General features: G+C 42.2%; 2 protein-coding genes and 1 long non-coding RNA gene across 12 annotated transcripts; 1 reads left to right on the forward strand and 2 right to left on the reverse strand.

The window, feature by feature from the left end:
* Positions 1-12,930: 12,930 nt before the first annotated feature.
* OTX2 (orthodenticle homeobox 2) lies at positions 12,931-22,853 on the reverse strand. Of its 9 annotated transcripts, none has more exons than XM_019451708.2 (5): positions 22,724-22,853; positions 22,505-22,572; positions 17,631-17,846; positions 16,489-16,640; positions 12,931-14,570 (listed from the first exon to the last, which is right to left on the reverse strand). In XM_019451708.2, the coding sequence occupies exons 3-5, from the start codon at positions 17,725-17,727 to the stop codon at positions 13,950-13,952; spliced, it is 870 nt and encodes a 289-aa protein (XP_019307253.1). In that variant the 5' UTR covers positions 17,728-17,846; positions 22,505-22,572; positions 22,724-22,853; the 3' UTR covers positions 12,931-13,949. The 9 variants fall into 9 exon arrangements, with proteins under 9 accessions (XP_019307253.1, XP_053745419.1, XP_019307252.1 ...); XM_053889444.1 differs by having other exon boundaries at positions 16,489-16,664; XM_019451707.2 differs by lacking the exon at positions 22,724-22,853 and having other exon boundaries at positions 16,489-16,664; positions 22,505-22,713.
* Positions 22,854-23,675: 822 nt separating this feature from the next.
* On the forward strand, positions 23,676-116,730 carry LOC109268424 (uncharacterized). Its single transcript, XM_053888735.1, has 4 exons — positions 23,676-23,976; positions 24,305-24,556; positions 25,613-25,770; positions 116,329-116,730. The coding sequence occupies exons 1-4, from the start codon at positions 23,676-23,678 to the stop codon at positions 116,449-116,451; spliced, it is 834 nt and encodes a 277-aa protein (XP_053744710.1). The 3' UTR covers positions 116,452-116,730.
* LOC109268425 (uncharacterized) lies at positions 92,278-96,572 on the reverse strand. Of its 2 annotated transcripts, XR_008417207.1 has the most exons (4): positions 95,998-96,572; positions 94,965-95,095; positions 94,151-94,435; positions 92,278-93,183 (listed from the first exon to the last, which is right to left on the reverse strand). It is a non-coding gene; the product is annotated as an uncharacterized LOC109268425 (long non-coding RNA). The 2 variants fall into 2 exon arrangements; XR_008417206.1 differs by lacking the exon at positions 92,278-93,183 and having other exon boundaries at positions 93,780-94,435.
* Positions 116,731-144,179: the final 27,449 nt, after the last annotated feature.

Consider the following 144,179-nt stretch of genomic DNA (forward strand, 5'->3'; position numbering starts at 1 on the left):
TGTTTTGAGTTTGCAGTCTTAAACAAATTGCTTGCACAGACCTGTGTGCTGAAGAACTGTGGAAGCTGATGACTAAAGCTTTGCTCTTTGCAAATGTGGCCCATTTTGCCTATTCAGGCTTTCTTGAGATATCAGCCCCTCTAGCCACTTACTCGTTTTCTCTGTAATTCCTTAGAGAGTTGAATTGCCGTCTTCAGTAAATTCATTTGAACAAATTCATTACCCTGTTCTCTTCTCCTTCTGCCATCATCCTTACTAGTTGATTTGCATAAAGCTTTTTTTTATTCCCAATTATTCTCTCCTTTTTTTAAACCAAGGGCCCAATTTACAAGGTCTTTATTATTTTATTACTAAACAACGTTACCACACTTTTCTTGTTAAAGGCTGATGTTTAGGGGGAAAATTGTGAAATGTGTTGGCAGCCCTGTTTAAGCCACATTTAAAAGGAAATTAAAACCATGTTTTGACAGCATTTTTAGAGATGAGGAGGAGGCAATAAACATTGCCCACAGACTGAATTAACCTGCAGTATGTGGGAATAAAGTTGCTAGTATCATTCTCAACAACACTGAGAGCAGGTTGGGGTTCAGAGCATTTGGAGCTGGGAAAAAACTACGTGCAATAATGGATAAACATTTTAAATCTTACATGGAGAGGACTGGAAGTATGATTTAAAGATAGCAGTGTGGCAGCACCTGGGTGCCTCAGCCGGTTAAGCAGTTAAACATCTGACTTCGGCTCAGGTCTTGGTCTCCTGGTTCGTGAATTCGAGCGCCACATCAGGCTCTCTGCCGTCAGCGTGGAGCCATATTTGGAACCTCTGTCCCCCTCTTTCTGCCCCTCCCCAGCTTGTGCATGTGGCTCAGTTGGTTAAGCGGCTGACTTCAGCTCAGGTCATGATCTCATGCCTAGTGAGTTGGAGCCCCAGTGGCGGGCTCTCTGCTCTCAGCGTGGAGCCCACCTCGATTCCTCTGTCTCCCTCTCTTTCTCTCTGCCCCTCCCTGCTTGTGCTCTCCCTCTCTCCTTCAAAAATAAATAAATACTAAAAAAGATTTTTTTTTAAAATAAAATAAAGATAGCAGCGTGGTTTGTTTTGTTACACTTTGACCCTCTTGTCAAATTTGTCTTTGCTCTTCCTTCCTTTTTGCCAAATACCTTTGCAGATTTCAAAATCCTTACGGTTTCTTGGACTGTTGAACAAAATCAGAGGCTCTTTGGGACAAAGGCAGACCCAACACAAAATGAATTTAACCATGTGGTTATGCTACATCTATAATTTGATACATATTATACAACAGTACACGGTTACTCTTGCATTCTTCCTATAACTGTGTTCTTGTCCTATTGGTGGAGTGAAAACAGTCAACGTTAGTTCATCGAGGCTTCTGACTCTGACTCAGTTTTGCCGGCCAGAGACTGACTACCATGACAGTGACCATAAGGGTGGCAATAGTAACTGGGACCAAGGATTGAGCACCTATTACCTACCAGACACTGAGCTAAGTGCTTTGTCTTCATGACAATCAGGGAAGTCGAAACTACCATGTTTTCCTGTTTTACAGATGAGGACACTAAGGCACAGAAGGGTTAGAAAATCTTCATGAGGAAAAATATCTACTTCATTATAGAGGAGTGTAACACCAGACAATCGAACTTTAAAGCCTGAATGCTCCCCCACTGCCTTTAACTACTCCCCTCCTGGAACTAGGGGTCAGCTTCTCAAATAACAAAAAAAAATATGGACTGACTTATGTTTCCTAAGACCCCTGGAAGTCACATTTGCTTATTTAAATACTGTCGTATGAGGGTTTCTACAATACTATGAGAGCCAGAGACACAGGCAAAAACCAAATACCTCTCACTCACACCACCCCTACCACAGCCCAATTTGTGTATGAATTTGAGGTAAAATTAACCAAAGCTCAGAGAAAGCTCAAGATATTCAGAAAAAGATAAGCGGGCGGAGACCAGACTGCACTTCCACGAGGGAAGCTACCCGTTTCTGCTCGCACTAAATCCGCTCCAGTTATCCATGAAACGCACAAATATAAAAGTTCTAGACCTACAGTAAAAAAAACTGACCTCTGGAAAGCAGCAAATTTGTCAGTTGGGATAGATCTTTGAAAGGCTGAGCAAATCACCTGGTCCCATGTCCTGCTGATTGGTCTATGATACATGCAAATCATTTCAATATGGGAGATTGATCCCACCTTCATCACTGCCATCATGAAGACGTGGCAAGACTAGACCAGGAGAACACAGGCCTGGTCTCCTCTGTCCAGGCTCTAGACTCTATCCCAGCCCACTTCTCATGGAGCAGACACATACTAAGGAGAGATAGTCCTGACACTGTAATCTCCTCCAAATACGTAAACATTTTGCTTTGCCTCTTGTCTGACTAGGCAAATGCTGTCCATGTTTTTTTGAACATTGTATCATCAAGACACTAGAGCCAAGGCCAGTCTTAAGCAGTAACAAGACTTCACTCTTTATTCCATGCCCTATTTCCCCACAGTCCTTAAAAAAAAAATCTTCCAATGTTACAAAACACACCACTGTTATCAATCAGTGACTTTTTACCCTAAGGGGTGTCCTTTTACCAATTGTATACAGCTCTCTCATCCTGAGATTAGTAATTATGACTTGAGTTTGTTTATTTAGTGTATCATTTGGGGGAGAAGATACCAAACAATGGGGTCGGGTTTGCAGATACCAGTTAATTAAAAAGCTAGGTCAGCAAACAAAGGGTCTAGGAATGAAGTTCTAGAACAGCATAGCGGGATGTCTGTGTGACACTGTTTGCTGACCGACTGAAATTCTGCATATGTCAAGTTGATTTTTGATCTTGTCCAAAGGAGCTTATTGCTAAAAATACCCAAAAGAATTTGTGTCTACTTCATCAATGACCCACTTCCAACACAGGGACCTTAAACAACATATGATTAAAATAGCTACAGTATTTTCAAAACCTCTCGATTTTTTTTTATCTGTCAATCCTTTCCAGAGCCATTTAACAAAAATCAAATAGAATGATAACTAGAATACTGGAGTCGCAGAGGCAGAATACTTCTACCAAGCAGTAAAGGCGTATTTCTGTGACTTGAGGCTAGAGCTGAGTACCCTGGGATATGAGCCTAAAACTGTTCCCTCTGGGTATTTGAAAAGTGCAAATAGTTAGCAATTGCCCTGCAGGTCACTTAGCCTGGTCTCCCTCTGGGCATCAACAGCTTTCCTTCACCACTACACTGCTTTCCTTTATTCTCCACTGTAACCCCTCCCCCCGCCCCCCCCCCCCCGACTTTCTGCTGCCCCTTCTATCCCTGAAATGATACGGAATGAGAACATGGTCATCTGTACTGACCTTCCAGATGGCAAAAATAAAGCCATTTTCAAAACAATAAAAGCAATTCTAGATAGTACTTTGCCTTTTATTTTTTATATGTGCATTTTCCCTCTACTGTTTGGCAAAAAAACATTCATTTCCAGAGGTCTTTTTCTAGTCATGGTCACAGTGATGTTGTTTAAAGTTTATTGGGCAGGGAAAACACACAGTTACCTTTTCAACCTTTCTAATTTGTATTGGATTCTAAGCTCCCACATCTTGGCCCTCGGGCATTTTCCTTGATAAAGCCCTCCTACCTTCCAGTCCAACAAAGACCAAAGACTTTGGATATGAAATTTTAAAGTAACCACTGGAGAAGAGGCTTCAATTGTATTGGCCCAACTGGCAATCTGTGGAAGGCCACATGAATTGCTCAGAGATAACGCCCTGCCTTTCACCTTGCGGTCACCAGTTTGAGTCAAGCAGAGATTAACGGTGTCCAAGGGTTGTTATCATCTGGTGATGGCCTGGGAGCTGATATGAAATAAATTGCTAGTATCTTGCGTCTACTTGCCTGAGGTCGCTCAGTTCAGGCTATTTTAGGGACCAGATCCAAATCTTAGCTGCAATGGTTACTCTAAATGGAAGCCTCTGCGCAAAGATCAAATGCTAAATAAACCCATAGATTATGCTTCCTCTTGCACTAATGGAAGATATCCCCTTAGACAAGGTTGGAAGTAAGCTGGGGAGTTATGGGGGTGGGGGGGGGGATGGGCTAGATCAGCTATTCTGAAGACAGGCCTCTAAGTATTTAATTTAAATTCTACCCTGGGTCCCCTACAGGTGATTATACCATCTGACCTTGAATTCCTTACCTGGATGGTATAATCATGCCCTCCTTCTGATTCGGTTGGAAGGTTCCACCTCCCTTATCTATTATTTCATCCACCTTGACAATCATTAGACTTTAAGGAAAATGAAAAACCTTTCAACAGAAAAATTTGGGAACCTAGGCATAATTACTAAATCTATATATGTGCACAAAGAGAAAGGGAGATCCAATTCATACTAAATTTTCTAAAGTTTTAAATTAGAGCCAGATGGGGCGCCTGGGTGGCGCAGTCGGTTAAGCGTCCGACTTCAGCCAGGTCACGATCTCACGGTCCGTGAGTTCGAGCCCCGCGTCAGGCTCTGAGCCCCGCGTCAGGCTCTGAGCCCCGCGTCAGGCGCTGGGCTGATGGCTCGGAGCCTGGAGCCTGTTTCCGATTCTGTGTCTCCCTCTCTCTCTCTGCCCCTCCCCCGTTCATGCTCTGTCTCTCTCTGTCCCAAACATAAATAAAAAACGTTGGAAAAAAAAAAAAAATTAAAAAAAAAATAAATTAGAGCCAGATAATATTTTGTTGTTATTACTGTTGATTGTCTTGTTTTGGGTAAAGAGACTTGGGGTGCCTGGGTGGCCCAATTGCTTAAGCATTTTGTTTTGGCTCAGGTCATGATCTCATGGTTCTTGAGTTCAAGTCCTGCACTGGGCTCTGGGCTAATAACACAGAGCCTGCTTGGGATTCTCTGTCTCCCTTTCTCTCTGCCCCTTCCCCACACATGCTCTCTTTCTCTCAAAAATTAAATAAACATTTTTTTAAAAGAAGTTTTTTGGTCTGAATCATTAAAATGTTTGCTTAAATTCTCTACTTCACATTTCATATGTAGATAATATTAAAAATAAGTCTTATTTAATTCATTTGTTATTTTACAATGTGTTGTACATAAACAGCCTCAGGGGCAATAATTCAAATTGGGCTTAACTAGATAAAATTTAAAAATAAAAGGGATTTTTTAGATTACTTTGTTTGAAAAAAAAAAAAACAAAGTTTCAAAATGTTAGGGGTAGATCTAAATTTCACTGGGCTGCCATTTTGTCCAGGTTATATGAGAACTACAAGTATCTATCCCCAAGTTCACTCTTCTTTCACAACATATGAATCATAAAAACCAATGGCTCTTAATTCGGGGTGGTTACAGCCTCTGTGTGTGTGTGTGTGTGTGTGTGTGTGTGTGTGAATTTAACAAAAGCTGTAGATCTGTCCAGAAAAATTACACTGAACACACACCAAAAAAATGTATTTTTCTATACAATTGAGAGAATTTATCCATCCTCTAAAATCTATCCATGGACAACCATCCCCAAAGGGAAGGATGAACCACTGTTAAGAACTCCTGAAGAAGTACCTGGGTCACTCAGTAGGTTAAGTGACAGACTTGGGCTCAGATCATCATCTCCCTCTTCTGGAGTTGGAGCCCCGTATCAGGCTCTCTGTTCTCAGCACACAGAGCATACTTTGGATCCTCTGCCTCCCTCTTTCTGCCCCTCCTCTGCTCACGTGCAAGTTCTCTCTCAAAAATAAATAAATATTAAAAAAAAAAAAAAGAATTCCTGAAAAAGATATCAGCTCAGGCACCTCTTAATAAAAGTGTGTATCATACATTCCATACCTTTAGCTATACATATGAAGGAAAAGGGGAATAAAAGAAGGAAGAAAAAGGAAAAGAGGAAGTGATGTGTTCATTTACAATAGTCAGGAATCGAGATTATTGGTTTAACCAACTCAATTACTTGCTCTTGAAAATAGGGAATGTATGTTTATACCATCCCCCTCCCACCCTTCCCCTCATCTCAAGATCAGAGGGCCTTATCTGTGGTCAGTTTTAAGACTAAATTAAGGCTATGCTTTTTGGTAGAGATTAATAAATAGACTGAGTTCTCGTTAGCCTTCTAAAGCTTCAAAGTGGCCAATTTACACTAAAATTAAAAATAGCGTCAACTTAATCCGCAAGAAGAACTATTGAGAAAGACATTTCAATTAGAGGCTTGCATCAATTTAAAATGTATAATATTAATGTGACTCTTCATTCCACAATTACCTAATTTCATTTTTGGATGTGTGCGTGTGTGTGTAAAACTCTCCAAAGTATCTGCCTCCCTATGAAAAAATTCCTTAGCACTGTCTAGCAATAAGAATGAATAGCTGGACATTTCGAGCCAAACGTAACTCAAAGGTTGTCACACTCGCATGGGTCCATGGGCAAGAAGGACTCGGGAAAAGCTTTATATGTGCACCGTCAGTGTTCAAAACTCGAACGCAGCGTTCATTTTGGGACACTCCTTACCAGTCTTCTGAACCTGCCCTGGCAGCTCCCGCGGGCCGGGTCAGGCCAGGCCGGACCTCCACGTGGAACCGGAAGCTGCCACCTGCCGGCCGGTGTCCAGGCCTCGGGGGCCCGCATGGGCGCACTGCCGCCAAGACCCAGGACGGGGTCCAGACCCTGGGCACTGGGGTCCGAGCCCAGGCCCGGCCCGGGTGGCAGCGTTTACTCCAGGTCGCCAGCTCTAGGGACAAGCATGTCGCAGTTCCCCCGTCTTTTCGCCGCCATGAGGTGCTCGAAGGAGGAAATGTGGACTTCTGCGCCCGCCCAGAGTGGGGCGCCCACGTGGGGCCGGGCCTCCGGGCGTTTTGGCCTCCTGCGTCATTACGCCCCCACGCACCACCCTGAACCTCGGGGAGACGGCGGAAGCGGATAAAGGTGGGGCACGAAGACCACGGCACCCCCACCCCCACCCCGCTTCCCGCTTTTTCGAGAGAGGTGGCACTGTGCCTGGGGCCCGAGCCTTCTCAGTCTCCACGGGAGCCCCAACCACCGCGGGTTCGAGGTCCGCAGCCGTCGGAGGTACGGGTTAGGGGTCTTGGTCTCGCTGTCCCCAGCAGCTGGCCGGAAGCTGCCTCTCGGCCAGGAGAGTGAGACTCTCTGCGGTCCCTGGCACTCTCTCTGGTCTCCAAGTCACCTTAGCGGGGGCGGAGTGGGGTGGGCGCCGCTGGGGCTGGGGAGGCCCAGCATGCGGAACCCTCCGCTTAGTTTGCTGAATTGGGGTGCGGGTGGGGAGGGTGGAGGACGGGAACACGCGCCTGCACCACTTTTGCTGGAAACCCGGGACCCCGCTCCCTCCCTGGCGCCGCAGCCGCTGCAGGGGCGTCCACGGGCCGTCGACTGCGAGCATCCAGGCCTGTAGGCTTCCGCGCCGCCGGCAGGAGCGCCCCGCGAGTGTTCCAGACTCGGCGGGCCTTGTCGGGGCGGGAGGGCAGGGGCTTTAGGGACTCTGAGCCGGCGCTGAGAAGCGCGGGGGTCCCGCGGGGAAGCCCTGGACTTAGGGCAACGCAGACGTCCCGGGCGCGGGCCTCCATCGGCCTTAGCCGCCTTTCGGGCAAAGCTCCCTTAGAAGCGGGGAGGAGGGGCAGTGGCCCGCGACCCGCCCCTCTTTCGTCTGGAGGTGACCTTATGCCGACAGGCAAGTTTTCCCCCTCCCCTTTCCAGAACTCAACGCGTTTGTTAAATCCGGTTAAATGAAGAACACAGAAGTCTCCCGCTCTGTTGTCGGGAGAAACGCCTCTACTTAAGAGCATCGCAGCTAAAATGTGGTTTGGCTGTAAGCTGATAATCAAGTAGCTGTGGTCAGACACCCACTCCAGAACATCGCTATTCAGGGACCATGTTGTCACACACGACGTCCATTAGGCCCCAGTAATCCGCCATCAACGCATTTTAGAGCCATTTGAATGTTAAGGAGATTTTTATTAATGGCCCATGAGCCTAAAATGTGACTATTGATTCTTGGAACAGATTTTAACAACTAGGGGCCGGGATGAGTGATTTTCAGGTGGCAGTGTGGCCGCAGGCCTCTGGAGACTCCAGTGGGCAGATTGGGGGCAGGGCCTCAGGGAGAGTCTTCACCCAAAAGCTGACTCTAAGGGGCGCTTTCAGGCCTTTACCTGGGGAACCGAGGGTGGAGGGCAGCAGACCTGCAGGGTGCAGTCAAGTGCTGCTCCTGTGTTTCCCGGAGGCCGCATTTGCTGGGCTGGTCCTGGGCCGTTCAGAGGGGTAGAAATCAGCACGGGTGTAGCTGCTAGAAACCGGCATCTTATTTTTAAAGACACCCTCGGCTGCAAGTGTCTCCTAGTAAGAAACATCTAATCCAAAGGCCCCCTTCCCACCTCCACAGTAGGCAAACCAAGGCGAGGACACCGGGAGAGGGTGGCAGAGGATTCTGATTCTTGGACAGCTTTTTTTTTTTTTTTTTTTTTTTTCCTTCTGGAGCTGAAACAAGTCAGTTCAAACTTTGGTCACTTACCATTATATATTTGCTGTGGGATTCTTTTTTGTTTTCTTTGTTTTGTTTTGTTTTGTTTTTTTTCCACCCCCAAATACCATGTTTCCTTCCACTAAGAATGGAAGGTAAAGAGTTGGGGAGATTAAGGAATAAAAGTGACTCATGGACCTCATGCTGTTCGACTTTCCCTTTAGGAGAAAAACAAAATTCGGAGTCGACCCTCCCCCCAGTGATAGCCTGGCCTCTCTGGCACCTGCAGTTATCTTTGACCGAATGAGTTGGGCTTGGTAGGGCTCCTTTATTCGAATTTGCTTATTGTTTGTTTGCAGTCGACAGCAGGTTGATTTTTAAATATAAAACACACTGCTTGCAAGAGAGGAAGTCTGACAGATTCCCTTTAGAATTGGGGGGCGGGGGGGGGGATGCCTGCCTTGCTTCTGGGAGTTGCTGCATAGTAGAAGGTCTTGCAAACGCACGCCTGCTCACTTCTCTCAGCCGCTTCTGCAGACAGAAGCTTCCTCCAGCTGGCGGAATGGGTTCCGTGTCCTTCGAATTGCCTCCCTTGGAAAAACTGCCCTTTCCAAATAGTGCCTAAATTTTGTTTTAATCGGGTTAAAAACAAAAACCCACAAATGCTTTCAAGGCCTCATATTGCTATTAACAGGCAGTTTGGAAGAGATGCTCCAAGCAACTCTATACAATGTGTCTCAATACACCGGAGCACTATGGTTTCACATGTAATGTTAATTCTGTCCAAGACAAATCCCATAATCTGTGCAGTTTCAGAGCCTAATAGTGAAAGACATCGGGGTGGGTTTTGTTGGGGGTTTTGCTCTCTCCATCCCAGGGGCTCCCTGTCTTTACTATCGTGCTAACCCACGGGCGGAAATGGGGCGGCTGGGGGATCAGGTTTTATCCGGGCACGCTGCGCTTACTGGGTGCTACCCGTTGAGAGAAAAACAGAGGTGTGTTGAAGGCACTGGTCACAGATCTGGGCATACAGATACGCGACTGGGGCTTGGACCCTTTTGTGGTAGGAAAGGGAAAGAGCTGTCCTTCCTAAAGGTTTCCAAGGAAGGCAAGAAGCAGGCTGAGGTCATGGCTGAGTCCGACCCTGTATCATCCCGTTTGGGTTGTTTTCTACGACGTCCGCTTCAGTTGTGTGGGATGCGCCCGACGCCTGCCTGACTCCTTTGTTTTTCTCTTTTGCCTGATTAAAACATGTCTCTGTGTGCAGTAAACCACCACCTAACACTGGCACGCCTGGTTTTGGGTTACAGCTTTGTCCCGGTAACAACAGCGAGGTTTTCACCGGGTGTTAGATGCGGGTTCAAACTTGTGCTGTACGTGCCAGGTCTGGCTGCCCGACCACCCGTTTCTGGCTAAGTGCGGGCGGGCACAGTTCTGCGGCCGCTGCCCTGCAGGTGACCGGAATGGGCTTCCTGGCGCCTTCCAGGACGCCTAAGGCACCGCTTCCCCATTCCAGACCCGGCTTCCAGCCTTCGGGGCTGTTCAGTGCTGCGCCCAGGTCCAAAAAGGAAAAGACAGGGCACTCGGTTAAAAAAAGAAATGTAGAGGGGTAGGAGAAAAGGGATGAGGCTCCCCTCTGAAAGCCTCAGCCCAGAGCCCAGGACCCCGAGGGAGGCCGGAACACACAAGCACGACTTCCCCAGACCCGCCAGCCGGAGCACCTGGCTCTCCAGGGAGATCTCTGAGGGCCCAGAGCAGGCCCAGCTGGACTCCCTGTCGGCGCCACGGACGCCCCTCGGCGGGAGCCCCCGCTGTGGCGGCGGCGGCGGCGGCGGCCTCCCCCTCGCTGCCGGGAGGAGACCCAGAGGTCTGCGGCGCTTCCTCCCGGGAGACGAGGAGAGCCAGAGACCGTAGGCCCCGCCAGGCCCGCTTTCACCTCCCTGGCCCCCTCTCCTGGGCCCGGCCTCTCCTTGGGTCTCAGTTTTCGTTCCTTTTCCAGCGCAAGGTGCTCTCCTCCTGTCCGGACCACACACACACTCTCCTCCCTCCCTCCGCAACTCGGACCGGGCCGTGCTGTCAGCCAGGCGCCCCCCAAGCCCGAGGCTGACCCAAAGGCGACTTCAGGGCTCGAGGAGGCCGCGCTCTCCGTGCGCTGAAGGCGCGCAGGCCCCGCGGCGGCTCCTCAGCTCTGCCCGCGGCCCCAGCCCCCTGGGTTCGGGCGCGGCCGGATCCCGCGGGGCCTGAACACTTAGACGAGCGGGGTGGGCTGCGGCCTGGCAGAGGTCCTGGGTTCGGACCGAGCCGGAGGCAGGGCACAGGGAGGGAGGGGAACTGAAAGGACGAGAGACGGTCTCCTGTCGCCTCCGCCAGGCCCGCAGGGCTGTGAGTAGGGCCCAGAGGGCGGCATCGGCCCGGGGAACTGACTTGGGCCTCTGCCCCAACTGGGGCTCCCAGGGGCAGGGATGCGAGTCCTTTCCCCGGCCAACTCCGACGGGCCTCCAGCCCTGAAAGATCGCGGTGAGTTCGGCCTAGAACCCGGGCCGCGCTCCTGCGCCGCCCCTGTGCACACCTTGGGGCTCAGTTCCCGCAGTCCCGCCCAGGGCCTCCCGGGGCCCCACGCCTCCCGCCCAGGCTGTGCGGGGCTGGGGGCGAAGGGACGTTTAGAGGAAAGGTGAGACTAAGAAACCGGATGGGAGTTGAGGAAACTGACCATTATCTAAAACTCGGAGATTTCGGCAGCCGGAAATTAATTGACTTGCTTGCATTGCTCTTCTTATCTGGGAAGGCTAGAAACACTCCCAAGGTGAAATACAAACGGCCAAGAATCTTTGTGGGGAAGATAAAGGATTGGGGCAGCAGATTTTTGTGAAGCGGACCACCCCACCGACCTCTGCCCCCCGCCCCAGTTGCCAATATGCAGTTGAACTAGCTCCCTGACGCCTTTGGAGGGTGACGTCATTTCAGTACAAGTATCACCATGACTGGGCTTAATTTTGTTAAGCCCGGTCTTGAGTAGGAGGGGTGATCAGAACTCTCCGGACGTCTTTAAGCCAGCGCTTGCTCCCCGCCCCCCTTTCCCTCCCTTCGTTGCCTGCGGTCAGGGGGAATTCATTTCTACTTTGCCGTCAATCCAAAGGGATTTAACTCCGTGGTCTGTTAAACGAAGTTGTGCAAAGGTGATGGAAAAATTAGTTTCAGAAGATGCTCAACGCCTTTTTCTGACCTCCTCCGTGTTTATAGTATTGGGGGAGAAATCTAACCGCGTTATTTGCTGAGCAATTATTATTATGCCATTTTATAATTATACCATTATTATTTTTAATGAGAGGGGGTCTTTTCCTGATCCTTTGTGGGGCATCCTGAAAACTGGAAGCAGGGAGAGAAATTACTTTCGATCTGCTTTACTGTTGCATGAGAAAAGCTGGGAGAGTTAGATCCAGAAGCTGGAAAATTATAAAGCAAAGATTCTCTCTTGGGCCTCAATTTCACTTCGGTGTAAACTCTGTAGGGTAAATATTATCAATGGGTACTGGAAAATCTTGCCATGAAGTTTTGCCTCCGTTGCTTCTGGTTAACTATTGCATTTCCTTTAGCAGTAAAACAAAACCAATTTACTTATTAGGCAAGATTACGTAGGGTTCAAGAGAGCATGCACGGCCAGGGACAGAAAAATTAGCTAGAAAACAAAATGGTTGCAACTACTAAAGTCATTTAAAAAGTTAGTCAAGAGTCACTTAATTTGGGTCAAATTTAAGAACATAAAGAGTTTAAAATTAAATCCTGCTTTTACCTGAGGAGCACCATGACCATTGGCCCATTTGTCTTTTCTGGTGATTGGTTCACAAAATGCAAGTAGAACTCAGAAGGGACCTATTTTCTTTTCCTCAGCACTTTCTTTTAAACAAAACAAAAACAAAACTGACCAGGGTGCCTTATGTTCAACCACTGAAATTATAGGTTTTAAAACTTTTCTGGAACTCTTTTGTTCAGAAATCATTTCTGCCTGAACTGCTTTCAGATTCTGATTACATTCCCTCTCATGTTCACCTCAGATTTTTTTGGAAGTTAAAAAATAAAAAATCCCCTTAAATGAGAGAATAAAAACAAGGAATTCTTGTCATTCCCATTTTCTCCGAGGTACTACAGTTCTCCCTTTCTCGCTAAAAAAGAAATGAGCTATGTTAAAAGGTACCAATAAAGTGCCTAAGAAATCACTATGGTATGCGGCAAGGAGAGCAAGATCCTAATGATTGTTAGGCTCCCTATATTCTATTCCAGAGCAGTTCTGATGGAAGTCACACAAAGTTGACATGCCACAGTCACTCGTATCTAGTTCATCCATTGATAAAGCCAAAAATGCTTTTTAAATAGAGTTTATGGATTTCCTCTCTGACCTCAATAAAATATGTTTAGGGAAGGAGAGGCTGAATATGGGCTTCTCATCCATAAATAGTGGCATAAAATTAAACTGGACCCAATATTGTGCTAGAACCATTTTAATATAATTATACATATCTGCCAAATCCAGGAAGAAAAGGTTTATGCATATATAACTTTTCCAGTTAACATCTGCAAGCATAAACGACAATGATCTCAGTCTATAAATTCATCAGGGTCAGAGCAATTGACCAATGTCTCTTTACTGCTAGGCTTACCAACAGTAAATTACAGATGAATTAGTGTCCTTCTGTTTCTCTTCTCTCACTCTCCTTGTCCAGAGACATTTTGTTGTAAAGTTTCAGTGCAGCTCACCTCCAGCCAAAGGTAATCTTTTTAGATAAGTACTCAGTTGCTCTGAATTTGCTTATAATTATAACCTATTTAATCACAGAAGAACCCCTGCAGAGGTGGAGTTCAAGGTTGCATACAATAACAGGAGATCACAGTTTTGAAGTCTAGCACAGATTAAAAACCACAGATGTACCATTTATATAAGACACACACTGATTGTCTCTTAAACTACATATTGACTCCTTATGAACATTATTTTTTAAATAAAGTAGTGCATCTAGGACAATCAGTCGCACAATTCACACAGCCCTGAAAAGTTTTTCAGTGCCAACTACCAGTTGGTCATGAAACGTGAGTGAGCTTGAGACACTGTCCATTCCTAAGATTCAACCACGGATTGGCTAAAACATTGGAACACCTCTGCTTAAGAAGGCTATGTCCTTCCCTCCTTTCCCTCACAATTTAGTTTTATTTTTGGTGGTGTTTGGTTGCACATGGCTAGAATGCTTTTGATCACTTTGCAGATCAGGAAAACCAATGACCTAAAACTATGACAGGATCTTAAGTAGACTGGTCTGTCCATTTCAGGTTGCTGGTTGGTGGGCCCCTGTAAGGCCCTTCATTTTTCCTTCTATGCCTCTCGGATCATTGATCAGAAGATGAGTCTGAGCATCATCCCATCTAACTCTTTTAACCAATGCCTGGCTAAAACTGGAATGTCCAGCCCAGTATATTTAAAAATCACCCACAAAAAGGTTCTACGGATCTTCACAAAACCTGGAATTTCCACGAGGATGTCTGATCTTTATAATCCAAGCAGTCAGCATTGAAGTTAAGCTTCCAGGAGGCAGTTTGGTCCTTATAATCCAAACAATCAGTGGTTGAGTTAAAACCCAAGCTTGAAGCTCCATATCCCTGGGTGGAAAGAGAAGCTGGGGACTGATTGAGATGGCTGGTGACTGCATTGGTACCCATGGGGCTGAGTGTGGCCCCTGGTCCAGGAAGCTGGTGATGCATAGGGGTCAAATAAGATCCACAGTCCATGCCCCCAAAGTAGGAAGTTGAGCCAGCATATCCTTGACTATAACCTGAAGCCTGAGTATAGGTCATGGGATAGGACCTCTGCATGCAGGAAGAGGAGGTGGACAAGGGATCTGACAGTGGGGAGATGGAAGCTGGGCTCCAGATAGACACGGGAGCACTGCTGCTGGAAATGGCCGGGACTGAGGTGCTAGAGGGGGGAGTGAATTGGCCACTCGTTCCACTCTCTGAACTCACTTCCCGGGCTGGAGAGGTCTTCTTTTTGGCAGGTCTCACTTTGTTTTGACCTCCATTCTGTTGCTGCTGCTGCTGTTGGCGGCACTTAGCTCTTCGATTCTTAAACCATACCTTGAAAGGGAAAGAAATTTCTTTAACGTGGTTTCAAGGACAAGAGTGGCTTCCAGATTATAAATATGCTCTCCATGGACAGATGAGCTAAGCAGACAATCTCTCCTGCCACTGAAAACCCATTTTGTGGTGCTTTCATATATACCCCTGGAATTAAGAAAGTGGGGAGGCTGTCTTAAAGCCTGGACTCTCAGCCCAGAATCATAAATCATATGGCTAAAAATTCTCCCTCTCATTTTCCTATCTCGTATTTCACCTTAAATACACACATGCACATAGACCCAGCAGTATTGTGGAACACTCTTACAGTGGAATTCCATGTTTCTATGTCTTTTGGAGCAAAACACAAGCAAAGCGAGGGATAACAATTCTGTTGTTACTTAACAACAAGAACAGCCTAAATTCAAAGTTTACAGTCCATCTTCTGGGGGAATAACTTTTAATATGGAGGTGGTTCCATCATTCTATTTTTTTTTCCTTCTCTCCTAAAAAGGCTCACTTACAAAAGAGAACTCCAAGGAGAAGCGTTCCTGTTGAAGGAGGTCTGAAAGCCACTGTTTGCTGAAACTGTCTTTATGGTAAGTGGAATGTTTTGTACGTACTCAGCTTTGAGCTTAAGCACAGACTTCTCTGCTAGTCTCAGGTCTGATACTGGAGTCTTTACCTTCAGGGTGGTGCCACTCAGCACACAGATTCAGTGTCCTGGGCTATGTTCACTGGCTTGTCAATTTAAGGGTCTGCCTGCAACTGTGAAGACTGTCTTTACCAGCCCTGTTCATGTTCTGCAATGAAGGAACAGTATTTGCTGTGGGAGGGGGCCTATCAAAGAAATTACCACCCTTTGAGAGAAAACTACAGGCATTTTCTGAGCAACACGTCCTCCGTGGTTTTCTCGAATGAGCTCTACATATGGGTGTGTTAACTGTGCCACCAAAGCTGAGCATATCACCACCAACCACTCAGAGCCACTTACTTTCTTGCAGTGAAGACTTGAGTTCAAGCCCCCCAAGTGCTAAATTCCTCCGTCCTACTTTGGAAAGTCTCTTGTCTGATCTGCAGGTCACATTGATATGTCCTGGCTAAAGGGGAGTCCCAGGGGTGTGTGTGTGTGTGTGTGTGTGTGTGTGTGTGTGTGTGTGTGTGTGTTTAGGTGCTAAACATTATTTCCAGAGAACTCTATATGGGGCTTGTGTTTGAGGAAATTTGGAGTTTACTTTCCCTCTCCAGCTTAAGGTCAAGTTAAGGGGAGGGGGGGATGTCACTGAGGATGTTGCCTTGATATTTTATCTGCGAGATGGCTCAGAGCTAGCAAATTCTGTCTACACCCTAAGAAGTTAAAGAAAACACTATCACTGTGTAATTTCTTTGTTAAGAGCACCAGTGCTTCTGCGGCTTGGCTCTATCGCCAAACTGACATGTGACCTTGAGCAAGTCATTTACTCCATTTCTTCACCTGTAAAAATATTGGGGCTATACAGGAGCTAAGCTCCTTTCACCTCTAAAAGTAGATGAGAATGGGGTAGGATTTCCACACGGGGAAAGGGAAGTATTAAAATATTAAGTGACTGCCCTTGAAATCTGCCAAGACTAGGCCTCTGTTGGCTGGGGACCCGAAAGCTCTAGGACTGTGCTTTATCACTGCAGCAAAATCTCCAGTCTTCCCTTACAACCTAGGTCGGGAGACTCATGCAGAGACTCACCCCTAGGGTGGGGTGGGGGTGCAGAAAGGGGCAAGAGGAGTAATCAGGCCCAAGGAGCCTTAGAAGAAGAGTGTACTGGCCTCCAATGGAGGGCTGAATTTCCAGCCTTCCTTTCACACTTTCTAAGACCTGGGACTCTGCCGGGTCCTCAACATACACCGAGCTCAGGGGAGGAGTGGCACGGTCAGGAAGGACGGTTCTATCTACATCTGCCCTACCTGCACCCTGGACTCGGGCAAGTTGATTTTCAGCGCCACCTCCTCCCGCATGAAGATGTCTGGGTACCGGGTCTTAGCAAATAGAGCTTCCAGCACGTCTAGCTGCGCCCGTGTGAACGTCGTCCTCTCCCGGCGTTGCTTCCGGGGAGTGGCTGCGGGACAAGAAGCCCAGGGCCCTTTAGGGTGGGGGAGCAGTTTCTCAGTCATAGGGGTCTCTGCGGGCGCTCCGACTCCCCCGACCCCCACTCCCGGCACTTCCCTTGTCCTCCCAGCCCTTCAACCCAGAGCCTACCAGTGTTCTCCCCACCCCCTCCCCGGACCCGGAGCCGACACTCGGTCCCCAGACAAGCACTGTCCTTTCCAGGGGAGCCCCCACTTTTGACGTCGGAGATCGCTCCAGCCAGAGCGACCCTTCCATAGGTAACAAATGAAATAAAAGGAAGCCCAAAATCCTAAACTCCCACAGAAGCAACCCCTAAGCCACAACACAAACAAAAAATCCATTCCGTGAAGTCAAGGGATCCCCGAGGACCCGCAGTTCCGATTGATGGGGTGAAATCTCGATCCTGCTCGAGACTCTGGTTTTGAGGGCCTTTGTTCCTCCATCTTTAAAATGGGGGCATATTTCCTACTTCTACGAGGATTTTAAAAAACAGATCTGACCGGAAAGGAAAGCACCCATACCCAGGGTAAGTAACACCTTTAGGGCTTAGAGGCATGGGGCCTGGAGGTCACAGGGGAGGCCCCAGGATTGGCCCGGAGAATTTACGAGGAGAAACCCAGCTTCTCGAAGAGGGTCCTTCGAGGAACTGGGATTCGAGATACGGGCGGAGGCAGGAACCTTCCTCACCCGGCTCCGAAGTGTGTCCCCCAATCACTCCAATTAAGAATAAAGCGGTGTGGGTTTCCCCCAGTGTTGCAGGATCCACCTACTCCCTCCAGCCCCTATCCTCCCCTCCGGCTGGTAAACGCCCTGTGGCCCTGAGCTGCTTTTTGGAAGGAAAACCCAGTGGGGACCTCGCCTGGAGCTGGGGTGGGGGCAGCGCGACCGCCGGCCCCAGGGCTCCGGGGGGAAAGGGCGTCACAATCCGAGGGGCGGGCCTGGAGAAAGGTGAGGCAGGAGTGCCGCGAGGCTCACTTACCCGGGTAGCCCACCGAGGGGTGCAGCAAGTCCATGCCCGAAGTGGTCAGACTCAGTCCATTGACTGCGTAAGGCGGTTGCTTAAGATAAGACATCATGCTAAGGTTGTTTGGAGGCGCAAAATCGGCCCAAATCGGGGGGACCCAGCCAGAAGGTCTCGCTTCGCTGGGGGTGGACAGATTCAGGGTCCTTAGTGTGTGGGTTGGGAGCGGTTGAACTATGGGCAAAGCAAACAAACAAACAGAGGTGCTGGTTTACTGCTTCGCAGGCGGCAGCTCTCCCACGTTCCACCACTAACTTAGAAAGAGCCTGGGCTGTGCAAGGTAGAGGCTTTTAAAGGACTTGCAACCCACCCCTCACCCCCGCCCCCAGCTGCTGTGGAACTAGAGGGGATGGAGAGAGACCAGATAAACCTGTCTTCCCCACCCCCACACTAAACTTAAAGAAAAAAAAAAAAAAAGTACCAGAAGAAAGCAATTACAATCTGCCTCCCCCCCCCCCCCAAGAACAAAACCCCGCGCCTTCAAATGCACACATTGCATTCCTATCCCTACATTTGCATAGGACTCATTGGCTGGCACTAGCTAATTGTCTCAAACAAAACTTGATTGGGGCCATTTGCAGAGACAAAGAACTCTTTGGCTAAATAAATAATGCTGATAACAAAGCCCATTGGTGAGAAACAAAGAAACAATTCAAGAAATCTACCTCTCCCCAGACTGTTGCCTTTCCAAGGCAAATTTTAATTATCTTCGCTTTTTTACCACTTTTAACTGCTGTGAACCTAAAATGTCAGTGCATTTAACATCTAAAATACGAACTTGCTAATCGACAAAGTTGAGAAAACTGCTCAACTGCTATGACTCCACATTTGAAGTCATTTCCAGTAATCATTTTCACCTAATTAGTAGTCTGGGTAATTAGATTTTGAGGTAAGTAACAGATTTATTAAGGTTTTGGAGGACCTTGATTATGTGTCTAAAGAACTAAAGCTAAACAAACAAGTATTTAACTTTTAATCGACACCCATCAAATATTTAAACACACTGCAAAAAAAAAAAAAAAAAGTCTTAGAGATTGGCATGAGGTTTGCTAGAAATCCTGAAGTTAGAATCCCACCAATCAGATAATGACAGGCCCCCACATTTGCAAGCAGAAAGGGTGAGCATTTGTAGTGCAAGCCGCTTCCATGTTGGTTTTGGTGTTGTAGAGGCAGCAGATCCTGCGGGAGGCAAATTTTCAGACATTGGGGTCCTCAGCAGCTACAGCAGAGCTTCCTGTTAATTCTAGCTGCCTGCCTTTTGCACATTTTAGTTTTGAAGAAAGTAGATCCACAAACACCCAAAGTTGTGAAACTAGTAGAATTTCTCCCTACCTTTCAAGTTTTCTACAATCCTATAAGAAAAAGCTCAGGGAGGGAAAAGGCAGGCAGAAAAAGAAAAGTTATTTACTTTCTTCAGCTGTGTGTCTCTCACTGCCCCAAGCAAAGGGATCCCAAATGGATGTTAATACGGGCTGACAGTTTTCAAGTCTAGCTTTTATTTGACTAAAAATTGGCACTTATCCTGCAAAGACCTCTACTTTGCAACTTTGACACTATGAGAGATTGCTTCAAAATGGCGGATACAAGATTAGGAGAAGTTCCCTCTTACTTTGACAAAGGTCCTACTGAGTTTTTAGGACTGGATTTTCATATTTCCATTGCTTTAGAGATCAAGGCACAAAATTCTACAAATGGAAGTCAGTTACTGCAACTTCTTCCCGATTTAAAGTCATAGCACAAAAATCATGCTTTTCTACCCTCGGGTCTAATTTAATGTAATTTTATAAATACCCTTCTTGGAGGAGTTTGAAAAATCTCATCAATAAAATTAATTTAGTTGCCCCCTATAACAAAGCCTTGATATTTTCTACTCTCTTTCCAAGACAGTTATTTAGAGCCTGTGAAAACAATGTTGCTTTAAAATACAGTCATTTATTTGTTTATGTAGCTTCTAAGCTGGAGTTCTTTCTTGTTTAATGCAGTCTTACTATGTTGTACAGTTCTGAACTACCACAGAAAAAAACAAAATCCTAGCAGATGTACACATGAGAAATACGGAATTGTTCTTACATGTAGAGCTCTCACCCAATTAGAAATGCACATTCCAACATAAAAAGCAGTAACAGACGGAAAGCACTAGGCAAAGATCCTTCTCGGAACAGCTTTGCCCTTGCCATCGCAAAATCACTAAAATTCTAGGGATAAACTGTTTTCGCTTTAGCTACTCTATGCATCTTTAAAAGAAAAAGAAAAGCACCCCCAAATAAAACTACTCGATACTTTGAGCAGCCGGCCTAGGCTATGAAAGAGCCATGCACTCTCCAAAGAAGAGGCCATTGGCTCTTCCATTAACTTTCAAAGCCCTGCAAGGACGCCTTTCTCCCTTCCTCTCTAAAGCGAGCCCAGAAGGGGAAACTGAAATACCCTTTCAAAAATATAAGCGTCAATATGACTGCTCGTGAGGTAGCCACTGGAGAAGTCCTACCCACGGGAGCGGGCGACGGTCGCTGGGCGAGTCTCCGCAGCCGCTGGGCGCCCGCACGTCCGGGCGCGAGTGCCTCGGTCCGGCGTCCCTGCCCGGCAGCCCCGCAGTCCTGGCGCCCCGGGTCCGGCTCCACTGCCCGCCCGGGCCCGCGCCGCCTTATATCTAACGGTCAATTCGTGCAATCTGTCGCTCTTCCCTCCCTCCCCCACATCTCCCCCCGTTGTTGTGTGTGTGTGTGTGTGTGTGTGTGTGTGTGTGTGTGTGTGTGTTTCTTCCAAGGAGCCCATCTACCAGTTGCTGTGTGTCCTCGCTCAATAATAATTACCTCGTCCAAGAATTAATTATAATAAATGTTTTCTTGATAAACTAACGAGATAATCCGAGGGGCACACGTCCCTTAATTACAGGCCGCCGTGCTCAGCTCCGCTTCTCGTCCGGGCTGATTAATTTTCTGCATGATGGAAAAGAAACAAAACTACGCGGACTGGCGACTGGCCTGTGGCTCGGAGGACCGCGAAGAGCAAGAGGAGAGAAAGAAAGAGGAGAGAAGTGGGCACCGCGGAACCAGCCGGCGCGGGCCTCCCTCTCCGGCGAACTCGAGTGAAAGTTTCTGGCCTCAGGGAATCAAACAACGCTGCCACCCGCAAGGGAGGGAGGAAGAAACGTGCCAAAAGGGTTGGCCTTGACTATTAATTATGGTGAGGAGAAAGCTCCAGTGTTAGCTCGGGGAGTGAGGAGAGGTCTGGTGTCTACCTTCCTTTGGGGGGAGGAGTTTCCTCTCCAACTGGTCTCCTGTGCTAATAACTTTCGGTGGCTGGAAAAAGTCCCGAACTGAGCGGGAAAAATCCTGACCCCCCCAGGCTCTCGGACGGAAGAGAGCATTTCCAGGAACGACTTCCCCACCCCCTCCCCAAGTCATCCACCGCTCCAGGGTCAACGCCGCTCGGCCTTCTGTCCCCGCATCCCACTTCTGTCTGTGAAGGAGGAAAAAGCCAACTCGGGGGAGTTCTGACGAGGGACTTGATCTCAAAAAATGTGTTCTGAAATCGGACTGTGATTTCAAGAGCCACTTGAACACATCAACACGAAGACTTCTTTGGAGTTGGCGGCGTGACACGTCGCCGAGGCCGGCTGCCCGAGGAACCTGATGGTTCAACCTGCGTGGACCCAGAGCGGAGGCTGGGCCTCAGGGCACCCCTCGACCCCGGCCCGGCCCCTGCCCACGACACCCCGGTGTCCCCGAGCCTGGGAGGGGAGCGCGCGAGCGCGCACGCAGGCCCCGGCGCTGCCCCAGGTCCGGAACGGCGGAGGGCCGCCTTCCCCAGTGTAAGGTTTCCGTCCCCGGCCCCGCCGCGGCCTCAGGCAGAGCCGGGGCCACTCACCAACACTTCTGCCAGCCCCAGGTGCGTGCGGAGGGCTGCACCGGGCGGGCCCGGAGCCGTTCCGGACAAAGTCACGTAGCAAAACGACTCTCCCGCTCTCGCTCGGTCTGGAGACCCTGGTCTGGGACCGAGACAACCGGGGATGGGGATGGGGGGTTTACTGCACTCCCAGGTTATTTTGAGGGGAGGAATGTGGCGATCAAAAAGGAAAAGGGGACCTGGAGGCCTTTGAAAGAGGCTGAGAACGGAGGGCGAATCTTGGTGAGCTGCTCTTGGCTCTCGGGAAAAGGGACGGGACAGAGGGAGCGGCGAGCGCGGGGCGGACGAGCTGCCGGCGCTCCACGCCTCCTAGGTTATTCGCTCGGGTTTCCTCTCACGTTCGTTAAGGGGGGTGGGGTGGCTCGAGCTGCGACCATCCTCACCCGCTGATCCGCGAGCGAGCCGGGCTTCGGGCACGCTGGCCCTAGAAGACGCCTATCTTATCATCATCATCATCACCATCATCATCATTATCCATCCATCTAGCTACATCTGTATCTTTTTGTCTCGGACTCTGAAGATGTCCTTGAGATCAGTCCAAATGACCCAACCACAGCTGAGGGCCAAAACGCAAACTAGCAGGGAGAAGCCCAGAATGGGCGTTGACATAAAACAAAACCAGAAACAGAAGCCCTCCAAAACACCCCACATTACCCTCACAGGGTTTCCACGACGTTGGGCGGAAGCGGAGACCCCAGGAGCGCGCTGTCTCCCCTCCTCCCACTCCCGCCCTCACCTCCAGATCAGAAATTTTTCGCAATGCTCGTTACTACACCTAAAAAATTTACAAGGGAGAAAAACACGGCATGCTTCAGAAGAACTCCACGTTCGCAGAAGTGTGCATCAGTCGGTCTATTGGAGGTATCGGGGCGATGGTAGACAGAAGGACACATGGACATAGGCAGGCAAGACAGACGGACACTTACCTTACAGCCGCATGGGAAGTTAGAAAAAAAATTAAATTATCCTTCAAAATTCCAAATAGCCAGCTATCCTAAAAGAAATCAAGAGTATTGAGTTAGAAATCTTGCTGTCTTCACCCCTCCGTAAAAAGTCAAACAACGGAAAAAAAATATTTTTAAGAATCGAAAATGAGGAAAGTAGCTCGAGTTGGAAACACGCGTGGGTCCCTCTGTGATACATACAAAGTAGACGTGGTGAGGGCTGCTCTAGCGATTTTTATTTTTAATAACAGTGGAGGCTGAGTTGGAGCTGAGGTCGGTCCCGCTCTCAGGGAGATTTGCTGAGAAAGCGCCTCTCTGGCAACTTTTTGACGCAAACTCTCCAACCAATGGCAGGGAGAGAATGATTGACACATCTAAGCCAGAGGGAAAATAATAAAAACACACAACAGGGGGAGGAAAACAGGCCGCTGCTGCACGGGGGGACGAGCAGGCAACAAATCCAGGCCTCCGACATTACCAGAATGTTCTTGAAAGACACTGGGCTCCGCTTAAAATATACATTATGGGCTGGAGCATGTGAACTAATTGTATAATTAAAATGATGGACAGGGAGGCCTCCCTTACCTTCCTTCTCCTTTTCTTCTTTTCCTTCTTTTCCTCCCTTCCTCCCCCCCCCCCTTTTTGTTTTGTTTTGATTTTAGGGAAGGGGAGAAAGGAAACCCATACAATACGATGGAAAGATAAAAATATTTAGGTAAATGCTGGAGAAGAGTGAGGGTGGGGGTGGGTTATCGCATTCAACGCCAGCAGTAAGGGTGTAGATCAAACGCAGAAAGCAAGTCAGGCTGAAGCCTAAAGCCACCACTGTGCTGTCTTAACCAGGATCAGACCACGCTGAGGGCCAGAAAGGGTAAAAGAAGGAGGCCTGGGAGTGAAGTGTGGGCGTGTAGGCAAGAGAGAGACAGATACACAAGTCCAAGAACAAACTATTTTCAAAAACTCGTGTCTCTCCCACTCGTTGCGCCCTTCTAAATACTCCACGGTCCCCGGAGGAGAGACTGGACTCGTGGGATCCGCGCAGGGCTTTTAGAGTTTGAAAGAAACCCAAGGCAGGCTGCAAAGAACACCAACCGGGGAATCCAACCCCAGGGCCGGTTTGGGGAGACAACGGGAGCCAGGTCAGGACTCGGGGATGGAAGAGGGGTCGGCCGGACACCCGGGGAGGGAGCGAACGCAGGAGGCCCACGCTGGAAACAAGAGTTTCCACGTTAATACAAACGCTACTCAATGCCCGCCGGCGCGGCCTGGAGCAAACAGCCCGCGCGGCCCGAGCCGGGGGCTGAGAGCCCGGAGGCGGGAGAGCGGCAGCACCAGGGGACCCGAGCCAGAGAGCGCACCCCAGCCTAACTTTAATGCTGGCACAGAGAGCGGGACCCGACAGCCTTCAAACCGGTCTGAGTCCCTAGAAAAGCAGAAACAGATTGGGCGGAGGAGTCGCGGGGGGGGGGGGGGGGGTGAACAAGGGGACCGGCTGAGGGTGTGAGTGGTAGGTGGGGGGAGCAGAAGACATTTCTTCCCTCACAACTCCCAGTGCCGGAAAAGAAAAATAAAATCTCTTTCTAAACACCCTCCCCCTTCAACCACCACCACCACCACCACCACGGCAAGTGGGCCCAAAGAAACAGCTCGCTGCCTTTAATTTGGGGACCTATGTTAATGAAGTTGGTAATTAATTCGTCGCTTTGTTGTCGGTTCTTATACTGTATGTGTAATCAAATGTGGCCGTCCTTGGGATTTACAGCAATTAACGAATTACGGGAGTGCGCACGAGGCAGCAAGCGCACGGCAGCCCGGCTGGACTCCGGCTCCGGCTCCGGCTGCGGCTCGGCCTGGGGCTGGGCATTCGGCGGCCGCGGCCAGCCTCGCAGGTGTCTCTAGAGCTTTGGGCCCCGGCGTACCAGCGAGCCCCCGAGCGGCCCGGGGTCTGCCCAGCAGCTCCAGTCCGAAGAGACCCGCTGGCTGTCGCGTTCCCAGGAGTCGCGACATTGTGGGGTCCCGGGCTGAGGGGGGAGGGTGAGTACGGACCTTTTTTTTCTCACCCCGCCCCCACTGTACTAAAACACCTGGCGACTGCTCCCCCACCCCGGGCCTTTAATGGGGGGGGGGGGGGAGAAGAGCCACAAATGCCCCAGGCGGTCTGGCCCATTGGTTGGGAGCACTTGGCCAGAGTCGGGATACTTTCGGTGAAGGAAGGGCAAATCCACCCAGCTCCCCTGAGCCAGAGCCTCCTTCCTACCCCGAGAAAAGACAGGGATTCTCCCAGTTTGATCGCAATGATGTGTAAAGCATCAAAGAACGAAAAAGAAAAATGGACGTTGTGCGTCTGGCGGAGGGGAAGGGCCGAAGGGAGGCCTTGGGGACAGTGGAGGGGGGTGTGTGTGTGGGGAAATACCAGAATATGCGCTTGTGTTCTCCACGAAGTACGGGGAGCGTTTTAGGCCCACAGATCTATGTGCTGTGGGGGGTCCATTGGTGTGGGAAACCCGTCGAACCCTACGGAGAGGTTTGCGGTGTCCTCTCAGTTGGCGGGGGCAGCTAAATCTCCCTGAAAATTCCCGGGTTCTGTTGGACAAGGGCACATTTCTGAGCGGTGGGGCGTGGGAGGGCTTTTCCCTTTACTGCGGCTGGGAGCAGACAGCTCTCGCTTCTCCTTTGCCCTTTAGTCTAATAACTTCGCAGAAATGCAGGACCAATAAACCACGAGTTGGAAATGGACAGTGTTAAATAAACAAGGGTCTCTTTAAAATTCCCATCCACTTCAGATGTCTAAAGTAAGATTGTGATGATTTTGTCACGGTTTGGTAAATTTACCCCTTTAAGAGGCTTTCATAAATCCCAGAACACACCTTCAGCCAGATTTGAATATAGATTTAGGTTTTAAAACCCAGAAGCTGGAAACGCCGCTTTATCAAAGAGAATTTCCCTTTAGCTTAGCAATGTGCTGAAGCTCTTAAAAGATTGGATCTGAGAGAGAGACAGAGAGAGAGAGACAGAGAGAGACAGAGAAGAGAAAGAGAACTAGAGACACAGGCAGACGGGGGGGAAAAAAGACTTTCTTTTTCTTTCTAGAGGAATTCTGCCCAGACTCTGCAGCAGTTGGTAGCAAGAAAGCTTTCTCCTGGGTGTCTCCTGGAAAAGTTGCAAAATTGCTCTTCACCTGTAAGAACATGCTCTTTATCTTCCAGTCTCTTCTTGTCAATTTGGAAATTGCAGACAGCCCGGCTCAGGTACAGTCCCCACAAACCATACTGTAGGTCAGGACAAAAGCCACTGGCTTTGGTGGCAGGGGGGGTTGGGCTGTTGTACTGAAAACCGCAGAGGCTTGGTGGGAGAAAAAGACTCCTTGGATGAAAAGTCTAACTCTTGATTTCCAGTAAGTCCTTGAACTTCCAATATACTTACTATGTGGTCATTGTATTTTCTCTGTTCATGTTTAACTTTTTTTTCCCCCTACATCTTCTGTCTTTAGATTTCTTTTTCTATGAGTCTGATTTGTGGTAGGTAGCATGCTTTGTGTTTGTTAAGTAATTTTCATTAACAAGTGGATGGTTTTTAATTGCCATGAGTACAACTATCTTGCTATCAATATGAGATATCAGTATTCAGAAGTGAAATTAAGAAAACCAGTAGATAGGAAATCAAATTGTTTGTCAGAGCTTGCATACAATTTCCAAAATATGGCTGATATTCATATTTTGAAATCTAGATTAATGTCTCACGCTAGCTGGATTTACTTTCTCCACCCCACTTGCCAGGCCAGTTTAAAATATTCCAAACTTTCCTCCAAGTTTATTAACTATGGTGCTGTGTGGGGGGGTGGGGGGGGGTGGGGAGGAGTAGAGGAGTGGGAAGAGAAAGGAGAAAGATTTCAGGATTCTTCCAGGCTAATTAAAAAAGAAGAAGAACAAAACCCATATTTCGTGAGAACACCGCCTCTCAGGGGGAAAGGAGCCAGTTAGACTCCCTGAACACTTACTTCAGAAATATGAAGATTAATTTCCAATCTTTTCAGCGATTCAGTGGACAGTAGGGGACCACATCTTGCCTTAGAACTGCCACGATATTTAGAAAGAAGTCATTTTTCATTAGGTTTTTAGATATGTCTTTATTAAAAACTTTGACAAGATTAACTTTAATTAATTTTTTAACGAGGGTTAAAGATTGGCAATGCAGGCAGAATTTGGAGGGAAATAGAAAGCAGTAGATCACTTGTGAATTAAGCTTGAGTTGCTTATTCCCTGCATTTACGATTGCCTCAGAAAAGAGGGTAAGGGAGAAAGAAACAACTTCAAAGATAGGATTGTGCTGTCTTGATAAAAGAGTAGGAGGCAAATTCCAAATGCAGAAAAGAGGAAAAGAGGACCATGTTGTTCCGGAATGAAACGGATTAAGATTGTGTGACAAGTGCGAGATGTGGGGCTGGGAGACATTTATGAGCTGAGTGTGAGCTGGGAGCTGTGCGTCTGTCCCTGAGCATGTGGGGACCCAGGGTGTGTGCAGAGCAAGGTTAGGGTGGGGGATAGGAAGGGTTGGTGTGTGAGAGACAGAGTGCAATATGAGGGTGTGAGTGTGGGTGTGGGTGTGCGCTAGGAGGGTGTGGACGGGAATGTGGATGGATTGATGAGGGGTGGTAGCTGTCAGTTTATATAATTTTCATCTTCTGGTCCCGAACTTTCCTTGAAATCAATCCTACTGCAGGCAGTAGCCTTGAGCTTACAGAGCTGATATAAAACAACCATTACAGTCCAATATCTTGCCTGTTTGCAAACTTCATTTAAAACTGGGGGAAAAAAGACCCAGGAATGGTTTTGTAAGAAAGGGAAAAAAGAAGAAAAGAAAACCGCAGTGAAGCTTTAAACTAGTTTGGATAAATCTCTAATCTTTTATTTGTAACCTTTTACAAGCTTTATTTCCCGTATATGAAAAGCTTCTTTTATATGGGCACGACAGACTTTTCCTTTGGATTTTTAATTAGAGCCCATCAATTGTAGCCATATTTAAGAATCAATATAAAGTAATCCTTCGAGATGGGATAAGGTTTTAATCGAAAATCTAATTTCCCACTCTTTGCAGATCATTTTGAGGGGCTGGTTGATTAAAAAAGAGTTCAATTTTTAAAAGACATAACACCTAAAACCTGGAAAGATCATGTCTGCAGAAAAAGCAACTGATGTTTTCTTACAAAGAAAAAAAGTCTGGCTGTTGTTGGGAACTTTTTTTTTTTTTTCTATTTAGAAGAATTTGACTTATTTTTCGCTCAAACACTACTCTCTACTGTGGCTCCTATGAGGGTATTCACATTGAATGGGGAGAGAAAAAAAAGAGGAATTGTTTGTCTAAAACAGTATTTCATATGCAAAAGACAGTAACTTAAATTTTTTATTAACAAAGAAAACATAGATTTTGATAGATCTTTTTCACTACAACCTCAAAAATTCCCAAGATTAGAAAATGAATAACACATTTTTCATTTTTGTTCAATGGATGCAAACTTTCCACTTTCACATCTAGGAATGAATATTTCCAACAGATTTTTAAACTTCTACATTAGAATTTTGCAATTTTAATTTTCTTACAATTGAAAAGTTGCCTATCACAAAAGCATAGAATTGTAAACAGTTGTACCAGATTCACTAGCTTTGAATTTGTCTTTTTTTTTTTTTTAAGGAAGAAAAATGATAGCAAGGAAGGAAGTAAATAAACAAAAACTAATTGTAGGTGCACAGCCCAGACATTTTTTTGCTTTTTAATGATCAAGCTGAGGCATTTGTTCAAAAACTGCTCATTATCTAAATGGGCACAATGCATTTTCTGCAAACACACCACTATTCTGTAAGATCTGCAAATTATCTCTAAACTAGAGGAGATTCCCCCCTAAAGTTTATAGGCGCATTTTCAGACATTCACTGACTTGTTTTTATTGTTATATCTGTTAAGTGCATTTCAAAAAAAGAACTCATGGTATTTGCTTTTTAAAATCTGAATGGAGCGGTTTGAACATAGTTGCTGCTCATGCTTTTCTTTTATCTGCAGAAATTTCAATTTATTTAAAAGCTTGGCGTTTAATGCACTACATGACCGCATAAATTTTAGAGAAACTCTCTTGCATTTCTCTGTAATCGCGTCTAATGAAAACCTGGGATTTTCCATTATTAAAAAAATGTGAAAAAATAATGCATCTTCATTAGGAAAATTGACTGCTGTGCTCACGACAGTTCTTAATTGAAAAGGCAACCTATTTTAATGGTGTGGTTGAGAAGAAGATTACATACTTTATCCAAACACAAAGACAATTAATAATGAGAAGCAGGCTGCTGCCATTAACTCTAATGCAGTTGCATCAATGTCAGTGAGAAGTGCTCATACCTGAGATACATGGTGCAAACTCCCCCGGCTCCCTCCTTCCCCAATTCACCCACTCCTTAATTTGGGTTTCTTAAGCAAGCGCCTGGACCGGCTGTGATCCGGCGGGCTAGTGTCATGCAAATGCGGCGCGGGGCCAGGCGCCCCTTCTTCCCGCGGGTCGCGCGGTCCGGGACAGCGCCGCCCGGCCGGAGGCTTCCCGGCTGCGGGAGGCTCCCCGGCTGCGGGAGGCTCCCCGGCTGCGGGAGGCTCCGCGCACATCTCGCGCCCTCCCGCCTGTGCGCGGAGCCTGGCCAGGGCAGCCGCGGCCCCCGCGCGCCGGAGGGTTTGGAGACCCAGGGCTACCTGGTACATGTTAAGTTTACCAAAAGGGACCGGGCGGCCTCGGAGTCTGGGTTCTGCTTTGATTCGCTTACGGAAAGGTCGTAGGGGGGGAAAAATCTTTTAAAATTGAGAGTGTGGTGGGGACGTCTGGGCGCAAGTGGTCATCCGGCGGATCCATCAAGTTTCCAAAGCGCCCCCTCTCCAACTCGGGCCCGGAGAGCAGAGCGTGCGTGTGTGCGTGTGCGCGCGCTCCTGTGTCTCCGTGTGTGTGTGTGTGTGTGTGTGTGCGCGTGTGTGCTTGCGCGTGCGTGTGCGTTGAAGGGGAGATCCCGACCTTTCCTGGGTTCGAGCACGCCAGGCTGCTCCAGGCTGGGAGATAGGGAGGAGGCGGCAGCCACCTCTCTGCTTTTTCTTTCCTCTGCGAGGCGCGGCCAATTCAGGCCTCCAGCCGGCTGCCTCGAACCCGGGCCGGCGAGCTGCAGGAGACAGCGCGGGAAGGGGGGTGAGGGGACCCGGGGCTCCCAGGCCTTGGCGCTGGTGGTAGCGGCGGCGCCTTGTGCCAGGCGCGGCGCGGCCCGGCGCTCCTGGGCTCGAGGACTCGAGGGTGCGATCTGCCCTTGGTCGGCCCTGCAGCCGCCAGGCCCCAGGGAGGCGTGCAGGTTGAGGATGGGGCAGATCTCAATTTGGGTCTCTACGAGGGGCTTTGGTGCCCGAGGAGGGCTAGGCACCTGCTGCGTGGCGTACTGCAGCCCTCCGAACCAGCTCTGCCCCTGGCCCTTCCCCAGCTCAGTTTCCTCAAAGAGGCTCAGAGCAGCGGGGGGGAGGGAGCGCCCCTCAATCGGTATTACTCCCTTCTTCCAGTGTGAACCAGGGCCAGGCTGCAGGCTAACAGGAGCTTTCACGCGAGGTGGTCACCTGCCTTCACCAAAGGGCTGGTGGGGGGTGGGGGGGGCATGCTCCTTCGGGAAATTCTGGAGGCTTCTCGCATTGGCCAGCCATGTGCAGCGACTGGGAGAGAGAGTGTGCTGGGTGGGAACTACACACACGCATCCTGCAGAGGAAGAGTGAGGGACCCCATTCTCTAAGTCCCGACAGGCTACATCTCTTCCCCTTGAGGGATAGCTTCACAGGGAAGTTCCTTCCACAAATGCCACACTTCCCTCCACAGCCCTCAGAGTCCCTGGGCCCACCTTGTCCTACCCCACTTTCCCTCTGGTTTCCACCTTTTCATCTACAGACGTCCTGCAGATTTGCCATTTTTTTGTTTCTGCCCACTGGTCAGGGATCCTCTCAAACCTGAAGACAAGAGGACCGGGAGTTTCCCTGAAGCCCAGGCTCCTCCGCTCCCTCCCTCAGGATAGGTGATCTCTGGGACATTGAAACCTCCCTTTGGTGAAAGCCAGCCATGGGCTACTTGGCATGGTCTGCCCTACATCTCTATGATGTATCTAGAGCTTTTCCTGTTCCTTTCGACTACCTTTTTCACATTGCAAAGGTTGAAGTACTCCAGTTATTATTTATCAGCAAGTCTCAGCTTCTGCTGGTGCTGAGGCTAAATGTGTCAGCTGAGTATCAAGAGGGAGACCAGGTCTCTTAGACCAGAGAGAAGTGATTTTCTTCTTGGGAGAGCATGAACCTTAGATGTCATACTTGCCCAAGAACATAAGAGCAACAACAAACTAACTTGTATTTATGGATCTGTTTCTTGACATATGACCTATGGATGCTGGAGACATCTTTTTTTTTTTTTTTAAGTTTTATTTATTTATTTTTGAGAGACAGATGGAGTGGGGGAGGGGCAGAGAGAGAGGGAGAGAGAGAATCCCAAGCAGGCTCTGCACTGTCAGCACAGAGTCCAATACGGGGCTCGAACTCATACACCGTGAGATCATGACCTGAGCTGAAACTAAGAAAGAGTTGGACTCTTAACCGACTGAGCCACCCAGGTGCTCCGGATGCTGGAGACATCTTTATTAGCATGTATGGACTTTGGATAGCCAACCAATAATGACATTCCTAATCATTTATTGAAAATTATTTAAGCTAGTTCAGCAAAAGACCGTAGCTCTTAGCCTAAATGGCAGGTTTCTGACAGCTTATTCAATGAGCAAACAAGCAAAAAACGAAAGATATAATCGCTTCCAATACTTAACTTCTGAATATAACAGTCACCACTTAAGGGACACACAGACCACACCAAAGTAGATGGTGTGGTCTAAGTTATTATTGGAAAAGCAGTTTCTTTCTGATTGTGCTCTCTTGTATATAATGCACAAAATTATGTCAAAGAAACAGAAGAACCAGGCATGGTTTATAGATATTGGGTATCAACAGAATCATGGCCCCAAGTGTATCCTGACCTTTCCCTGCTGTTTTGGGAAAAAGCAGAAGTCGCAAAGACCTTGGTGAAGACTTTTTCTAACAGAAACATTCTGTAGACACTATGTATTCACCAAGGAGTAGGTCACCTCGAGTCAGCCTGTGTCTGTGTCAAAACACCTGGAAGGAAATTAAACAATTCCATTATTTTTAAGAAATATTTTTAAATGTCCTTGTTGTTGACTTTGGGTGGATACAACCCCAGTCAATTCTAGAATCCTAATGAAGATATTCCAGTAAAAGAAAAAAAAATTACCCTAGACCACACAATAGTAGCCCCTTATCTGTGGTTTCACTTTACACGGTTTCAGTTACCCAAGGTCAACTGTGATGTGGAAGCAGATGATCTTCCTGCTGGCCCATCATCAGAGAGTCAACAGTAGCCTAAAGCTACGTCACAATGCTTATGTCATTCACCTCAATTCATCTCAATTCCAAGGCATTTTATCATCTTGCATCATCACAAGGAGAGGAAGAATGAATACAGTACAATAAGATATTTTGAGAGAGACCACATTTGTGTAATTTTTATTACAGTATATTGTCATAATTGTTCTTTTATTATTAATTATTGTTAATCTCATGCTGTGCCTAGCTTACGAATTTTTCATAGGTATGTAGGTATAGGAAAAAACATAGTGTATATAGGGTTCGGTTCTGGCTGTGGTTTCAGGCATCCTGTGGGGGTCTTGGAACATATCCCCCTGCAGTTAAGGGGAGACTGCTATAGCGTCTTAAATCTGATTGCACATTTGGATCAATTTGGTTGATTAACCAATTTATTCATACATGGCAGGATGGATAAATCTATTTCTTTTTCATGTGCAGAATTTTTCATTGAAGTCTGATTTCTCTAAAGGTTTGTGATTTGCGATGTAAGAAGTCTCCAGAGGACATGTATTTTTTTTTAAGTGGACTGTAACATGAACTCGCATTGCTTCCTTCCTTCATTTCTTCACTTAGCAAACATATTTGGGATCCCACTGTATACTATGCGATTGTCAGGCATCGATTATGCTCAGGACCAGGAGCTAAGTTGTTGTTTTTTCTCACTTAAAGCAGAAGGCAGATGGTTATATAATAAACGTTTGGTCTAAAGGTATACATTATCTACTCTCATCTGGGAAATTCACCATCCCAAATCTGAGGACAGAAGTCGTCTTGATTTTTCTGCTTTCCAGAGTATAGATTATTGGAGACAAAAATTAAGCCTGGAGAGATTTGTGAGTTGCTCAAAGTTGTAAGACCTTGTTGGTCATTCACAGCAGTGCTCCTAGAGAAAGCTGTAGGAGTTGTTTGTATTAACAGACACAAGTAGATGACTTTAATGTTCAAATTTGGTTTGTTTCTAAAAAATAAAATCAGAAGGCAACTGAGTGTATAATTTATTGCATGTTTAGATAAATTATGTGCTCTTCAGTAACAGATAACTTTTTCATAGGAATAAAAACAAATTTGATATTTAACCTTCTTTTAGCCAATATCTAAAAGACGTAGAGATGGTGTGTATACCGTCATTACATTCTTACCTTATTTTTAAGAGAATGCAAAGAGTCGGATGCCTGGCTGGCTCAGTCAACAGAGCATACGACTCTTGATCTCGGGGTCTTGAGTTTCAGCCCCATGTGCGTCGTATTTAGTTAAAATTTAAAAATTAATTAATTTTGAAAAGGGAGAGAATGCAAAAAGAAGTATTTGTAAGTCTAATACTACTTATTTTTTGAATCCCTTTTCCTGGGCTAGAAATAGTTGTTATAGTTTGTTTGTTTGTTGGCCTTTTTAGCTTCAACTCCTTGCCGGTCCTCAAAGTTGACAGGTTTTCTTTCTTTTTGAATTTAGGATTTACAAAGTAACAACTTATACTCAAATATAGTCTTTTCTATAAAGATTCTCTCCTCCTGTTTTTAAATTTGTTTCTCATTCATCAAAGAAACATGACCATGAGTTTTTCCATAGATCCTTGATGGAGTTATTGGATGCGGTGATGAAATGATAGATTAGAACTGAGTCTTCATAGAGGTGGCCAGTATAGAAAGCCCCTTTTTTTGCTGGTGAACTCTACCAGGAGGAATTAGATGCTACCTCTTATAAAGCAATCTCACTGATCTATGTCTGTTTGGGCCCACTAGTCTTTGAGTCCTCACTTTGCTAGTAGTTATTTTACCTTTTGAATATGATTTGTGGGTCATGGCACCCGTGCATAGCCTGGGGTCTGTAGAGAGCCCATATTGATTAATGCCTTTGGTGCAAATTATTCAGAAGGTTATTGTTGTTGTTGTTGTTTTATCCTAAAAACATCCAAACACTAATTCTTTACTTTCCCAATTTGATCTTTTTAATTTCCTTCACAGCTAAGACGGTATGAGAGCCCCTTTGTTCTGGAACTGCCGATTCTAGTGTTCAAGGTGTTTGTTCCAGGGACTGCACTTATGATTTTAAAGTGCCATAAATTCTTCAAACTAAGCCCCTCTACTTTTTATAACACCTTACGAGCTTCGACTGTGTGATCTTGAGAATGAAAAAAAGTTTCCATGAGATTAGGTAGCTATTCAGATTATAAATATGGCTTTATTAAATTTAACTGGCAAAGTGATCTATTGCAAGTAAAGAAAGTGAAAACACGGGCTTAAAATATCCAGGACTGAAAATAGAACATTTAATTTCTGATTCTCTCTGCAGGTGGGGTATGAAATAGAATGCTAGTGTTGCTGCTGCCAGAATGCTTGCCTGTTTTTATACTTTTGTCAAGGATGTGGGCAATGGAAACGGATACTTACTGAAGTACAACAGGGTTTATGTAGACATCCACAAGACTTAAGGAGGGCAGTATTTCCTTTACAGAAGAAAGTAGGTCTCTTGATGCCGGCAAGGTATATGAGAAAGATGGTGAAATGAAAGGAGATGAGGATCCAGACACTCTATCAGCAGCCTTACCCTGTGACAGACCCAGAGGCAACTCCAAAGCCACCAGGGCAACTGCCTGTTCAGTTTGCCAAAGAGCCAGATGCTGTTGCTTGGAAGAATCTCCTCCACAGCTTGATGTCTGGGTCCTGTGATTGCCATCCAAAGAACAGTGGTGGGGCATGCTGGGATGAATGCAATCCCGGCATCCCACTACAGTGCTTTCTTTTTAAAAAGAGTCATTTTAAATTAAATAAGTTTTAAAACTCACATGTTATTTTTTTTTTTAATGTAAAAAGGAAATTGGAGGAGGACAGTAGTACAAATCAAGGCTGTATATTTGAAAAAAAAATCCTCTTAAACTTTATTTTGCTTATAAGTCATATTTAATTATCCCTTGAGGATCGGGACATTTAGAAAAGACAAAAGACCATCTACTATTCACAGTGATGAAATAAAAATCACTATAATATAGATGAATGGTGATGCAGAGAATTTTAACTATTTATGTTATTAATGATGGTCACTTACAATATTTATTTGCGTGAAATAAGATACTCAATTTTAGTGTTAGTTTTGCAACAGAATTTTGATTGTGGGTGCCACTGAACACGTGCTTAAATTAAAAGGGCAATAAAAAAGTGATAGGTGACATCTAAGGGAAAAAATTATGCCTGAGTTTCTGATGAGGCACTAACATCTCTTCTTAAATGTCAGCAGTATTGTCACATGAAGCAACATCTCTCCTTTTCAAAATATGTGTTAATATCTGCTGTGTTGTAGCTGAGTGAATAACAGCTGCTGTATGTCTTTGGAGTCATTCAGACCACTTCAACAAATGAATGTAATTTGATTCCAGAGTACAACCAAAATCTTTGCTCTTTTCGTGTAATCTCTTATTTTTGTAATTATAGGAATTTTTTCCCTTTAATATTACCAGGCTTTGTCTAATAGCCTGATAGTAAGTGCTGGAGTGCCAGAGTAAATCTGTAATTTCTTTAATCATTGTGATCAATGCGAATCATGGCATGATTAATGCAGCCATGGTAATAGGTAATGGTTAAAAAGATAATCAAAATATTTGGAGAGTAATAACTTACTGTAGAGCAGTGGTTCTTAACCAGGGATGGCTTCTCCCCCCAGGGGACATTTGGCAATGTTCTTCAGACATTTTTGGTTGTCACAACTGTTATCTAGTGGATAGAGACCACAAATACTGCTAAACATCCTGCGATGCAAAGAGCAGCCCTTCCCACTCCCACAACAAGCTATCTGGCCTAACATGTCAAAAGGTACCAAGGTTGAGAAATTCTGATGTAGAGAAATAGATAACATGTATAATAATGTTGGCATTTAAAAATTTGGGTAGCGATATAGTATCACTAACCCAGATGAAAAGTAAAAAAACTGAACAAAACAAAACAAAACAAAAACACAAAACAACAACAAAAAGTCTTAGTCACTCAAATATTTTCAGATACCTTTAGGTTTGGGGTTATATAGACAAGGCATACAGACATAATATTATTCTTACTTTCTGTAAAATGTATTTCTCGCCCTCACTTCAGTTATTATTAAAGCGCAAACTAGCCACATGTTGATTAAATCAATTAGTGACTTTGCGTTATTAAGCTCTGCTTCTTGAATAGAATATATTCAGCAGGAAGAAATATATTAAAGAGTTTTTAGTTTTTACTCTTTTTTCTCTTTCTAAAATTTCTTTCCAAAAAATTTGGAAAACACATAAAACTATCAAGAGGAAAATGGAAAGAATCTTTAATTTTACTACCTTAGGTTTTTAGTTTCTGTAAACTCAAAGGTATGCCTATGGTCATTGATTTTTCACTACAGCAACAAATATCGTTTGACCAGTATTTCACCGTGGTTAAATTTTCATGATACTAACTCCCCTGTTAACAGGGGAGATGAAAAGTGAAATTTTTAGTCATTTTCATAATTGTTTGACAAATATTTCACTATGGTTAAATATTTCATGATATGAACTCCCCTGTTAATAAGGGAGATGGAAAGTGAAATTTTTAGTCATTTTCGTAATTGTTGTCAATACTAGTTTATCTCCCTGCTTTGGAGCATGAATTTTTTTAAGTTTTTTTTTTTTTTACTTTTTTTTTTAATGTTTATTTATTTTTGAGACAGAGAGAGACAGAGAATGAATGGGGGAGGGTCAGAGAGAGAGGGAGACACAGAATCTGAAACAGGCTCCAGGCTCTGAGCAGTCAGCACAGAGCCCGATGCGGGGCTCAAACTCACGGACCGCGAGATCACAACCTGAGCCGAAGTCGGACGCTTAGCCCACTGAGCCACCCAGGCGCCCCCTGCCTTATCTGTTTTTATGTAACCTTATATATGATTTGTCTTCTAATAATTTTTTCTTGACTCAGATGTTTATGCTAAAGTTGTTTTTCAACTTTGAACTGCTGTTCATAGGTTAATACTTTTGTCTCAGTGAGATCTATGGGTGAAGATACCACCAAGATTCAGGTGGTAGGTAGTTAGTTACTAATGGGTATTAAGGGTCCTGGTAGGGAGACACAGGCACAGGGTTCTTGTCAGGGGATGAAACCTAGACAGTAGCGTAGGGAAGATTGCCGGAATGGCGGACTGGCCTGGTGTAGAAAAATGACAGAAGCAAAGAGGACAAATCGAAGTTAATGGAATAAAGCACAGCTTTTATTTTTTTTACCTTTATTTATTTTTGAGAAACCAAGTGAGACAAAGCATGAGCAGAGGAGGGGCAGAGAGAGAAGGAGGCACAGAATCTGAAGCAGTCTCCAGACTCTGAGTAAGCAGTCAGCACAGAGCCTGATGCGGGGCTCGAACTCACAAACTGTGAGATCATGACCTGAGCCTAAGTCGGACGCTCAACCGCTCAACCGCTCAAGCCACCCAGGTGTCCCCAGCACAGCTTTTAAATAACAAACTGAACAGCAATGAGTTTGTATTATCATTTAGGCAATTAAATCCTTAACAGGACTTCTTTATTTAAGCCATTGATACTTGGTTTCCTCCTCAGACCCAATTACTTCTTGTCAGGAAAGCAGAGGGGAGAGTGCAAATGGCCCTTAATTTCCAGGGTTTATCTTTTCTAGGATTTTAAAATGGGCGGGGGGACTGGGTGGCACAGTCGGTTAAGCGTCCGAATTCGGCTCAGGTCATGATCTCACGCTCTGAGAGCTCGAGCCCCGCCTTGGGCTCTGTGCTGACAGCTCAGAGCCTGGACCCTGCTTCAGATTCTGTGTCTCCCTCTCTCTCTGGCCCTCCCCCGTTCATGCTCTGTCTCCCTCTGTCTCAAAAATAAGTAAACGTTAAAAAAATATTTTTTTTAATAAAATAGGGACAGTTCCCTCAGCTACCACCAGTTTTGTCTTACGCAGTTGATAATGGCAATTTTATGGAGCCCCCTCAATACAACACAAGAATTTCAGTGAATAGTTTATTTCTTTCTTTTCATTCATTCATTCACTTAAAAGTAATCTCTCTACCCAACGTGGGGCCTGAACTTACAACCCCAAGATCAAGAGTCACATGCTCTAGTGACTGAGCCAGTCAGGTGTCCCTGAATAGTTTCTAGAGTAGAACCACTTTTCTTCTTCATAGAGTAGGTCTCATTCCTGTTCCTGGGTAACAGGTATCATACTCAACAGTAACAGGCCTGTCTAGGGCGTGTTTGTTATTTTTTTGACAGACTCTGAACAACAGGGTTTAGAATAAGTCCGGTCTCTTGTGTCCACCAAGTTAAGGCACATGAAAAGAAACATAATACAGGACTTTCAAAAGGTTGCAAAAGAATTATTTCAGGAGGAATAAAACATACTATGGAATGAATAATATTTCAGTTAGTAAGAAAATAATATAAACATATAACTAAAGTAGGGATCCTTTCTACAGTAAGGAATGGATGAACCCTTTTGCCACTAAGACGGTGGAGTGACTTGTTCTGGTTCCCTCTGGGGTCTTCTTTCTCATCAAATGATAGTAGGTGTCTGTTGGGCCTCCTGTGGGTGCTGTCCTGGCCACATTGAAAGTTGGCCCATGCTAGCCTCGCCATTTCTATAAATTACAGAGAAATTTCAGTCTCTGGGTGTTTCAAACTTGAAATTTGAAATCCAATGTGGAGTGTCTTTGTGAACTTTATTTCTACACCTCTAGTTATTTCTGTCCCTATTTATATGTGCAAATGCCAGAATAGCCTGCTCATTTAATTATGTCTTAAAATTTTTTGGCTGTTAATTATAAAACTCATTTTATTTTGTTTTGCTGCTATAGAGAATGGGGCCTTATACATCCACCCCAATGTTGATGGGAAGAGAATGTTAACTCCTCTGGGCCCATCTAGAAGTTTCCTTCTTTACCACTTACATGTCCTTGGCTTAAGGCTATGTTGCATATTCTCGCTGCACTTTCATCATTAACTAAAAAACAGGGGCGCCTGGGTGGCTCAGTTGGTTGAGCGTCTGGCTTCGGCTCAGGTCATGATCTCACGGTTTGTGAGTTGTGTGCTGAGAGCTCAGAACCTGGAGCCTGTTTCGGATTCTGTGTCTTCCTCTCTCTCTGCTCCTCCCCTGCTTGTGCTCTGTCTCTGTCTCTGAAAATAAATAAATAAACATTAAAAAAAAAAACTAAAAAAAACCCAAAAAACAAACTAAAGAACCAGGTGCAGATTCTTTATTAGGGTTTTGCACTTACGTGATGCCCATTTGTATGTGGTTTGTATACACAACACCTAACTTCTTCCCAGACTGTTTTAAAAAAGAACAGAGAAAAAAATGGAACAGAGCATGCATGGCCTGGGAAGCACTCAACCCTCAGGACAGCGGCTGAGTATCATTAACAAGAATACAACCCCTACTTTAGTCACTGTTCTTTAAAATACGCAGGGTGTGTCGGGAGTGCCTGGGTGGCTGAGTGGGTTAAGCATCCGACTTCGGTTAGGCATCTGACTTTGGCTCAGGTCATGATGTCACTGTTCATGGGCTCGAGCCCCACATCGGGTTCTTTGCTGACAGCTCGGAGCCTGGAGCCTGCTTCAGATTCTGTCTCCCTCTCTCTCTGCCCCTCCCCTGCTCTTTCTCTCGCTCAAAAACAGTAAAAAGAACTTTTAAAATAAAATAAAATACACTGGACGTGTTGAACCCCTAGTGAATATGTTATGATAGAAGTATCTTGGGGCACCTGGGTGGCTCAGTTGGTTAAGCGTCCGACTTGGGCTCAGGTCATGATCTCACAGTTTGTGAGTTTGAGCCCCGCGTTGACAGTTCAAAGCCTGGAGCCTGTTTCAGATTCTGTGTCTCCCTCTCTCTCTGCCTCTCCCCTGCTCATGCTCTGCCTCCATCTCTCCCTCAAAAATAAATAAACATTAAAAATTTAAAAAAAAAGAAGTATCTTATGGGTACCTCTGTGAGCATAGCACATAGTTAAAGGGTTAGGTTTGTTGAACTTGACTGAGAATGGCTAAAGTGATGACCCAATTAATATCATGAAGAGCATCTATAGAGATTAGAGGAGGAATTTTGAAGGACATTCTCTATGTCTTCTTTCTGAGATCAGAGATGATGAAAAGAATTGTTTTCGAATGTTTATTTTTAATTTTTTATTTTTTAAATTTACATCCAAGTTAGTTAGTGTATAGTGCAATAATGATTTCAGGAGTAGAATCCAGTGATTTATATCCCTACATATAACACCCAGTGCTCATCCCAACAAGTGCCCTCCTTAATGACCCTTGCCCCTTTATCCCATCCCCCCACCCACAACCTCTCCAACAACCCTCAGTTTGTTCTCTGTATTTAAGAGTCTTTTGTGTTTTGTCCTCTCCCTGTTTTTATATTATTTTTGCTTCCCTTCCCTTATGTTCATCTGTTTTGTATCTTAAAGTCCTCATATGAGTGAAGTCATATGATATTTGTCTTTATCTGACTAATTTCGCTTAGCATGATATCCTCTAGTTCCATCCACATGTTGCAAATGGCAAGATTTCATTCTTTTTGGTCACCGAGTAATACTCCATTGTATATATACACTACATCTTCTTTATCCATTCGAGATGATGAAAAAATTTAATGTAGGAGGTATTTCATCTAAACATACAGACTGATATCCCCAACTTACCCAGCCCAATAGTAAAACACAGGAATATGTTTATTGTTGGCCATTGTGGAATCTCTATGTTTGGAGATCTCGGAGAAAAGATTTGAAAGTTTTGGTTAAATAGCCTGAGATAATCAGTCTTAAATTTCTTTCTAGTTCTTATTCTTTGATACAAACATAATTTTAAAATTATTTTTATTAATAGCTGAGAAAAATATTTATTTCCAACTAGTACATCCTAGGAGGGTCTTCTTGTGTTTTGAGGCTATAAAAAGTTTATGCTTGGAAAAGTTTTAGTAGCTTTGAAATTCTCTCTTAAGAAAGCTCATATCCCAGATTGCGTAGTTCTTTCATATTTTTTGGTATGTGCTTTAAAGCATTTTTCCTTGTGAGGCACCTGGCTGGCTCAGTTGGAAGAACGTGTGACTCTTGATCTCAGGGTCATGAGATCAAGCCCCACAGTGGATGCAGAAATTGCTAAAAAAAATAATTTTTTTTTTTGCTTTTTTCCATATAGTCTTAGCACTATTACTATTTATTTATAAATTTTTATTCCTTGCCATAGGTTATGTTTTATCCTTCAGAGGCCAGCACAAACTTAAAAAAAAAAATATAAACCACTTGTCTTATGGTTTATAAAATGCTTTAAACATTTTAAACAACTATACAATTTTTTTAGTTAATTTTGTTTGAATTATCATACAGTAAATCTGACCTTTTTTGGTGTATAGTTCTGTAAATTTTTAAACCTTTATATAGATTCATGTAACCACCATCCTAATTGGGATACCCTGAACTCTTTTAACATCAGACATCCTCCATCTTTTAATAATTTTGCCACTGAAATCAGTTTTCTAATGAAATTGCTCCATGAATTTATATCCAGCAAACACTTAGTAGAATATAGTACTAAAATTGTAAAGGGGTAAATGTTTATCCACAAGAAAGTGCTTTACTCAAGATACTCTTTTTTTTTTTTTTTAAAGAGAGACAGACTCTTAAGCAGGCTCCATGCTCAGCGCAGAGCCTGATGTAGGGCTTGATCCTGCAACCCTGGGATCATGACCTGAGCTCAAATCTAGAGTCAGATATTCAACAAACTGAGCCACCCAGGTGCCCCTACTCAAGATACTCTTTTAAAAAATCCAAGTTTCTGAATTCAACTCATTGTGTCCAAATTCATTTTATACAATTCCTTATTGTCACAATAGCTATCATCATTAACAGAAATAATATATGTCAATATAATATCAATATTCCATAATTTTGAAGGCTTAATTGTATCTCACAAGGTTTTTAGTTTTTTTTTTTAAATCTAACTTAAACTATGACATGAACTTACAATCAGATTATAACTTAGAATATTTTCAATCATTTGCCTGCTATAGAATCTATCTTGATTATATTTTAACTTATTCTTTTTTTTAATGTTTATTTATTTTTGAGACAGAGAGAGACAGAGCATGAACAGGGGAGGGTCAGAGAGAGGGAGACACAGAATCCGAAACAGGCTCCAGGCTCTGAGCTGTCAGCACAGAGCCCGACGCGGGGCTCGAACTCACGGACCGCGAAATCATGACCTGAGCCGAAGTTGGCCGCTTAACCGACTGAGCCACCCCAGGCACCCCTAATTTATTCTTTTTATAAAAGTTGCTTAGAAGATATTGCAGAAAATGTGACTTTTACCATAAGACATCAAAACCAAACAAACTCCTTACCATGCCAGATTTATAGATACTAAAAATACTATCCTCAGTATGAAAAGAAATTCATTTGAAGATTCTACCCATATTTTTATGGTTGAATTGGATACAACAAAAATTTTTGGTCATTCTGACTTGTGTAAACTACCTAAGAGGAATTAATATTACATGCAGAGTGTTTTATTTTATTTTTATTTTAAGTACACTCTACATCACACATAGGGCTCAAACTCACCATTCTGAGATCAAGAGTCACACACACACTCTATGGACTGAGTGAGCCAGGCAACCCCAGAATCTTTTTTTTTTTTTTTAATTTTTTTTGATGTTTATTTATTTTTGAAGGAGACAGAGAGACAGAGCGTGAGCAGGGGAGGGGCAGAGAGACAGATGGAGACACAGAATCTGAAGCAGGCTCCAAGCTATCAGCACAGAGCCCAACACAGGGCTCGAACCCACGAGCCATGAGATCATGATCTGAGCCGAAGTCAGATGCCCACCTGACTGAGCCACCCAGGCGCCCCAACCCGAGTCTTTTTGATAGGCATGATGAGTCAGATCTGTTAGCAATGCCAAATTTGCTTATCCGTTTGTAGATGTACAGCATGATAATAATTTGTCATAAGCCTAGTTTTTATGTAAATAGAGAAATGATAATATGGATAAACATAGCATTGATTTTTGGATATGTTGCTTCTGTAGATTGATGAAAATATGTGTTTGTAATTTTTTTAAATAGCTAAGTTGAAAAACTCAAGGATTTGTACTCCACTAATAGCAGTCAACACATTGAATAGAATGCTGTTAAACATGCCTCTTTCTGCCCATCTCCTCTTCAGAAAAAAGGTTATTATGAGACAGTAAACATAATGGGGTTAAAAATACCTGGAAATTTAGCACGTGGTATCAGAGAAGATACCACAATAGTCAAATGTAATGAGGTTGGATTGCGTGTATTCTTCCAATTTGTCATTTCCTTTCAAAGCTATTATTTCACCCTTACTGATAACCTCTCTTCAGTTAAAAAAAAATTACCATTAACATTCACTACTTTTTGCAGGTTTTGAACAATTTTTTAATCCAACAAGCTATTTTACCTTACACAATAGATGTAGTCTTAGCCAATAATCTTCATTGTTAACAACATCCAATGGCTTTTTAACAATTACATGACATCCATTGTGTTCCATTTTCTTTCTATGTCAGTAAATGCCTTCTAAAGCACTCCAACCAGTAAGGTACACGAAGTATCACTTTCATAAAGCTATGCTAGCTGTCTCTAATTCAATTATTCAACTCAAAGACTGCCTTCAAAGCTGCAAAATTGTCCTGGTACTTCCCCATTTCTGATGTTAACCTGAGCTGTTTGTGGTTCCTTGGGTTGTAAAGTGTTTTCATTATCTATTTTGCTTATCTTTTAGAACCATTTTACTTGTCCTGAAGAAATGGTTTTAGATTTTTTTTTTTTAATCCTTAAGAGTGACCATGGGGATTATAAGTGGTTGTCATTTGTCTAAGTATAGAGAAGAAATGAGCATCTTGTGGGAGAAATGTCGGCGTCTGTACCCGTGAAGAAAGCCATGATGTTAAAGTTCAGACTCTGTACTACCCATGTCACTGCTTCTTACTGCTCTCCGCCTCCCACTCCCTTATTTCTGGGGTAAATCATATTTGGGTCATTTGATTATTTACTTATTATCTCCAGAGGCTAGGTAAGCTAGTACTATCTGAACTCTAAATACACTCAAAATGCAATAAAGGCCAGAAGCTAGAGAGGATTAACCCCTCTACATTTTATAGTGATTGTTATATTTACCTTTCAAAAACCCATCCAGCTTCACCCCACAATTTCATCCTGGGAAAAAGTAGAAATGATATTGGATACATTGTCAGAAGAGAGTAGGTATGTGGTTCTTTGTCGCTAACTAATCATGAGTCATTTCTTCTCATAAAATAAATATTTGGAGTTAGTTTGTGATTTCTTTTTTCTTCCTCTCTGAATTTTTAGGTATGTAAACCACAGATCTCAAAATCTCCCCCATACATTTGATTCTACAGTGACTGAAATGGTAAATCATTTGGCTGACATGATTTTGCCTTTTTAAAAAATCCCTCAAGGGACACCTGGGTGGCTTAGTCGGTTGAGCATCCAACTCTTGATTTTGGCCCAGGGCATGATCCCAGGGTCATGGGATCGAGCCCCATATTGGGCTCAGGGCTGAGTAAGGAGCCCACTTAAGATTCTCTCTCTCTCTCTCTCTCTCTCTCTCTCTTTCTCTCTCTCTCTCTCTCTCTCTTTCTCTCTGTGCCCTTTTCCACTGCTCAAGCTCTCTCTCTCTCTAAAAAAAAAAAAAAAAAAAAAAAGGCCTGGGAGTGGATAGGGGTAGAGTCTGGTATGACTGGGGCATCACTAATGGGGGTCCTAATTAAAAAAAAAAAGTAGGGGCGCCTGGGTGGCTCAGTCGGTTAAGCATCCGACTTCGGCTCAGGTCATGATCTCGCGGTTCGTGAGTTCAAGCCCCACGTCAGGCTCTGTGCTGATGGCTCAGAGCCTGGAGCCTGTTTCAGATTCTGTGTCTCCCTCTCTCTCTGACCCTCCCCCGTTCATGCTCTGTCTCTCTCTGTCTCAAAAATAAATAAACGTTAAAAAAAATTTTAAAAATAAAAAAAAGTAAAAAAGACAAAAGGAAGGAAAAAATAGAAATTTCAGTTCATTAACCCAACTAATTTTTCCTCCAGAAGAACAAGTGGGCTTAAATATATGAACTATATTTAATAAAGATTAATATTATAAACACAAATCCAATAGAAGCCTGAAACACTATAAGAACAAAAGAAATAGCAAGCACTATATTTAGTTAGGTATAAGTACTTGCTGAAGGTGAATCTTCTTATTGATTGAAGAGCCATAGTTCATAGAGTTGTTTTCTCTTCTGCAAGTCATAAAATGTTAATTTAAGTCTGGTAGTTCTTGCTTTGTTTTCTTTCTTCCTTTAGCAGATGCTTACCAAGTACCCACAGTGAGCTAGTAGCTGTTGGGGGCTATATAGAGGTGTAACCCATGGGAATTCATAGAGGCTAAAGTAAAGCCACAGTGCTGTCCTATCAGTTGGGGTTTGGGCAAAGAATAGACAGTAATTGACGAGAGTTTAATGGAGGGACTATTTACAAAAGTGTCGGGCAGGGGTAAAGGAACCCACAAGAGATGGTGAAGTGCCATGGGACTAGGAATATTGGGGAGCCATCTCCACCTCTCCACCTGAAGGGATAAGGAGAAAGCAGTTACTGGAACCCAGGGCAGGCTGTAGCTGTAGAGAGAGCCACCCGGTAGGAACTGTGGCCTTCAGGAGAAGAATGCTGATACATGTGTCCCAATAGGGAGGGGATTGGGCAACAGATACCACATACTGTCTCCTCCCACCCTCTTATTTCCTTCTGGTGATTGTTACTGCTTAAATTCAACCCCAAACCAGTGAACAAGAGAGTCCATTGACAAAAGCCACAAAGGCCAGCATCCTGGTTTATAGAAGAGAGTGGAAAAGGGTAGAGGATGATGGTTCTAGAGGGGCAGGCAGCATACCTAGCACAGTGATCTTGAGATATCCATACAAAGAAAGTTAACCTCAAAAGAAGGAAACAATACAAAAGATATCCCAAGATAAAGGATACCTGGTATAGACAGTAGGTCCTGGGTAAGGTGTGTGGTGTAACTCAGGGAAGACTCCTAGAAATAAAAGGAACACATCTGTGATTGAGCCTTTAAGAATGATTTGGGGGGCGCCTGGGTGGCTCAGTCGGTTGGGCATCTGACTTCGGCTCAGGTCATGATCTCGCGGGCCGTGTGTTCGAGCCCCGCATCTGGCTGTGTGCTGACAGCTCGGAGCCTGGAGCCTGCTTCGGATTCTGTGTCTCCCTCTCTCTGCTCCTCCCCCGCTCACACTCAGTCACTCTCTCTCTCAAAAATAAACATTAAAAAATATAAAAATAAAAATTTTAAAAAAAGAATGATTTGGGATTAGGTGAGCACAGAGGAATGTGGAGGATAGTCTAGCTGGAATAGAATAAAGGGAAGAAAGGCATGGAAGTAAAAATAAATATGACATAACTGAGATTATATTCAATTGGCTGAAGCATGGAGTATGTAGAAGCCATAATAAAAATGCCAGGGACTTTCTGTGAGAATGGTGAACCACTTCCATTTATGAAAATCTTTTTAGTTCTACTGAATGCCTGCTGTATGCCTTGTACTCTACAAAGCTTTTGGGCAAAAGAGGACATCAAAGGTAGGCGATCTGGCCCCGAGACCTTTGACTTTCACTTACATTCACGTGAAACAGTGAACCGGTTAACCATACAAAGACAAAATACCAAAGTGAATGTTACTTGGGGTTCAAAAGTGGGGTCCAGAATGTGTAATTCCTGATGTGTGTTCATTCGTTTAAAAAAATCCATCCAACCAACATTTTTGAAGCAACCAGGATGTGCCAGGCACTGCCATTGAAGACACAGCCCCTTGGGTTGATCTGGATCCAACAGCCAACAACTGAGAGTTTGGCTCAGACCAAACCTCATCTAATTTAGACAAGAATGAAATGAAATACACTTCTCCAAAGTAAACCATAATAAATCCACGATAGGTGCTCACTAAATATTCGTTGACCATGTGAATAAGTAATTATAATGAAGAAGTGTTATAAATTTCTATGATATTTTGAAACAACACATACACTAGGCATTTATACTGATGTCCAAAATCTAATCACAACGCGGACCCACTATGAAGGCAGAGACCTGGCCTGTCTTGTTTACTGGAATAATCCCAGCTCCTAGCATGGAGCCCAGCACGGAGCTGGAGCTGGAGCACAGACTATATCTAGTGAATAAATGTGGGGATAAATTAATAAACGAATGCATTCTTGAAGCAAGTATTTTTACAGCGAGGTCGCTTTGGGTGGTGGCGTCCCTTGGGGGCATCCTTAGGGGGATGCAGTTACCATTACAGCACATTAAGTACTCCTTCAGATTGTTAATGAGTACTTCTTGAAAATGCATTTTTAACTTTTCCTCACTTTAATTCCTTGCGAGTTCCAGATGTGCCGTTGTTTCAATAGCTCTGAATATAAAGGGAGAAAATCATGTCCTGCTTCACCTTTGAAAGGCAACACATGAGGGCAACACGTGAGGATGCAGGGCTTCTGTCTCTGGCCAGGGCCCAGGTGTGCATACCTGTGGTTGGCCTCAATGCCACTTGTACTTTTACCATCGTTCCTTCCTTTGAGAGCTCTAACTTCTTTTCCTACTGCCATTAAAATCATATTAAATCATTCTGAAGTGCTTCCCATAAACACCAAATAAGAGGTACAGCCGCGAGAAAAATTATCTACCTGTGTGGAATAGGTTATTATTTTATTTGTAATCGAAGTGGCATATGTTTTAGAGAAGAGGGTATCGGGGTAGGCACCTTCCCCCCATGCCTCACATAGTCAACAAGGAGTGTGGCTTTTACGCCACCCCCCTCTCCCCGCCCCAGGCTAGTTTTAACCCCACTGGCTTATTAATTATGATACCTGCAGGTACATTTCTGTTTACTGGCTTTTATACATTGTATTTTTTTATTTGCCATTGGACACAAATAGAGATCTGTGTTCAACCTGGTTTTATGGCTTATAGAAACTGAAAGTCAGATAAGATTAATATTGTCAGATGATGACGGATATGTGCAAGTTTTACCTTTAAAGCAGGCAGGCCTTCTTGTAGAGTGAATTGCATTTACACAACCGGATTTCTCCTCTGGTCGGCTTTCAGTTTAAGAATTCCTGCCTCTGTGCGGATGAGACGGGATATTGGAGGCTTTCAGGGGTCTGTAAGATCTGGGAATACGTGCTGCAATCCAATTGTGGGCGAGGTGCTCTGCCCACCAAATCTTTGTGTTTGTATGTAGAAAGAACTAGAAAATGATTGTTAGGGCTGATGGCACCCTGCTGACTTGTAGACGGAGTTTGTAACAAGGGGGTTTTCAGAATCTAGTAGCTGAGATAGGACAAATTCTTTTCACTTGAACAAAAGATTATGGTGAAAACCTTAACCAGCACACCCTAAGACAGACTGAAATATGAAAGAGGTGAAGGAAGTCTGAAATACATGGATGAAGAAAATGTTTTAAACATGCGCTAGGCATGGAATTGTGCACATGCTACTTTCAGTTGAGTGTTTGTCCTTTCTTGTTTTTAAGATTCCTGCTCCCAAATATACCTAGATATCAATATGCAGGTGTCTCTGCCAAGATTCAGTTTCTAATTGTACATGTAATATTCCAAGCAAGTTTTTTTTTTTACTTCACATTATGAAATTAAACTGGGGTATTTAATTTTCCTCCCATAATGACGATTGTGGAGGCTATCTAAAAATAAAAGTAAATGTTTTGGGGTGCCTGGCTGGCTCAGTCGGAAGAGCATGCGACTCTTGATCTCAGGGTGGTGAGTTCGAGCCCCACGTTGGGTGTAGAGATTACTTAAATAAATAAATAAACGTAATAAACTTAATAAACTTAAAACTTAAACTTAAAAAAATTAAAACAAACGTTTTGAACACAGTTGACACCACCCTAGTATTACAGTTTGTGGAAAAAACATTGTTTTTCTTTTGAAGGTTTGTATATGTATGAAAAAAAAATGCTTTGGGCTGAAAATAAAACATGGGATATCAGTCAAGAAGTATAATTTGGAATGACTTAAACATTAAGAAAAATCTTCTGAACCTCAAGAAATTACAATTAATGCACAATAAAATTAACTACATTTTGTGTTACTTCGCATCAGCTTTTTCAGTAAGTAAGAAGCAAAGATGGTCTATTTATTAGACTATTATTGAGTAAGCCCTAAGTATTTTAGCAAATAAGAAAGAAAGAGAAGAAAAGGAAAGAAAGAAAGAAAGAAAGAGAAAGAAAGAAAGAAAGGAAGAAAGAAAGAGTAAGGAAGGGAGGGAGAAAGGGAGGGGGGAGGAAGGGAGGCAGGAGAGGAAGGGAGGAGGGAGAGAGCAAAGGAGGAAGCAAAAGAAAGAGAGAAGGAAAGAAAGAAGTTGGTTTGATTATGATTCAGCCTTTTTAATTGATAGCATATAATAAGTTCAAATAAAAAATTTAGTTACTTCAAAACTCATGTCTGATTGTACGTATGAGCCGGGTAGGCAAGGCTGCGTGATGAATAGACCCAAACAAGTAAGGACTCAACACAATGGAAGTTTATTTCTTGTTTACGTCCGAGTCCTAGGAGGGTGAACAGACTGGCCTGTAGCTCTCCTCTATGTACCACGCAGGGTACAGGTTGACAGAGGCTCTTCTGTGACCACCATGGTTATCTCTGTCATAGCCTGCAGGAAGAGGAAAAGAGTACAGAGGAGAGAGAGGAGGAGGGCCCTACTGGCGCGAACTGGAAGCCGCGCACATGACTCTGTTCCCCTTCCATTGGCTGGCGCTCAGTGACGTGGCTACCTAACTATAAAAAGGAGTCTAGCTCTGTGCATAAGAAAAAAGGGAGGCAGATTTTGGTGAGTAGCCAATACCCTCTGCCACAGTTCAGCACCTTCCCAGCCTAGCAGAGCGTGTCATGTGTACTAGACCTTCCATTAATATTTGCTGAATTGAGTATGTGCATATTACCTTCCAAATGTGTATCTATTTCTATAACGTAGTAATAGGATAGTGGTCATATTTCCTATTTTGCTGCTGTGACTTGGACGTTTATTATTTATTGGAGTAGTTATTTATATTCCAATTTGTTACAAAAAATTAAACATACAGCGATGCAGCAAGATTAAATAACTGGTCATTAACTAATAAATATTTTTCTATGGTTCTGTATAGCCTTCAGAATTACAGTGTTGCAACTGAATTTACTAAGGCTTATACCTAAAGGTGGACATATTTTTTTTTGTACATACAATATAATGTATATATGCACATTGATAATGGTTTAGCTGAAGTAATTTCTTAGGATAAATTCATAGAAGTGAGAATATTGGATCAAAAGAAATAAATAATTGCATGATTTTTGTGAGATATTTACAGTATTTGCAGGAAGGAGTAGAGAACTCAGTGAGGCTACGACCTCATTGACTTGAATAGTATTTGTAAACACATTTCACTGCCTATAATGTGCAATAAGGTATAATCGTTTTAATTTATATTTCTTTGATTGTTAATGGCATCTCCAAGTAGTACTTTCTATTTATATGTAACTTGTTGAGTGCTATATTAAACATGCCATTTAGGAATGAAATTCACTTTAAAGTCTTCAAGAAAAGTGGGGTGCCTGGGTGGCTCAGTCAGTTAAGTGTCCAACTCTTGATCTCAGCTCAGTTCATAACCTCAGGATCATGAGTTCAAGCCTCACATTGGGCTCCACACCCAGTATGGAGCCTACTTAAGCAAACATTTTTAAATTAAAAATTAAAAAAAAAAAATAAAGTCTTCAAGAAAACGCAAATGCAGCATTCTTTAATCTGGGGTCTGAGGATTCTTGAGGCCACAGATGGCCTTCAGGTAATAGTGACACTTCTGAAATTATGGGCAAGATGCTGAGAATAGTAGCACCTACAGATATTTTTCTGTGTATAGAATACATAATATTTTAAAGTTTATTTATTTGAAAGAGAAAGCAAGAGTGAGAGCCAGGAAGCGGCAGAGAGAGAGGAGAAGGAGAGAATCCCAAGCAGGCTCCACTTTGCCAGCCCGGAGACCGATGCACATGGGGCTGGAACTCACAAACCATGAGATCATGACCTGAGCTGAAATCAAGAGTTGGATGCTTAACCGACTGAGCCACCCAGGCGCCCGTAGGGTATATCATATTTTAAATCAGATCCTTCTGCTTCCATTCTACTTCTTTCCATGAGTAACCTAAGAATTTAGATTTGTCAGAAATAGAAAAATATATTAACTTCTGCTCAACTTCACTGTAGGACTGGATACTAGGTTTCAGAGGTGCCTGTCTTCTGGGTTTAAAAGACAGAATTAATAAAATGCTAGTTCAGTAGGAAGCTATCTCTTAATTTTATGTTACTGAGATTCTATGGCTTTATGATTCGCAGATATCAGCGATATGTGACTAATATTTCTAAGCTTTAGGAACTTTGGACAAAAGTTTCAACAACAATGTGCTGTGATTTTTGAAGGGAAGTTCAAACATCAGAAGACGTGTCGAAAAATAGTGGGAAAAACAGAAACAATAGTCCCAACGAGAGAAAGCCCTGGGTTCATGGTACGTTTTAGAAGTAAACCAACTTATAGCTGGAGACAAAAGTAAAGCAGAGGCAGAAACACAAAGTGACACCGGAGAAAGATGAACATTCTTGGTCCTACAACTTGTCATAAATTAGGAATTAAATGAGTGGATAGTGATTTCATCTGTGAGTAGACATGCATCACACTAGAATCTAAGCCCTGTGGTGGCAGGAAGCTTGCCTGCTCATTGATGTATTCCCAGAACTTAAAACAGTGTCCATTATAGTGGTGGGCATTTGTAATCATTTATTGAAAACTATGAATAAACCAAGTACATTCCAAGTGAAAAACACACACCTTAAATTCTCATTGGAAAGGAGGCAAAAGAAGAATGGTGTAAGACAGAACAGGGGCCATTGACTGATTCAACAAGTGTACTGGGCACTGACTGTGTGTATGGCACTGTGCCAGGGACCACGGAGGTTACAGGTGGCTTCCAGTCTTGCAAGGCCGGCATCTGCACCAAGAGAAGCCTTGGAAGGCGAGGAAGAATTTCACTCCATTATAATCTCCAATGCCATCTTTCCTTCAATAAGTATTCTCTGAAAACAAAATGGGTATTTTTTTATTAACTTTAAATAAAGTATGAATAAAAGCATCTTTATAAAGATGTTGTTCTCATATGGATTTTAAAAGTACAACCTAGGGGCACCCGGGTGGCTCAGTCGGTTAAGTGGCCGACTTCGGCTCAGGTCATGATCTTGCGGTCCGCAAGTTAGAGCCCCGCGTTGGGCTCTGTGCTGACAGCTCAGAGCTTGGAGCCTGTTTCACATTCTGTGTCTCCCTCTCTCTCTGCCCCTTCCCTACTCATGCTCTCTCTCTGTCTCAAAAATAAATAAACATTAAAAAAAAAAGTGCAACCTAAATAAAAAGAAAACCGTTATTTTTCCAATAAAGTTTCATGATAGTGGCTGGCTGGCTCAGTCAGTAGAGCATGCAACCCTTGATCTTGGGGTTGTAAATTCAAGCCCCACGTTGGGTGTCGAGATTATTAAAAATAAAAACGTCTTTTTTAAAAGACTTTATTTTTGGGGCGCCTGGGTGGCTCAGTCGGTTAAGCGTCCGACTTCAGCTCAGGTCACGATCTCGTGGTCCGTGAGTTCGAGCCCTGTGTCGGGCTCTGGGCTGATGGCTCAGAGCCTGGAGCCTGCTTCCGATTCTGTGTCTCCCTCTCTCTCTGTCCCTCCCCCATTCATGCTCTCTCTCTGTCTCAAAAATAAATAAACGTTAAAAAAAAATTTTAAAAAAAAGATTTTTTTTTAAAGTAATCTCGACACCCAACGTGGGGCCCAGACTCACAATCCCAAGATCAGAGGTTGCACACTCTACCGACTTTTAGCCAGCCAGGCACCCCTCAAAATAAGAAATCTTAAAAAGCAAAGAAAGATTTGTGGTAAGTCCCTTAAACCTTTTCTCCTTTTGCTTTGCCTACATAGAATTCTGGGAACTGCTGTTGTGTAAGATGAAGACAACAATGACAGGGATAATTATTATTCAAGATAGGAAATGTAAGGAGCCCTAAGAAGTGTATAGGTAAAATCTTACGAGGGTTCGGAAGAGGGGATGATCGCCTTTTCTTTTTTCTTTTTTTTTGCCTCCAATATTTTATCTTGAAAATTTTCACTCTTACAGAAAAGTGATAATAGTGGTGTAATGACATTCATATGCCCTTCACCATGTTAACATTTTACCCCCCTTTCTCTCCCACTTGAAAGTGAATTACAGATACCACAATACTTGACACCTAAATACTTCCTCTGAGTCTCCAGGAAACAAGGATGTTCTCTGACATGAATCACAATACTTCAACATTTTAACATTATGGTAACAAGATCAACACTATATTATTCAGTATTCATTCCATAATGATCGCCATTTCTATCAATCAGTGTCTTTGGGTGCAAATAATAGAAACTGGAAGTGACTAGTTTTATAAGAGTTTACTGGAAGGGTATGAAGTTCTTCATAAAATCAAAATATAGGTCAAAGAAACCAACACTGGCAAGGACTGGAGCAGAGCAGAAACAGTCTTCTGTGAGCAGAAATAATCAAATTGCAGAGAGAGAGAGAGAGATAGCTAGAAGGAGAGCCGGCGGAGGCTGAGAGGAATGGCTCCTGACTAGTGAGCCAGGAGTGAGTGTCACATCTCTGTCCCTTCACCACTAGGGATAGGGCATTTTGAGTTACAGTCCCCTCAAGATTGTACGCAAAACTGATGCATTCCTCCTGAAAGAATGGTGAATGAATGATGCCAGAAAGGAAAAACCTATAGGTGTTCAAATACTCACTGAACTTGGGGTACAAGAGGCAGAGAAGTCTTCATGAGAGAGTTGGCATTGGAATTAGGCCTTAAAAAAAAACATTTGAATATGTTAGAATGGAAAGAAGGGTTCGGGTTGAAGGCAAGAGATCATAGTATGAACAGAGGCACAGAGGATGGACCAGAAAACAGGTATACCAGAGGTATGTTGGGAAGAGAGAATGGTACCATTTGGATAGAGTATAGGGTGAGAACATACCGTGAAGAATTATGAATGCCAGCCTAAGAAGTTTGGGTTTTATTCTGTAAGCAGTGGATGGACTGAATTTTTTTAGATGGGACATACAGCTATGTAATTAAATATTGAAATATTAGCTACGTGCTTTTTTCTTTTTCTTCCTTCCTTTCTTTCTTTCTTTCTTTCTTTCTTTCTTTCTTTCTTTCTTTCTTTCTTTCCTTCCCTCTTCTCTTCTCTTTTCTTTTCTTTTCTTTTCTTTTCTTTTCTTTCATGGAAGTTCCCTCTGGTGATGGGATGGATGGCAGAAGAGATTTGATACAGGGGAGCCAGGACAGTAATGCAAAAGTTTGGTCTAGAAATATGAAGGAGGGGCGCCTGAGTGGCTCAGTTGGTTACGCGTCTGACTCTTGGTTTCGGCTCAGGTCATGATCTCATGGTTCATGGGTTCGAGCCTCACGTTGGGGTGAGGAGTCTGCTTGGGATTCTCTCTCTCTCCCTGTCTCTCTCCCTCTCCCTGACCCGTGCTCACTTTCTCTTGCTCTGTCTCTCAAAATAAATAAATAAATTTAAATTAAAAAAAATTGAAGATTATGAAGCAAATGAACTATTGTAACAACTCTGGGGATGTTGTTTGAGGAGCTGGCACAGGAAACATGGTAACAGGTTGTGTTTAACCACAGGACTTACTCTCACCAAATGTACATGAAGGGAAGGGAAGATAAATGTGTGGCTGAAGATTCAGTCAACAGAATCTATGCAATATTGCTCACAGAAGTAATAACAATGTAATTTAGCCACCGTTACTTCTCACATTAGTTACCAGTTAATCGAATATTCTTCATGATTAAAACCAAGCTATTGGAGAAAATCCCTAAATGCATGCCTATGTTCCCATAGCATGAGACTTCAAAGTGAAAGAAATCAATTTAAATAATATGTATCCATATTCCACTAGAAACAACAGGAAAGAGGGGCGCCCAGGTGGTTCAGTCAGTTCAGTGCCTGACTTTGGCTCAGGTCATGATCTTGCAGTTCCTGGGTTTGAGCCCCACATCCCTGCTTTGGATCCTCTGTCTCCCTCTTTCCCTGCCCCTCCCCTGCCTCACACACACTTTCCCTCTCTCTCAAAAATAAATAAACATCGAAAACAACAATAGCGACAACAGGAAAGGTACTATTGGGAAGGATCTGCAAACTTTTTCTGGAAAATGTCACATAATAGACGTTTTGGGGTTTGTGTCCCATGCAGTTTCTGTTGTAACTATTCTGCTTTCTGCCAGAAAGCAGCTACAAACAATATTCAAATACATGAATGTGGCTGTATCCCAATACATCGTTATTTATGGACACTGAAATATGAATTTCATATGATTTTTACATGCCATAAAACCTTCTTTTGATTTTCTTCTATGATATAAAAATGTCCAAACAATACTTGCAACTAGGAGATAAATCAGTCCCAGAGATCTAACACACCGTACAGTGATTATAGACAACAAAACTATATTATAAATATTAAATTTGCCAAGAGACTAGATCTTAATTGTTCCCAACACTAAAGAAATGGTAATTTTGTGAAGCGATAGAGGTGTCAGCTCATGCTACAGGCAATCATATTGCAATATATATCGAATCAACATTTTATATACCTTAAACTTACACTATGTTACATGTCAAATGTCTCAATAAAAAATAATAATGAATACAAAATTTTTAATAAAAGCCTGGAAAAATAGAAACTAAATGAAATAAAAATATAAAAATCATTCTTTGCTCCCAGGCTGTAAAACACCAGGCAGTGCATTGGATTTCACACTTGCTAATTGTCTCATTGGCTACTATCACAACTTCAGAAATCAGGGCTCACATTTTTTCTCGTGAGTCAACAACAACGTGAACCCATTCTGAAAGTAGTAGTTGAACTAGAAGAAGGAAAATATGAGAACCAATTTACATTATTGATTCTGCTCTACTTGTTTTTAGTTTAAATGAATGGAGTTTTCCTTTCAGCTTTCTTTCTTAATGTGGCATGGTGTTAATGTTTGATAAAATACAGATGAGGCTAATGTAACAGAGGTGTTCCAAAACTCAGTGCTTTGGGCAATATAGAAGTTAATTTCTCTCCGAGAAGTAAAATCTTCATCTGGAAAGCCATATGTCCAACTAAAATTGGGAGTTAACATTCCTACCGGAAGATGGGGAGAAGAGAATTGTAGAAATATCTGACGACAGCAGGAAGTCTTTGCCAAGTGTTGCATGTGACTAAACAGTTTCTTTATTCTAAACAGAGATTGTTTTATTGCTTCGGTCGGGGAAAAGGAGTCATTCTAAATATTTTTAACGATTAAACACTAAGAATAGAAATCAGTTATTTTGTTGGTGGCGCCTTTTCCCAGAGCTTTTACTATGGTAACTTCTATAACATCATAAATTCATTCAACAAACATTTTTGAGCACCTATGGTGTTTGTCTTTCTAGGCAGATAAACACCCTCGTTTTCTACACTACTAGCAGTTTTAACATATCTCTGTTGAAGACAGTAGCTTAGAACACATAGGAAAATCTCCTAAAAGCATGGGGAATGAGAGTTGGGAGCCACGGTTGTTAGAATACAAAGTGAGGGGTGGTTGGGGGGACTCCAGCCCTTCAAAATCTCCATCAGCCTTACAAATTCACTTCCAGTAAACATGAACTGCATACAACAGCCTGTTCACTATGCAAACATAGTTTCAAGGGAGGTCCTCTAGCTCTCTTTCCAAAAGATTGCCATCCTTGCACCTGTCCTTCCTAGAAATTCTAGACCCCTCCTTGGTATGGGGATTTGGGCTGATATTTAGGTGCTACCTCTCTCCCAGCCTTCCCAATGGGAAGATAACGGAGGATCCTGAAATGAGAGTCTACTTGCATGTGTTGGTGTCTTTCCCAAATTGTATTAAGAAAAAAAAAAAAAAAAAAAGGAGCAGTCCAACACTAAGCACTCCACCTGGCATGACTTCAGAATGCTTGTGATTAAGATATTCTTCTTATTGTTAGTCAAAGATCTAGACCTGCCTCGCTCCACATAAACAGAAGCTCTGTTTCTCAGCTGCCTGCGCGCATCCTCTCACATGTCCTTAGGGCGCTAGAACAGCAGGTCTTCTCTAAATGGCTCTTAGACTCGAAGAACATGAAAAGAAGCAGCGAAGGTTCCTGAAAGCATTTACATTGACGAGTAATATGTATCGACAGTACATTTTTTCCTTTTCTTGCTATAAAGCGAAAGCCTTTGTGCGCCCCTTTCGTCGTTAGCACCAAGGCGTGGCCGGCAGCAGGAGTGGGCTGAAATTAATTAAGTGAGGCAGTTTGGGCCACTCCTTCGCACTTTAACTGGTTGGAATGCAAGGGGCATGGTGGGGGGTGGGGGTGGGGGTGGAGGGAAGAGTGTGTGGCCATGCAAAATAGAAAGAATGAGAAACGTTTGTTTGGGGTTCTGTCACCTGTCAGGTGGTTGGAGAGGAAGCCACAGATTAAAAAAAGCAGGAGAAGAAGAAAAAGAAGAAGAAGAAGAAGAAGAAGAAGAAGAAGAAGACGACAAAGAAATCCCTTTAGTTTTTATAGCGTGAATCAGAGCGATTAAGTACCAATAACAGCTAACACTTACTGAGCCCCTTATATATGCCAGACACTGTTCTAAGTGTCTACGTGTCGTTGTCTCATCTGATTCCGACAATAACTCTCTGCAGTAAGTGCTCTAATTATTTCCATTTTACAGCTATGAAATTGAGGCCGGGAGAGGTGAAGGCTTTCAGCAGTAGGCCTGGGATTCTGCCCTTGGCAGTCTGACTCCGGAGCTGTCATGCCATCCAGTATGTCATTCTACCTTAAAGGCAGTGGATCCCTTGCTTGTCATTTTCCTCTAGATTTATAGCACGGTTTTTGCCACAGGTGACGGCATAGATTTGCATTTCCTAAGAAAGAGCGAGTGAAGTTAAATCACAAACAAGAGAATGCCTGAAAACTATGATGTTCAAAAACCCGCACAGAGTTTGTGCCTTTTTCCTGATTGCCTGCTAGCACATTGCTTGCTGTAGGGAAGAAAGTACAGCCTAACAGTGCTAGATTCTCTATAAGGCAATTTATTATTTTTTGAAAAGTGATAATGGCCTTGTTTTCATCTTAAGAGTCCAGAGCAGCAAAGGACTGATAGGACCCTAAGAAGCATGCACTCAGCAAGATTCCCTAAATAGTTCTTTCCCCTCCAGTCCTGACCCAGTAACCTCCGGGCCATTCTATTCCCTGGAATCTCCTGTATAGGGCCCCAAAGAGTATGCTGATGCCTGCAACATCCTTTTAGGATTTGAAGACCTGTAGACAAATGGCTCCTGGGGACAGGGAACATATCAAAACGTAATCCTTACTCATAACAGAATTGAGTTTGGTGTGAACCCAGCAATCAGGGAATGAAAGGTGAGTGCATTAACCTACCATGTTATCTGTATAGGAGTTTTATATCTTAAATGGAACAGACATCCCTGCAAAACAATGACGGACCGAGATTAATGAGTTACAGGTGACCCTCAGACACGGGAAGGTTGACTTTGGATAAGCACCCACAAAGGTCAAGTGCTTATCTGAATTAACCACAAGTCTTGGATCTGGGGTAAAAATAAAGGACGAGAAATACCCCAGGGAGAGGCTTTCTTCAACCTGAGTTTTGTGTTCTTTCTTACCTTCTGCTAAATTCTGCATTGGATTGGACCAGCCCTTTTCCACACACATCTCTGGCCTAAGCCAGATCTCAACGTCGTGGAAACAGAACGAAAACCCAGAGCAATGCTTTTCAGATTTCCAGGGTTTCAGGATGTGTTGTAGACCAATTATTTTTGCTAACATAGAATTGAGGCTTTTTGACACAGGCTTTTAAGAATTGGATGGAATCTTCCCAGCTGTAGTCACTTTTGCCTAGGACTGACTGGAGGATTTGCACGTCTCGTGGTAGAGTGCAAATGTATAGTGGCGATGACAACTTTCTGTGTTTCTCACTCTCGTCCTTGGGTCAATTTTATTTCCATTTAAGACAATAATTAGTCCCCAGAGCGGTGCTGTATTCCACTTAATGAAAAACACACTTGACACCCACCTCCCTTAATTAAGCGGAGTTGTATAGCTACCTAGTGTCTCCCCCCATAGGGAGTATCTGCTGGGCTCTATCTTAGGACCCTGCCCGGAAGGTGAGTAGACTGGGAGAGGCCCATGGAGCTGGTGTAGACCGAGCTCAGGCTTCAGGAAGAGTTCTGTGTGGAACGTAGAGTGGTCCTGCAGGAAGGTGAGCATCCACTCACCTAATACAAAACGCTGGGGCGTCTCCGCGGGTGGACAGAATCCTGGTCCAGGTGTGTTGTCAATAATAGAGAAATATCAAGAGACAACTCTCAAACACCCCCCCCCCCCCCCGCAGAACTTGGAATTGAGAGAGAGAAGATGCCCACTGAGAGCAAAATTTTAAAAACAACGACTAAAAATAGAGCATAGATATGCAAAAATTTTCTTACACCTCAGATAAGTCCGAAGAAACCTAGGCAAATGCATTAACACATGCAAAGAAAGAATGTGTTAATCAAAGGGGGTTGGTCAGCCCTGGAAGGTGGTAAAGAGAGAGTTCCTGAGGCCAAGTTAGAGGTGCTGGTCCAAGTTTTGCCCCTGGAAGGCCAGACCTGGCCAAAGTTTTTTTCGAACCAGGGTAAGCCTCAACTAAACATTTACACAAATTAGTATGGTGTGCTTATAACATGCCAGGCTTGTGTCAGGCTTTGGGAGAAAGTGCGAGCGTTGAGACTACCTCTCAAGACAGAAGACTGACCTGAGCCAGGCATCTTATGAAGGAGAGAACATTAAAATAACGAAGGAAACTGTGAACTGAGGACTCTTGGTCCGAGGAGGAAGTAACTCTAGACTGAAGAAGCTAAGGACTTGTAGGAGTTAAACGGAAGAAGGAGGAGGTATGAGGAGTGTATTTCAAACAGGGCCGGCGTTTGTTCAGAGCACCAGGCTGAAATGATCTTAGCTTGCAGTGTATTTGAAAGATGGAGGGAGGGCTGGTGTGGCTGGACCCAGGGTGGTTTCAGATAATAGATACCACTTCCTGAGCACCTAGTAGGTGCCAGACCGTGTGGAAAGCAGTTTACTCTCCTAATTTCATCACAATCTTATGAAGTAACCGCTATCTCTATTCCTATTTTCCTGAAGCAGAAACTATGGCACAATGTAAGTGAATAAACTGCCCGAGCTTGAAAGTAGAGGGAGGGGATTTGAACCATGGAGTGTGGTTGCAGAAACCTATGTTCTTAACCAGTTCCTACAGTGAAGGCAGAGACTGAGCCTCCAGATCGCGTAGGGCCAGTAGCTGGAGGATTTTGCCCTCTTCTGAGAACAATGCCCAGTTTTAGAGGAGTGACCTAGTTGAATGTGTGCTTTGAAAAAAATCACTCTGGCTGCAATGTGATTAGCTACTATTTTTTAAAAATCTGATTATGATTTTGCTTCCTGTGTACGTCTGCAAAGAAAGAGGGAATGCACAGATCATATGAGCAGATCATATGCACAGAATTTTGCTCACCAAGACAGCCATTTATTACTATGAATTAATATACTAGCTTTTTAAAATATATGTTCTAGCTTTCGAGCATAACCTGGCTTTTCAAAATTCTTGATGGTAGGCACAGAATATGTTGTGAGTGTGGCTTTGAGTATTCTACAACTGTTCTTTCTTTCTTTTTTCTTCTTTTTTTTTCCACAATGGTTATTTCTTAGTGTAAATTAATAAATTACCCTGGTTTGATATGTCAGACTCATGAGATAGATGAAGCAGTCTGCCTTAGAATGATTGATTTACTTTCTAAAAATATGAAGTTTCTGATTTGCAATGCTAAGATCAGGCTTTGAATAGACTGCAGTAAATTCACCAAAGTAATGACTTTGCCTATGGCTGCTCAGGAGGAAGCCTGCTGCCTTTTCCCCAAGGGTAACATTTGATTACTCACAACAGTCAACATCACTGGGGCTGTGTACAACAGCCACGGGTCCTTCTTTTTTTCCTCCGTCTTCCTCCTCCTCCACTTCCTCCTACTCATAAGACATTCAGAAACCTAGACAGGTAGGCAGTTATTAGGAAAGTCTGCCAGAAGGTATCATGTTTAGAGCCCTTTGATAGGAACCAACAAGAACAATGCAGGGACTCAGGCCTTAAGGGATTGTGATATTAGACAGGGAAATAAGAGGGAAACCCAGTTAACATAACTAGGGCACAAGACAGAACCTGGATCTTGTTTTCACAAAAGGGGTGCAGCGTAAGAGCCATTCAGGCCAGATATATACATCTAGACAACAGTGTAGAGATGGTGTATAAAGCTTTGTGACTGATGAAATCCTCTGTGGATTGAATGTAGTTAGAGGACAAAAGGGTCAGAACCCTATTTGGGGCTCCATCTCACGACTATGAGATCATGACCTGAGTCAAAATCAGGAATCGGAAGCTTTGTGGACTGAGCCACCCAGGCGCCCTGGGATGAAGGAGTATTGAGGACAGAGGAGGAGGGAATGGTGTAGGACAACAAATGAAAGCTGAGCAGCATTATTGGTCCGAGGTTATGATGACCAGGAATTTAGAATGAGATCAGCCAGCCTAGTTGTTTGTTTTTCTCCAACATGTTCTGTTCAAGGATGCTGACGTGGAATAGACAGAAAGTTGGATTTAAGAAGTTATGAGAATTTACCAGTATGCTCAGAGAGGAGCAAGGAGGATGAGGGTGCTTGCAAGACAATAATAATGGTAATGGATCATGGACTTTAAGCAGGATAAGGAGGAGGAAGGCGAGGACGCAGAGGATGAGGACAGTGACAAGGTGGGAGGGAGCATCAATAGATCAATAGATTGTTCTACTGGAGTAAATATGGTATTTCTGGCCTTCATCCTAATAAATCTCTCAAATTTGGAGCACCTGGGTGGCTCAGTCGGTTGAACGTCCAATTCGGCTCAGGTCATGATCTCGTGGTTCATGAGTTCGAGCCCCGTGTCGGGCTCTGTGCTGACAGCTCAGAGCCTGGGAACCTGCTTCCGATTCTGTGTCTCCCTCTCTCTCTGCCCCTCCCCTGCTCGCACTTTGTCTCTTTCTCAAAAATAAACATTAAAAAAAATTTTTTTTTTAATCTCTCAAATTTTTGACGTTCACATTTCTTTAAATGTTGATGGAGATGACAATAACATCTTTAGTTTTGGGGGAGCCGCGGCTACTCAGTTGGCGCAGTTATTGCTGGGAAGCAGCTGGCATCAGTGGCTGTTGACAAGAGAGAAGAAAGGAGGAGTGTTAGTTCTTCGTCAAAGGGGAAAGACTGGTGTGGGGTAGCATGTCTCAGAGTCTCCAGTCTCTTGAAGTTTATATTCCTAGGATTGTAGGAGGAAGTGTTTAGACTCCGAGCCACACACACACACACACACACACACACACACACACACGCATTTTTCTTCTTTGCTAGGAATTAGGATAGTGCCCCATGCCAGAAGTGCCGTCTGTCAATGATTCTTCAAAAGATTTTGGAGAGGGGCCTGGGTGGCTCAGTCAGTTAAGTGTCTGACTTTGGCTCAGGTCATGATCTCACAGTTCGTGAGTTCGAGCCCCGCATCGGGCTCTGTGCTGATGCCTCAGAGCCTAGAGCCTGCTTCAGATTCCGTGTCTCCCTCTCTCTCTCTGTCCCTCCCCTGCTCGAGCTCTGTCTCTCTCTCTTTCTCTCAAAAATAAATAAAGATTAAAAAAAATTTTTTAAAAAGACTTTGGAGAGTAAGAGGAAGGCCACAGAGAAGACAAGATAAGGTGAAAAATCAGGACAGGTAGAGGCAGGAGGAAAAGCTTTTTGAATACAATGCTTTACCTTAGAATTTAGTTTATGGATGAAATGCGTGTTAGAGCAGCACTTGGGGGCTCAGTCAATTGAGTGTGAGACTCTTGATCTCAGCTTAGGTCATGATCTCACAGTTCATGGGATTCAGCCCCATGTCAGGCTCTGTGCTGACAGTTCAGAGCCTGCTTGCGACTCTCTTTCTTTCCCTCTTTCTCTGCCCCTGTCCTGCTCATGCTCTCTCTCTCTCTCTCTCTCTCTCTCTCTCTCTCTCAAAATAAATAAACTTAAAAAAAAAAAAAGAAATGTATGGTAGAAGCTTGATAATAATTTCATTAAGGCTATAAGAATGCTCACACATGTCTTTGTGTATTGACTGTAAGATAGGCAGTTATTCCTATAGGCAGAATTCCTTTGGGAATTCTCATATTTGTGGATTATTGTCAACTTCTTGGCCCCTGGTCCCTGGTTCAACCAAGGATACTTGGTAGTTGAGACTTTTAAATCAGGAATGGGCCTTTAATTTTTTTAATTTTTATTTTTTAGATGATTTAAAAAAATTTTTTTAATGTTTATTCATTGTGGAGAGAGACAGAGCATGAGTGGGGGAGGGGCAGAGAGAGAGGGAGACACAGGATCTGAAGCAGGCTCTAGATGTGGGGCTCGAACCCACAGGCTATGACATCATGCCCGAGCCAAAGTCAGATGCTGAACCAACTGACCTACCCAGGCATCCCAGAAATGGGCCTTTTAGATCATCTAGACCAATCCTTTCATTTTACAGATGTAAGTAAGACCTAAGACCTACTGAGGTGAAATCTGTGTTCCCCTATTTTACCATGATGTGGAGCCCATATTCTGGCCTCTGGCTATGATGAAAGCATCCCCTTCTTCCATGCTTCTGTTGGATACTTGTTCCTCGTCATGGCTGCCCTTGTCCTGTATTAAAAGTATCGTTTCGGGGCGCCTGGGTGGCTCAGTCGGCTAAGCGGCCGACTTCGGCTCAGGTCATGATCTCGCGGTCCGTGAGTTCGAGCCCCGTGTTGGGCTCTGTGCTGACAGCTCAGAGCCTGGAGCCTGTTTCGGATTCTGTGTCCCCCTCTCTCTGACCCTCCCCCGTTCATGCTCTGTCTCTCTCTGTCTCAAAAATAAATAAACGTTAAAAAAAAAAAAAAAAAGTATAGTTTCTAGGGCACCAGGCTGGCTCAGTCCATAGAGCATGGCACTTGATCTCAAGGTTGTAAGTTTGAGCCCTGTGTTAGGCATAGAGTTTACCTTAAAAAATAAAAAAAGTAGAGTTTACCCTCAGGTTGAGACGACCTCCCTATGACCCAGGAAACATAAACTTGCTGCTTCCAACACTGTTATACAGAGGATGGAACAAGAAGGTTTGGGTTTTCTTTGCAAGTTGGATATACATCTTATTCACAAGAACAATCAGGGACTGAGGTTGAGGGGGGAGAAAGGTTTTCATCCTTCTTTAGAATAATTTTGTAGAAGAGATACAAAAATAATAGCATGAACTTTTTTGGAAGAACTTGGGTTTTGAAGTCTGACAATTATGATGAAAGTTGTATTGAGTCTTACTTTATGAGGGGCAGTGAGTGTCCTCTCTCACATCCTGGTACCACTTCTTATGGGATCTTGGGCAAGTTGCCGAAATTTTTTGGATTTTTTCCCCCATAGAAAGAAAGGAATATTAATGCCTTTTTTGCATGGTTATTTTTGTAAAATATTAAATTTGCTATCATGTAAATATCTCTGGCACATAACAGGTGCTCAGTAAATGTTAATTTGTTCCTTCTCCTCTTTCCCTCAAGGTTCCTGAGTTTATTTATTTATTTTTTTAATGTTTTATTTATTTTTGAGACAGAGAGAGACAGAGCATGAACGGGAGAGGGTCAGAGAGAGAGGGAGACACAGAATCTGAAGCAGGCTTCAGGCTCTGAGCTGTCAGCACAGAGCCCGACGTGGGGCTCGAACCCACAGACTGTGAGATCATGACCTGAGCCGAAGTCGGCCGCTCAACCGACTGAGCCAGCCAGGCGCCCCCAAGGTTCCTGAGGTTTAAAAATACTTTTCCAGATTTTGAGCCGTTGAAAAATTTCAACGGCAAAGCGAGAATGGTTATGATTAAAACCAGTGGATACTGTGTATTCAATTTTGTAATGTAACCTGATACCAACAGCCAAGATCTTTGTCCTGAAGGGAATTTCAATATTCAGCAAAGTGAGGCTGATTTAATAGCCATTAATTCTGAGGATATGTTCAAGTTCAAAGTCCGTCTGTTATAAAATGTAAATTGCTCTTTTTGTAATGTATTTTGTATTGGAATTTAGGAACAAATGCTGTCACTTTTCCTTTTCTTTGCAAGGGATTGCAGGCGCCTTTATTATCACAGAGCCCTATTATTGTGATACCTCACACAGGAAATGCTCACTCTGACATTAGTTACCAAATTGCTGAAATATCATGTGTTTTCTATTCATTAAAGCCCTAAAGCACTATGTGCAAATTCCCTTACTTTAATTACACACCTCAGGGATGTGCATGCCAAAAAAGGAGCCAGTCAGACAAAAAGCCGGGTCTTTGCCAAAAAACCCCAGCCCCCTAAACTGGTAAACATTTATTTTCAGCTGGGAAATCTTCTATTAATTCATATAGTGACTTTCCCAGCTGAAATAATGAGCCAAGCCAAGTGAACCAAATGTTCGCAGTGAGCAAACATGAACAGTGGGGAATCAGCCCATCTCTTATTTACATGTTTGTTCCTTCCTCAGTTAAGAACATTTGAACATTTTCCTTTTACCTGGAAGCATACCAGTGTTTATGCTTCAAGTGTCTTCGTTTTCAAACAGAGCTTATACACTGTAGACCTAGGGTAGGTGTTTTAAGAATTAAAAGAGAAAAATCACAAAACCAGATTATTTATTAGGGCTTAAGAGCAGAGTCACCCCATCAGCTTCATGGACTTCCCTATCTTATCGGAGCCCTTCAGAAAAATGAGAATTGGCAAAATAATGAGATTTTGAAGGATATGCCATTTTGAAATTTTTGTTTTGAAAAAAGTTGACAAAAATTCTAAACTTATAAAGAAAGGAGTTTATTGTTCCATAAAGCAAACTAGGAATTAAAATACATTGTAAAAGTTTGGTTGTTTTTTTTAATGTTCATGGAGTCTCTTTTCATTTCCACTTAATTACGAAGCTTTAGCATGTGGAAAATAAGAAAAGAAATAGTTGTCCACAGGCACCATAGACATATGACCAAAACCAATAATAATTACACCTTGTTGAGGTCTGAATACTCAACAAAATGCACTCAGATTCTAGAACAGAAAGTTGCCCTATGTGTATAAAACTTAGAATAAAAAGTGGTTTGTATAGAAGAGCATGCATAAAGGCTTAATGGAAAGCAAAGAAGGAAGGAGAAACAGTTAAATTAACACACGAAATAGCAAAGTTCAAGAGTCAAAAAGTCAATATATTGATTAATCCCTGTGATGATGCTGAGTATCTACTCAACAGTCAATTAACTATTTAACATTTTTCTTGATATAAAGGACTGTAAAAAAAGGTCCCCACCCCAAACTTATATAAAGATATAATCGATAATTGGAGTTTTAATGCCACTTTTGGTATAAGCCCAGGTGCAGAGTTTTTAATCTATTCTCGAAGAATAAAATGCTTTACATTTCATTTCAACGAAGGTGTAATTTTTATTATAACAAACATAAGAAAAAGTAGCTTTCAATTCACAGTACTTTAAAATCAAGGTTGACCAGCCCCAAACCTTTTTCCTAAATGAATTTTTAGCAGATACATGATTTCTTAGCAATGAATAAATGAATAAAATGTATGAAAAAAATTTTTTTTTGTTCTATAAGAAGAAGCAATGCCCTATTAATTTTGACAGACAACTTGGCATTAGCCGTTTTAAAATCCAACATGGGATAAAGTTATGCATTACTAGTCTCTTTACATTTTTGTCAAGAGATGAACATTTTGCCAGATTTTTAATAATATGCCAAGAGCTTTGTCAGTCAGTTTATTTAGCCCCGCGTGGTTATGCCAGTTTTTGTCCACCACCCCCACTGGGTGTAACGCTGCCCGTCACAGCTCACAAACCCCTCCCCTGCAATTAGACAAAGTCAACACGGCGATCACTCCCAACCGCCCTGAGGTACCTGCACTATCAACAGTGCAGATTGAACAAGCTTTGCTTTGTCACTGCCTCCCCACCCCAATTAGGACTTTTTTCTGCCCAGGCAATTTAGCACCAACACCAAGGGTGAACCAGATAACTCTTTTAAAAAAGTGTGTTTAAGTCATTCTTTTGCCCTTCCCCCCGCTCCCCCAGCCCAACCCAATCAATTCTTTCTCCACCCCCTTTCACTACTTCCTCCACTGCTATTGCCTCCTGCACCCCCCTTCCCTAAAAAAGCACTCTCAGAAGGAACTAGTCTGCAAGAAGGCGGCTTGCAGTCCCTAACTAGTTACCATGCCGACTGGAGCCTGTGCTGAGGAATGTGCCACTGCCACACGGAACTCAATGAAAAGATGAAGAAAATGTGCAGGCAATACTAGTTTGGCTGGGATGCTGGGGAATCTGAGACGGGGCTGTTGGTATGGAAGGATCTCACTGCATGCAATTTGCAAACATGCCAGCTCAATAGCATGCGATAGGCACTGGATGGAATTTAGAGGTCTTGGAGGCTTCACGGCTGGAAAGGAATAAGAGAGCTGACTGGGGGGAAATCTGCCCCATGAAACAACCCCTGCCCCTTAGAAATGGAAATACAAGACTTACTATTAAAGTTATTACTGAGAATCTGTGGAAAATGCTAAAAGAGATTGATCTTTTTATAAGCCCTCCTTTTCTTAGTCCAATCATTATGCTTCCTTGAGATTTATTTGCACCTCACTTTTGACTGGCCATAACAGTCTGACTTTCTGTCCTAAAAGTCATCAGCAGAATTCATAGGATACTAGAGCTGTGTGGTCAGGGGATCTGAGGCAGTTGGGGATCATAAACAATACTTCCTGAGCAGTTGCATGAAGGAGAGGACTGCTTTAATTTTGTGTGAAGAAAGGTGGAGGAGGAATGCAGAATTCTGAGAGTTGAAGACTTCCACGGCTTTCCATCTGGATGGAGGCAGATTTGGGTCTCCACTGGGGTACTTGTAGGGAGTCTCCCTTAGTCTGGAGAACTAGGCTACCATGAGATTATTTTTATTTTAGAGGTGCACTTGGGATATTGAGAGTAGATATGGGACCATCCTGAGGGCTAAGTCTACTCCAACAAAATTCTTACCCAAAACACCACTTCCTGCTCCACATTCATGTGAACCAGAAACTGCCCTAGGTTTCCTGGAAAGAATAGAGAACATTTTCCAGAATTAGGATGGTTCAGGGTTACTGCTTACACCTCACACTCAGAGTAGTAACATTTCTTACTTCTTGCCTTTTCAGTCTTCCACATTGATGGGTTCCAAACTGTCCTGCACATCACTGGCAAAATAGTTTTCCATGCTTGCCAATTCGACCCTGTCTTTTCATTGCCCACAGCCTCCCTATGGCTCCTCATTGCCATGGCAACCACATGTCCTGGATTTTTCAGGACATTTTGATTTCAAATATTCTGTCATGTGGTCAGACCATGTGTCAGATCATATGCCAAAAGATATGTCCTGATTTGGGTTTTGAAAATATGGTCACCATACCCCTCACTCCCCAGATATGAGTGTTGTCTCTTCTTCCTTTTCTAGCAAACTAGAAAACAGTGCTTCTCTTTTAATATAATAATACCTTATATTTTTACATAATATTTTGCTGCATGCTCTCACATAATCATCTTGATGGATCCTCTCCTCCCTGTGAACTAAGACAAGGGGAGACATTATTTCAGTTTTATAGATGGGAAGATTGGGGCACAGAGTAGTGAACCGACATTGTATTATTTCCGCAGTGGCAAAGTGACTAGAATCCCTGCCTCCTGACTCTAATGTTTTTTGTTTTGTTTTGTTTTGTTTTGTTTTGTTTTTTCACTAACACACTGCTTCCAAATATAAATGCTTTGTACTCTAGGTTTGTTTGCCATTTTGTCCCTGAAAGACTATCTATCAGGGACCATGTGACTGTAGATCAATGCTTTCCTGATTTATGCTGCACATCAACTCACGAGGTTGAGGAAGAATTGGGGGAAAGGCTTTAAGGTGAAAGATTGGGGGCTGAGATGTTGATAACTGACGTCATATATAACTTAAAAATAAAGAGAGAGAAAATGAGAAAAGGGGAGGGGGAGAGAGAGAGATAAAGAGGGAGGGAGGAAGGAAGGAAGGGCTATTCTTTATCATTAAAATTTCTCAAAAATGGTATTCTTGTGTTAAATTCTCCCTAGCCAATATGGTGTATGGTGCTAGACACTATACATAAGAATAAAAAAAGAAAAAAGGGAGGAAAATGCTTGTGATTAGCATAATTGTTTATTTGCGTCCCCAATAATAATTTGACAACTATCAAGCATCGTCTCTGAGCCAGGCGCCGTACCAGATGCTGGAGATGTTGTGGTGATAGCACGGTGCTTATAGTCCGGTGATAATTATTGATTGTGATAAGTGCTACAAAGAAGATAAACAGGATGATGTGATAAAGAGACCTGCAGGAAGCTGGGGAGATACTTAGGAGAGCTGCTTCAGATAGAGTGGCAAGGGAAAGCCTCTCTGAGGAGGTGCTGCTTAAACTGACACTTGAAGGATGATAAGGAGCCAGAGACATGCGCGCACAGAGCTAGACAAAGAGCATTTCAGAACGCGGGAACAAGAAACACAGAGCCCTGTGCTTGTCATGTTCTGTGTGTCTACAGCATAGTGACCAACCAGTTGGGGATCAGAGGAATGGTAGGAGGTGAGGCTAGAGAGTTTTACTCACCTTGAAGGCCATGGTAAGGGGTTGGGACTGTATTCTAAGAGTAATAAAGAGCACCAAAGCCACTGAAGAAAGAGACCTGTAGATAAGATTTTTCCAAGGAAGAACCTGTAATTCTCCTCCTAGACCCAATTCTTATCCTTAAACCCCACGTCAACAGAAGCAACACTATAGGTAGAATATTAGAACTCTCAGGGGCTATTTGTGTGGCATTATGTAGTTCTTTACCCTCTAAAAGTGTTCAGAACAGAAATTTTACTCTAGATTTCAAAACGTAGATTCATTAGCATCTCTTAAATGCCAAGAACTGTATTGTCTAGGCATCTTGACTCAAGATCAATAATATTACCCAAAAATGATCATGCAACCAAGGTCAATTTGAGAGGAGAGGGCATGGAAATAGGAATAAGCAGACAGATTGTTTCTGGTGAGATAGGGATGGAGAGGCTTTGTTATTAAGCACTGAAGAGCTTTAAATTCTAATTGTTGTTGGTATCTTCAGCTTTAATGTTTTGCCAGAAAATGGACAGGAGGAAGCAATGGTATGTAACTGAAGCTTTTCAGTTTACAGTTTACTATGGAATCAACTATGGAAGCTAACAGTTTACTATGGAATCAACTCTCTAGGCAGCCAAATGGCTGTGACTCTAGTCAGAACACGTGTGATGTGCATCTCTTTCTGTTGTGATCCATGACAACCACTCAATGAAAAGGGAGAACTTTTAGTTGATTTCAGATGTTTTGCAATAGTCAGATGTCATACACAATACATGACTCACAGGTTTCCGTTTTCAGCTAGATGTGTTGGCATTGAATTGTAAGTGTTCTTTGGGCTGCCTGGGTGGCTCAGTTGGTTAAGCGTCCAACTTCGGCTCACGTCATGATCTCAGGTTGTGGGTTCGAGCCCCGCATCAGGCTCTATGCTGATAGCTCGGAGCCTGGAGCCTGCTTTGGATTCTGTGTCTCCCTCTCTCTCTGCCCCTCCCCTGCTTGTACTCTGTCTCTCACTCTCAAAAATAAATAAACATTAAAAAAAAATTTAAAAAAAATTGTGAGTGTTCACTAAGAACAGTCACAGATATATACATGACCCTCAAAGGAACCTCACCTAATGCACAGTTGCACAGTATAAAGTCAGGAGTCGTTGTTGTTTTTTTTTAATGAAATGTATGACTCTTGGTCTATATTATTTGTAGACTCAATTTTAGAAAAGGAGGAAGTGTTAGATGATTTATATTTAATTTGCTATGCTGTTGGAGAAAAAAAGATTCCACATCAATTCAGGCTTATAATCATAGCTTCTTTAGTTCTTGAACGTATATATTTAAGGGCAGACATACCATAGCTTGGCAAGAATCCTCATTCAAGAGTGCTTTCTAATGAAAAAAGTGAGGGAACTGGTCCATTTGCGTCAATGTGGCTTATCATTGTGTTACTTCCAGAATAATCACCTTGGAACTATATTAACAGTCTTAACAAATAACACAATAATTCCATGTTATAAGCCTCAGGACCCTGTAAGGTCAGGAGGGGTTCAGTATGCATTTGTGTAGCAACCATAATCCGAAATACCTAACCACTCATTTGTTAAAACACACATCACAAAAATAAATTTTACTTTAAAAGCACTGGTTTTCCGGGGCACCTGGATGGCTCAGTCGATTAAGCGTCCGACTTCGGCTCAGGTCATGATCTCACGGTTCGTGGGTTCAAGCCCTGCATCGGGCTTTGTGCTGACAGCTCAGAGCCTGCAGCCTGTTTCAGATTCTGTGTCTCCCTCTCTCTCTGCCCATCCCCCACTCGTACTCTGTCTCCGTCTGTCTCAAAAATAAATAAACATTAAAAAAAATTTTTTTTAAAGCATTGGTTTTCCCATTTTGTTCTTTGGATTTGAGTCTTATAGATTACATAGCGTAAGTAAGGCAAACACTTAAAAGCCAAAACATGTAAGTTACTTCACATTATTTTTTTTATTGCTTTTTAATTTAATTTAAGAATAGAAGTGTGATGTTCAGTCAATACTAAGAAAAAGTATAATTTTTTAAATTTTTTTTGAGAGAGAAAGAGAGTGAGCAGTTGGGGGAGAGAGAAAGTCTCAAGCAGGCTCCACACTCAGTGTGGACCCTTATGTAGGGCTCAATCCCATGACCCTGGGATCATGACCTGAGCCAAAATCAAGAGTCAGACACTCAACTGATTGAGCCACCCAGGTGCCCCAATTTTTTTTTAAATGGCCATGCTATATTCCCCAGCTTTTGGCCTACATCCTAAAATTATCAGTTCTTAAAATGAAAAACCAATTAAGATCATTTTTAAATAATGAACTGAAGTTCTTTCTTTAGTTGTTAATAAGTAACTTTGCATGCCTACTGCATGCCAGGCACAGGGTTAGAATCCAGGGATACAGTAAGGAGAAAAACCCAGTTTATTTTAGAAGGGGCTTTGAAGGCACCGACCTGGGATAGGAGGCAACCCAACAAAGCACAGAAGGCTTCAGAGAAACCAGGTCTTGGAATATTCTGGCCAGTGATTTTTAAGCAGGAAGTAACTGAGCATGAGCATTCTTCATGTCAGTAGTTATGATGTTGTGTTAATAAAGGGATTTCCCCCACATTGTCTCATTACACATCCCATCATAGAGGGCATTCACAGTTTTTCACATCCTTGACCACTGAATCAGTAACTAGCCTAGGCTTCTTTTTTTCTTTTCTGTGGATTGATTTTAACTAGGAGAATTTTATAGTTTCATCTGTTCTAATGTTTCGGCCTGTTTGTCCGCTTCTCAGAGTACGACTTCTTCAGAGAACATCCTAACCCTGAATGCTTTGGGGGCAGAGATGCATGGTGGTGCAAGGGGAGACAGGGAGGGAGTTGACGATTCTTTTGAAAATAACTTATTTTCCTGGATGTATTTTCTTCCGTTACTCTACATTCCCTTGGTTCTGTTCTAGTTCTGCCATTTAGTGAAAGCTCACAGAAACATCCCAGCTGCCAGCGTGGGGAGAATAGAGAGTTTTGGTGACTCCGAAAATAACCATCTGGCACTCAAGCTTTATTTTGTCCAAAGAGAGCTCACAATAATTCAGTCATAAAGTTCACCCACTGAGACAAACACGTGTACGACCGTGGAGCAGGTTTAAAATTGTAGCCATGTTTGTTGTTTCCTACCCGAATGAATATGATAGGGCTTCTTTTAAGGAAACTCTCAACTCTTCCGTTCTGGGTGATTACGCTGCCAAGTATTTGGGGGACCTTAAAGAACTGTGTCAGAGTAGAGTTGTCAGAATACTGGGTGCCCGGTTAAATGTGGATACCAGCGAAAAACAAATAAATTTTTAGCATAACTGTGCCCCGTGCCAAGATTAGGACATGCCTGTATCAAAAAAAATTATGTGTGCTGTCTTGTATTTTTTTAATTTACGAATGGTGGGCAACTCTGTGCCGGGGCAATGAATACATTATGGTGGTGTCAACAGACAGATCGGGAAATCGTTCCAACCCACTATTGTCGGCACGATTTTGGCGTCATCAACAGCAGCACCAGGCAAACAGTTATGAAGCACCTGCCCGCTCACCAGAACCGTGCTGGTTGCCACACCGAGTTAGTTAAGTGGACAAGATCCTTTCAGTCGAGGAAGGCAATAACGGGACAGTATCGCCGCGAGAAACCAGAGAAAAAGAAAAGGAAACATTAAAAGAAAACTTGACAGGGGTGCCTGGGTGGCTCAGTAGGTTGAGCGGCCGACTTCGGCTCAGGTGGTGATCTCGTGGTCCATGAGTTTGAGCCCCGCGTCGGGCTCTGTGCTGACAGCTCAGAGCCTGGAGCCTGTTTCAGATTCTGTGTCTCCCTCTCTCTGACCCTCCCCCATTCATGCTCTGTCTCTCTCTGTCTCAAAAATAAATAAATGTTAAAAAAAAAACAACAACTTGACAGCCATCAAAGGAACATATACAATAAATAAAGTACTTCTATTATGTGGACACCTCGTTGTTAGGAACCAACACAAGACCACAAACATTTCACAGAAGTCACTGGGCAACTGTTGACATCTTCTGTTTGGAAGCAAAACAATGACTCAGAAGTAAAAGAATCTCAGCTTCATTTAACTCCCAGAATTTCCGCAGCTCCCAAACCACCTCAACTCCTCATCTCTGCAAGACACTTCATGGGTTAAAAAAGTACGTATAAAAAGGGACACGTGCACATACACGCATGCATGCGTATAAACTATATACACATAAATAAGGGAAAATGCAGCCATTGATGCAATCAGAAAATACGTATGTGTGACAGATCTGATCCGTTTGCTGTCAGCAATGAATGTTCAGGTCAATTGCAAAGATACTGTGCTAAGATCCTGAAATGACCCAGTCCATTGCACCACGGCCTAGTCTTTTTTTTTCCTTTTTAAATTTTTTAAAACGTTTATTTATTTTTGAGAGAGAGAGAGAGAGAGAGAGAGAGAGAGAGACAGAGCACGCATGGGGAAAGGGCAGAGAGAGAGAGGGAGATGCAGAATCCAAAGCAGGTTCCAGGCTCTGACCTGTCAGCACAGAGCCCATTGTGGGCCTCGAACCCACAAACTGTGAGATCGTGACCTGAGCCTAAGTCGGACGCTTAACCGACCGAGCCACCCGCGCGCCCCAGTGCCTTAGCCTAGTCTTACAGTGAATGCCCACTTGGCAACCAGCTTCTCAAACTTTAGAAACTGATTTTAAATGATTGATTCCCAATGTCCATATGTAGGATTGAGGTGGCGTAAGAGACTGTCAAGAATTTTCTGTGTATTTTTCCATATTCCTTTCTTTTTATAAAAGTAATGTAAGGGGCACCTGAGTGCTCAGTCGCTTGAGCGTCCAACTTCGTCTCAGATCATGATCTCGCAGTCTGTGAGTTCAAGTCCCACGTGGGGCTCTGTGCTGACAGCTCAGAGCCTGGAGCCTGCTTCACATTCTGTGTCTCCCTCTCTTTCTGTCCCTCCCCCACTCGCATTCTCTGTCTCTCTCTCTCAAAAATAAATAAACAATAAAAAAAATTTTAAGTAATACAATACCATCATAGAGAGTTTCAGAAAGCAGATAAGATGAAAGATAAAAAGTAACCATCATCTCATCTCTCTGAAATCCTCTTTAAAATTTTTAATAATGACTCATTTCATACACCTCCAGAAGATCAGAAAAGAATCTACCCAATTTCCATCTATCCACCACCAATATTGAATACATATTGTTATTACCCCATTCATATGTTATATTTTTAAAAGAATTATCTGTTTTTTAAGGGAATAAAATATAATAGATGCTGGTGAAGACCCATTTCCATCCCTTCTTCTTTTCCTTTCCCTTCCTAGGGCAACCACTACCGTGAAATTATGTATCGTTCCCATCCATCCTTTTGTACTTTTACAATACATGTATAGATACATAATCTATTGTTTGTGTGCTTTTTTAAAAAAAAAGGCATACTGCCCATTTTCTTCAGAATTAGCTTTCTTTTACTTACCATCATGTTTTTGAGGTTTATTCATGTTAATACAACACATTCATTTCAACTGCTGTGCAGTATTCCATTGAATGAATGCATCCATTCCTACCACTAAGGGACATTTAGAATGTTCTCTAATTTTTTCAAGAACACTTTTCTCCAATACAATAATTTTTCTATAATACAAACAGCATAACAATGGGTGTCTCCAAGTACACACGTTCAAGAATTTTTTACAGAGGATATGCCTGAAAGTATAATTTCTGGTTGCAAAATACGGAAACCTTCAGTTTTCTAGGTTTTCAAAATTGCTCTTCAGAGTGATGGTGACAATTTATACTTCCGCTAGGAGTATACATACTAGTTGAATTCCCCACATCTTTAAAAACGCTTGGTATTACCAGACAGTAAATGCTTGCTAGTCTGATGAGTGTGAAATTATTGATTTAATTTGTATTTCACTAATTGTTAATGAAGTTGAGCATATTTTTCGTGTGTATTCATCATTCACATTTCTTGATTTGTCAATAACTTATCCATGATTTTTGCTTTATATTTTTTTTCTTCATCTCACTTGCTTTTAGGAGTTTTTAAAAGGCTCGGATCCAAATCTACCGTCATATCATTTGCAGATCTTTTCCTCTAATCCGTGGCTTCTATTTTATTTTATTTATGACATCATATCAAATATTTACATTTAAGGTAGCAAAAATTGTTCATATTTTCCTTTAATGTTCATGCCTTTCATGATTTAAGATAGTCTTCTTTACTGTAAAGATACTCAATGCTTTCTTCTAAAAGTTGTGCAGTTTTGTTTCTTTACATTTGGGTTTTTAGTCCTTCTGGAATTAATTTTGTTTACAGTATGAGACAAGGATTCAATTTTATCTTTTTCCATATGAATTTCCAGTTGTCTTAGGGCCATTGGTTGGGTGATACCTTTTCCCCCCATGGATTTGTAATGTCATCTCTGTTATATATCGAGCATCCGTATAAATGAGAATCTGTTTCTGTGCTTTTTTATCCCATGGCCTTTTTGTCTATTGCTTCTCTAATACCACTCAGTTGGGAATAAGCCTTCTCTTCTCATTCCTACTCCTCCTCCTTCTCGAGGATTGTCCAGCCTCTTCTCGGCCCTCCACTCTCATGTGCTGAGGGTTGCCACCATCTGTGAAAAATCATGTTGTGATTTTGATTGGCATTGCATATAATTTTTAGATTCATTGGGAGAGAGCTCTACTATATTGAGTTTTTGCTATGTAGCAACACTCTATATAAATCTTTAGTATATAGCAATCTTTACTATGCTGAGTCTTTACTGTATAGGTATTTTACTATATTGAGTCTTTGCATCCAGTAACTTGATATACCTCTCTTTGTTTTAGTTCTATTATGCTGCTTAATAAAGTTTCCTATTTCTCCGTAAGGTTCTTTTGTTTTTGTTACATATTTCCCTACATTATAGTTCGTGAAGCTATTGTACATAGTAGTATTTTGTGTTGCATAGAAATGCAATTAATTTGGGTATATTGATCTGTGTTTAGCAACCTTGTTGAACTTTTATATTTTTTGGAACCAATTTTATTTTCTTTGAATAATAACAGCTTCATTTCTTTTTTTCCAATTCTTATATTTTTCATTTTTCTCCCCTGTCTTACCATGCTCCCTAGAGCCATCAGGACAATGTTGAATAGAAATGGCAGGGGGCGGGGGGCACCTGGGAGGCTCAGTGGGTTGGGCATCTGACTCTGGATTTTGGCTCAAGTCATAATCCCAGGGTCATGGGATGGACCCCTGTGTTGGGCTCTGAGCGGTGTGTGGAGCCTGCTTAAGATTCTCTCTCTCTCTCTCTCTCTCTCTCTCTCTCTCTCTGTGTCTCTGCCCTCTTCCCTGCTTGTTTTTTTTTTTTTTTTCTCTCTCTCTCAAAGAAAAAAGAAAAAAAAGAAATGGGGAGCATCCCTGTGAGCAAGGGCATGCTTATAGGACTTCACCATTAAATATGATGTTTGCATGAGGTTAAGGAAGTTTGCTTATCTTCACAGTTTGTTAAGAGTTTTTGGTTTTATTTATTTTGTTTTGTGATTCAATAATGGGGGATTGAATTTTATCTTGTATTTTTGTACATCTAGTAAGGTAATCTCATCGTTTTCTCCTCTAATCTATATTTTTGCTTTTTATCATAATATCATTCTCTGCTTTTGATGTAAAAAGTGAAGGGAATACCTGCTTCAAAAACTAAGTTTTCTTTTTTCTTTCTTTTTTTTTTTTTTTGAATCACTTTGTATATGATAGAGTTTATTTACATTTTGAAGGCTTGGTAGAGTTTTTTTTTAAATGTCTGAGTCTGGTGTTTTTTATTTGCTTGTTCTGTGGATAGGTTTTTTACAACTGATCCAATTTATTTTTAATTTCTTTTAATGTTCATTTATATTGGAGAGAGAGAGACTGAGACAGAGTATGAGAAGGAAGGGGGCAGAGAGACAGAGACACAGAATACGAAGCAGGCTCCAGGCTCTGAGCTGTCAGCACAGAGCCGGATGCAGGGCTTGAACTCACGAACTGCGAAATCATGACCTGGGCCCAAGTCGGCCCTCAACCAACTGAGCCACCCAGGCACCCCCAATTTTTTTTTTTTTTTGATTGTTACGGTCTTTAGTTTTCTATTTCTTTTTGTATCAGCTTTGATAGGTTTTATTTTCAAAGTAAAATTTCCATTTCACTTGTGTTTCTAAATTTGTTGGCATGAAGCCATTTACAGTATTTTCTCATGATTTAGAAAATCTTTTATTTATCTGTACTCGTGTTCTCCTTTTTATTAGGTTATTGTTTGTTTATAACTTCCTAGTTTTTCTTAAACAGAGATTCTTTAATCTTGTGTATTGTCTGGACAATCTAGGATAGTTTATGATGTGCTTTGACTGTGACTTCATCTCCAGTGAGACTTCAATCTGTGGGAAACCTGTGGGGCCCAGGTTGATGGACATCCCCCCCAGAGCAGGTGCTTTGGCCTGGCAGCTAAGTGATGTCACTGGATCCTTGAGGACCATCTCAAAGGCTGGCTACCACTGGCACGGAAGCACCTTTTATGTTGGTTTCTGTACTTTGGGGCTCCCTGACTTTGTGGTATGAATTCAGGAGGTTTTATTCTCACCTAGAGGTGAGAATTTCTATGTCGTTTCTCAGTGTTATTGGGTAGATTTTCTCCTCCTTCCTTTCACTGAAGGTCATTTCTCAGATAAATTTCCATGTCATTTCTCAGTGTGATTGGGTAGATTTTCTCCTCCTTCCTTTCACTGAAGGTCATTTCTCAGATAAATTTCCATGTCATTTCTCAGTGTGATTGGGTAGATTTTCTCATCCTTCCTTTCACTGAAGGTCAGAGTCCTGGTTTTATGCCAGAGTCTTAGTTTCAACTCCCACTTTGTGCTACCCCAGTCTTCTGGTCCTGTCTGTGTGTTAAAAGCCAAGCTTCTGTGAGGGGCACCTGAGTGGCTCAGTTGGTTAGGCGTCCTACTCTTGGTTTCAGCTCAGCTCGTGATCTCATGGTTCATAAATTCGAGACCCATGTGGAGCCCCACAGAGGTCTCTGTGCTGACAAGGCAAATCCTGCTTGGGATTCTCTCTCTGCTCCTCCCCTGCTCATGTGTGCATGCTCTCTCTCTCAAAGTAAATAATTAAACTTAAAAAAAAAAAAAGTCGAGCTTCTGTGTCACAGAGGCCAATACTCTCCCTTCTTTTCTCAGATGCTTATGTATGTATTGAAAAACATTTGTGTGTTTTATCTAGGTTCTCTAGGTATTTGTAGGGGAAGGGATTGCAGGTTACCTCGTTTTCCGTTTACCAGAACACAAGTTTGCTCATGGTACTATTTCAAGAAGCAGAGGTCAGCTGATCCGTTTGTGCCTGCGCCGCTCTGTGTATCTGCCATTCTTTATGCAGGGAGCAGGGGGGCTCCCCTGCGAACCTTGAAAGTGGTGAAATTCATCTGTAGCACCTCCTCGCTCAGAGCTCCCTCTCCCACCTCCCCTGTCCTCTACGGCACCTCGCTCGTCCTTCCTCACTGGGTTCTACTTTTCCAGGATGCTCCGACCTCCTTCAGGGACTTGTCATCGCTGTGCTTCCCCCCTGCTTTTTGTGGAAATGTGCCTCACCAGTATCTCTGCACTGTCCAAAGTGTCCAGGTGACAATTAGCTAATCTGATAAGCTCATTCATGCTAATGTGCTAATGAAAGAGGCCTACAGAAGATGGCTGTCCTTCCCCTACCTCCTAATCAGGGGCCCTTCTTCTCCTGCCAGGTAACATATGTGCATAGCAGCAGTGATCTTCGAGAGACTGTGACCTGGCTGTAGTGGTCTAACCTGGAGGATTGACGTTAATGGAATGAGATTTTTAAGTCAGGTAGGAGGGACAGCTGAGTTGAGGCAGGCAAGAGAGGGTTAGTCAGGCAAAAATGACCCTCCGATCGTGACGTGTGAGTTTCTACTAATGTGATGATTGCATTAACCCTTGTCATACCTACCCCACAAAGAATAAAGAGGATTTCTCAGAACACCCTTTTGCTAAATCAGAATTATTCATATTGAAAACCCCTCTACAAAATAAAAATGAGAACTCAACAGAACCAAAAACACATAAGGGGCTCATTGCTACACATTCTGATATTTTCATTTTGCTGACTCCACAGGAACAGTCTATGCCCCTTGAAAGGGATGGACAGGAAAGAGATAAGTCCTTACGTTGGAGGCCACAACTTACAGAGTTGGCTTTTAACAGGATACGGAAGGACTGGTAACTGTTTCTTCTCTCCTTCTGGGCCTCATTCTGTTGGGTTTTGACCCCGGAAGAGTTAGGGTGTCAGTTCCCGGGAAGTGGTTCAGAGATGATCCAGACTCACGGGGCGCTGCGGTGGAGTGTGGCTTTGAGCTCCAGAGAGTAAGCTGTGTCTAATGAGAAAGAATATCCAAGTACACGCGTGTTTCTTTTTGGTTTCTCTGTGTTTTCACAGAGCAGATGCTTTGGCCCGGTTGTTGCTATGCTATGGGACCCAACGAGAAAGCAGACTTGGGTAGTATGCGTCTGTGATGCTAATGGGTCTCTGTTACTGCTTTGAGGACACCATATTAGACCGATCCCTGTGGTGGCTATCTTCCTTTTGCCCTTCTTATCCACTCTCCATGCTCCCCTCTGGTGTCCTTCCTGCAGGTTTGTTACAGGCTGGCTCTCCCCACATTGAAAGTCTTATTCCTCTAGAAGAATCTTTCCACGCAGCCTTCTGTTTCTTTGGCTTCTGGTTCCCTGCTCCTTCCATCCTAACCCTGGGGTTCTCCTCTCTCCCTTGCCATTTCCTTATGCTCTGTCCAAACCTTTGTAAAGAGTCCTTTTATTAAACTCTCCTCAAATTGTCCTAATTTGAGTGTGCCATCTGTTTCCCGCTGGGAAGCTGACTTATAAAACACTCAAATTCTTCTTGTTATTTGTCTTATTTTTTTCTTAAAGTAAAATGTAACTTTTTTTTTAATAATGGTAAAATATGCATGACACAGCATTTACCATTTTAACTATTTGTAGGCATACAGTTCAGTGGTATTAGTTACATTCACAATGTTGTGCAGTCATCACCACCATCCATCTCCAGAACTTTTTCATGATCCCAGACTAAAACTCTGTACTCATTAAACAATAACTTAACCATTCCTCCCGGCCCCCAGCTTCTGGTAACTAACATTCTACTTTCTGTCTCTATGAATTTGACTACTCTAGGTCTCTTACATAAGTGGAATCATACAATGTTTGTTCTTTTGTGTCTGGCTTGTTTCATTTAACATAATGTTTTCAAGATCCCTAAAAGTTACAAGTGAATTGATACAATAGTGAGATCCACAGGGGACAATATTGGTTTCCCGATATAAGCTTTTAAATCTTTGAGATATTTGTGGACAACTTCCCATGGAAAGCAGCAATGAGAGAATCAACATCCTGATTCTTCAGGGGTAAGGAATCACTGATTCCTTAGTGGTAATAATCCAGTTTCTTCCCTAGAGAATTTTGTGCAGTAAAACCAAACACTGACCAATAATACCTTCAAATAATACCAGCTGTGCAATTGTTGTAACATTGAATGAATTTGAATCTTGATAATCTTTGAAAGGGCCTTTAAAACTATTGTGGAAGATCTCTTTCTTCCAAGTTGCATTCACAGTCATTTATGAATATTGGTGTAAATATGGCAGAATCCAAAAGTATCTTGTCCCGTGTCCTCTGAACATGCCTCACTTCCTGAGCTACACTGTCATATGCGTGATGAAGATCACTTTTGTCATGTAATGTGGATTGTTAAAGCATTTTAAGGATTGTATTCTAATGGACTTTCCATGAGTCTATGCTTTACAGATTATGTGAGCAGAGCAAGGATATAACTTCCCAACAGCTTGAAGAATGTTTGTTCTGTCTAGAATTTGAATTCCCTGTTTTGTGTATTTTATTGTTGCTGCAGGTGAAGGTGTTGAGTCAGAGGATGTCCTAGTTATCTATTGTCATATAACAAACCATCCCCAAATTTAGTGGCTTAAAACAAATTTGATTATTATCTATCATGGTTCTGTGGATCAGCTGGGTGTAGCTGAATGGTTCTAACTTAGGGGCTTTTATGTGGTTACAATCAAATGGTGGCTGGGAACTGGAATCATCTGTAGGCTTCTTCACTCTTGTATCTGACATCTGGGCTGGGGGCTGGACAAAGCTCATGCTGCCTTTCCACTGGCTATCTTGGGCTTTTTCATGGCATGGCATTCTCGGGATGTGTCCGACTTCTTACTTCTGGCTCCCCTAGTAGTGAGCATTCCAAGAGGGCCTAGGCAAAAGGTGCGAGGCTTCTTCTGACGTAGCCTCTTAAACCCTCTATCAATTTTTGTCACATACTATTGGTCAAGCAGTTCGATAAGGTCAAGCAAGATTCAAGGAGAATTAGACTCCACTTGTCAGGAAGAGTAGCAAAAAAAAATGGTGACCTTAATCTCAATTCTGCAGCTCCCAAGCTCTGAGAAGTTAGGTCCATCCATCATATGCTTTTCCTGAGAATTAGTGTCCTCATCTGTGGACAAATTGCCAAAAAGTCTGTGAGTGATCTTAAAAATTCTTTCACTTCAAAATTGTGAGTATTCTCTGTCTTCAAAGTATAGACAACATTTATAATAGGAGCTCCTCTTTAAATTTATCTAAATTTGTATTTCGTAGTTTTAGTGTCAAAACTTTTAGGATCTCTTTTGCTCATTCTGTGTAAATATAAAACTTGAGTTGGCCCAAAGATATCAGTACAAGATCCCAGTATGAATTATGAATTATTTATGAATTTTTCATACTTCTTGATGCTAGCCAAGAAGTTTACAAAATGACAATGTTGAATAGAAGACATATTTCTGAAATGCAAAGGTCAATGTCCTCATTAAGGTGTTGATTTCAGATGCAAATGACAGTTCTCTAGACAATGGTAGCTAAGCGTTGGTGCCCGTTCCATAATCTGATGCTCATCGAAGGCTCTTATCTAGTTTTAGGTGAAGCAGGGACAATGACAGATACAATCAAGGTTAGTGTCTGAGCCTGGTAGATGGTCAGAGCACATTGACCATCATTTTGTTTCAGGGTAGGATGAAAGTCTCTCAGATATGAATTCCTTCAGTAAGACTGACTCTTCAGTTTTCATGGACACAAAAATAACTATTTAAAAGAAATTTTTTTTTGAGAGAGAGAGAGAGCACATGTGAGTGGGGAAGGGGCAAAGAGAGGGAGAAAGAGAATTGACATGGGGCTCAATGTTGTGAACCGTGAGATCATGACCTGAGCTGAAAGCTGAAATCAAGAGCCTGACATTGAACTGACTGAGCCACCCAGGTGCCCCGAAAATAGCCCTTTTCTTTTCTTTTTTCTTCTTTTTAAAATTTAAATCCAAGTTAATTACCGTATCGTGTAATAATGGTTTCAGGAGTGGAATTTAGTGATTCATCACTTACATATAACACCCAGTGCTCATTCCAACAAGTGCCCTCCTTAATGCCCCTCACCCATTTAGCCCATCCCCCCACCGAACACCCCTCCAATCATATGATATTTGACTTTCTCTGACTGATTTATTTTGCTTTGCATAATACATTATGGCTCCATCCATGTTGTTGCAAATGGCAAGGTTTCATTCTTTTTGATCACTGAGTAATATTCCATTGTATATATATATGCCGCATCTTCCTTATCCATTCTTCATGGACAAATATCCATGGATGTTTGGGCTCTTTCCGTAATTTGAAAATAGCCCTTTTATTATTATTTTTATTTATTTTTGTCTAATTATTTTTTTATTATTTTTTATTTTTTTTATTTTTTCAATATATGAAGTTTATTGTCAAATTGGTTTCCATACAACACCCAGTGCTCATCCCAAAAGGTGCCCTCCTCAATACCCATCACCCACCCGCCCCTCCCTCCCACCCCCCATCAACCCTCAGTTTGTTCTCAGTTTTTAAGAGTCTCTTATGCTTTGGGAAAATAGCCCTTTTAAATAGAGGTTTTCCTCAGTTTCCTAGGAAAGTCCTTTGTCAGTTCTATACCTGTTACACCTCAGAGTTAAATCGTATTGCTTGCACTGCCCAAATCTCAGATGTATTAATATTTTATTTTTTTAATTTTTTAGTAATCTCTATACATAACGTGGGGGATGAACTCACAACCCTGAGATCAAGAGTCACATGCTCTTCCTACTTTAGCCAGCCAGGCACCCCATCAGATGTGTTATTATTTTAAAAATAAAAAATATATAAAACACAAAACAAGGAGTTCATAACCCTGCTAAAATACTTTAGTCTGAATAAGACTATTTTTTGATCTACTTCTTGTAAACCACTGTGATAAGTACCAAAATATCAAAAAAAAAAGTACCAGAAATTTTCTGTAGCAGACCCTAATTGCCTTTTCAGTAGCCATTCCCTTGTTCTTCCTTGCTTATAGAACCTCAGTGTTGTTCCAGAATCTACCCTTATTCCAAACTCTAGGGTAAATCCCAGTTAATGTAATTTAACCATGGTGATCCCATTGCCAGTCTTTGGTTTAGGATTGGGCCTGTGACCCAAATCTGACCAAGGAGACATGGAGGGATTCTGCTTGGGACCTCCACAGGAAGTATTTTTCAAGTCAAAAGTATTTTTCTTGTGTGTAGCACACAAGAATGGACATTCCTCTTCATCCAGTGGATATTGTTGTGTCTGAATGTGGTTCCCAGGCTATAGTTCCTGCAGCTCTCTTGTAACCATGAAAGTCCTGGCCTCAAGTCAGGCAGACATACTGAAGATGATAGAGCAGAAAGATGAAAAGGATCTGGGTCCTTGATGATGTTATGCAGTTGATAATTTGAGCAGCTGCAGCGCCGCCTACTTTTGAATTTATTATCATGTGCCATAGTAATTTCCTCATTGTTTAGGCCAGTTTAATCAGAAGCCTCTATTTCGTGAAGGCTAAAATATCCTAATGTACCCTCTTAACCACACGTGGCTAGAAAATAGTGGCATACCTAATATCTCCACTTCACCTGTGCCTAGGCCTGGCCCTGATATCTCCTGAGACCTAAAGAAAGAAAATAATGTAGTGACATAACTCAGTGGGATTGTGTCCAGGTTTTGAAGCATGGCTGTGGTCTGATACAACCCTATACCCTAAGAGGAGAAGGATATGGATAATCATAATGATGGCTGACATTTTCTGTGTGTGCAGTTTATACCCCCAGACGCTGTTTTAAGTTCATTAAATGCATAAATCATTTCATCCTCCCAAAACCCTATCAGGCCAGTGTTATTTTTACACAGGCAGAAAATGAAGCACAGAGAGGTTAAGTAATATGCCCAAGGATGCATATATAAATGTGGTGGAATCAGGCTCGCCATTTGAGAATTCACAGTCTCTATCTCTGTGCTTTTTAGTCTTTCTGTTCCCGAGGAAGGACTCCTCTCCATTGCTTCCAGCAGCCCCAGAGGAGGCAGCATGTTTTCCTTTTCTTTTTTAATTAATTAATTATTTTAAAGTAATTCCTACACCTAACGTGGGGCTTAAACTCACAATCCTGAGATCAAAAGTTGCAAGCTCTTCCAACTGAGCCGGCCAAGCACCCCAGGAAGGTCTTCTTTTTTAGGGAGCTTTGTGAATAACCATACCTGGTTCAAAACACCCAGTGTTGGGGGTCATTCATTCAACTGGCAAACATTTATTTAACACAGACTATCTTCTGGGCCTTGAATGAAGGTGAAGAAAACCTAGTTTCTGCCCTCAAGCAGCCTAATCTAACGGGAGGGCAGATTCTTGATCAAATATTTATCAAACATCATACTCAATGCTTTATCTGAGAAAATAACTGGACTTAGCGTCTTGAGCATGTGTCAGGGAGTCTTAAAGATGTAACATGTATTACCTACCGGGTCATCACACAATCCCTATTTTCCCCGAGAGGGAACCAAGGAAGAGCTCTGCCCACCATGCCACAGCTGGTCAGTGGCAGAGCTGGATTTGAACCCAGGCAACCTTGCTTGGGCTGGTAACTGCTCTGCTAAGGGGGTGAGGTATGTACATCCCTGTGGAAGCACAGGGAGCCACTACTTCAGCTAGACAGGACAGAGGCAAAGGAAGGATCTGGAGTCCTTCATAGATGAGATGACTTTTCAATTGGATCTTGAAGGGTAAATGTGAATTGAGGTACCATAAAGGGTAAACCAACAGAGAATTAAGAAGAAGGAAAAGGAGAAGGAGGAGTAGGAGAAGAAGAAGAAGAAGAGGGGCGCCTGGTTGGCTCAGTCAGTAGAGCAAGTGACTCTTGATCTCAGGCTGTAAGTTTTCGAGCCCCCTGCTTGGTGTAGAGATGACTTAAAAATAAAAATCTTTCAAAGAAGTAGAAGAATGAAAAGTAAGGAAGAAGGGGGGGGGCATTCCAGGCAGAAAAAATTGCAGGTGCACATACAGGGGCTTCAGGGAATTATAGGGTGTTCACAGAATGACATATTCTTTGTGGCCTCTCCTGGTGTGGAGGATGGAGTGAGGGGAGATGCAGCTGGGAGCCCTTCTTGCACGTAAGGGATCGTTATTTGTTTTATAGTTAATAGGAGGCATACTGGAAATTTTAAAAGAGGAGAACAATAGGGACTTCTTTTATCATGATTTAAATGAAAAGGAAAGAGTCGAAGTCTTGGGCTTTCAAATGTCTGATACAGAAAGATGGGTGGGGAGAGGCCAGCGTGGGAGGCCAGCCCACGAGAATGGCCTGAAAGTAGGTAGACCTGCTGGGGGCCGTTGCTGTTAACATAAGGCCAAAGCCAGCCTTGGAGCCAGGAATGGTTTGCACACTGTTAAAGAGTTGTAAAACAAAACAAAACAAAAAAGCAAAGAATATGCGACAGAGACTGTCCGTGGCCTGAAAAGCCCACAACACTCACCATCCGGTCCCTTGCCGACACCTGCCCGGCTTGGGGTCGGTGGTGGCCTGCAAGCGGGGAAGGTGGGAGAAGGCATGAGGAGGAGGAAAGTCATCCTTAAAATCCTTAGGGGGCAGAGCTGACGGAAATCCTGGCCAGAGGAGGTGGGGAACGTGAGAAGGAGTGATTTCAAGGATGAATCAAAGACTTCCGCCTCTTTAGAATATCATCATCCAACTCAGGAAATACAAGAGGGAGGATCAGGCAGAAAGATTCTTTGATTGGGACCAGGTGCTGGGAAGCATCCACAAGACATCGAGGTGGAGATGCTCAGGAGACATTATACTGAACAATGCTGATGTCTCTGCTTCTCTGCGATCTATGATATAAATTCCTCAAGGGCAAAGATAACACAACTGCTTAGTATAGATCCTGGAACATAAGAGGCTATTAACCAAGCGTGTCGAGCTCACTAACCTGAATTAGGCGGTTGAATTTGGGAGGCTCAGTGTGAGATCTAGGTTAGAGGAAGAGGCTTCAGTCATTGGCTTTGGTGGTTCCTGAAGTATAGAAGTTGATGGCATATTTAATATACTCTTATCAGTGCAATATTAAGTTGCATCGTTATATGAATCTTTCTGGCTGCTCTTCCTCTGGCAGAATGTATCACTCTATTTTTGGAGAGGCAGGAGAGCATAGCAGTTAGAAGCCAGAGCTTTTACCCCCTGCAGCTTGGGTTTGAAAACCTGTCTCCTACTTTCTAGGTGTAGCTTTGGGTGAGTCACTCAACTTCCTTGTGTGTTAGCTACTCCTCTGTTAAATTGCAGATGACAATAATGCCCTTCACAGGGGTTGTTGTGAGACTTAATAATACATGAATGTATTAAAAAGGACTAGATCTGGGGGCGCCTGGGTGACCCAGTTGGTTAAGTGTCCAACTCTTAATTTCGGCTCAGGTCATGGTATCACGGTTTGTGGGATCGAACCCCACGTGGGCTTCCACACCAACGGTACAGAGCCTGCTTGCGATTCTTTCCCTCTCTGTCTGCCCTTCCCCTTCTCGCTTTCTCTTTCTCTCTCCCTCTCTCAAAATAAATAAAAATAAACATTTAAAAGGGGCGTCTGGGTGGCTCAGTTGGTTAAGTGTCCAACCAGCTTAGGTTGTGATCCTGTGGTTCACAGGTTTAAGCCCCGCGATGAGCTATCTGCTGTCAGCACAGAGCCTGCTTGATATCCTCTGTTCCCCTCTCTCTCTGCCCCTCCTCCACTTGTGTTGCCTCTCTCTCTCTCTCTCTCTCTCTTGAAAATAAACATTTTAAAAAAATGAACAGTAAAGAAAGGGGCTAGATCTGTCCTTAACACAGCACCCAGAGTTATCCTTTTAAAAAGTACGCCAAATCATGGCAACCCACTAAGGAAAACCCTCCAGTGGCTCAGAGTGAAGGTCAGAGTCCTCACCATGGCTTCCTTTGCCTTACTCCCCTGAGTTTATCTTCTCCCTCTGCTCTCCTTGCTCCTGCCACACCAGCATCTTGCTGCCTTCTCATCCTCACCAGGCACACTCCTGTCTTGGAGCCTCTTGCTCCCACTTTGCCTCTGCCTGGAGCACTCTTCTCTAGGATATCAGCATGTCTTGCTCCCCTCACCTCCTCTAAATCTGCATTCTGACGTCTCCACCTTTTTCTGAACAGCAAACACCCTCACTCCTGGACCTCTCTTTCTCCCTTCTTTCTTTGTATTTCCTAGACCGACTCTCACATGCTAATATGCCAAATAACATATTCTGCCTCCTCCCACAAAAACGTAAGCTCCGTGAAGGCTGCAGGACTGCTGTATCTGTGAGTGAACGAATGATGCCTCCCCCATAGTAAGTGCCAGGCCAGGTTAGCTGTGGTTCTTCCCAAAACATCCGGGGCTGTCTGACTCCACACACACACACACCCAGCAGATTGAGGGGACAGGGGTAAGAGCAGGCACAGATGTCTACTTCTCGACCCGCCTCCCTCCATAAACCCTGCACAAGAAAGCTTCATTCCGTCCGTCTCGGACAGCCATCTTGTTAAATGCATACATTTGGGGGAAATACGCAAAACAGGCGAATGCTTTATGAGAGTGAAAAACCCATTTATGGTCTTTTAGAACTAGTTTAACACCCCAAAGAAGAAAATTTGTGTATACACAGTAATGCTGTTCCTTTGATATTAAATTAGTATTAAAGTGGGATGGAAACTCCTCTTATATTGGGCTCCTATGGAGATGGACAAAGTAATTTTAGAGAAAAAGCAGCTGCTCTCAGCAGTAGGCTCAGAAATGTCAATTTTAATTAAAACATTTATTTTCAAATACATTTCACGGTTCATATGTAGTGATATGTGTCTACTTCATGCAAACGTTCAAACCGCTGGGCTGCGGAAATTGGAGAAAGGCATTTTGATAAAGAACATGAACAGTATGATCAAAACAAAGAAATGCAAAGAGAAGAAAAGCCACATTGTGCTTCGGTCCACACGTCATATTGCTCCTCATGGACTTGCTCGCTGCTGGCCAAAGGCCTGTGGACCCCCTCAGAGAAATCTGGTGTCCGTGGGTCATCATGGGCACACGTGGGCCATGCCCCCACTCCCAGGTGAGATCCATTTTGTGTACGGATACCTATTTACTTCAAGAACAGAGGCTCTCTCCCCGTGTTACAAGATCTTAGCCAAAGAGAACTACCAGAACCTCCAACTCCCAAATTAAAATTCACCCCAATTCCATCTTTCCCCAAGCACTGTTTTGGGTTTGAGTTATGAAAGCCGCAGAAAGGTGTCCAAAATTTTACAATGACCTTCTGAGCTCCCGTCTCCTCTTGCTCTCTGCCCTGCCGAGAGCTCTATGCACCTGCCAAACTTCTGTTGACTTCCCAGGGAAACCGGCCATGGCTTCAGTGTGGCCAAAAACCATTGAAATAAAAACGCGGCAATTTAAATAAGCAGCAATTTAGGCGAAGGGTTTCTGAAAATTTTGCTCAAATTTCTCTAAAGACATCTATGAATATACTCTTATTTAGCATTAGAATATTAAGATAATCACTGTGTGTGCTATGCTAGAAAAATCATTGCCACTGGGTTGAAATCAAAGACGATAAGCAATATTTATTAGTGTGACAAGTGTCCTTTATCTTGTAATCTGGTGCATGCATTTCTGATTAAGGTGTATCCTAATATTTGAGAAAATTACAACATATAAATACAGTTGCATCGATTGCTGCTCTCAATATGCTTTTAACCTCTTCAAAGGAGCCATTAACATCACAGTCAGAAACACATAGTGAAGTCCAGAGAATGTATGCACGTACTTGCAGTTGGCCGGGTACTCCAGTGCCAAGCACGTTTACGAGTTATTGAATGCTCCAATGTGTAAGTTGTGAGAGTTTGACTTTGTATTTAATGATGTCAATAGCATACTTCCAATTTTTTTTTTAGTTTCTGAGCTAATTTTAAACTGTTTTTGAGTTTTGCATTTTGATTTTAAAAGTGTACTCAATTATAATCAATCCTCTCTTTTAAAAAAATATTTCCTTTGAGAGAGAGAGCACGCGCGTGCACATGAGAGGGGTCAGGGCAGAGAGGGGAGAGAGAGAATCCCAAGCCGGCTCCACACTGAGCACCAAGCCTGACTCGGGGCTCGATCTCATGACTGTGAGATCATGACCAGACCCAATATCAAGAGCCAGACGCTTACCCGGCTGAGCCACCCAGGTGCCCCTAGTCAATACTTTCTTGAACCCAAACATTTTGTTCCTTCCCAAGAACTATATATATAAAATTCTGATTAAGAGCTCTGATAAAGGAAAGGAGACCTCTGTTTTCTTTTCCTTTTTTGTAAATTTTTTTAATGTTTATTTATTTTTGAAGGGGAGAGGGGGGGTGGGGGAGGGGCAGAAAGAGAGAGGGAGACCCAGAATCCGAAAACAGGCTCCTGGCTCCGAGCTGTCAGCACAAAGCCCTACGCGAGGCTCGAACTCATGAACCGCTAGATGATGAACTGAGCCGAAGTCTGACAGTTAACTGACTGAGCCACCCAGATGCCCCGAGGCCCTCTATTTTCTTTTGGTTGCTAGTGGAAGGGCTATTTGGTCACGGAGTTATTTGGTGACAGCAGACATATGTCCTGACATATCCTGGCTGAGTGAACAGAATGGGGCATCAATGTCACAGAAGAGTACATGGATAAGGCTTAAGAAAATCACCCGTGGGTTACTTAACACCAACAAAAGAAAATAGGACGCTTCTTAAGTGTTGACCACGTCAAAGAAGGTGCTGTTCTAAGAGGTTTTGCCTGGCAGTTCATCTAATCCTACCAACACACTGTGACAGACCATACTATTATGATTGTTCCCATTTTTCAGACGAGGCAAACTGTCACAGAAAGGTGAAGTCGCCCTACATCACATAACCAGTAAAAGACTTAAAAGTAGGCAGTTGGGCTCTATAGTCTGTGCTGTTTAAAAGCACACATTTAATTAAAAAAAAAAAAAAAAAAAGAGGATGCAGGACTTTCCTACCTTTCCTTTCCATAGATCAGTGGTTGTTCACAGCAGAGTAGTTAAAAGTAAAGGGCTTTCAAACCAACTACTAGGTGCAAGTCATAGCTGCTTTAACTCCAGCTGTGTGACCTTGACTGAGGTACTTAGGCTCTCTGAGCCTCAGGTTTCTGTTTAGGAAGATGGAGATGATAGGAGGATTAAATGAGTTGGTACACAGCAAGCACTCACGAAGGGTAGTTATTGTTATTATTAGTTGTATTACTATCTACTTACAAACAGAATGGGTCAGGAGCATCCTGGATTTACAAAGGCCAAGAAAACCTAACTCATTTTCATGGCATTTGTTTTTCAATAATGAAAAAATTGGAAGAAAGTTAAACAGTGTGTCTGCCCTCTTTTTAAAAGAGGAAACTAGATTTTTTTCAACTCTGATTTTGGTATAGATTTGGCATTCATTTTGATGTAACCTACTACTTAGTATTTAAAAAAATTTTTTTTAATGTTTATTCATTTTGGAGAGCCAGAGTGGGAGTGGGAGAGGGGCAGAGAGAGAGGGAGACACAGAATCCAAAGCAGGCTCCAGACTCTGAGCTGTCAGCACAGGGCCTGACACAGGGCTCGAACTCATGAACCGTGAGATCATGACCTGAGCCGAAGTCGGATGCTCACCTGACTGAGCCACCCAGACTCCCCACCTACCACTTCCTAATAACTGTAGCCGTCAGATCGCTGTTGCTTTGTCTCTCCCCACCCCCATTTTCCTGTTAGTTCTCTTCCTAACATCTTCTGAAATCCAGTCAGGATGAGCTCGACAAAACCAGATGTCACAAGAAAAACAAGAAAGAATCAGATTAATGATTCTTCAGCTCAGAAGGAGTAGCGATTTTATTAAGGGAAAACTGCAGAAGTCATGGATATTGTCGGCAGCATTTGCCCTAGTAGAGCATCTAACACAAACCAGTGAGAAGCAAATGTGTGTGTGTCCCATGTTTATGCTGCTCATGTAAGCACAGAAGAGACACGATCTTCAGAACCAAAGGATGTGGGGAAAAATGAACAGCTTTTTTGTTGCAGTTAGGTGCCAGGTGGAATCCCTTATTACCAATATAGTAGATACGATCGTTCCATACAGCAGTCATACATAGTCTTTACACCTCGTAGGAGGGGCGCTGTCTACTGTAAATAATTTTACCATGATGCAGCCATGGAGAAAGAGGCACCATTAGCGAGAGGGATTCAACCAGCCAGCCGCTGGCTTGTATTAAAAGAAGACCTGTAATGAATGATTGGGAAGAAGTTGAAAACTGTAGGCTTCTTTGCTTGCAACTTGTATTTTTTGTTAGGATCATTTTTGCTTTCTAAAGCATTTGATTGATTTAAAGTAGCTCTTCTCATTAAGTAATCTTTAAATTAACCTTCAACCATGTATCAGCAGCTGTACGATGAAAGCAAATGCATTATGTATTACTGTTTTGGATATAAGTTCTGAAAAAGCCAACTATCATTCTCAACATCAAAGAATGGCCCTTATCAAGGGCTTGGCTGAGAGGATAAAGCACTGGCTAGTTACCTTATGACCTTGGTTCCAATCCAAATTGTATCGCCAGTCATAGGAGTTCTATGATCTCAGCTCCACACAGGTAGATGGTAGTCCATATCACCAAAACGCAGGTTGGCAAAATTAGAATTTTCCTGCTTAGGAGAGACCTAAGGCTGAAAAAAGTCCAGAGACATGCAGGTGAAAAAGCATCCAGCTCATAAGCCATCCGAGAGATGGCAGGCTTCTCGACTGGGCGAGGTGGCTCAGAATAGCAGTCTGGGGATGCTCTCCAACCTGGCTTGCAGATAAAGAAATCTGTTTTCAGAGCCTGCAGTTCATCCAAGTCTATTTTTCAAGCCAACGTCTCCTCTCCAAACGTTCCCCTCCCCCATTTCTCTCCTTCCAGAAACAAAAAGCAGAAAGCCCACCAGAAGGATTTTTAGGATGCCATTTGTAGAACTAGTGTGATGGTTCTAATCTCTTGAAAGGATATTCCAATTGAGCTGGTCTGTTACAGACCTTGCTTTTTAATATTAAGATTAAAAATAATTAGTTATCGCATTCTCAACAAAGCCATTTAGATTACAGTTAAGTATGAGGACAGCTATGCCCGTAGTGTTGTATTCTCAGGAAGGAGACCAACTACATCAACTGTAGGAGAAAGTACACTAAGCAAAAATACTTTCCTGGCCCCATATGAGCAGTTTTAAAATTTTGAAACATTTTAAATCAAATTAATAAAAGGCAATGCAGTTAGTATTTGGCATTTGTATTTGATAACAGGTAGTATGTGTCCCAACTATGTAGTGTCTTCTTTTTAAACAATTTCTTTTTGCTTTTGTACATTTGATCACTGCCTTTATTTTTCATTCTATTTATTAGCGCACTAATTTAGTCATTCCTAGGTCCTTTCAAGAAATATTTTAGTAATTGTGAAGTGAAATAGCTAATATATATACTAATCCTATGTATTTGGTTTGGGAAGAAGGGAGCATTCCAACCTCTGGTTATACAGTATGGCCTTTATTTCCAAATATAGATAGATAAGAATCATCTCTCTTGAGCTCTAAGTCAGAGCATTTGGCCAGGCAAGCAAGGTGAACTTCTATGATGGTGCCATTAGAAGCATTTAAGAACTTGTTCTCTCTATATACAAATATTAAGTAACTTCAGCTATTTTGAAAGCAGAGGCACATTTCCTGAGTTGGGCAGGGTGCACTGCTATGGGTTTATGTTTCTACTAAAGGCAGACATCGCTCACCCATAAGATTGAAAGATGACTATACCACCCATGTGAAGCGAAGTCTCTTCTCCTTTTCTATGTATGGTGCAAAGTTGGAGAGCTTTGGAACTTCAGTCACCACAACTTGCTCAAATGACTCATATGGTGGACTTGAAGGAGACACAGGTTGGGGTGGGGTGGTTGTCAGCACACAGAAAGTTGCACGGGGATCCAGACATTCCAATGGTTGTGCCTGGGAAGCAGATCCCTTGATTTTCCAGGAGGTGGTTAGTCCTTGGTGCCTGCGCCATGAGGCTAAATGGGCTTCTCTCACACGCGCGGAGGGGAGAGCAGATGAAAGGATACAAATTCAACAGCCTTTTATTGTCAGCAAACAAAAAGGGGCACACATGTGCCAGTTTATAAATTACTGTTTTCATTAAAAAGGAGTTCAAAAATCAGGTTCCACTTATCATTGTTAAAACCTTAAATTTTTTTTAGCCGTGTGATTTCATTATATGAATTACAGAACAGTAATAGAGTAATATTACTCTTAAGCCAGCTCACTTAAATTTAAGACATTCAAGACCCAATAATGCATTAGGTTCTTTAGTTCAAGTTATGCAAATAATATACATTTTTTATTCGGCTTCCCACCAGGTTATACATGTATTATAAACACAACAAAGACCTCTTTCTTGTACAATATATTACTCAGAAGCTGGTGAAAAATAGAAGCCAAAATATTGTGAATTACATTCTCAAAATGGTTTGGCTTTGTACGACCGGCTGACATATTTTAAATGCTAAAGAGAAGCTGGGACTGGAAAGGAAAATGTTGACTCACTGTTACCTACTACTGTTGTCATTCATACCGATGTTCTTCAATGTCTAAATCAGATTATTATCTTTATTTTCTTTAGAGTGGAACTAGCAGACCCAGCTTTGCTACATTTGGAAAATCAGCAGGGGGAATGGTCATCTCTAAAAGACAAAAATAAAAGAAGGGACTGAAACTTAACATAAATTACCATGGCTGTCCCCAAACTCAGAACCGGAGAGAACCTTTTTATTCTTTTACACAAAGCTGATGATGGAAATCCATATGGATTATTTCACAAGCCTTGTTTCTTAAATATTTTGTATGGTTACATAATATAATTCACACACTTTTTAAAAAATATAGCCACTGACATATTAATTCCATTTGGGCTTTCAAAGAAAAAAAAAAAGCTAAAGTTTAGGAAATTAGAAATACTGGTGGGTTCTGTCGTATGACAAACACAGCATTTACATCATTTATAGACTTAGCCCCAAAATTTATACGCTAGGTGGTGAGATAGCTCTGTGTCCTTGCCAAGGTTTCCATGTTGCCATTTATGCCCAATGTAGTCAATTGGTAACTTGCTCAATTTGATAAAATGAATCAATAATATATATATATATATATATATATATATATATATATATATATATGTATGTGTGTATATATATATATATGGATATATATGGATTTTTTGAGAAAGTGAACATGAGCATATTTGTGTGTGTCTCTGAAACATACAGATGAATCTCATCGTAATCTCATGCTTTAAAAATATCCCTTCACCCAGGGGGCTTTACTTGTTTATGCTGAGCAGACTGAAAACAAAAATAAGAAAAGTGGAAAATAAGAAATTCACAGTCCCTTGGCTTCATGACGTAACATGAGCTCTGTGGGAACGAGGGAGCATTCCTTTATACTTGTATGCAATCTGAGCTCAGTGGCTTTGAAAGCTCTGAAGTCCTCCACAAAACTCTTTCCTCCCTCTCCCCCCCCAAAAAAAAAATAGCCCATCTCAACTAATTTATATAATCTCATCAGCATTTCTAACAGAAACTCTCACCTCGGATTCATTCCTTCCTGCGGTAGAGTGGGTAGAACCAGCCTCTGGAGTACTTAGCAAATCACTCTCAGCCGCTCCTTCAAGTCAACAAGTGTCAGTCAGCACACAGTTCTTTCTAGGCGGCAAGAAGGGCCGCACTGGACGGCAGGCCAGCGCGTGTTAGGATGGTGCATCATCATCTGTTTTGATGCTTGCCTGTCTGCCCCTGAGTCTGCGGATGGCTTCTCTCTTAACAAAATCTAGGCACGGAATCACATTTACTGTCACAACACATAGCGCTCTGCTGTGAAAGATCAAAAATGGCCCTCCATCACATCGCTATTAAGAATTTTAAAAAAGACTGTGAGGTCCGAATTATTTCTTAATTGCATTTCACACCTGGTTAAGATAGTGTCTACAGCTGCAAGGAGATGAAAGGAGCGATTGATCCTTGAAAAGAGAATAGGTAGGGTAGGCCTTGGAAGGCTTGAGAGCAAGGCACACTGGGACGAAGTGAAAAGCAGAATCCACTTTTGCTAGAATGAGTTTCTTGCCAGCGTTTGAAAAAGAGGAAGGTGGCTCTGGGGGCAGCCTTCATTCTCCAGTGCGGACTGCAAATCCCCCACCGAATGGTCTCACTGTAAACAGCAGATATTTCAGACGCAATTAGACTTCCATGTGCCCCGCAAACAGCTGGGAAGAGTTTCCAAAGTTTTCCCTCTTTAATCTGAGTGGAATACTAAGGAAATAAAATATCCTGACAACTTCTGGCGTGGTCTTGTGACTTTAAAAAAAAATCAGCCTGTGAAGTATCACTGCTCTGTTTTAGTCTAATGCTACTTCTATCTTTTATCCTTTTTAATTAGAAGGCAAATTCTCAGACCGCCAGGCCTAATCCCTACACAGTGGAACAAAGCCCAGCAAAGCCTTTGAACACTGTTCAGCCGGGCAGCACAAACCCTAGTAACTGTTGGCAGTAAGGGCAGGACTCTGACCCTCATCTCAGCCATTCTCCTGCAGCTCCTGATGCACCCTGCCCTTCAGAACCCTATCTGTTGTTCTTCTGTTTGGACTGAAAAGACAAAAGAGGAGACAATGTGGGAAGCCTAGAGGATTGGCTAGGTAGGACGCGGGGCGCTAGTGGAGGCTAGGGGCAAGTAAATGGAGTTTCACGGGAATGGACACAGTGGGGAGAATTGGATCACCAGATTAGGTCTTTAGGTTCAAGAAATTTCTTCATCCCTCACTAAATCTTTTCATGGACAATGCCACTTTTTAAACAATTGTTGCATTTCCAATTACTCCAGGAGTGTTCAAACAAATGCCCCCAAACCCTCCATGAAAAGTTTGCTCATATTTTAAACTCGCCAGATGAAAATCAATAAAACAAATACCCCCAAATCAGTGGCAGACACTGACATCTCCAAAGTATTTACACTTGTAATAATATTTGAGTCAAGAGCGTAATTTGAGCTCACTCAAGCAAAACCTGCAACTAGACAGAAACGTGAATTTTCAAAGCTAATGGGAACAATCATGAATCAAAAAGCCAAATTCCGAGTATGCAAATATGAAAAAGGATTGTTTGCATTTCCTACTCTGGCTGTGAATTATTTCAGCAGTGGAACGACAGATGCTGCAAACTTTTCCAAACTGTTCTTAGATGGAGCTACGTGTATGCGGGAATTATGTCTACAGCCGGGATGGTTGAGAGTTGTATCGGGATTTCTGAAAAGGATATGTGTTTTCTGTTTGTTGAGACATCTGGGAAAGACACCGCAAGGAAAAAAGGAGGGGAAAACCCCAGAAACCTTTCACTGGGAACATTTTTGGCAGTCCCGCAGACTCTTAAACAGAGCAGGTTTCACAAAACCACTGTCTTTTTTCCCCACTTCTAATGTCTGCAGAAATACCAATATATGTAGTACAGTAATAAACCCAATCATTATGGCTGTCTTTGTAACCAAATAGAAAATGTGTTACTGACCTGGCTTTGGGTGATGAAGAGGTTAATTTAAATCACAGGAAAGGATTCAGTCAGGGGTTTAGATGAATGATGTCCAATAAATGTGTGAGTTTTATCATGTAATCTCAAATCCAAAGTTAGAGTTGAGCAGCCTTTAAGGAAGTTCCCATTTTTAAAGCTCTTAGTAAGACAGAGGTACCAAATTTTATGTTGAAATAAAATGTGATTTTGGAATTTTTAAAATGTGAGTTTCGCCCTTATTTCTAGCATATTTATTTTGAGAACATATGTCTATCTTATTAAAGGACGCCAATCTATGGAATTATAGTCCATTTCCATATCATATCTATTATTCAAGTGACAAAACCCAGTATCTTCCCCAATACTCTCTGCGCTGTGGAAGCAAATCCTTTCTCCAGGTCACACAGTGGTAAAGTAGGTGAAATGCACAAAGATAATCAAATACAGCTACAGATAGTATGTTACAAAGGATGATGTGGCATTACTGACAGTCTTCTCTCTGACTGCTTTTGTGTTTGTCTTTACCTTTGATACCTTCCAAAAGAACGTGAGACGTAACGGCTACCTACATTGGTGCTCTTTAAACATACCTTACATTCATTCTTTTCTTCGTTTCATTGCAAACGGTTTGAAAAATTAGGATACCCTAATTACTTCGGGGGGCTCCCAGCAGCGATCACAATTTGCAAATAAAAATACTTTCAAAATATTTAAAATACTCTGAAAAGATAGAAGCCTGTTAAAGAACTTGTCTAAATGTTTGCATACATTTCACCGTCCAGTGCTCCAATGGAAATGATCAATAAACATTTGCATAAACAACAGCAAATTTATTATGCTCATGCGGGTTTTAAATAATCATTGGAAAGCTTTACCTGGTGGGAAATTATTTCCTGTGGTCCCGCATGCACGTGCTGTCTTTTGCAGGCATGTTATAAAGTTCTATGGACAACATGCTGTAGTGATATTTAACACTGCATTTCCAAAAGAAGGTTCTAGAGACTCAGAGATAGTCCTAGAAATGAACAGAAGCAACAACCAACACACTTCCCATAAGTCAAACCTGGCGTCACTTCCATCAAGGAATGTGTTTTCTGATTGTTCTTTTCACCATATCATTATCATCTACCTACTCACCTTGATCATGTGTATGAATTAATTTTATAGGAATATAATATAAAAGAATCGAGATCCCTGAAATCCAAAGCTTTTGAAAATAGCTTTTTCTTTTAAGAAACGAAGACTTGCATTGAACAGTAGCAATGCAGTATTACCTCGGTATTCAGTGTGGTTGAATATATTCATTAATACTTATTAGAATGTGAGAATTAAAATATCTACTTATATTTTCTACATTTCTCTTTTTTAGAATTCGTATAATTTAGCTGTACATAATAGCTGTGAGTGAATAGGGTTGCCAAGGTTAAAATATTTTTTGTGCAGCTTAGTTTTTGTTATTGTTATTCAGTTTATTCTACCGAATTAGGCTTTCTTTACTAAGAATAAAACCTTAGAGGGTTTCTGAAGCTTATAATGTAAATGACCACAAATACTAAGCTCAATCAAAACAAATACTAAAAGAAGAAGAAGAAGAAGAAGAAGAAGAAGAAGAAGAAGAAGAAGAAATCCTACCCTTAATTCTGTATTCTGATCCATCAGTGACTGTATAACTATATCATTAACGATGTTCTCTAACTGGGGAAGTCCCTACCCTAGAGTGTAAAGGATCAAAGAAAACATTCTTTTCTGTCTAGTACACTTAGTAGTCCGGCCTCCCAACAGTGGGATAAAAGGAACTTGCTAAACTGTTGCCATTTTGCAACATCTGCTATAATTCCCCTAAATCCAGATTTGTCTGACACAGAGAGGCCTGTTCTTACATCATTGCCATGTGACAGAATAACACCAGTCACATCAAGCTTGAGCATTGCAGCTTCAGGCTATGATAATATGAAGAAAACCTTTTTGCCTAGGGCAAAACACTTGTAACAAAGTATTATTCATCTGGCCAATTTAAATCTTCTCTCAAAAAGGTACCCAGAAACATATGCAGTATGCCTTTGTAAAAGGCTCGAGCAGCTCATAGGCAAATGACCTGAACCAAGAGTACAAAACCTAATGTCCTGATTAATTACTGCTAAGCGGCTCTGATACACAGAAAAGAGAATGCTGGTACTAATCCTTAACCCTGTCCTACATTCTCAAAATAGCCAAAACACTGCTGACAGTTAGAAAAACAAACCTGTCTAGGTTTTAAAAAAAAGGAAAAAAAAAGTCGTACATTATCACTTGATGCCCTCCACCTAATAAAACCAGGATGCAGACAGATTAGGGAGTTAGTTACCAGTCCAGGGGGCTTCTTGGGACAAGGACATGGCCTCATAGAAAGAAAACAATCCGAAGGGGGAAAAATACGTAACAACAATACACAATCCCCAAACAGAAATATTTGGGGTATTCTTATTTTCAGGGTTCAGCTTCCAAAAGACTGAGCTTGCCTGGAAATTGTTCCTTAAGAGTTGAGCAACCTCAATACCGCAATGCCTTGCTGATTAACCTGGAGCAAAGATTGCTGTGCTTAGAATTTTATTAGGAAAGGGTGTTAGAATTTTTTAACTATAAAAATAGGAGGATGCTCATATTTCACTCTAAATATCAGACATGTTAGATTTCAAACTATTTGAATTGGAAAACTATCTTGGTTTCATCAACCACTCAAATTACATCTACTTTTATTAATAAAGCAGAGTTCTGGAGTCCTTGTTATTTTTGCTGAGCAAGAAATAAATGTCTAAAAAGAGAAAGTCCTGTAAGGGAGAAGGAAGTTGCCTATCTTAGCAAATTTCTTTCATTTAAAAAAAAAAAAAATCAAAAGGTCACTAAAATGCAGCTTATCGTACTATCAGCCATAATGCTATTATATTGTAGGTAAATAAAATTAAAATACTTCTCTTGGACTTTATGTAAAAACATGTACTTCAATAACACTAATTTAGAGCAAATAATGATCTTTATCTATTTTGAAAGCTGTTCTTAATTTGACATTATTTTACAGGTACACCCTCTCCCCAACCCCCCACCCTGAGTTCTAGGAAATAGCAGGGAACAGGAAAGCCATCCAAGGCTGGGGTTTTGAAGGGCCAGCCTAACTAGGTTCAGGGTCATTTTACTAACTAAGCTGCCCCCAATGCAAAGGAGAAGAGGCATATTTTCACCTGCAATGCAGTTGTTCTCAAGTCTAATTCCATTTTGGATTTTCAAGAATATTTCTCTGTGGGTGCACATCACTTGTAGACACAAGCATTTTCACATGCCACAGCTACCCGCCCATTCTTTAATAGATGGTATAGGAAATACATTTTCCACCTGTACGGATCAAAGCCATCAGATGCTGACCGCCGGAGCAAATGCGTGATGCTGCTTTGGTATCACAGCCTGGGTTTTGATGGTTTGTGGTGTTTTTAAGGACACCAAGCCCTTGCTTCTCTTTATACAACCCTTTTTGTCCCTTTCCCTACCTTTTTGCTCTGCCTCTTCCTTCCGCAACTGGTCCCCAAGGGATACACGTTGATTTCCCATCATTCCTCAGGCCCTTTCTTTCTGAATTAGGGCGACTCACCTTGTCGTTAATGAGGGTTCAACTTTGGAGTCCATTCACCTTGGTTCATAACATCCCCATAATTCTGAGCACCGTCTGCTCCTGCACATGCTGACCTTTGATGGAGATTGTCCTTCCTGAAGCCTGAAGCCCTGACTCTATGCAAGGCAGAGTAAAGAACCAAATCTTGCCACTTCTCAGCTCTGGACATCCAACCTGATAATCCTTGAGAGGTGAAAGAGCTGCTTTATTAAAATACTGCCAAGATTTGACACCACTTAGGGGGAAACTTCTCCTGTCGGTTAGTTGCAGATTTTTTTGGCAGATTAAAAAAGATAAGAAGTTTGAAAATCACTGCCCTTCTTGGAATTGAACTGAAATGTTATTAAGGATTGGAAAGACTAAAGTAATTCCCATTATCTGGTCTCCCTTTGACTTGTTAGTTTCCCTAAGGTGTAGGAAGAACAATGGAGAGCACATAAATTTTGGATTAAAGAGATCCAGATTTCAAACCTGGTTCTTACTTATGAGCTGCATGACCCTGAGTGAATTACTTGATGTCTCTAAACCTCAATGTCCTCAGCTGTAAAATGGGGCCAAATGGGGCCTGTTTCACTGGGTTGTTGGAAGAAGTCAATGAGATAATGATTATAAAGCAAGCTCTTTAACCAACCTCAACAATCCTATTAGGCATTATAATCTCCATTTCACAGAGCAGGGGTGAATGGTTCAGGAAGGTTAAAGCACTTGCCAAATGTCACGGTCACATCACAGGTGTTTAATAAGTGGGGACTATTTACAATCATCAAACCAAGGAGTGTGGGTTCTCACCTACCCCCAAGTAACTCGAGCGCCTTTGCTCTTAGGGGTGAGAGAGCCAAACTTCCTTTTTGACTAGCTCTTCAGAGGCCTTGCCAAGAAAGCACAAGACAAAGGGAAATACCCTCTCCTCCCCTTTACCACCCTCCCACTTTGCAGTAGGCCTTTTTGAAGTTTTACCTCTTGTATCAATGCAACAACCCTTCAAGTTATCATCTCCTTTTCACCAGAGCTTGATACAGAGCCTGAGAAATGTTGCATTGCTTGCCAAAGGTCACAGGCATTCTTTATGGTGGAACCAGCTTTATAAATTCCAGCCTCTCCTCCCCTGGGGCCCTTGCTCTTTCCACTACTGCCCTGACTCACTGTTGTTCTGCTCAGGGGCATGGGGGCAGAGAGCGGTCAGGGGTTGGAGAAAGAATGGCTAAACCTTTTGCAAGGGATATTGTCTGGAGCAGGTGCCAGGAACCCCTCCAGAAGGTCCTCTATACACTCAGGAAAACTACAAGGGTTTCTGGAATGAAGTTTACATAGAAACGAATCTTAGGTAAAAATAGAAATCAGGGGGTGCCTGGGTGTCTCAGTGGGTTAAGCATCCAACTTTAGCTCAGGTCGTGATCTCACGGTTTGTGGGCTCGAGCCCCACATCGGGCTCTGTGCTGACAGCTCAGAGCCTGGAGGCTGCTTTCAATTCTGTGTCTCCCTCTCTCTTTCTGCCCCTCCCCCACTCATGCTCTGTTTCTCTCTGTCTCAAAAATAAATAAACATAAAAAATATTTAAAAAAAAAAATAGAAATCAGGGTTAAATTACTAGGTCACTAAACAGAAAAGACCAATACAGTAGAAGCCATTTCAGGGTGTTTTTGCAAAAGAAAAACAAATATTTCCAGAAGAAATAGTGACCTAATAGCCTATATTTTTAACCGTGTATGTACCAAAATGATTTTTTAAATTAGCATATTAGAAAATCAGGTTAGTAATAATGGAGTTATAACTGCTGATTCCCACCATCCCTCTGTCCCAACTCAAACTCCATATCCTCTCTGCCTCATTAGGGATTGTGATTAGAAGACAGAAAATTAATTGAAAGGGCTCTCAAGGGTACTGTGCATCCCCCTGCCTTCTCAAAGATCCTCAGGTGATTAAAGAAATGTGCATACGAATCACCTGGGGACCTTGTTAAAATTCAGATTCTGGTTCAATAGGTCTTGGGATGGGACCTACCATTCCACTTCTCCCATAAGAAGCAGAGAGTTCAGATAACCAAAGTAATGCAGACAGTGGATCAACTCAGTTCTACCTCTTGAAAATGTTAGTGCAGCCCTTAGAATTCAAGAGATCCTGGTTGAAGTCAGGATGCTAACTCTAAAGTATTGCTCATTCCCAGACCTCAGAGGCAACCAACCTGGAGATCCTGGATGGTAGGCAGGTTCAGCTTGCCAAGTAGAACAGGCTGCTCAAGTTAGAGGAGGTGGTCAACCTGTCGTATAGATTCCCACCTTTAATCAAAAAGGTCAGGAAGAGAAAGGTTTGTCAGTGACCTAATAAGCCCAGGTGAGAATCTCTAAGTAGGGACCAGACCCTGATTGTCTTCAAACCAAATTTCCTATTCAATTAGAATGTAAAAGGTGAACAGTTGGCTGTTGGTAGGACTTAATGGGTAGGTGCTGGGGAGAAACGTACTGTGAATCCTCAGAAAAGGCAAAACTAGAGCAACCAAGCACAGAGCAGGGTGAGGGAAGGAATGGTGGGCTTCCCCCCACCCACCCCCTTTTCCTTCTTTTACTGTGATTTTTCTGGCCCTGGCCAAGTGAAGGAGACTTGAGGGGGTAAGTTACATTACTGGCTAAGATTTTTTTTTTTTAAGTTTATTTATTTTTGACACACAGAGAGAGAGAGAGAGACAGAGCATGAGTGGGGGAGGGGCAGAGAGAGGGAGGTACAGAATCTGAAGCAGGCTCCAGGCTCTGAGCTGTCAGCACAGAGCCCGATGCGGGGCTCGAACTCGCAGACCGCGAGATCGTGACCTGAGCTGAAGTCGGATGCTCAACCGACCGAGCCACCCAGGCACCCCAGAACTGACTAAGATTTAAGGATGAGAGCTCTGCTGGAGGAATCCAGAGTGAGAAGAAGGAGAAGGCAGCTGAATGAGAGGTAAAAGCAGGCTTTGCAGGGTGGGGCTGCAGGAGGGCCGAAACTTTGGCTGTCTGCAGGCAAGAGAGGGGCTGGAACTTTATAAAAAAATTTTTTTTTAAAGGACCTGCTACTTCTCAGTAGCTGGGCCATATATTCTTATATGTTAGATCGATCACCTGGTGGCAGATTCAGATTGAGGCCAAGTTGAGAATATGATTAAGAACTAGGATTTGTCTTTTGTCTGGTCTTTCCATTCCCTGGGAAGAGTGAACTACATCAGACTGAAACCCACCTGTCCTCCATCCCTGCACTGTCCACTCCCAGCTCAGAGGGATGTTTAACAAGGGCAAGAATGGTCATGTGACTTAGGGTACCCCAGTGAGAAATGTGATGGGAGAGTGCCAACGTGGATTGGTTGCTCTTGTCTCATAGCAAGAGTGTCTCTCGCACGCAAGTTTTTAAAAGTGGTTTTGGCAGAATGGGTGTATGAGCCTATGGGAAAGTTCTATGCTTAAGTGTTCTATTAGATAAAAAACTAATTGTTTCCGATTCTTAAACAGAAAAGGAAGATCATTTCCTGTTAGCTATTAAAATACATGCTTTCTTATGAGACTGGCGGACCTGCTTCCTGTTTTCAGAAGCTGGACAGAGGGGTGGCTGGAGAGTAGTCATTGTGAAGCCCTGCGATTCACCCCATTTTGGCCGTTGCTAATGCCCCCTTGAATCTGTTAACACTTTTTTTCTGAAAACCTTCTTAGTGGATGTGAAGGGAAAAAAGGGGGAGGGGGATAAAGGCTACTGTCAGATTGATTAAGTGAACGCTCATTAGAGAAAGTAACAAGAGGTGAAATCTGCATATGCATTGCAGAAATGTGTCTGATCTTGCTAAGTTGTAAAAAGACAAAAGGGCTGAAAACCTCCCTAGCTGGAAGTACTTGAGGGAGAACTGGGGGAGGGGAACATTCTCTAATAGTGACCATCCTTCTTTATAAACACATGCTAGAGCAGCCACAGTCTGCAATACTTGGGTATATATTTGCAACTCTGTTTTCTAGAAATTTGTACTACAAATATAAATGAATTAATCTGACTGTTCCTAGAATACACTAGCCACTTCCTTAATTTATTTTAATACGAATTTTATTTCCTCCTTTTCCTTTCACTCCTCAAGAGACCCTTCCCTCACCCCATATACAACTATTCTATTGTACCCAAGAACCTAAAGCGATTGGTTTTGTGTCACTGGGGGCATAAACTGTTTCTGTCCAGGGTAGAATAGATTTTTTTCTTTCTCAGTTGTAAAAGATAAGCAAACCTAGAGTCAATTATTTTTGCTTAAATTTCTTGTTTGTTGGAGGTGAGTGGGGCCATCCTTACCAAAATTCTCCCTAGCTTACTGGCCTGAACAAAAAATCTAGAATAGGATCCAGGCTCCAGGCAATCGATATTGACTTTAAGCAGGCGAAGGTCCCCTGCTCACTATAAAGTGGTCAGCTTGGTATGTAATTACAATGAACAGTTAAGCTGGTAACTTGAGTAACGCTTTTAAGAAGACAGCGTATTTCCAATTCCTCTCATCTGTGGGAGAAGCCTAATACTATAGCTGTAAGATAACGGTGATGATTTTTTGTTAGTATGCATTTTTTATGAACAAAAATTTCATAAGTAGTGTCAAATCTGATGTTTCTGTTAACGTTCATTGTCAGGCATTCCTGTGGTTAGCTTTCTACCTTTCTGCTAACACCTCAAACTCAGCTCCTCTTCTCCAGAAACCTAACCAGAAAATTCCTTACTGAAAGAGATGATGGTGTTGACCTTAACCTGCAGAATGAAGATACTTCAGGGCTTAGTGTGAAAAGCGAGATAGAGGGACGCCTGGGTGGCTCGGTCAGTTAAGTGTCCGACTTCGGCTCAGGTCATGATCTCAAGGCTCATGAGTTCAAGCCCTGCATCGGGCTCTGTGTTGACAGCTCGGAGCCTGGAGCCTGCTTCAGATTCTGTGTCTCCCTCTCTCTCTGCTCCTCCCCCGCTTGCACTCAGTCTCTTTCTCTCTCAAAATAAATTAACATTAAAAAAAAAATAAGGCAAGGTAGACAGTGATATCAAATGTGCCTCAACTGACACCAACCTTTAATTTTAAAAAGTTAGAAAGAAGAAAAGCACAAGCTTGACATTTCTTAGGTTTAGAAAAAAGACAGCATGCATGAGGGGTGGACCAGACTGCCCTGAAGATTTGAAAGGAGATGAACAACAATAATAATAATGCTTTGCCAGAGGATGTCCTTTGAAATACCTGCAGATTGCAACAAAGTGGTTCTTCTCATATGCCGGGTTGTCTGGGCTGTTTTGCACCATTATGTGCTTTGGAGATCCTTGTAATTACAAATTTAAGACTTAAATCCTCAGTTCTTCTTTATATTTCTAAACTACCCCCATAGGTATATTTACTTCCTTCTTTTGTCAAGCTTAAACATTTCCAATTACCTCAGATTCTAAAGGGAAATGTGATGGTTAAATTCCTGCACTTGTAATGACATTTATTAATCCAGTTCTGGTGAGAAATGTTGAATGTCTTGCCTTCCCAAATCATACATTTTAATTCCAAACACACCTCCAAAGAAAATTGACATTGTTTAATTAAAACGAGGGTGCACATTAATAAGAAAGGATATCATTTTGTTATTTATATATAATTTTATTTTGTTAAAAAAAATGAACAGAGACTACTGGTAAGTTCCATAATTGCCCTCCATGGTGAAGGAATAAGTGTAGGAGAGAAGAAAAGCACAGTAAGACACATATGTTAGTAAAACACTCCTTAATACTACACAAGCTGTAGAAAATGCTACTTTGCATTTGGTCCTCAACATGGCTAACTGCAAGCCATTGAGTAAAAAGTGCACCTTTTAAACTAATTCCTTGGTCCGAAGATAGAACCACAACTAGAAACCTCCTCATTAATATGCTATAATGGTCAAGTAAGAGATTAATAGCAAAGTCACCTGCTAAAGCAACCAGGAACCTGTTGATTAACAATAAGCCTCCAAAAATAAGATACCAGATTGCAAAGCAAAATCAAGTCTCAGGGCAACAAGTGCTTCTGTAATTTATTCCTTCTTTATATGAGGGCATAAAGCTCCCTTTATAAACGTGTTTTCCAGGCCCTGCTGTGAGCTGTAGGTGTGAGCTTTTCAGCTGATTTATTAATTTTAGTTTCAATCAACGTGTCACCTGCAGACACAAAAATGTAGGCCTCACCACAGAAAATACAATTTAAGAGAAAAAAAAAAAAGTAAAAGAAAAAACAGGGCTCTAATTCAAAAAACTCTGCCAGCATTTTTTTTTCCCCGACGAACACTGGAACGTCTATTCTTTGAGATCTAAAATAATTCCCAGCAACATAATTAAAAGAAATCAAAATTAAACATTTTTGTCATACTTCGAAAGTCAGTCTTAGACCCGGGAAGAGTAACATGAGGCCTGCCAAAACAATCAGTTCCTCTTGTCAGTAGGGGTACATTCTCCCCAAAGAATCGAGTGAACAACAAGTCCCCTGGGCAAAATGTGCAAAAAATTCTCAATTAGTTGTCTTTATTTAGTGAGCACTATGGGGTCCTCAACCACACTATAGAATTATGGCAAGAAAGCTGAGCTCTTCACTAGCTTATTAGCATTCTCAGAGGGTTGGAGCGCTGCTGATAGCAGGCTGTTGCCTCCAAGAGCTGTTGGTGGGACCCCTACACTCCCGGGCTTTGTCCTTTTGTCCTTCCAAGCCAGCAGGAAGTACTGCCCTATGTTCGGGGCATTCTGGGATACCTTCATTCCATTCACAGTTTGCATTACCGACCGGGCCCAAGTCTTTGTTATTGACTATGACCATCACTGTTGCAGGTTTAAATGAAAAGCAAAAGCAATCCCTATGTATCAGTCAATCCTAAATGCAGGTTGAGGAAGTAGCCCCTTCCAAATGAACATCCTTGTAGGGCTGGAGTGGCCTTCTGCGGCCAAAGCCGCACAGGAAATCCATGTCCCAGGTTATAATCTGGCTGCTTTCTTTCATCCCGAAATGACGTTAGGCGAGGGGATAGAAATGGGAGTGGGTTAGTGAATATACCAGACTGCGACCTCAGCGGTTACATTTTTACAGCACTCCCTTACCTATTGATCTCCTCCCCACACCCACAACCCACTTACCTCTAAACACTCTTGTCCCAGAAAAAGAAAACAAGAAAGATGAAAAGTGAAAATAAAAGGAGAACTGGCAGCAAGTGTTAGAAATGCCTTTTCTAAAGAAGAGGGTATTTGCCGCTTTAGGGAAAACACTATCATTGACTAAATTAACAAGTTGTCTTATCAACTGCCATAAGCCTCGGAGTCTAATTAATTTAGTACTGATCAATAGTCCTGAATGAGGCATTGATTTCTGCCTGCTCGAAAGGGCTGCAGCTGAAATCACTTTCTCTGTATGCCACACACACACACACACACACACACACACACACACACACAGGCATCCAAAGCTTATGCGTTATCACATTAAGATTTTATTTCACTCCTTCTATGTGAACGGGAATTTCATGAACCAACTATAAATGAGAAAATGGAATCAAAAGCAACTTTGGAAGTAAGAACAGTTTTACTAGCAAGTGTGAACAGAGCTTGAACACTCCTGGCCAAAGTTCTGCTTCCTTAGAAAATGTCCTTTGAGTGAGATAAAACATTAGCAAAGAAAAAAGAAAACTGAGGTGCTTTGCTTAAAATAGGTAGTAAGTGCTTTAATTGGTCATAAAACATGCAAAGAGGGCTTGGGTTATTCCTTTGTCTCTTATTTTTTGAGTGCTGATGATACTTTATTAAAAGTAGTCTGATCCAAAGTAGTAATAACAGTAATGCTATCTGGCCAAGGGCAGAAGCAGATGGTGAGTCTCTGATAAGAATGAAAACATGTGACAGAGCTACACAGATTTGTCTTTTACTGCTGGGGTTGGTGGGCTAGGGGTGGGGGTAGGGGTGGGGGGCGGAGGAGGACTTTCTACTTCCAAAAAAGAAAAAAAAGATCAATGACAATATATCGGAACGGTATTGGGATGAAAATAATTCAGGCATTGGACTTTTTAAATTTGACGTGTACTGACAAAAATCTTTATTCTCTTATGATCTATATCTGTAAAAAGGTCTAGGTTTGAATTCAGACTTTCACATCCTCCTATGGCACACTCCTTGCGTTTGCTTTTGGGCCCTCCCTGCTTTTGCGATTTGCTTTCATTGTGGCGGCCAGCTGCCCGGCACTCCTGAAAATCTTAAGAGTTTTCCCCCTCAGGCCGGGTCACTGGGCAAAGTTTTCCTCCCACTGCTAAATCATTACTTGAAATAAGAAGTACAGCCAAACTCTTCAAATATTTTAAAGACGATGCTTCCGTTTCAGACACAGGAAACAAGATAACGAAGGAGCTTGCTTATCTCAGAGCCGATGTTCTGCTCAAGAAACATCACCAAAAGAAAAGGAAAAAAGGAAGAAAGAAAATGAAGAGAGGAGGCCGAAACCCAGGACCAACCTTCTTTCACAGGGTTAGAGAAACAATCCCCAAATGATCAAAACAACACAGAATTCACCTTCTTTTCAGTGCGTTTATTTAATATAATTTGGCTTTTTGAAACTCTCTCTCTCTCTCTCTCTATGTATATACATATATATACACACTCTCTCTATATATACTCTATATATACTATATATGTAGTTTTTCAAAATCCCAGAAAAGTCCTCCCCTTAATCTCTTTGGGGCCTCCATGAGTTTCCATAGCACTTTACAAAAGATCTTTATTGAGGAAAGGATTGGACAAACTTTCCTTATATGTGTGGCCCACACCATTAATTGCCCCATCTCCTTTAGTGAGGCCTTATTCCTATGTAAATACCCTTGCATAATGTTACAGGCTATTGTTAGGCCAGCGCCAGTCAGTCGCCACTTATATGCATTTTTATTTCAATCCGCTGCTCAGAGAATGAAAAGATGTCTGGACTTAAGCTGTTTACCAACTGGGCCAAAGCTGCAGAGCGGCAAAACTGAAGAAAAGCCCCAAGCAACTGCGGGAACAAGCTTTTACAATGCGAGCGGCCATTTTCAGTTGAGTTATTAACCCACCCTGAAACTCTTCTAAGCTATGCCTTTTTTAAAGAACAAATGTGCTGAATCAAACATGAATGAGCCAGAACTATTAAGAGAGAAATCCCCTAAAGAACTATTGAACACAACATAGGTTTGTAATCATTTTGTCTCAGTTGTGGGCTACCAACATTATCAAGGATGATAATGCTGGCTCAGTTGTGGGTTGGCTCGTAATTAAACAATAGTGTGGTACAGTAAAAACACACACGCGAGCTGCACACACCCAGAGTCAGAGAACTGCGTGCAAGAGATGAGAAGACTGAGTTAATAGTTCACCACCAAGACCTTGTTACCAATTTGGTCACTAAAACACAGTGATCTCCTTTGGGAGCATTGGAAAACTGCTTCTGAATCAAGTGTCGCTCCCCCAGCACGCTATATGGCCTCTTCCATTCTTAAATTGAAAACATAAAATAATTTTTACTTTATAGTTGTAAAGATCCGAGGGAATGAGACACCATGAAAATAAAGGAGCAAAATTCTACCAAAGGGAGCTGGCTTTTTCTCTGCAAAATGTGCTGCAGGTGACCAACATCGTACTTATTTAATGGCAACCACAATCTGAGTTAGTGTGGTATTAGCCTAAAGAAACTCTTGACTATTTGCATGCTTATTAGAATCCAATGAGTGCTTAATAAGTGCATATATATGACAGAGGAAACATCTCATTGCATAGTTAGTGCTACAGGAAAGACACACACACACACACACACACACACACACACATACATACACACACGCTGAGGAAAGCAGTCTTGAGTTAATTACCATCACAATGCAATCAAGTACAACAGTCATAGCTGAAAACCGTTTCTATTAAAGCTGCTAGACTCAACCTTGCCTCTGCAGGTCAGCTGCGGCACTGATAACCTTTCCAGCAGACAAATACATGTAACATTGCCTCATCTAATTAAAAGCTCAGGGAGGTGTAGAAAAATACCAGCACATTGAATCCGAGCAAATGAGTGCTGCCTTCGGCTGATGAAGCTACCATATGCTGCTGCTGTTTACTCTGGAAGGAAACTGAGTCACTTAACATTTCAATAGGTTAATCAATTGACAATTAAATGGAGAAATTGGTTAACTCTGAAAACAATTAACATGACACTCCATTAAGTACACTTTCTAATTGCCACAGCTGTGAGTGGAAATTAACGTGCATGTTAAAGCATCTAACTGGGGTGGCACTGTTTTTTGTGTTTGAGAAAACGGAATTAGCTGAAAACTCGGGTTTTATTTTATAGATTAGACAGTAGGAATTCTATCATCAACTGCAGTTTTAGCAGAGGGGAGCTATGTACATTTTTTCATTCTTTTAAGGGCTCACTTCAAGTTGTTGAAATATTTAATTTGCAATAATTAATTAAAATAGCCTAAACCCCTCCTACCAAATTATGGGTTGGCGTACAAAATGGGAAATCTCTCCCTTTGCCCATTTTGTGGACAGAATTACTTTGCAGGATCAGGTATATTTCAAGATTTCCTTTCTAATTAAACGATGCAATACGCAAGTCTTAAAGTCAGAATTTTTGCTGAACATTTCTGTGAATGGCTCCTGATTTTTGGCCTGGTTCCCTAGCCTTACTATAAAATAGTAACAATGGTGTTTGTTAATAACAATTTTAAGTTGGAGGATTTGGATTTTTACAGGCTATTAAACATGGTAGCTAGCAAGCAGGCAATCATTAAGGCAAAGAATATTCATTTACAAAAGAGGTGATAATTTAAGCGTCTCATAAATGTTTCTAATCTATATTAAGTGTGAAATATGTATTTTGTGAATGAATGAGTATCTTTAAGAGCTGATTATAAAAATTTTATAATCTTCCTCCTCCCCCACCCCTTTTGGTAGCTTTACTATCCCTGGATACACAAAAATGGATAGGATAAATCCTACTTTGAGGGGCTGGTGGTCTGTCTGGCAATGGAGTAAGAGAATGGCATTTAAGAAGAAGAAGGTAGGGGGTGCCTGGTTGGCTCAGTCTGTGGAGCATGTGACTCTTGATCTTGGAGTCGTGGGTTTGAGTCCCACATTGGGGGTAGAGTTTACTTAAAACAAACAAAAAAAATTAAGAGGGTAAAGGACACAGCTAGTGCAGGAGGGGAACACTAAGACTTAAAATTTTCCGGTATGGGCATCTGGTTAGATGGTGAGGTGATTCATCAAAATAGCAGTAAAGAAGAAAGGTGGAATGGGGTAGGGATACTAGATAATGAACTTAACGTGGAATATGTTGAGTTCAAAGTGCTATAAAACATGCGGGTGCAGATGTCAGCTGGACAGATGGATGGATGGAAACTCATGGACTAGAGATATTTCGGAGTTCTCAGAATACATGTGAGTGCTAATACCATGGAAGTGGGATGAGATTTCACTTCCATTTTTTTTCTGCATAGAAGAAGACCAGGAGAGGGTTGAGGAGAAGACCTTGGGTAATACCAGCATGCTTGGGTGGACAGAGGGAAGAATCAGCAAAGGAGGCTGAAAAGAGGTCAGAGGAAAAAGAGAACAAGGAGAGAGTGATCCTGGAGGTCAAGGGAAGAGAGCACCACTGATGCCCAAGACATCTAGTAAAACGAGGGCAATTTGGACTACTGGTACCAACTGATGGTTGGTTAGTGTGAGGAAGGCTTGAGTCAGAACACAGTTCCCGAGGGGAGTTAATGGGAGGTGGGCAAGGAGGGGTGTTGAGTGTGAGCTACTTGGAGGAGCTTTGTTGCAAGGAACAGAGAGGGCAGGGGCTTGAGGACCGGAGGATGGAGGGCAGTTTTGTCTGTTTGTACCTAAGTTTGGAAACAGCTATAGGTCAGGCTATATTTGAACAATCCAGAATGGGAAGATGAGGAGATTCTGGACTGCTGGCTTCTTTTTATGCGTGTATTCTTTTTAGTCTGAAGTGTTGAAGGAGGAAAAAATAGTTTGGCATCGCTGCCGAGAGGGCTGGAAGAGGGATGTGACTGAGAATGGAGGAGAAGGATTACCACTGAGAGGCGGGCTGGAATTGGGCACAACATCCTGTGGTCATACTCATTCACATTGCAGTGGGATTTTTCCCTAGGAGGACTCCTTCATTCATGTATTTATTCATCCATTCAACAAAAATTAATGAATGCTTGCCATGTGCCAGGTACCATTCTAGGCCAGCAAGACATGGTAATGAGTGAGACAGACAAGGTCCCTGCCCTCAAGGAACTAGGGAGTTCCTGGAAAGGTTCCTATTTTAAATTTGGCACCTCCTAGGAGGTGACCTTTGAGTCTTTTTCTGAAGGGTGGGAAGGACCTGGAGGTCAAGGATCTTGGTGGAAGAACATTCTAGGAGTTGGGAGAATGGAGAGTTCCTTGAGGTTGAAGAACATGTGTCCACATAACCAGCTGTTTCCTACTTCATCAAGTCTTACCACTGTAACAGCCACGTGAAGTGGATTATATGCTACCTTGAATTCATCTTTAGTTACTAGTGTTTGTATATAACCCTTTTGAACAATGCTGCTTATAGAGCCGACACTTAAAACACTGTTTTTCCCTCCTTAATCAGTGAACTTTATGAGATACAAATTTGGTAGTTATAACTTTTTGTTAGGTTTGCTCTGGGATCTTTGAATGATCTTCAATTAAGAAACCCAGGCTGTGGCACAAAGGGTACTTGTCCTGTGAGATCCCTTTCTTCTGTGGTAATAGCTCCAGATTTTTATCTGGACATAAGAGTATCCAGGAAAAAGGCAAAATTTTTCAGTCTTCCTTAGAGCTACACATGGCTATATGACTGGCTTTTGGACAATGGGCCATGGAGGGAATGATGTGTATAACTTCTAAGAAGTGGTATTAAAGGAAGTGGTGTCCTTCTCCCTTTTGTCCCTCCACTGCTTTTGTCCATCTAGTTGTTTAGAAGGTAGATGTGATGGCTGAGTTGTCGTCTTAGACTATGTAGTCAACGCCACACTTGGGAGTTAGTAGAGTGAAAGTGAGAGTAGTCTAGATTGCAGATGACCAAGGAACTGTCACACCAGCCTTAAGTTGTTTCCACATTGACCTACATGAAAAAGAAGTAAACGTATATATTGTATAAGGCGTGGTCATAACACATGGACAAATTTTTGTCCAAACTATTCAATCATACCCTTTCCTATCATATCCTATCCTACCCTATCCTAAACTGTGTTCAAACTACATACATAACAAGTGTCTATTAAACAACCATTATGGGGCACCTGGGTGGCTCAGTCAGTTGGGCGGCCGACTTCGGCTCAGGTCATGATCTCTCGGTCCGTGAGTTCGGGCCCTGCGTCGGGCTCTGTGCTGACAGCTCAGAGCCTGGAGCCTGTTTCAGATTCTGTGTCTCTCTCTGTCTGACTCTCCCCTGTTCATGCTCTGTCTCTCCCTGTCTCAAAAATAAATAAAACGTTAAAAAAATTTAAAAAAAAATAAACAACCATTATTTTTTCATTAAAAAATTAATTTATTTGGGTGCCTGGCTGGCTCGGCCTGTAAAGCATGCAACTCTTGATCTCAGGGTTGTGAGTTCAAACACCACACTGGGCATAGAACTTACTTAAAAATTTTGATTACATATTGTTTAAAGTTTTATTGAGATATAATTGGCATATAAAGATTGTATATATTGAAAGTTTACAACTTTATTGTTTTTTACTTTTACTTTTAATTTTTTAAAAAATTTTTAATGTTTATTCATTTTTGAGAGACAGAGTGTCAGCGGGGGAGGGGCAGACAGACAGAGAGAGAGAGACACAGAATCGGAAGTAGGCTCCAGGCTCCAAGCTATCAGCACAGAGCCTCCCTTGGGTCTTGAACTCAACCAACACGAGATCATGACCTGAGCCAAAGTCAGACACTTAACCAACTGAGCCACTCAGGTGCCCCTTTATTTTTATTTTTTTGAGGGGGGGAGGGGCAGAAGGAGAGGGAGAAAGGGAATCCTAAGCAGACTCCTTGCCCAGTGGGGAGGCTGAAGAAGGGCTCCATCTCACCACCTCAGGATTATGACCTGAGAGGAAATCAAGAGTGGGACACTTAACTGACCGAGCCCCTCAGGGGCCCATACTTGATTTTTTAAAAAGATTTTACTTTGAAGTAATCTTTACACCCAACGTGGGGCTCAAACTTACCCCAAGATCAAGAATCACATGCTCTACCCACTGAGCCAGCCAGGTATCCCTATAACTTTTTAAAAATGTTTATTTATTTCTGAGAGACAGAGAGAGGGAAGGGCAGAGAGGGAGGGAGACACAGAATTCAAAGCAAGCTCCAGCCTCTGAGCTGTCAGCACAGAGCCTGACGTGGGGCTCCAACCCACCAACCGTGAGATCATGACCTGAGCGGAAGTCAGACATTTAACCGACTCAGCCACCCAGGTGCTCCTTTTTTAAAAAACATTTTTTAAATGTCAGGTACCCCTATAACTTGATGTTTTGACAAATTTATACATTGTGAAAAGATCACGACCATCAAGCTAATTAACATAACCATCACTTAGGTATCCCCTGCTTTTCTAATGTTCTCTACTTTGCTTTTAGGAAAAGCCTGCATTAGCGCCTGTTTTCCCTAACCAAAAAGAAATTCAAAGAGGATTCTTGCTTTTATGGAAAAAGGTGAAAAGTGAAAACAACATTCAACATTTGTTTTGCAGGGAGGCCTTACAGAGGTAGCGTGTACCCCAAGCAGCAAGGATGGCCCTGTCAAGCTCCTTCTCTGGGAACTACACTTAGCATCTCAACGCCAAGTTGGCCAGAGCTTTGAACAGTGTCTGTGAGCATCTGTGCTTTATCTCGATTTATTTTGTGCATCCATTAGCAAGATGTGTTCTAAGGTATCAGGAAAGTCTTAAGAGAGTGTATAGCGTTCAGGTCTGAGAATGCTCAAAAGTTTTTCATCTGAATTCCTGGTAATCACTTCTTTTAGTGCCATTTCATTTACAAAAGATTCCATAGGAATGCTCTACTTTGATGCAGTGGAGGAAACCTGCACCATACTGTCTGTGTGTGTGTATGTGTGTATGTGCGTGTACGTGTGTGTGTGTGTGTGTGTGTGTTATGTTGTTTGTGCATGGTGAGGCAACTATGGCTTTGTGAGTTTGTGAGTTTTGAGATTGTGTGACAAATTTCCTTGACATAATAGTCTAGAAATAAACTACTTATGAGTGATCAGGTAAATGTTAACTCCATGTAAATCCAAATATAATGATCGTCATTCTATAAAACAAAGCTATTTCCTTTTCCCAGTGGGTGATCATAATAAGCCCCTTTTGTCTTATATGAACACACTGCTGTGGCATTCTGTGCCTATTTGCCTTATCATCATTGATAGCTTTCCCATGTAAACGTATGGAAATGCCTACCTTGGTTAACTTTTCTTATGGGATTGAGTCATCAAAAACAGGAATTTTGCTGTGTTTTCATGTTAGCAAGCACTGAGGAGAGATGAGATTTTAGTTATTTTGTAGTTTTTTGGTAGCAATATCCATTGACTCCGTGTGTTTCAGACCCATTTTATGGACCTCCCTAGAATTGCTTGGCCTGTGTGCCTTCCCGACGCTCCTCTGCTTGTTCAATAGGCAACCTGGCCACCACTATTGTTAGTGCCTTGTCTTCTAAAACGGCTGGAGGTTCTAAAACTTTCTTAGTTCTGGCCTATGACTCCCCGCATTGGGAGTCATAGCAGTTCCGGTAGCCAGACCTCATCCTGTAATACTCACAGAGACTCTGGCTTGTCCCGTCACTTGTGGACCCAGATGCATCACTACATCTTGGGGTATCAGATTTGGATTGCTAGGCAGATAGCCAGTGGAGCTGGTTAACAAGAAGTGTTTTTCTCTCACTTTAACCAGTGAGAGATTGGGACTAACAGGCAGTTCCATGCTCCCTGCCTGGAAGATGTCTCCCATCATTCAATGGCTGGGTTTTCTTATTATGCTGTGGTCAATTCACCGTGGATCATGTTTTACCTGCTTTTCTTTCTTCTCTGCCTCACTTCTTCTTTTCCCTCACTTTTAGTACCCTGGCGTTATACCTCCCAATATAAAGCCTTCCATCATAACATTTGCCTTAGCACTGTTTCTAGGGATACTCATATTCCAGAAATGTGATGGAGATGGCAATGAATGGTGGCATCATCATTGAGATTTCAGCCCATTTTTTTCAGAAGAGAATGCAGCATAGGAAGGAAAGGAGAGTATAGTCAGTATACTGACTGAATCGCCTCAGCTGGATTCCCTTTGTGAGGAACAGTCCGTATGCATATAGTTGAGCATAGTAGAAGTTACACAACTTATAAAGGAGTAAATTCAGACAGCTCAGGTTTTTAAAACACTTCTAGCAGTGCTTTGTTGATGTGGTTATATCCAGTTCTAAAGAAAAAGTAAGTTTTACACTTTATTGTTTACAGTCTTCAGTTATATGACAGTTAATCTTAGGAAAGAGCTTAAATGGTTCTTCAGAAGAGAGATGAGTTAGGCTGAGTCGTAACTAACTGCTTCAGTTCACATTTAAAATTGGTGCCTTGGGATGCCTGGGTGGCTCAGTCAGTTAAGCGTCTCACTTAGGCTCAGGTCACGATCTCAACGTTTGTGAGTTGGCGCACCGAGTCAGGCTCTGTGCTGACAACTCTGAGCCTGGAGCCTGCTTCGGATTCTGTGTCTCCCTCTCTTTCTGCCCTTCCTCTGCTCGCGCTCTCTCTCTCTTAAAACATAAATACATACGTACATATATACATACATAATTAAAATTAAAATTAAAATTTAAATTTAAAAAATAGGTGTTTAAGGGGAGCCTGGCTGACTCATTCAGTAAAGCATGCACAACTCTTGTCCCAGGGTTGGGACTCCACGCCCCATGCTGGGCATAAATAAAGCTCACTTAAATAAATAAATAGTGTTCTTTAAAAAAAAATAAAATTGGGGGCGCCTGGGTGGCTCAGTCGGTTGAGCGGCCGACTTCGGCTCAGGTCATGATCTCGCGGTCCGTGAGTTCGAGCCCCGCGTCGGGCTCTGTGCTGACAGCTCGGAGCCTGGAGCCCGTTTCGGATTCTGTGTCTCCCTCTCTCTCTGACCCTCCCCTGCTCATGCTCTGTCTCTCTCTGTCTCAAAAATAAATAAACGTTAAAAAAATAAAATAAAATAAAATAAAATAAAATAAAATAAAATAAAATAAAATTGGGGGGCATCTGGGTGGCTCAGTCGGTTAAGTGTCCAACTCTTGATTTCGGCTCAGGTCATGATCACGGTTGCGTGAGTTCGAGCCCCACATCAGGCTCTGCACTGGCTGCATGGAGCCTGCTTTGGGTTTCTCTCTCTCTTTATCTCTCTGCCCCTCCCCTGCTCATGCTCTTTCTCTCGCAAAGTAAATGAACCTTAAAAAATTGTTTAAAAAAGAGAATGTTTTTTAAAACAATAAATAAGTAAAATTGGTGTTTAAAATGTGCCCAGGCATCATTTCACATGTGGTGCTACAGTGAGAAATCAGCACAATTCTGCATATGTTTTTTGCATCTTCTCACAACCCTGGACTGAAGAGCAGAGAAAATGGATGGTTGAGTTTATCGAGGCCTGGGAATACCTTCCCCCTCCCCACTTTTTTTAAGCTTCTTTAATCTTACTTATCACTCAAGTCTTCAATACTTTTCTACCCCTCAACTTTCTGACACACCGCAGGAGCACTTAGATTTCCTGCTTCTTCCTTATTGGAAAGAAATCCCAAAAGAAAAAAAAACCCCAAAGAAATGGAAGAACAACAGCTATTCTGTTTAATTTATCTGCTATGGACAACACCCCTTCCCCTTCCCAAATCTCGGCATATTCAGAGCCCTGCAGCTGGCAGATGGGGTTCCAGATATTTGGTGGAATGAATGGTAGGAGAGAAGAGAGGAAGGGAGAGAAAGAAAAGCCCAGCATCTGTCCTTAGGTGGGGCTAAACACACCAGCTGGAGACCTCCCCACTACACATCTCAGGCTAGAAAGACCTCCTCAGCTCCCTCGGTTCAGCAAACATTTATTCATTGCTTACCATATACCAGACCATGTGCTGAAAAGTGAGTAAGAGTTTCTGCCCTTGATGAGCTTATGGTCTAGTAGGAAAGTTGCAAGCATGACAGATCATTTCAATCTAAAAAGTGTGTAGATTGTGCTGTGGGAGCCTGGGGCGGGGGGTGGTTCATCCCCCTTAGGGAAGGCGTCCTAGAGAAGACGGAGGAGTTGCCCCTTTTGAGTCTGTCTTTCAGGGACTGAATACAACCTGACTCCCTATAGACTCAACCTGTCTGGCTTTATCCCTTGTCAATTTCTACCTAGCCCTCCTCAATTTACTGTGCAAGCATTCACACTCAGCTCTCACTAATTTTCTACTACTGCATGTTTACACAGCTAGGCTTTCTGTCTGGATGTTTTTTTCCTATTTACAAATCTAGAAAACCTCTATTCATCATTGAATACCAACCTCAAAATCACTTAAAAAATATTTCATTTTATTTTTAAGTTTATTTATTTACTTTGAGAGAGAGAGAGAGTGAGCGGGGTAGGGGCAGAGAAAGAAGGAGAGAGAGAGAGGATCCCAAGCAGGCTCCACACTGTCAGCATGCGGAACCCGATGTGGGGCTCGAACCTGTGAACGGTGAGTTCGTGACCTGAGCCGACATGCTGAACTGACTGGGCTACCCAGGTGCCCCAGAGTCACTTCTGTGAAGCTTTCCTGAAGCTCTTAGGCAGAGTTGCCTCCTTCCTCTTTTCTGCTCCTAGCCTACTATTTATACTTCTATATTTACCACAGTGTACTCCTAAGATAATCTTTACTACAGTTTTTCTGTATAAATATCTGTTTTCCCCATTAGACTGCGAGCTCTTAGGACAGAAGTCATTCATCTTTGTTTCCCCAGGGACTAGCATCTCCAATGACCCTTAGCCCTGTAACTTAGTATTTGATGGATGAATGATTATTTTTTTTTTTAATTTTTTTTTAACGTTTATTTATTTTTGAGACAGAGAGAGACAGAGCATGAACGGGGGAGGGTCAGAGAGAGAGGGAGACACAGAATCTGAAACAGGCTCCAGGCTCTGAGCTGTCAGCACAGAGCCCGACGTGGGGCTCGAACTCACGGACCGCAAGATCATGACCTGAGCCGAAGTCGGACGCTTCACCAACTGAGCCACCCAGGCGCCCCTGAATGATTATTTTTAATATACTAAGGAAACACCAATGATGGAGTTGTTCACTATGCTGTTCATGCTGAATACAACATTTGAAGCATATGTTAACATAGTAAAGAGGCCTCTGTGACAATCTCTGAGAAGATTTGAAGGGGTCCAGGACAGAGCCCTGACTTAGAAGATGCTGCCAGCTAGAGGAGGGAGAAGTCAGAACAGCTGTTGTTCTTTCAGGTCTGTTGTGTTTGCCTGGCTACCATCTCAATGTACGTCATGGATTGTTGAGTGCTTTATAGATGATTGAGTCAGGAGAATTTGCTTTGTTTAAAGTTTTATTTGGGTTAGTTGTTCATTTATTAATTAATCAGATATTTATTCAGTGCCTATTATGTTAAAAAATGTTTATTTATTTATTTATTTATTTATTTAGAGAGAGAGAGAGCTTGAGCAGAGGAGGGGCAGAGAGAGAGAGAGAGAGAGAGAGAATCCTAAGCAGGCTCCACATTGTCAGTGCAGAGTCTGACTAGGGGCTCAATTCCAGGAACCTTGAGATCATGACCTGAGCCTGTCTCAAGAGTTGGATGCTTAACTGACTGAGCCACCTGGATGCCCCCAGTACCTTTTATGTTATCGAGTGCTATGCTAAATGCTTGAATATGTGGTGATCAATTATAACATGTATGGCTGAAGGGTCTATGGAGAACACACTATGACAGCGGTTCTCAAAGCTCGCTCTTTATTTAGATCAACATCACTTGGGAACTTATTAGGGAGGCAAATTCTTGGACCTCAAATTCTAAGACCTACTTCCAGACCAACTGAATCCAAAACTCAGGCAGGGAGTGGGTTGGGTTGTGGGAGTAAGCAATCTTGCTTAACAAGCCCTCTCCTTGATTCTGACACCAAGAATCATGGCTGAGGTTAGCCCAAGCCAACGCTAGAGAGACCACCTCTGTCCATAGCTTCCGACGGGTCCTGCAGATCTGCCCTCCCAACAGTGCTCTGCCCTGGGAAATGAGCATGTGTGAACAGCATCAGCACTGGTCATGCCCTTGGCTTTTGGTTGGGCTCAGTCAGTGGGGAAGAGAGGAGAAGAGCAAGGACCTGTTATTTATAATCCTGGCTTCTTCCCTGCTATGTTATTCCAGGCCAGCTGTGTCCCTCAAGTCAAAGCCATGTACCTCCTAAGGACAGCTCCTCTGCAGCTTTTTCCAGCCTCTGGTAAATAAACTTTGTTAATAAGCCCCTCCATGAACTCTCTTGAATGTCTTTTCTGTTCTCTATTAGAACTCCACCATTCAGGTCAGGTGTTAACCTCTCATGTCTGATCTTCTGTGGTCCAGGACCTACCTCTTCATTTGGCACAGTGGACACAAGTGCCTACAGCAGTAATTTTAGGGGCCCATGAAAATGTTTAAAAGTTTTTTTAAATTATTTTTTAAATGTTTCTTTCTTTTTTTTTTTAATTTTTTTAACGTTTATTTACTTTTGAGACAGAGAGAGACAGAGCATGAACGGGGGAGGGGCAGAGAGAGAGGGAGACACAGAATTGGAAGCAGGCTCCAGGCTCCGAGCCATCAGCCCAGAGCCCGATGCGGGGCTCGAACTCACGGACCGCAAGATCGTGACCTGAGTCGAAGTCGGACGCTTAACCGACTGAGCCACCCACGTGCCCCTGTTTATTTCTTTTTGAGAGAGACAGTGTTCGCAGGGGAGGGGCAGAGAGAGAGGGAGACGGAAGATCTGAAGTGGGCCCTGCACTGACAGCAGGGAGCCCGACGCGGGGCTCGAACTCACGAACCGTGAGATCGTGATCTGAGCTGAAGTTGGATGCTTAACCGACTGAGCCACCCAGATAGCCCTAAATTGTTTTTTAAACCAGAAATGAAAAATTGATATAATCCAGGATGAATTATATTTTTCCTTATATTGATGCAATTTAAAATTGAATTTGAAACTTTTTTTTTTTTTTAATTGGAGGAAGAGTGCCACAAAGACAAAGGTGCCTCAGGCCCACGAATGTCATAATGTGGCCCTGCTGTAGTCTCTTGCTAATTGATTTTCTTACCTTCATATCCTCTACCCCCAACTAGTCCGCTCCCCAGAACAATCTACATGCATCAGCACATGCGCCTGCGTGTGTGTGAGCACACACTCCCACACACACACTTACAGACATGCACGTATATTTGCCCCTCCACACTAGTTCTCTGCTTTCCTTCACTTTCTCTTTCCTTGTCTGGGAGGCAGGGGGAGGCTGACCTCTGTGAACTACATTATTCAGGCTTCCTTGTCGGGCCTTGCTTCTCTTTGGGAACTATGAATAGGAGGCATCAGTGGGAGATCACAGGGCCAGAGGAGGGAGAAGTCAGGGTGTTTACTCTCCTGGCACCCTCTCTGCTTCTGGCAGTGGCTGCCCTACTCTACCTAAGGCCACAGCTTCTGCTGCTGAGCCCCTCCCATGCTACAGCTCTTTCCAGCTTCCCACAACCCACACCTGCTCCCTGCCCCTGCTCCTTCAACTCTGGAACAGGTCTTGGCTCTCCACTGTTAGAGCCCAGTGGCCCCTCGCCATGCCATCCCTTGTTGGCTTCCCGTCACCCTTTGTTAATAGCCTTTGTAAATAGTTTCTTCATTAGCATGCGTTGATAGTAGAGAAACATGGCAAGTTTTGATTTGTTCATTTGCCACGATATCACAAACATTTCCTGAGGTTTCTGCAAAGTCTGCATAATGATGCTTTATGACGACACAATATTCTACCTTAAGATGTACAAGAATTTGGGGCCTCTGGGTGGCTCAGTCGGTTGAGCGCCAACTTCGGCTCAGGTCTTGATCTCGTGGTTCATGAGTTCGAGCCCTGTGTCGGGCTCTGTGCTGAGAGCTCAGATCCTGGAGCCTGTTTTGGATTCTGTGTCTTCCTCTTTCTCTCTTTTCCCCTCCCCCACTCACACTCTGTCTCTGCCTCTCTCTCAAAACTAAAATAAACATTAAAAAGATTTTTAAGGGGCGCCTGGGTGGCGCAGTCGGTTAAGCGTCCGACTTCAGCCAGGTCACGATCTCGCGGTCCGTGAGTTCGAGCCCCGCGTCAGGCTCTGGGCTGATGGCTCGGAGCCTGGAGCCTGTTTCCGATTCTGTGTCTCCCTCTCTCTCTGCCCCTCCCCCGTTCATGCTCTGTCTCTCTCTGTCCCAAAAATAAATAAAAAATGTTGAAAAAAAAAAAATTAAAAAAAAAAAAAAAAGATTTTTAAAAAGATGTATACAAGAGTTTTGCGGTGACTGGGTGGCTCCATCAGTTAAGCATCTGACTTGGGCTCAGGTCATTGTCTCATGGTTCGTGAGCTCGAGCCCCACGTCTTGCTCTGTGCTATTGTTGCAGACCGTGCTTGGGATTCGCTCTCTCTCCCTCCTCTCTCTGCCCCTCTCCTCCCTCCCTCTCAAAATAAATAAATAAACTTAAAAAAAAAGATGTAGAAGAATCTAATCTCTTAGTATATTCTCCCTTTGCTCTCCTTCTGCTTGACTTGCTTTTCCTTTTCATGTCCTTTCTTTATTTCCATTATAGACAGACAAAATAAACATTCTCAAGGTGCAGATTTTTACTGCATGTGAACTTTTATTTCATTCATGTTTTTTTCCCCCTCGAGATTCTGATGCTGCCTTTTTCTGAATGCGTCTGTAGGCAAATAGCTTCACTCATTCTACTTGGAATGTAGTTAACGCTCAGCTCAGCTGTCAACAGACATGTGTTTAAACTATTCTGTCCACTTGAAATACTCTCTTCTTCACAGTTTTTCAAATGTCAGTTTCTCCTCCCTACTTAAGTTAAAGATGTTATTCTCTCTTTTGAATTAACCTATTCAAATGATTGGTTTGGTAGTTAGTGATTTTTATTGTTATATTTTTTAATGTTTTTATTTATCTTTGAGGCAGAGAGCGACAGAGCGTGAGGAGGGGCAGAGAGGGAGGGAGACACAGAATCCAAAGCAGGCTCCAGGCTCTGAGCTGTCAGCACAGAGCCTGACGCGGGGCTCGAACTCAAGGACTGTGAGATCATGACCTGAGCTGAAGTCAGATGCTTAACTGACTGAGCCACCCAGATGCCCCTTTTATTGTTAGTTTGAAATGTAATTAAAATCTTTTAGGTTATTTAACTTAGTTATTTAACTTTAAATATGGTACTATCATTTCTTTTCCGAAGTTGATTATTAATTTCTTGATTGACATGAATTATTTTCTTGGATCACTTTATGTCTCCTGTAGGGACATTCCTGCAGTAATTGCTTAATGCCCATATGTTGATTTGAAAAGTATTGGAGTTCCATATATAAAAGATTGACTTTCAGAATCCTGTGTAGGTTTAAGTGTGATTAAAGTTGAGTTCTTAGTCCATCTCTCTGACTACAAACTGTAACTTCATCACAGGGTGCTCAGATTTCCAATATTGTTTGGGGATCTTATTGTTCTTACATGTTGCTAGGAGGGGAAATGCCTTAAAAGTGTTTACGTCTCTCTTAGCACAAGTGGAGCTCATGCCTAAGAAGTGCCCGAACTGTGTAGAGAAGGAAGAGTCAGGTAGTAATACGAGTTGTAGTAGTAACTCACTTCTGATTAGTAATAACAGAGATTCTCAGTCATCCTGTGACATATTGCCCTGTTTTCTTTCACCATAACATGTATCACCTCCAATTATATTTATTTGATTATTTGTAATTATAATAAAACTTTCCCCACCCCAGCTAAGATATACCATGACAGTGAGGACTTTTTTGTTGTTCTTGCATTCTGTACTGTACCCCTAGTCCTAGAATAGGTCTGGCATAGAGTAGGCACTCAATAAATGTTTGCGGAGTAAATGAATGAATGAACATTTGTTAGTATTTTACAATTTTCCAGATGGTGCTATAAATGCTCTGCATTGTATCTCACTTAAGCCTCACAACACGCTTTTAAATAGGTATTATCCTGGGGCGCCTGGGTGGCTCAGTCAGTTAAGCGGCCGACTTCGGCTCAGGTCATGATCTCGCGGTCCGTGAGTTCGAGTCCCGCGTCAGGCTCTGTGCTGACAGCTCAGAGCCTGGAGCCTGTTTCAGATTCTGTGTCTCCCTCTCTCTGACCCTCCCCCGTTCATGCTTTGTCTCTCTCTGTCTCAAAAATAAATAAACGTTAAAAAAATTTAAAAAAAAAATAGGTACTATCCTTTTTTACAGAGGAGGAAACTAAGGCTTGGAGGAGTTAAAGGAGTCCCATGGTCACAAATCTAGTAACTGGGGGAAATGGTACTTAAATCCAGGCAGTCTGGCCTAGAAACCATAGCTTTAGCCACTATGTTAAATTTTATTCAGTCAAATATTGTGAAGTAACCACAACTACCATTTGTTAAAATGTATAAATTACTGTCACGTGTATTTCCTCTTTTGATAGCATTCAGTGATCCTGAGCTAATATTTTCATTATCCCTACTTTACAGATACGAATACTAAGAAATGATTTGTCAAAGTTCACAGTACCATTAAGTGGTAACCCTGGGAATTAAACTCAGATCTTCTGAGTTCAAACCCCATCTCTCTCCCACCTCCTTCTCCTGTCATCCACCGTGCTGCAGCTTAAGTGTGGCCAGAGACCCCAATTTATGGCTTTAGACATACATGAAAATGAATCCTATTTAATTAGTCACTAATCAGCAAAAAAGAATTTTATTTTAATATTGACTAGTTTTATTTTAGTAGTTACTAAGTTGTTACTAATGAAAAATTACACAGGGGCGCCTGAGTGGCTCAGTCAGTTAAGCGTCTGACTTGGATTCAGGTATGAGATCTCTCGGTCCATGAGTTTGAGCCCCGTGTTGGGCTCTGGGCTGACAGCTCAGAGCCTGGAGCCTGCTTTGGATTCCATGTCTCCCTCTCTCTCTGTCCCTCCCCCACTCATACTCTGTCTCTCTCTCTTTCTCTCTCTCTCAAAATAAGTAAACCTTAAAAAAAATCTTTTTTAATCACACAGAAGTTCTAAATTTGGAGGTGATGGCAAATGGCTCCCAGTTGTGTTTTCTGGACAACATAGTAAAAATTACAATTAGGAGTCCTTACGTGAATGGAAAGAAGAGAAAGGAGTAGCGATAAGTTGAAGAGATCAATAGGCCCCATGAGTCACTGAGGAATGGCAGGGGTGGGATCAAGACATTTGGAGCAAAGTGCCTGAGGGTGGTCAGTGGCAGGGGTGACAAGGGGAAGGGTGGCAAGAAAAGATGGCACAGATTTCACAACTTTGAAGTTGGAGGGTGATGGGGGGGGGGGCGTTGATTTAGTAGTGAAGTGAGGAACATGTCAACCTTCTCTTCAGGGCGATGGATGAAGGGGCACGCTCCACTTGTGGAAGGCACAAAAGGAACATTGTCACTTTATGCCCAGTAAGAAGGTGGAGTAATCATTTGTGATTCGAGTGGAAAATACAGAATAATTCACTTTATGAGAGAAGATCTGAAAACTACTTGGAAATCTTAGGGGCCAGTAACTGAATATGATTTAACATAGAAGTATTAGCATTAAATAGAAAGATACCGTGCTTTAACATAGTCAGGAGGCATTGCTATTGTCCACTCAAAACTTTTACTTTTCATAAAGCTTTTTATAGTTCATACCGTGCGCTGGCCAATTTAATGTTCCAATGAATCCAAGACTCATTTTAAAGCATGCAAACCTGCCCACCTACCTCCCCAATCTGCAGAGATTTCTCTTTTTTTATGCACATGTCGAACACTTACTTTTCCATACCACTCACTTGGAATCTATCACACTTAGACTTTTGATGATGGTCTGACTTCATATGCATACATGCATGTAGTCTAATGGTGACTAATGGTAGACTAACGAGGTGACTATGTTTATTGAATTGTATTCAGTATTGTTATTGAATAGGTTTATTCATAAGCACCTGTCTTCATGAGTACCTACCGTGTGCTTTTTCCTAGATCCACAGCGCTTACTTAGTTTGGGGCCTGACGGGATTGTTATTTTGGCTTAGGCTGTTGTTTTCTTCCTAGCCAGCAACAGTTGCAATGAAAACCACGTGGTACTATTTATGGAAGTTGTGAATCGTGATGAAATGCAATGAATGTCTCTTTAGGTGAGAAATTTGATAAAGACGGGGTTTTGAGGAAGCATCTCCTCCCCCAAGGAGTGGGCTTCCTTTCAGAGGAGATCCCCTTCCATAGCTGCCCAGGTTGCTAAGGCAAACCTTTGCATATACAAATTTGGGTCAATGTGTTGACAGGATGTCAGATTTGTGTAGCTAATGCAGCTTCAGCATGAATACTGAGCTTTATGCCACTCCATTGATGCCCAAATGAATCTGTAGGTGCCTATTTGTGCCTGAGGCTACTGGGGTAGAAAATAGAAGCCCTTGTGAAAACCTGACCCAGGTCCACAGCCTACACTTGACCAGTAGTAATTGGCTTGCAGCAACAACTGAAAAGTAAATTCAAAGCGATCTGAATGGCAGACCGCTGACATCTTTCCATCAAATCGTCTGTAATTTCTCGTTGGAGTTATTTTGCCTCACAGACTTATCCGTGAGTGTTCCAGGGATCTTCATCATGGCATGGATCCACAAAGAGTTGCAAAAGAATTTATGTAATCAGCTGATTTGGAGGGACCAAGTTTTCCGTATTACGAAAGACCTAAAATATCAGTTAGTTCATGAAACATAAATCGCATTGAGGACAATGGTAAATGTGACAATTCTTTTTTTCTTTTCTTTTTCTTTCTTTCTTTCTTTCTTTCTTTCTTTCTTTCTTTCTTTCTTCCTTTCTTTCCTTCTTTCTTTCTTTCTTTCTTCCTTTCTTTCTTTCCTTCTTTCCTTCTTTCTTTCCTTGTTTCGTTCCCTTTCTTCCTTCCTTCCTTCCTTCCTTCCTTCCTTTCTTTTTAAATAAAAAGTACTCTTTGAAATGACATGTCAGGGTGATGAAAATTTTGAGACTGATCACAGTAAACTGAAGACAACTTTTATAGTCTTTGAGAGATGGAAGTGTGCATTAAACAGCATTCACTAAAAGCCTTCTTTTTAACTTCTTAATTCTCTGCTATCATTGTATTACCTAATGCTTCTACTTGTGAGCATTTCTGCATACATATACAACAATAGTTGATGTGATCATTGATCACAATAATAATTTGTCAGTGAAAGACCTTTCTATTTATCAAAGAAAGAATTATTTGGACACAATCTAGTTTTATTTGTTTTTTGCTTTTCATTATCATTTTATGAGAATTGACAATCTATTAGAAAGCCATTAGCTAGATTATTTAAGCAGAAGACCTTATCTTCCAATCATTCAGATGATATAATTTATTTTCTTTGCTTTAGTAGAGCACATAGCATATTTGATACCTGGAGCAGATCACTTGTTCATACTTTTCTTGTCTTACACAACAAAATTATGTTTTGTAAAAATTATGAAATGAAGCAAATAATAATAATAATGTCCAGAAAAGAAATGAAGACACTGAATATTTTTTAATCATACTTTGTGTTTATAGTTGTACAAGTGAAGGAAAAATGATTATAAATACAATAGAGATTACAATACAAAAATGAAAAATGGATTAATAGTTTTATGTGTCTTTTTAATAATTTTTTTTAAAAGTTTCTATTTATTTAAGTGATCTCTACACCCAACATGGGGCTCGAACTCACGACCCTGAGATCAAGAGCTGTGTGCTCCTCCTACTGAGCCAGCTAGCCGCCCCTGGATTAATAGTTTTAAAACACATTAATGCATTTTTTGACAAAAGAGGAAATATTGTACTTACGTATTTGTCTGTGGCAGTAACAAACATGTGAGGCTAAGTCTGTGTGGGTCCGGGACAGTGCACCTGGTAGTTTCCCAAATTAACTTCTATGGAACGTGCAGTGATTATAAGGCCTAAGAAACAAAAATGTGGGGCGCCTGGGTGGCTCAGTCGGTTAAGCGTCCGACTTCGGTTCAGGTCATGATCTTGCGGTCCGTGAGTTCGAGCCCCGCGTCGGTCTCTGTGCTGACAGCTCAGAGCCTGGAGCCTGTTTCAGATTCTGTGTCTCCTCTCTCTCTGACCCTCCCCCGTTCATGCTGTCTCCCCCTGTCTCAAAAATAAATAAACGTTAAAAAAAATTAAAAAAAAAAGAAACAAAAATGTGCTAACTTGAAATGTACACATAACATAATTAAAAGTTGACAGTAACCTCAGAAATTGCTTAGAACTTAAGACAAACAGGATTTTTGCAGAGAGAAGCATTTTACTCCTGATATCACTTGGAATGGGCAGTGCATGATGACACTGAAAGGCAGATGAGATTTCAGTTGGTTTTGACACTGGGTTTGCACTCTGTGTAGACTGTGCATTAGGGGTGTTTGTACCAGGGGCCACCGCTTCCACCCCTTCTCACCCCCACCCCCCTGCCCCCACTCCCTCCTTGCCCTTGGTCACCTCTGCTTTGCTTTGTAAACTTGTATTTCTATTTTCTCCTGGCGCACTTTGGAGTGTAGCTTTCGGAAATAATCTTTTGCAGCGCATTTCTTTTTTTCTACCATGCCTCCTTTCAGTATATCAGAAATCTTACTTTTGTTTAGTATTTCTGAATTATTAATTGTCACTCAGAACGCTGTATACTGTTTGATGAGACCTAGACCTATAGATAAATACTGATTTGTATTTAGCATGTATTTGTACATTAGTTTAAAAGGAATAATGCTTTTTTTTTTTAATAAAAAAGAAAGAGATTAAATAGAAGAACGTGGAAACATTCCCAACCATTTTGTATGTGTGTGTTTGTATTTGCCATCTATAGAAACCAACTTATCACATCTTATCTCTTTCATGGAGGCATAAAGTAAGAATCCTTCACAAGAGAGCTCTCTTCCTCTCATCTCTTCATCCGAGTATATGAGTATGCATGGATATTTTTTCATACATTTATCAAGTTGTTTTTCCCTAGCTGGTACCCCAAACAGTGCCCAGGCAGCATTATCCTATGCATGAGCCTGTTTTTATTTGACACTATTGTATTTTTCCCCCTCTCTAAAATTAAATCCTCTATAGTGTCTGAATAGTTTTTTTTTTTTATCAATTAGCTTTCTCTAGGAAAATCTTTTCCCTTCTAATATAGAATAATGATTTTTTTTTCTTCTGTCAAGGGGGTTATTAATAAATGCCACCAGTGGGGTTAGAACATTCTCTGGTGTTTGCTTTAGGGGAACAAGGGGATTGTCGGAAATCCTAGCCAAACTGAACCATAATTAGAGAGAAAATGTTAGCAATTAGAACTATACATTAGGCTTTAATTTACTACCATGGAAAAGTCAAGGGTGGCATTTTTATTCCATTTTTAGGTGCAGCCAGATGGATTGCTCATTACAAGATAATTTCCGCCGACCCTCTGCATTTCTCAGAGTAACAAAGCCGCTGAGAACACTGTGTAGCCACTTGCTCAGATTTGATTTTATTTTTTTGTGGGGGTGCTGAGCGGGGGAGGGGGGGTTGAGCCATCATCAGTTTCCTATAGTTATTGACAGAGTTGGGAATCTTTTCACATGTGGAATAATTTTAGGCCAAGAAAACAGAACGCTAACGCATTAATATCATTTACTTTTCTATCCTCACTTTAACAATCTCCATGTTAAAAAAAAAGTCTCCTTTTCGGTGTTTCTACCTTTAATTTTTCCTAATGACCAAAATAAACATTTTAACTTAATGATTTAAAAAAAAAAAAGATGATGTAGCTTCCGTCAAATTCCAGTCTAATTTCTCCAAAGCTTCCAGGTCCACCCAGTGCATTATTCTTGAACATGTGGGGTATCTGTCATCATTCTTTTCCTTTTTAACTCACACTCAGATGGCAGTTTCTTATTAACTCTCCTATCCAGTTTTCTTTTCCATCAAGTGAATTTGGGGCCAAGATGTTAATGACCATTGAAAATAAATGTATTTAGAGCACCTGGGTGGCTCAGTCGGTTAAGCATCTGACTCTTGATTTTGGCTCAGGTCATGATCTCACAGTTCGTTGAGTTTGAACTCTTGTGTCTGGCTCTGGCTGACAGTGCAGAGCCTGCTTGGGATTCTTCCTTTCCCTCTCTCTCTGCCCCTTTCCTGCTCTCTCTCTCAAAATAAATAAATAAACTGTAAAAAATAAAATAAATGTATTTTTTTTGAGCTTAACAATGTTTTCATGAGAAAAAAATCTATCTTTTGTTACTTTAAATTTGTTTTTAAATATTTATTTTTGAGAGAGAGAGCATGAGCGGGGAAGGGGCAGAGAGAGGGAGACACAGAGTCTGAAGCAGGCTCCAGGCTCTGAGCAGTCAGTATAGAGCCCTACACAGGGGCTCGAACTCCTGGACTGCGAGATCATGACCTGAACTGAAGTGGGACGCTTAACTGACTGAGCCACCCAGGCACCCCAGTCTTTTAGTTACTTTATATTATAATGAGTCAAAATCAGTTTCCTTTGGTTTTAAAAATATAGTTGTAGATACTTTTATTGTTATTTTATTTTACTTTTATTGTGGTCAAATATATGTGACTATATATAACATAAAACTTAACCACTTTGGCCACTTTTAGGTGTATCGTTCGGTGGTGTTAATATATTCACATTGATGTGAATCACTATCATCCATCTTTGGGAATTTTCATCTTCCCGAGCCAAAACCACATTCATTAAATAATAATTCTCCCTTCTCTCCCCCAGCCTTTGGTGACTACAATTCTACTTTCTGTCTCTATGAATTTGAGCACTCTGTACCCCATTTAAGTGGAATTGTACAATATGTGGCCTTTTGTGTCTGATACTCAGCGTCATTTCTCTAAGCTTCATCCATGTTGTGTGTATGAGAATGTCCTTCCTTTTTAAGACCAGATAATATTCCACTGTATGTACATACCTACCTTTATTTTATATAATTTATCCACATTCCCTAAAGAGTTCCCTCCACACTCAAGTCTTATTGAGTTGACATCAACAGACAAAACTATGGTTCCGCCACAGGTAAGGTAGTGGGTAAGAAGGGTTGGTGAGTTTTGCCCCATGACAAAGTGTCAGGCATTTTGGACAATAAGCACTTGAGGTAAAAAATTGAGGTAGCCTCAATTTTCTCTTTAAGCTAAGAATCAGAAGAATGAGAAACATTTTCCTTTCATTGTGTATTCTTCCAGATTTCAGCTCATTTTCCGTGATTCTTACGGAAAACATTGACACAAAAACCCCATACTTTTGTCAACTGAAAATTCTACAGTTCTGTAGCCGTGTGACAGAAAGCATTTTTTTTTCTCATAAAAATCCGTATTATGTAAACAAAACATTACTGAACTCTTGATTTTTAAATGTTTTGGTGGCAAGTTTATTTAAAGAGTGCCCTGCTGGGGTGCCTGGCTGGCTTAGTGGGTAGAGCCTGGACTCTTGATCTTGGGGTGGAGTTTGAGTCCTGCATTGGGTGTAGAGCTCACTTAAAGAGAGAGAGAGAGACAGAGTGAGAGAGAGAGATAGTACTATGCCTCAAGGAGAAGTTCACCTCTACATTTCACTTTTTCTAAGCTACCTTATAAGGGAACTCTTTAAAACAAAGGAGGGGTTCCTGGCTCAGTGGGCGTCAGACTCTTGATTTTGGCTCAGGTCATGATCTCAGGGTTCATAAGATTAAGCCCAGTGCAGAACCTGCTTGGGATTCTCTCTTTTCATCTCTCTCTGCCCGCCCCCTCAAAACAAATAAACTTAAAAAAGAACAGAAAAGAAAGAAATGAGGAGACTTCACAGAAGAAAATTTAGAGTTAGAGTTTCACAGTATTTTGTATTTTATTCATTCTTTACAAGAGGCAAACCTCTAACTTTCTTCACTGCTTGAAACAGTTCCACTTCAAAGGTCACCAGTTTTGAGCTCCCCATGCTGACCCCAAACAACCTTTTTTCGCTTTCCCTTTTCTTTCAGGTCTTTTGAATCTGTTCTTTGTTTTCATGGAGGGGGGGGGGGGGGACTCCATTCTCTGCCTCCTTTTTTCCCTCCCTCCTTCCCTTCCTTCTTCCATAATTATTTCTTGAGCGAGAGTTTATTGTGTGCCAGGTATAGCCCTTGGAGAGTCAAAGATTAATCTGACATGCTTCCTGCCTGGGTTGAGCCTGCTGTCTAGTGTGGGTCTGTCTAGTGGTTTTCACATTGGTTGTTCACTCTCAGCGACTGAGACCGGACTGCTGGAGCAGTGAATTGAGGAGGGTTTTGGGCTCATATCTAGTTCTGGTAAGAAAGGATGCCAAAATCAATTAGCGATGTCGGCCAGTGGCCTGGGAACAGAATGGTTGGTGTGTGTGCCGTGCCTTGCCAACCCGTAATCCAAGAGAGCCAAAGCTTTTTCCAGATCTGTTTTTCCTTTGCCCAATCTGACCCTCAAGTTGAGAACTTTAAAGGGTGCTTTATTATTAAAAAAAAAATTAATGTTTATTTATTTTTGAGAGAGAGGGAGACAGAACATGAGCGAGAGAGGGGCAGAGAGAGAGAGGGAGACACAGAATCCGAAGCAGGCTCCAGGCTTCAGGCTCTGAGCTGTCAGCACAGAGCCTGACACAGGACTCAAACTCATGAACCGTGAGATCGTGACTTGAGCCGAAGGCTTAACCGACTGAACCATCCAGGCTCCCCTAAAGGGTGCTTTAATTAGCATCCTAGTGTATGTCCCTTGCTTACATATGGTAAGTGCCCACCATATCATTCCCTAAATCGTGTTCACCATTGCCAACTAATTTCTCTTTTTCCCCCTAGGCTATCAAGTTTTGCTAGAGAAAGACGTGAAACCATTCTGATTCAGGTCAATAAAAATTCATGCTTCCAAACTTCCTTTAGTTCTTACTGCTGCTCTGTACTCGTTTATTACTCTCTTGGAGATTCACTAATGAGTTTCCTCCCTTGGTTGTTTAAGGCCATCTGTAAATCTCCTTCAATGTCCTATCCTTCCCTCAATCTTTTCTATTTTTCTTCATCCATTGCTTCTTCTGCCCTTCTGCCTCAAAGGATGTGGCATCTCTCTTATTTCTAGATTGAGCACAACTCATCCAGGACTTTTCTCTGTAATGTCCGTTCATTGAAACTCTAAATTCCCTTGCCATAGGTTCTTTAGTTTGGAGAAAACAAAGAATAAAGTACAGAGATGAATACAACAAATATGGGTGTTTCCAATACCCAGCATGACCGTTGTCACTGTTATGATGCATTAGCTTATCTTTTTTGTAATAAAAAGAAAAGTTACAGGGATGCCTGGCTGACCCGATCAGTAGAGCATGCAGCTCTTATTCTCCGGGTTGTGAGTTCAAGCCCCACGTTGGGCATAGAACTTACTTAAAATTTTTTATAATTTATTTTTTAATTTTTTTTAACTTTTTAAAGTTTATTTATTTGTTTTGAGAAAGTGAGTGTGTGTGGGAGAAGAGAGAGAGAGAGAGAAAATCGCAAGTAGCTTGAACTCATAAACCGTTAGTTCATGACCTGAGCTGAAATCAAGGGTCAGACGCTTAACCGACTGAGCCACCCAGGCACCCCCAAAAACTTAAAAATTAAAAAAAAAAGTTACAGATAAGGTTGAAGTTCCCTTTGACCTACATCCTCAGTGCTATTCCTTTCTTCCCCTTCCCAGAAGCAGCCCTATTATGTATGATTTTTCTATGGGTTCTCTAACTTTATTAAAAGTATTTATTTACATGTGTGTATACATAAATGACATGTAAGATTATTTTGTGGAAGATTTAAGGACTTACACATTTCATGTTTTACAACCGACATTTTTCCTTCCACGTGTTTCTGCCCTCTGTCTGTGCTGATACGTGTGGATCCAGATGTCAACTCCCTGACAGCAGGGGTTTTGGCTTGCTTATCTCTAAATCCCCAGAACCTAGAACAGTACTGTATTTGGCATTGAGTAAGTACTCAATATGTATTAATTCACTCATAAGTGAATTAATATAGCTGGCTCATTTTTAGCTGCTATGTGCTAATCAACTGCATGACTATCCCTCATATCACATTTTATTTATTTGCTCCCCCGGTCCATAATTTAGGTTGTTTCTCATTTACAAGCAATGTTGGAGAACACTCTTGTGTAAGTCTTCTTGTGCCTCCACTTGAGATTTTTAAAAAAATGTTTAGTTGTTTATTTTGAGAGAGAGAGAGAGAGTGAGCAAGGGAGGGGCAGAGAGAGAGGGAGGCAGAGAATCCCAAACAGGCTCCACAACTGTCAGTGCAGAGCTCGATGCAGGGCTGGAAACCACGAACTGGGAGATTGTGACCTGTGCCGAAACCAAGAGTTTGATGCTTAAGTGACGCTTACCCCACTGAGCCACCCAGGAACCCCTGTTTGAGATTTCACCAGGCATGCTTACCTAAAGTTGGAATTACTACATTGTAGGAAATAAGCTTTAACCTCTCTCTAGATAATTGCTTTTCAAAGTTTCCTGGTTTTCAAACATGTTCAAGAATTTCTCTCTACAGTTGTCCCTCCCCCTCCCCCGAGCGTTGTATACCCTGAAGCAATAGTTTTATCTTATTCTTTCTTTTGGCATCTCAATTTTTCAAAATAATAATCTATTGGCCCAGGATCCATTCATGCCTAATGCTTGAAAGAGCCAACCTCTGATTTTTAAGTTGTATTAGTGAATTAGTTCTCCCTTTTAAAGATAATTACTATATGTTTACACAAATATAGTAAAAATTATTATATATAGTAAATATGTAGTATACATATGCTATAAATATAATAGTAAATACAGTAATTTTTACACTATTTATACTTATGTTTATAGTATTACTATAGTAATGGTATTTATAGTATTACCCATTACTACTGCCCTCCACAAGGGTAGTCACCATTCTGATTTGTAACAGCACAGATTTTATATGAGTTTATATGAGAGAGAACAGTTGTGGAGTCCTGGTTAGACCAAAGTCTCCAGGGCAGTCCAGCAGGCTGGAGACACAGGGGAGTTGATGTTGCAGCTCAAGTCTAAAGGCAGTCTGGAAGAATTCCCTCTTTTTGGGGGGACCTCAGTCTCTTTCTCTTAAACCCTTCAACTGATTGGATGAAGCCCACCCATATTATGAAGGTTGATCTGCTTTATTCAAAATCTACTAATATTTTTTAATTAAATATTTTTTTAATGTTTATTTATTTTTAAGAGAGAGAGCAAGAGAGAGAGGGAGAGAGAGAGAGACTGAGTGGGGGAGGGGCAGAGAGAGAGAGAGAAGCAGAATCCGAAACAGGCTCTAGGCTCTAAGCTGTCAGCGCAGAGCTCGACGTGGAGCTCCAACTCCCGAACCATGAGATCATACCCTGAGCCGATGTCGGACGCCCAACTGACTGAGCCACCCAGGTGCCCCAAAATCTACCATTTTTTTTCAAGTTGTATTTAGTGAAGTAATCTCTACACCTAACATGGGGCTTGAACTCACAACCCTGAGATCAAGAGTCATATGCTCTACTGACTGAACCAGCCAGGTGCCCCCCAAATTGACTAATTTAAATGTTAATCTCATCTAAGAAATACCTTCACACCAACATCTAGACTGGTGTTTGATCAACTTTCTGGGTACCATGGCCTAGCCAAGTCAACGCATAAAATTAACCATCACAATAGGTGATAAGCTTTTTAAGCCTCTTAATCTATAGATTTTCCCAGGCATAGTCTTGTCTCTCTTTTCCTTTTATAATTTATTTGTTGAAGAAGCTGAGTCCTTTGTTTTTGTTGTTTTTTTTTTTTTTCTGGCTGCATCCTCATGGTGTAGTTTGATTCTTTTCCCTATCAGTTAGTAGTTGGATCTCAAGGTTTGATCAGATTCAGGTTTGAAATTTTTGACTAGGTTGCTTCACAAGATGGGTGTTTATTCTTTTTTTTTTAATGTTTATTTATTTTTGAGACAGAGAGAGACAGAGCATGAACAGGGGAGGGGCAGAGAGAGAGGGAGACACAGAATCGGAATCAGGCTCCAGGCTCTGAGCTGTCAGCCCAGAGCCGGACGCGGGGCTCGAACTCAGGAACCGCGAGATCGTGACCTGAGCCGAAGTCGGACGCTCAACCGACTGAGCCACCCAGGCGCCCGGGTGTTTATTCTTTTATCAGAAGGCACATAATGTCTGGTTGTCTCTCTTTGTGATATTACTGGTCATTGATGGCTCGGGGCCTAGACCCATGAATTCATTAGGAGATTGCGAAACGGCAGTATTTGATTCTATTATTTCTTCTTCATTTTTTAGCTGCAATGCTTCCAAAAAAAGAAATTTTACTTATATATTAATTGGTTAACTAGTGGTATAGGGTGAATAGGAAAGTCAGGATAAACTTTTTTTTCTCTTTGTTTTCCAGCTTTCAAATAATGAAGTTAGTTGACAAACATTCTCTGAAAGTGATCATTATGAATTCATGAATTTGAACTCATTTGATGGACTTCAAACCATATATTTACTGATACCTCAAATTGTTCCGTCCTTGGCAAAAGAGAGTCTTTGAATTGACTCCTGGGTCTTTCTGACATGCCCTTAATCATATTTACTGTGCTATCTGGTAGGATGGAAATATGTTCCAGGCTAATCTGGTACATTTCTTTAAGGGAAATGGAACTTCTACTTCACCATCTCAATGTTAGGGATACTAATTATTATTATAAAACTATTGTAATCTTTTCAGTGAATAGAGTCAGGAAATTGTTTTTAAAGTTTTTTTTAAATTTATTTTGAGAGAGAGAGCACATGGGAGGGGCAGAGAGAGAGAGAAAGAGAGAGGGAGAGAATCCCAAGCAGGCTCTGCTCTGTCAGCGCAGAGCCCAATTCCGAGCTCGAACTCACGAACTGTGAGATCATGACCTGAGCCGAAACCAAGAGTCAGATGCTTAACTGACTGAGCCACCCAGGTGCCCCAGGAAAAAAAATTTTTTTTCAATATATGAAATTAAAAAAAATTTTTTTAAGTTAAAATATATCATGAGTTCATACTGATATTTCTTTTTTCTTTTTGTAAATGATTTTATTTTTAAGTAATCTCTGTACCCAACTTGGAGCTCAAACTCACAACCCCAAGATCAAGAGTCGCATGCTTTACCAACTAAACCAGCCAGGCACCTCCATGCTGATATTTCTGATTCACGTTCAGGACTGTATGTTTTGCTGCTCAAACTCTCCTATCTTATATCTGTATCTCTTTTTTCTCTCACTAAGAATTCTGATTTTCAAGGACACCACAGATGATAGAATCAGATCGTCAAAAATTTTCTCATTTTCTTTATTCTACATTCCACAGAATAATAGTACTAAAGCTATGACTTGTAATATGATTATTATAAAGAGTTTTGAATTCTTTTTTGCTGCTGTTTGTTATCCTATGAAAGACTGGATATACATTTGAATTAATTTTATTTTTAAAGACAGTGTTAAGATTTTAATTTTGTACGTTTCCCAAGACTCTTCTTGTTAAACATGTGCGCCGTGTATGTCTCTGCCCACAAAATTATGTGGCTCCTGGAGCTTCCTTGCCCTCTGCCTTTTGTTAGCTTTTATTCTCATCACTTCTGTGTATATTGAAAGCTGCTTTTGGAAGTTTAAAATTCTTTATAATATATATATATTTTTAAGTTTATTTATTTATTTTGAGAGAGAGAGAGAGAGAGACAGCATGAGTGAGGGGAGGGGCAGAGAGAGAAGGAGAGAGAGAATCCCAAGCAGGCTCTGCACTGCCAGTGTAGAACCTAATGTGGGGCTCAAACTCATGAACTATGAGATCATAACCCAAGCCGAAATTAAGAGTAAGACGCTTAACCGACTGAGCCACCTGGGTGCCCCAAAGTCTTTATAATTTAAAAAAGTCAGATTTCAAAATGTCATCACAGATAACTTATATTTTTTATTCAGTTTTTTCCTGTTAAGAAGACCCTGATCAAGAATAGCCCGGGGCACCTGGGTGGCTCAGTCGCTTAAGTGGCCGACTTGGGGTCAGGTCATGATCTTGCAGTTTGTGAGTTCGATCCCCACCTCGGGCTCTGTGCTGACAGCTCAGAGCCTGGAGCCTGCTTCGGATTCTTGTCTCATTCTTTCTCTGCCCCTCCCCCACTCGTGCTCTGTTCTCTCTATCTCTCAAAAATAAACACTAAAAAAAACTTAAAAAAAAAAAAAAAAGAATAGCCCAGGTTGATTTCTCTGTATTTTCACTAGACAGTTGTCCCTGGTCTTCCGAAACTGTATCTGATCAAAAAACCCAAGATTTTTATAATGCAGTGTGTCCACAAGTATTAGATCAACTCCAATATCCCAGTTACTAATGGTAAATGCATGCTATTCATCAACGATGCACAATAATGACAATCTCTGGGGATTGAAGCCCTTGCCAAGATTTTTGACCCCAATCGGGTGTTAGTGACATCTTTTAAGAAATTTCAAAAAACCTTGTGAATCCATCCCTTTAAACTTTACCTTAGGTGTAGTCCAAGGACTTTAGTCTAGCATAGACTGTCCAGTAAGGTAGATGCCAGCTACATGTGGCTATTTAAATTTAACAATAGCGAAAATAAAATAAAATATTCAGTTCCTTGTTACACTAACCAATTTCGAGTACTCAATGGTCATATCACTAGTGGCTACTAGATTGGAGAGCACATATTATGTAACATTTCCATCGCTGCAGAATGGCACTGGTTTAGAAAGTCATAAGCTGTGAGAGAGGCCACACAACTCCTTGGTTTTCATGGTGTTCCTGAAGAACCTCAATTATGTTGATGACAATGATGATGATGATTGACCGTTACAATAATTATAAAAACTATGGCCATTTATTTGTTTTTTTAATACTACACCAGGAACTGTACTAATCTCTTTTCAAAGGCGTCTCATTTTCCCCTCTCATCAACACTGTGCCGTAGGTATTAATATCTCCATTTTACAACTGAGGAAGTTGAGGATTTGCAGGAGTCCAAGATCACATAGTTAGCATATACTGGACAGGAGCTGGTGTTCAGAGCAAGTCTGTCTGACTCCAAAGCCCATGGGTTAAGTCATTCTACCACATACCACATATCCTCTCTGGATGGCTCAGTCGCTTAAGCATCTAACTCTTGATTTTGGCACAGGCCATGATATCACAGTTCATGAGATCAAGCCCCATGTTGGGCTCCATGCTGACAGTGCAGAACCTGCTTGGGATTCTCTCTCACTCTCTCTCTGTCTCTGTCCCTCCCCTGCTCTCTCTGTCTCTCTCTCTTTCAGTAAGTAAATAAACTTAAAAAAAAAAAAAGAGAGAAGTGACATAAATTATGGAAGATGGAGTTAGGGATGCATAACATAAAACCTCTCCAGCCTGTAACTATTTTCAGCTAAAATAGACCAAGATAAAGTAACTCAAACCTTGATTTTTTAATATAATGGAATATCTTAAAAATCATATTCATGTAAAAGAAGGATGTAACTTTATATTTTAAAAAGATCTACACTGATGTTGAAAATGGAAATGGCCTGAGCTGTGACTCCTTTGCAAAGTTTTCGTTAGAAAATATAGTGATTAATGACGTGTTCTGGTGGCAGGCAGGAATGTCTTTGCCAACCTCTACCTGTGATCTTGAGCAAATTCTTCACCAGGGTAACACATTATCTGTAAAGTGGGAATATAAGTGCTATTTACCACATTGGACAGTTGTGGGATTAAAATGAGATCATGCAAACAAAATGCTTAGCATCATATGTGGCTTATAGTAAATGCTCTGTAACTCATACTTTCTTATTCTTATTACTTATTAACATGTTGCTTCTTTGCAACTGACATGGGATTCCAAATGGCTAGGCCAGGGTAGGGTCAATTGGCCTTATGCTAGGTGGGGGGGGGGGGGGGCACCTAGGACTTTATTAGTTCCCTGCAGGCCCACTTCAATAGGTAAGAAAGATACCATATTGCTTCCAATCTATCCTAAGGAAGAAGTACCAACACGGATGACTAAAAGTCAGGGTCTTGCATAAACTGAGCTGATGACCAGATCAAAGGTTCTTAGTCACAGCTGCACATGAGAATCATCTCAAAGAATCATCTCAAGAATCATCTCAAGAAGCATCTCTTCAAAGAAGAGCTTTCGAAAAATAATTTCCAGACAAATTAAATCAGAATCTTTGGGTATAGGGCCCAGAATCAGTATTTTTAAGAAGAGATTCCCCCAAATGATTTTAGCGTGCAGTTAGGATTGAGAGCGATTTTACCCGATGGTGTGTAAGGTTTCTTCCAGTACCCAGAATATCTGCTGGAAGTCCTCAGGCATGAACTCCTTAACCTCTGATCTCCTGCCCATATATATCTCTTCAGGGGCAACTGTCTCCCTTTTCTGAAGATGAGATGTCTTTATCCTGACAAAGCTGAAGGCTTACCCCCGGAATTGTGTCCTGCCTTCTTGAGGAGCAAATTCTAGTAATTACTTCTCTTCCTGTATGTTCATCCTCTCTGCTTTCTTTTTAATTTTTTTTTTTAACGTTTATTTATTTTTGAGACAGAGAGAGACAGAGCATGAACGGGGGAGGGTCACAGAGAGAGGGAGACACAGAATCTGAAACAGGCTCCAGGCTCTGAGCTGTCAGCACAGAGCCCGATGCGGGGCTCAAACCCACGGACCGTGAGATCATGACCTGAGCCGAAGTCGGACGCTTAACCGACTGAGCCACCCAGGCGCCCCCATTCTCTCTGCTTTCTAAGGCTTCCTTCTCCCCGTAAATAAATATATTCAAATTATTTTCATCTTAAAACACACACACACACACACACACACACACACACACACACACACACCCTAGAACGAAATCAAACCCAAATAAAAAGACCCTTTCATGGTTCTGTGTCTCCCCATGTGACTACTGTCAGATGAAGTGCTGATACACGCTCCAGTTCATGGTCCTGCAGTTCGTAGTCCAGCTTTCAGAAAACACTGTCTCCGCCCATGTTCCTCATACCACGCATTTTATTTAATCTCCCCGCCCCCACCCCTGCAGTGTGGCACTGCCCCATCTCCCTGAAACTGTTCTCCGCAATGTCAATAAGGGCTGCTGTCTTATGGTTCTCACCTAACAGGACACTGCTGACTTCACTCTCATTCTTTTCTTTTTCCTTCCTGTTTTATTGGGGTAAAATACTCATAACACAACATGTGTGCTAAACCATTTTAAAGAATACATATGGTATTACATACATTCATAATGTTATATAACCATTATCATTATCTAGTTCCAGAACTTCTCGTCATCACAGACAGAAACCTCCTACCCATTAAGCAGGCACTCTCCACTCCCCAAACCCCAACAGCCTCAGGCAACCACTAATCTCTAGGGATTTTCCCATTTCGCCTATTGTCTCTAATAAAATACGTGACCTTTTGTGACTAGCTTCTTTCATTTAGCATGTTTTCGAAGTCCACCATGTTATAGCATATATCTATACTGCATTCTTTTCATAGCTAAATAATACTCCATTGTATGGATATACCTCATTTTGTTTATCCATTCATCTGTTGATGGACTTTTGGGTCATTTCCACCTTTGGCTATTGTTGAATAGAACTGCTGTGAACATTCATGAATGTGTTTTTATTTGAACACCTGTTTTCAATTCTTTGGGGGTTTATTCCTAGGAGCGGAGTTGCTGAGTCATGTGGTAATATTAAGTTTAACTTATCGAGGACCCGCCGAACTGTTTGCCACAGTAGTTGTGCAATTTTACATTACCACCGGCCATGTATGAGAGCTCCAATTTCTCCACACCAGTGCCAAGACTTGTGTTATTTGGTTTCAAATTATGGCCATCCCAGTGGGTGTAAAGGGGTATCTTATTGCTGATTTGATTTGCAGTTTCCTAACGTCCGATGATGTTGACCATCTTTTCATATACTTGTTCACCACTTGTATTCCTTCTTTGGGGAAATGTGTATTCACGTCATTTGCCTGTTTTTAAATTGAGGTGTCTTTTCGTTGTTGAGTGTCTCATTCTTGTGTTTGTTTGTTTGTTTGTTTGTTTTTAAAGATTTTATTTTTAAGTAATCTCTATGCCCAAAGTGGGGCTTACACTCACAACCCTGAGATCAAGAGTAACACACCTCACTGACTGAGCCAGCCAGAAGTCTATCATTTTTTTTTAATCCATGTTTTTATCTGATATTTTTCACACAAAGAAAGAAATACATGCTTGCTAAAGAACGTAAATAAAATATTTCTCTCTCTGGTTTTTCATGACAGCACTCTTTCTTAATTTTCTTCCCACTTTCTTTGCAAGTTTCTTCTGGCTTCTTTATATGTTCTTGTTCCTTCTCCTGACATTTTACTGGTGGAGCACTCCAAG

Source organism: Panthera pardus, unplaced genomic scaffold (assembly GCF_024362965.1).
Source record: "Panthera pardus isolate Hobbes unplaced genomic scaffold, ASM2436296v1 HiC_scaffold_24, whole genome shotgun sequence".
Taxonomy (NCBI): domain Eukaryota; kingdom Metazoa; phylum Chordata; class Mammalia; order Carnivora; family Felidae; genus Panthera; species Panthera pardus.

What these genes read in the sequence shown, in the direction of transcription:
- LOC109268424 (XM_053888735.1), top strand. Translation starts at nt 23,676, where the DNA reads ATGGAAGAGGGGTCGGCCGGACACCCGGGGAGGGAGCGAACGCAGGAG. An exon ending in GAAACAGATTGGGCGGAGGA is followed by an intron (nt 23,977 to 24,304) that starts GTCGCGGGGGGG and finishes GAATTACGGGAG; the next exon opens with TGCGCACGAGGCAGCAAGCG. An exon ending in TCCCGGGCTGAGGGGGGAGG is followed by an intron (nt 24,557 to 25,612) that starts GTGAGTACGGAC and finishes TTTTCTTTCTAG; the next exon opens with AGGAATTCTGCCCAGACTCT.
- OTX2 (XM_053889444.1), bottom strand. Translation starts at nt 17,727, where the DNA reads ATGATGTCTTATCTTAAGCAACCGCCTTACGCAGTCAATGGACTGAGT. An exon ending in CCCCTCGGTGGGCTACCCGG is followed by an intron (nt 16,665 to 17,630) that starts GTAAGTGAGCCT and finishes CCCACCCTAAAG; the next exon opens with GGCCCTGGGCTTCTTGTCCC. An exon ending in TGCCCGAGTCCAGGGTGCAG is followed by an intron (nt 14,571 to 16,488) that starts GTAGGGCAGATG and finishes TTCCCTTTCAAG; the next exon opens with GTATGGTTTAAGAATCGAAG.